The sequence below is a fragment of the Rousettus aegyptiacus genome, unplaced genomic scaffold (assembly GCF_014176215.1).
Source record: "Rousettus aegyptiacus isolate mRouAeg1 unplaced genomic scaffold, mRouAeg1.p scaffold_m13_p_4, whole genome shotgun sequence".
NCBI lineage: Eukaryota > Metazoa > Chordata > Mammalia > Chiroptera > Pteropodidae > Rousettus > Rousettus aegyptiacus.
The window spans coordinates 50,494,139-50,607,810 of record NW_023416307.1 but is presented as its reverse complement, the minus strand read 5'-3'; the positions used below and the strand labels follow the sequence as shown (position 1 = coordinate 50,607,810).

General features: G+C 44.1%; 2 protein-coding genes and 2 pseudogenes across 9 annotated transcripts; all 4 read right to left on the bottom strand.

Annotated features, from left to right (window-relative positions):
- Positions 1-34,096: 34,096 nt before the first annotated feature.
- On the bottom strand, positions 34,097-72,796 carry TNK2 (tyrosine kinase non receptor 2). Of its 8 annotated transcripts, none has more exons than XM_016135244.2 (16): positions 72,026-72,796; positions 52,800-52,980; positions 51,686-51,756; positions 49,560-49,781; positions 48,497-48,649; positions 47,730-48,007; positions 46,160-46,286; positions 45,619-45,765; positions 45,441-45,535; positions 40,673-40,867; positions 39,129-39,220; positions 38,509-38,553; positions 36,464-37,809; positions 36,268-36,363; positions 35,982-36,109; positions 34,097-34,883 (listed from the first exon to the last, which is right to left on the bottom strand). In XM_016135244.2, exons 2-16 carry the CDS (start codon positions 52,960-52,962, stop codon positions 34,877-34,879), a joined length of 3,165 nt encoding a protein of 1,054 aa, XP_015990730.1. In that variant the 5' UTR covers positions 52,963-52,980; positions 72,026-72,796; the 3' UTR covers positions 34,097-34,876. The 8 variants fall into 8 exon arrangements, with proteins under 8 accessions (XP_015990730.1, XP_015990721.1, XP_036074986.1 ...); XM_016135235.2 differs by lacking the exon at positions 72,026-72,796 and adding an exon at positions 58,985-59,259; XM_036219093.1 differs by lacking the exon at positions 72,026-72,796 and adding an exon at positions 56,289-56,671.
- LOC107505261 lies at positions 59,640-67,660 on the bottom strand (annotated as a pseudogene).
- A 5,926-nt stretch (positions 72,797-78,722) lies between the features above and the next one.
- Positions 78,723-78,892, bottom strand: LOC118602284 (annotated as a pseudogene).
- A 9,425-nt stretch (positions 78,893-88,317) lies between these two features.
- Positions 88,318-112,624, bottom strand: TFRC (transferrin receptor). Its single transcript, XM_016135248.2, has 19 exons — positions 112,495-112,624; positions 108,698-108,756; positions 107,946-108,156; positions 106,032-106,236; positions 104,560-104,709; positions 104,287-104,389; positions 102,645-102,758; positions 101,939-102,037; positions 101,048-101,187; positions 99,156-99,313; positions 98,395-98,514; positions 97,030-97,115; positions 96,754-96,817; positions 95,848-95,915; positions 94,888-94,946; positions 94,569-94,650; positions 92,899-93,120; positions 91,850-91,990; positions 88,318-91,299 (listed from the first exon to the last, which is right to left on the bottom strand). The coding sequence occupies exons 2-19, from the start codon at positions 108,731-108,733 to the stop codon at positions 91,057-91,059; spliced, it is 2,301 nt and encodes a 766-aa protein (XP_015990734.2). The 5' UTR covers positions 108,734-108,756; positions 112,495-112,624; the 3' UTR covers positions 88,318-91,056.
- Between the last annotated feature and the right edge of the window lie 1,048 nt (positions 112,625-113,672).

The following is a 113,672-nucleotide window of genomic DNA, read 5'->3' as shown; positions in this document are numbered from 1 at the left end:
GCTTTAAAAGATTTTATGACTTATTGCCTGGGGAGCCCCTGAATGTCTGATTCCCTTTAACATGCCTGAGCAGCCAAACCCCTGGTCACTCTGAGACAATTAGGCCACAAGTCTGTGGTTAGTTTGCCCCTCTGCCAAGAGGCAGGCCCACAAATGCAAGGACCTGGCTGTGGGAAGCCTACCCCATTCCCACCCTATGCCATCAGAGTAAAGGTCACTGTACTTTAACTGAAGTATTAAAAATATGAAAGCCAAACTCTTGTCCTTTTGTTAGAGCCTCACCTTCCTTTGCTATGAGCCAAGGACAGAAATAAGAGGCAAAATTAAAATTCACTTGTGCATTTATCTCGATCTGTGAGTCTGTGTTTCCATGAAATTACCAATACATTAAAAAACAAACAAACAAACCAACAAAAACAATGACCCCAATGACCTCTTCTCAGGACCTAAAGTATGGCCTTTCATCAGATGAAAGAATACAGAGCGTGGGGAAGGCAAGGAGAAAATGGAGAAGCCAGGAGGGGAGTGCTGAGCATATTTATGTGTTCATTCAGGCATCCAGGCCTGACCTTGCACTACTGAACGACAGGAAAGTGTTGCTGTGGACCGAGTCCCCGGGACGCAGGAGGGCAGCCATTTTGACTGCAGTGGAGTGGGGGCCCAGCCCCGTGGATGCAGCCCAGACGCGGGGTACAGAGAATGTTAACTTGAATCAGTGAGCCTGTGAAACCAGATCCCCTCCGTCAGGGCGCTAGTGATTTACTGCTGCCGACTTGCACTGCACCGAGAGAAATGTGAGAAGTACTGGCAGCTGACTCATCCAAATTCCCTTGAATGAGGGTGAAACCCTTTGGGCGCCTGGTTGGAATCCAGAATGCCTACCTGGGGTTGGGGAGCCTCAGAAAAAGGGAGTACTGAAGAGAAGAGGCCAATGACGGGCCCGCTTCGTGAGGAGCAACATCTTCCATTTTGCCGTGCCAGCGGCCGGGGAAGGGGGTTCTGTGCAGAGGGTGCTTGTGTTTTGGAGTTTCTCGGGAGTGGGTATCGGTTTTTTCTACCTGGAATAGAGGACTTTGGGTTCATAGAGGAACGTGAGAGAGACAAGGTGAGTGGGAAACAGAATGTGAAAATTACTATTTCAGGGAAAAGGAGTGTTCTACAGGAAAAGCCATGGGCCATCGACCCCAACTCTCTCCTCCCTGGGCAGCGCTCCAGATGTTTGAAGTGTCCCCGAGTAGCTCAGAGGTTAAGTAACTTGTCCAGGGTTATGCAGCTACAGGGGCCTGAGACAGAATTAGAAGGCGAGTCTATCTTTCTGCACAGCTTTTTCAGTCTTGCTACTTGATTTCCCCCAAAGCTGAAAGAGCCTGCAGTTTCTTCACGGAGTAGAAGAGGATGTGCTGGTGGAGAGGTTGAGGCAGGGAAGGCATGTGGGGGTGGGGCCTTGTGAGAGGACCAATCCGAGATGAGGAATGGCTCTGCCTGGCCCAAGAGACAGGACTTCAAATGTCTTTTTCAGTGGGAGAAGCCCCTCAAGGTGGGGATGGGGGTACCAGAAGTACAGGCCAACCCCTCTCTGTCAGGCTTCATGCCTGGGAGGAGAGTGGGGCCAGAACCAGCAGCTTTGCTGCAGTTTTGGGTTATATGGATGGCTAATCCAGGATATAGAATATCCACAATTTGCTTTTCTTCCATGACCGTTCTGTGTAACTCCATGCTCATAATCAGACTATGACCTAGAGAGCAGCAGAGAAAATAAGAGATTGGAAATGAAATAAACCTGGCTCGCCACAAGAAATTCTTACCTGCTCTGGAGTGTGCATCATGGGGAGGGAGAAGGCAGAGGGGGCAGCGAAGAGGAGCAAAGAATAACATGCAAAGTTCAAACATTATCATGTTTGGCTTTTGAATGCATTTGACAACATTTAAAAAAGAAGGTTGACCCTATATGTAAAAACGAAAAACGTGTTGACTTTAAAGTTAATTTTAAATAAAGAAAGATACTTGCAACGTATTTGAAAGAAATGAGGTCCTTAATATATAAAGAGTTCTTAAAAAGTAATAATAATATCTTAAAATGAAATAAAATGTCAGCAAAGGGCATGAATAAACAAAAAAAGACACAGAAGTTTTCAATCTCACTAGTATTTAAAGAAATGCAAATTAAGACAGATGCTATTTTTAAACAAATTTTGTAAAAATTTGAAATAAATGATAATACCTAGGATTGATGAGTACATGGAAAAATGGACATTCATAATTGCTCTTGGAGACTAAAAATTGGTACATTTCTGGAAAATTTGTTAACATATAGAAAAAGTCTGAATATTTTACTTGTCTTCAAAATTCACTTCTAGGAATTTATCCAAAAGAAATCATAAGCCAGGTATACAAAGACATATGCACATTTCAAAATAAATAAATAAATAGAAACTACCTAATGGAGAACTATTGGAATTTGGTTAAATTCTTATAATACATTAATGCAATGGAGTATAATGCGTTTATTAAAAAATGATATTGTGGAAGAATATACAACAATGAAGGAAAAGTTAATAAAACACTGTGAAGTAAAATGTTGATAAAATGGTTTATGCAACGTGATCCAAAATTTTTAAAAGAGCTATACACGATGAAAAAAATGCCCGGAATGAGACTTATCTAAATGCTAACACTGGCATTCTCTGAGAGGTGGATGACTTTTATTCTTTTTGCTTGTTGGGATTTTTAGCAATAAATGTTATTTTATAATAAAAGAGAACACATTTTGTGAGTTTTTAAAATGAAGATTTATCTTCCCAAATGAGTTATTCTCAGGTGAGTATTAACAGAAGTTTGAATTCTGTGAAATGACAGCCTCAGAACCCCAGGCCTGACGGGGACTTCGGGCCAATGAGTGCCATGCTTCCTCCAGGCTTGTGCTGAGTGCCCAGCAGTAAGGCCTCTCCGGGACGGAGAGGCTAGCTGTGCGTGCATCGTGCATGTGCAAAGCGCTGCAACATGGAATGTATTTTTATGCAGGTTGCAGTTTTAGAAAACAAAGCTCGAGACATGCTGGTCCATAGTGGCCCCACCAAGCGCTGCCTAGCCCTGGCTCAGTCCTTCTAGTGACGGGAAACTCACTACATTTTGTGCTGTTTTTTGACAGAACAAACTGTTAGACATTATTTTTTTGTTTAACAAGCTCTGGTCTCTCATCATGCCCAGTCACCCCCAACTTCCTCTTCCCCAGGCAGCACTTCAGAAGTTTGAGGCAGATGCCGTGGCACTCCCAAGTCGGGACTGCCTCCCCCTCCACTCCCAGGTTTCCAGGCCTTGCCTTCCACACTGCCTCTTCTGAAGTCATCCTCTCCCCAGCCTTCTGGTCCGTTAAAGTGTGACACACGTGCTTACACACCCACACCCAGGACTGAGGCCGCCATGCCAGGCCATTTTGCTCAGTAATTAATCCATAGATTCATTCGATGATTATTAAGCTAGTGCTCACTGTGTGCCTGGCTCTGTGCTGGGTGCAGGGAAGACACCCAGAGAATAAGAAGGACCTAGCCACCTGCCTTGGGGTGCCCCTGGTCTGGTAGGGTGAGAAGAGTTGGCACAGGTCACCTTTGCCATTACTTAAGATATGTTGCCCAAGAGGCCTGGCTAGGAGTCAGCTGGAATCACATTCACCCAGGGTTCGCGCACGGCCTGCAGTCATCCCTTCTGCTTGAGCAGAGAGAAGCCGGCTTCTGTGTCCTAGCACGGGCGTTGCCCAGCACCTGCCCTCCAGCTCCTCTGGGCCTTGGCCAGCTTCAGGACAGGCATGTCCCTACAGTGGGCAGCCCATGGCCACACAAACCTCTGCCCTTTACCCACCCTGACCTGGAGGCTGCCAAAGGCTGGTAAACTGCACCACTGCACGTGCAGGTGAGAAAATGGAGCAAACTATCCATATGGGAGAGTTAACTTGCTACTAACAATAAAACCGCATGCTGGCTCTTTTATGCTGTTTATCTCGTTTGACTTGCTGTTTTTGTTTTTTTTTAAAGCCACCGTGTATTAAGTACCTACTGTGTTGGCATTTTGATATATTACCTCTAATCTTTCATCGGAATTTTTGAATTATGTGTTATCCTGTTTTACGGATGAGAAAGTTAAACATGGAAGTTGTTTTGGTATACGAATAATGTTTACTGAGCACCTATCTGTGCCAGGTATGGGGCTAGAAGCAGAGAGAATGGCAGTCTCTGACGTCATCAGTCTGATCTGGAAACAGGCATTAAACAAAAAGGCAAGCAAATAATTATAATGTGGTAGGTGTTCTGAAGGAAAAATAGAGAGCATTCTAGGGACATACAGCAAGGCATTTACTTGAATTGGAGGAAGAGAGTAGACAGAAGGCTGCTTAAGCTGACTAAAGGTGGAACACTAGTTAGCCAGGTAGAGGTGGGGCAAGGCAGCTGTGAGCGGAGGAATGGCATGTGCCAAGGCCCTGAGGTGGATAGAAACTTTGCCTAATCAAGGATCTGAAGAAGGCCAGAGAGGTTGGAGCTGAGGGGGAAGGATGAGAGAAATGAGGCTAGAGAGCTGGGTAGGAGTCAGATCCTTCAGGTTTTCAAACTCTATGGGCATAAGAATCTCCTGGGGGAGCTGATTTCAATGTCAGCTCTGGAGTCCGCCCTCCACCAAGCCTCAGCCAGAGAATCACACTTTTACTATTTCCCCAAGTGATGCTGAGGCAGGTGGCTGGTGGAGGACACTTCGAGGAATACCGATGTAGGTCTTATTGGCCATTTAAAGGATCTAGGACTTTTCCTAAGAGGAAGGGAAGCTGTTGAGACCAAGACCATGTAGCAGGCTGGCAGGTGCACCTTTGAACCCAGCTCCATCTGATTCCAAAACCAGAGGGACACTGTCTCTTCCTAAAAGGAAGTTGGTGTCAGATGGCTGCACCGAGGGCCAGAGGAAGGACCCTCCAGACAAGGGAATGGTGTCAGTGAAGCCAGGGTCTGCATTGGCTCAGAGGGGGTGAGGCAATGCGGCCACAGAGCCACTGGCCTGTGCAGAGACAAATGTCACTGGCACAGGTGTCCTTTCTGCATTACCTCGTAGTGGCCTCACAGGTTCCAGCCCTTAATGCTTTAGCATCTGAATCTTATTTCGACTTTGCAATATTGATGTAAGAAAGAGGAGTCTACAGGGATCATTCTCTCTCTTTCCCCAATGATGCCGAGGCTCAATTAGGTGAAGCCATTTACTCAATGGTCTATGTTAAGTCAGTGAATAGAAAAATGTGGCGCTGGGTCCTGGGGAGGGAGTGAGGCCGGACTTGTCAGTGGGCACCCAGGATGGTCCTTGCACCCATCAGAGGTTATGAGATAGCAGCCACCCTTGTTGTCATGGACCCCTTGGAGGCAGGAGGCTGGATGAAGTGACCTCTGGGTTTTGATCACAGGGGCTCTCTGTGTGGCTGCTTTGATTCAAAAAAGTCATGGAGATCCCAGAATCCAGATAGTCTCAACACTGCGTGACGTTGGACAGCTTTTCCACACGCTGTGGTTCAGTTTCCTCATCTGTGAAATGGGGTTAGACTAGTCTGTTACTGCAGTCCCTTCCAGCTCTGACACTGTTGGATCCTGAGTTTGCCTGGGTGGGTCCCCAATTCCGGAGGGCGCTGGCACAATGGGCATTTGCCGCCAGGACGTCAGTGACCCAGGTGCCAAGAGGAACAAGGAAGTAAGAAAATGTTTCAAATTTAGTTTCAATCTGGGCTGCTCTGAGAACTGGGTGGGGAATAAGGTGTGGGGAGGGGGTGCTGTCACAGCTCCTGTCTACAGGGCGGAGAGGAAGTGGCTGTGAGCTCAGGCCCCTGGGCCAGGGAGAGGAAGTGGAATCAGCTGCCATGGTATCCTGGCAGAGGCAGGTCAGAGTCTCACCAGCCTCCACAGGCCCACGAGAAGCTCCCTCTCCCTCGCAACCAGGGTAGATCAGAGGAGCAAGACCAGGGCCGTGGCTGATGAAAGGAACATCCAATGGGAAGATGGGGCAGGGGAGGCTTTGAGCCCTCGGTTTCCAGAGCTTTCTTGCCATCACCCAGAACCCCAGTCAAGCCCTCACCATCATGGGCCTCTTCTCCCCAAGTATGAGAGCTCAGAGCAGGTGCTCCCCCAACCCCCACCTGGAAATGGCCTCTGTGCTCTGTCTTCTCCTGCAGAACTCCATGATGGCGACACAGACCCACAGCCCTCTTTTGGCCTCCCAGGCTAGGACATGCTCTCCTCCTGGCTGGTTTTCCTGAATTCAGCCCGAAACTGCTCTAAAGCCCTGATGGCAGCAACTTAGTTTCTCTGTCTTCCTGTTTCCCACACCCTTCCTGTCCCCACTGCCCTACAGTATTGGGCACCTATCAAATCTGTTTGCTTCTGACCTTGCCACCTCCCTGACTTAGGTCTCCTCTTCCTTGAACTTCCTTCCTTTCTCATTTCTCTTCTCCCTCACGTACCTCAGTCTAATAACTGGCCTTTTGCCCATTGCTAAGATGGCTCACCCGTGACGACCCCTTTGGCCCTCAGCAAATTTAACATTTATGAAAGATTTACGTTTCCTAAAGCCCATAATTCTAGAGTCGGAAGTTGCTCGATGGGCAGTAACAAGGAGCCTGCTGGTCACTTTGGCTAGGCCCATCCTTTCAGCCCAGCAGCCAAGAGCAGGTCTTGTTAATGCCTCAGTTTCTGGGGAAATGATTTCTGCTAACCAAACCCATGAGGACAACTGATCTATAAACCAGAATGCAGTATATTAACTGAAAATATAAGATAGAACTCCCAGACTGGCTGGGTGTGTGATGACTATTGATTTATTCTCCCTTGTTCCAGTTTATTAATCTTCATTAGGGGCTGTCCCTTCGCAAGGATTAGAACACTATGTCTGATGACAGGGTGCCCCCTTCACAACTTCTGGGTATCTGAAGAATCAATCACATTAGGTAGCTTGGTGAGCCAGGAACCAGAATTAGCTGGGAGGGGAGTGTAAGGCCGCGTTTCTCAAAGCAGAACAGCTTTTCAAAAAAGGACTCTTGATGCCAATTAAGTATGGAGAAGTCTTCATGCCTCACCCCCTCCTGGAAATTCACAATGTGTGTTGGCCTATTCAAGACTCTAAAATGAACATAATTTTATCATAAATTTTCCAAATTTATTTGACCTCAAAACCACTCTCAGATAGCTAACCCTGGGCGAAGGCCAGGGGTAGCTTCAGGGAAGTGAAGGGCTGCGTTCCTCTATCCAGGGCCTCTCTCCGCCCAGTTCGACCTCCTGGGTCCCCTTTCTTGTTCTTCTTGTTAACCAACCTCTGCTGACAAATTCTTTCTTTACTTGCATGTATAGTCACTGACAGGTCTCTATACCCTGAAGTCAGCTGCGGAAGCCTTTTTGTGTTTAAGATGATTTCTACACCAGCAATGGAGGAGGAAAGTGCTATTTAGAAGAACAGGTTGAAGGAATTCAAGAAAAAACCCATTAACTGCAGGTACACTGAGTTAATAAAGAAGCAAATATCTTCGAGGAACTTAGAAATTCAGGCATGGACCTGGGCTGAGTTTGAGGATGAGGTCTGGGGAGACCAGAATTGCTCTGACTTTTACAATGAACAGAATCTGAGTGTCAGGGGTGATCTTGGAGGGAGAGGTGGGGAGAAACCCTAGAAAAGAAGAGGAAGCCAGATTTAACAAATAAAAATATAGAATGTCTAATAAAATTTGAATTTCATGTAAACAATAAATAATTTTTAATAAAATGTATCCCATGCACATTTTGGGATGTACTTATACTAAAGATTATTTGTTGTTTATGTGGAATTCAAATTTAACTGAACATCCTATATTTTATCTGGCAACCCTATGTAGCTGCAAGATGGGGAGGCCTGGGTGTGGCTGGAGTAGGGGGTCGAGGGAGATGGGTCAAAGCTGGTGACAGAAAGACTACATGCCTCTCTGTGATAGGCAGCTGTTTACTGCCCAGTGTGGCCAGTGACCTGGAGAGACCACGGACAGAGTTCGCGGATGCCTCATGGGGGTGGGGACAGGGATGAAGGAGAAAAAGGCTGTGTCTCACATTTGGGATGACACAGGGACAGAGAAAAAGCAAAACAGCCTTGAGCAGGGTGGAGTCCAAGAAGTCACAAAGCAGGAAACTGGAACAGGGGTTTGGGGTGGCCTCTGGCCCAAGAGCATCACCTCCCCCACTTACTACCAAAAGATTCTCAGTGTCTGGGGGAGCATCGGACTTGATGAGGGAGGTAGAATAGGGCTTGATCCAAACTTCTCTCTAGACCCCAAGGAAACAGTTACTCCAGTTGACATTTGAGTCACATACGTTTGTATACGTACACACGTGTATGTAGCTATGTGCTCTTATCTCTTACATGTTAGTTTTATTAGTCTAACTCTTGGAATCCTAGTGTTATCCTTAAAAGGAACCTCAGAGACCAGTTATTTAGGTAACTCCATCGTACACAGGAAGAAACGGAGGCCCAGAGGAGTGAAATGGCTTGTCCAAAGTCACACAACTGAGCCAGAACTAGAACTCCTGCAGTAACCACAACTCTTTTTGCTATTCTAGGTCTCTCCACATTCAAAAAAGTTAACATCTCCGTGTCTCGATTTCCTCATCTATAAAATGGGGACAATAATAGTATCACACGGGACTGTTGCAAGGATTAAATAAAATGATAGGTGATTAGAAGTGTCTGCCACAGCTACATATTCAAAAGAGTTGGCTGTTTTTATGGTCATCTGTTCACACCTATGTTGTCCTCTGAAAAGCTGATGCTGTGATAAGATTAGGCATGCGAAAGATTTATTAGAAGAAATGCCTCAAAAAGAAAAAGGGGAGTATGTTAATTATCTATCGTTGCATAACAAATTATTACAAAACTTAGTGGCTTAAAACAAACATTTATTATTTCATCAAGTTTCTGAGGTTCAGGAATCTGGAGAGGAATAGCTGGGTGGTTCTGGCTCAGGGCCTCTTAGAAGGTGGCGTTGAGCTGTCAGCAGGGGCTACAGTCAGCTAAAGTCTCTCAAGCTCACTCATGTAGCCGTTGGCTGGAGGCTTCAGCTCCTTACCATGTGCGCTAGAGCTGCTCAACAACATGGCAACTGGCTTCTGAGAGAGAGAGACAGACAGACAGAGACAGAGACAGAGACGGAAGCTGCAGGATCTTTTATAACTTAATCTCAGAAGTGACGTACTATTACTTGTGCCATATTCTATTGGTCACACAGACCGACCCTGGTTCAATGTGGAAGGAAGCTACTTAAAACATGAATACCTGGAGGAGGTCATTAGGAGCCATCTTGGAAACTGGCTACCACAGGGAAGGAACCAGAGAGGGTGAGTAGAACCTTCAGAACACAATACAGGTCTGACCACTGTGAGGGAAAGGGGGAAGGAAGGAAGACTAGGTAGGTACTAGACTGCATCCAGTCTAAGAAGGTTTCCATCAGGCCAGTAGGCTGTCCTCAAGCCAGTCTCACACATTGGCGGGTCCCATGTTTTGCTGGAATGTGCCTGCATTATACCCTTGCCATGCTCAGGCATTGGCTGGAAGCAGCACAGAGGAAGAATGGCCTCTGGTCAGAGGTGATGGTGGGTACAGAGGGGCTGCAGCTGGGGTGCCAGTCGCTTATGCTACCTGCAGCAGGAGATCTGAGCAGCACACTTTCATGGCTGTCACAACACCAAATGTCTTCCCTCACCCCATGATACATACATTTAATCAAAGAAACTGTTCTTCCGAAGATAGTATGTGTGGTGGAGGGACTTATGGGCTCAGGGAGACGTGAGGCCAAGGACTAAATCAATCATAAGAAAGTGATTTTTTTTCTCAGTTAACAAATATTTTCTAAGTTTTGGTTCTGCCAAGGCCTGGGCAGATGCAGCCTCTAGCCTCCTGGCATTTCCAGCCTGAGCGGCCTGGCAAGGAAGTGCATATCTGGGAAGGCTTCCTGTAGGAGGTCATGACTTAGCTAAGTCTTTCAAGACTGTAGAAATTAGCCAAGCAAAGAAAGGAGAGGGCTCTCTGGCAGAAGGAGAAGCATATTTAAACATCCAGGAGTCTCCTTCCTCTCCAGCCTTTGAGTGGGAGAGATCTGGGCCTCTAGGCGGCCCCAGGCCAGCACTGGGTGAATTAATCACTAGCAGTCAGCAGTCAGTCGGTTGGCTAGTTTTAGGCAAGGTTCTGGGCCTAATCTCTGGCTCCCTGCCTTGTTGGATTACCATCGGGAAAGCAACAGGGAGAGAGACTCTGGCTAATCAATTGCATCCTCAGTTGTGAGCAGGTATTGAAAGATAGTAGGACTGGAATAGTAGAGGTGGGAGGAAAGCGGCCGGTGCATCAAGGGCCAGATCACAACTCTCCCACCCCTCCAGGAGCTGCTGCCTGCTCACTTCCTTCCTGCGGGGGCGCTAGGGCCCAGAGCCTATATACTGAAGACAAAATTGCAGGACTAGGGTCAGGGTTGATGAGGAGATGCAACTGCACTCACCACCAAAAGTGTCCAAAATACTTGCAGCTAGGAGGTGTCCTCTCAACCCCTCCCCTCCCCCCATCCCTCTTCCTCTGACCCTCCCTCCCTCCCTGCCTTCCCTTATTTTTTAAAAAAATAAGTGTAATATACAGATGTTATAGAAAGCCTGACATTTGAGGGTGAAAAATCACATATAACCCATCTTCTTCATAAATAACCCTAATAATTTTTTTTTGCTCTCAATTTTCTTATCTACATATATATTTTTACATGGCTGGAACAACACTGTAGATATAATTTTGTATTCAATTGTTTTAGTGTATTAAGCATCTTTGGTATCACTACATGTTTTTATAATTTTAATGGAAGAGTTTCATCAAGTAGTTATACCATAATTTATTTAAGTATTCTCCTGTTATTGAGTATTTAGATATTTTGTTTGTTCGTTGGTTTAACTATTATAAGTAATACTATTGTAAATATGCTAGTAGCTTTTCCTTCTAGTTATCATTTCCTTAAGCTAGATTTCCAGAAGTGTTATCACTAAGTCAATGTGTACAAATCCTTTATTGACTCTTAATACATATTGCAAAATTACCATTTAAATATTTTGTACCTAGCAATGTAAGAGATTACCTGTATTAGTCAAGGTTCTCCAGAGAAACAAAGGACTGCAAGGGAAGTGTGAGAGAGAGAGATTTAAAGGAATTGGTGCGGAGGCTTGGTGAGTCCAAAATCTGATGGAGGAGGCTGACAGGTTGGAGACTCAGGAAAAAGTCAGTCTCTAGAAAAACAAGAGTCAGTGTTCAGTAAAGTCCAAAGGCAGTCTGCTCGAAAATTCCCTCTTCCTCCAGGAAGTCCACCTTTTGATCTATTCAGGCCTTCTACTGATTGAATGAGGCCCACTACATTATGAAGAACAATCTGCTTTGCTCAAAGTCTACCAATTTAAATGTAAATATCATCCAAAAACACTCTCACAGGCGTGGCTCCATAGTGTAGCGGTTAGCACATCTTCGTCTGCGTTGCATGCAGAAGGTCCTGGGTTAGCACCCCAGGTGGAGCCATGGACCATACCCTTGGTGCACCAGGCCCCCTGGGTGCACCAGGCCCCCCAAATGTACCTGGCTCTGGGTGCACGCCACAAGCATGTGGGAGGAAAAACCCCGCCTTCAGAGATCCAGTTCTTAAGAGAAACATTCATGGGTCAGGAGTGTAAGTGAGGAGGTGGGTAATTAAAAAGGGAGGAAAAAATAAAAACACTCTTGTAGAAACATCCAGAATAATGTTTAACCAAATATCTGGACACTGTGGCCCAACCAAGTTGAAACATAAAATTAACCAATAGTGCCACTTTTAACAAAACTTTGCAAAGACTAGGAAGAATTTGAAAAATCATTTTTATAGTTTAATAGTTTAAAAATTATACTATTATTTTAAGGTACATTTCTTACTTTTGAGAATTGAACAGCTATTTTTTTCCATACACATGTGCGTATGTATTTATAAATATATAAATATTCTTATAGTGAATTATCTATTCGAGTCTTTTATCCAGTTAAAATCTTAGTATTTTTCTTATCAATTTATGTGTTTTATTTAATACTGTTAGGAACACTTTATCAGATTAGTTGTAAATATTTTCTCCATAATTTGTTGTTTTTCTTTATCCTCTCTTTTCAAAATGTTAAAATTTTATAGGGCCTGCAAAAAAAAAAAAACTTTGAAAGAAATTTCTAAAGGAAAAGAACCAAAGTAAGATAAACTAAGAACAAACATTGTATTTCGTTCTATAGGAAAATGGCTACTGGGAAACAGGAAAAAACCCAAGGTGTTGAAATGGAAATGGCAATGGCCCTGGAACAGATGGTGTTCCCTGGATCATGGCATCAGCGGAAGAAGCTCAATCAAAGTGCAGACCCTCCCTGCAGGAGTCCAGGCCTTTGCAGGCGGCAGTGTGGTTGGGTGCTCAGGAGACTCACCCAGAGAGATTAGCACAGCTGTGGACAGTGGAGGGCAGTTTTGCTGTGTTGTTTTGTTTTGGCAAGTGTAACCAGGACAAAAATTGTCTTTCCTTCCCTAGTTAGTCACAACAGTTCTAGCTTTGTCCAGGGTACTAACCACTCTGAAGAAATGAAGGATGTGATACATGCACGCTTATGTTCAGCATTATTGCAGCATTATTTACAATAGCCAAGAGATGGAAGCAACCTAAGTGCTCATCAATAGACAATTAGATAAAGCAAATGTGGTACATACATACAATGGAATATTACTCAGACATAAAAAAGAATGAAACCTTACCATTTGTGACAACATGGATGGTATTATGCTGGAAGGTATTATGCTAAGTGAAATAAGTCAAACAGAGAATAAGTACCATGTGGTCTCACATATACGTGGAATCTAAAGAACAAAATAAGTGAACAAACAAAACAGACACAGACTTAAAGATAAAGAAAACAAACTGATGGTTGCTGGATGGGGAGGGTATTGAGGGACTGTGTGGAAATGGTGAAGGGATTAAGAAGTATAAATTGATAGTCACCAAATGGTAAAGGAGATGTAAAGTACAGCACAGGGAATGTAGTCAATAACATTGTAATAACTATTTGTAGTGCCAGCTGGGTACTAGACTAATCAGGGGGATCGCTTCATAAATTATATAAATGTTAAACCGCTATGCTGTATACTTGAAACTAATACGTAATAATATTGAATGTCAACTGTAATTGAAAAAAGTAAACAAACAAGTAAATAAATAAGAAAGAAAAGAAATGAGGGATGTGATCAAATTATCTTGGGGAGGTAAGTCCTCTGGAGTTTGCTAATCTCTCAGTTGAACTCTTAAAGACTTAAGGGCAGCCCGGCCAAATCTTTGGCAGTGGCCTCCGATGGCATATGGAGTGACCAGCAAAATGCCAAAATGGAAAGAGAGTGTTTAATACATATTTTCAAAGAATGAAATGTATTGAAACATTTTAGAAGCTGAGGGCAGCTGACATCATATTGTTCACAAGGGTTTTGTTGTGAATTTCAGTGAAATAAGCAAATGAGGTGAGATGCTTTTATAGAGATGTCCATGCAGGGTGGAAAGATAGCCAATTCTACTAGACTGTGAACATCCGGAAGGTAGGGTTGTGTCTTAATAACTTTTGCATCCCCAGTATCTGGCATAGTTTTTGGAAGAGATCGATGATTTGGTAATTGTTGAACTAAACGAAGCCACAGAATGTCATAATGGGAGATAGTACAAGAATTATTAAGGCAGTTTTAGATCAAGACCTCTTCTGACTGGACAAAGTGGGTCAGCAGGAGTCAGGCATGAGCAGGTGGAATCACAGCTACTCAACACTGCCATCAGAGCATCGTAGACAATCCCAAAATAAATGGGCGTGGTTGTGTTCCAATAAAACTTTATTTATAAAAACAGGCAGCTTCTGGATATAGCCCATGGGCCATAGTTTGCCAATCCCTCACATTTTAGCAAAATTCTTATGAGATTTACCACCAATTTCCTCAAAGACTATCTTGGTTTTCGAACATGCAGGGTTCATTATTCTGCATTGCCTCAGCAAAGGAAGATTATTGAACTGAACGAAGACAAAGGAAGATACCAACTGTGATTGAGAGGGCCATCCACTCCATGGCCTACAGTGAAAGGCTGGTGCAGAGGGTGGGAAGGCTCCGTGGAAGTGAGAGCCATTTGAATACAGGAGGGCCACTTCTGTTATCAGCAGACTGCAGGCTTAAAACTGAAAACAGGAGAGTCAGGCCATTTCTGTGAAGCACTATTGGAGGGTGGGGGAAATGGGGAGGTCTGGAGAGCAGCTATGGAGCGTGAGGGCAGGGCCTTTGGGGCCTGAGGAGCTGCCTGTGAATGCCACTTTCTTATTCATGGGGCCTATCAATAAATATTTATTGAAAACAAAAAAAGATTGTTTTAATTATACAAGGAAAAAACAGGAGCAGGTTGTTTCACAGGACAGTGATTTGAAAACCAAAATGATTTTGGGGAAATTGGTAAATCTTACATGCGTTTGGCTACAATGTGAAGGGCTGGCAAATTATAGCCCATGGGCCAAATTCAGCTGCTGCCTGTTCTTGTAAATAAACTTTTCTTGGAACACAGCCATGCCCATTTGTTTTGGGGCTGTCTACAATGCTATGACGGTAGATTTAAGTAGTTGTGACAAGAGACCATATGGCTCTTTGCAAAAAAAGTCCACCAAGCGCTGCTCTATATAATTGAACTAGAATGAATTAAAAGTTAAATGAACTGTATCTAATTATGTTGTAATATAGTTTTTTTTAATCAGAAAGCATACCCTAGGTAATTATTATGTATTTATAATCATAATATGGTTGCAATACCCTACAATTTGCAATCTGCAATTTGCAATTCAACAAATAAATGGTAAACATAATATTATGCAAAATTTGGAGATTCATATTTTATATATCTTTGGTTTTGATAAATTTTATTTTTCTAGTAACTCATTTTTAATAGGTTTTTAAAAAAATAATTTGATTTACAGAAAAATTACAAGGGCAATCAGAGAGTACCCACATAATCCACACCCCTTTACTTCTATTATAATACCTTATATTTGTTAGTACATGTGTCACAATTAATGATAATTGATACACTATTATTAACTGATTACCACTGTATTAACTTTATTTATATTATTTATCTATGCTTTATTCAGATTTCCTTGCCTAATGTTTTTTCCTGTTCCAGGAGCCCATCTAAGACACCACATTACATTTAATTGTCATATCTCATTACACTCTTCTTGGATGTGACAGTTTCTCAGACTTGTTTTTGAGGATCTTGACAGTTTTGAAGAGTACTGGTCAGTACTTTTGAATTAGATCTCTCAACTGGAATTATCTGATATTGTCCTCATGATTAGACTGGGATTATGAGTTTTGGGGAGGAACATCAAGGAAGTAAAGTGACATCCGCATTATATCATAGCAAGGGTACATGCTCTCACCATGACCTGTCACTGTCGATACTGACTTGATCATCTGGCTGAGGTAGCGTTTGTCAGGTTTTTCTACTGTAAACGTACTCTTTTCTTCTACCCTTTCCATACTGTACTCTTTAGAAAAGAGTCACTATGTGTGGCTCACATGTTAGGGTTGAGGAGTTGTGTTCTGCCAGAGGGGCAGTGACGCATAAGTTATTTAAAATTCTGTTTAGTTTTGCCTTTCTCTCCCATTTATTTATGTATTCAGTCATTTATTTACACAAGTATCAACCCTTGAATATTTATTTATACTTTAGATTATAATTCAGCACTACTTTATTTATTTTGTTGCTCAAATTGTTCCAATTTTGGCTCTTTCCATTGGCTCCGGTGTCCCTTTGACATATCTCATTGCTGAGTTTTATTTTTTTAAGCATCTCCTTACCTTCTGCACTTCTACAAGATGCTCAAGTTCATCTTGTGTGTTTCCTTCCTCAGTCCTAGAATTAGTCATTTCTCCGAGAAACCCAGGCTCCTTTTTATGGAGAGTAGCATTAGAAATTAAGATCTTCCCTCTAGCTGTACCCATTGCCACCGTGGTATCCCTCAGCTGACAGAGTAAGGAAATATATGTGTATACTAACCCACATCCATATACAGATTTATAAATACTTTTGTATATACCCACCTGTATCTATATTAAGCTAAACATGCGTTCATACTGATATCTCCAACTCCAATCCATTTCCACATGGATAATTCCAGCTTCCTCCCCTTGCTTGCCTGTAGCCTCCCACGCCACCGTAGCCATTTGCGTAATTGTTCAACTGCAGTATACAAGCATGGTGTTATCAGAACTGTTAACCTGTACCCCCAAGAAAAACAACCTTATTTACAGTTTCTTTTGCCTTTAGTCTTACATATCCCACTTATTTGCAAAGTTACTTATGTCGGCACCATTTTCCCCACCCCTTTTAGTGAGATTGTTCACACATTTGTAATACAGTTAGATCGTTTTTGTCACATTCTGCATTCTATCCTGGGACTCCTGAGTTCCTAAGTGATTTTTTCTTTTGCTTGCATTAAGTTTCACTCTATGTGCTATAAAGTTCTATGGGTTTTGACACATGCAGTGTCGTGTAGCCACCATTTCAGTATCATACGGAATAGTTTCACTGCCCTAAAAAAACCCTGCACTTCACCTCCTCAGCACCCCCTCTCCTCCTTCCCCTCAGCAATCACTGCTACAATTTTTACCATTGCTATAATTTTACAGAAAGTATTACATTGTATTAAAATATTGATCTATGATGAATCAACATTTTTTTTAAGCTGGTCCTTCACAGATGATAGTTGAAGAAGCAGTGGTCTAAATAACCTGCCCGAGGTCACTCTGAGCCACAGGGAAGAGTGAAAATTTGAAGCCACATCTGTGTAGTTTTGAATCCTGAGCTAATTTTCATTGTCTGTCTCTTGATTCTTCCCTCGTTAAGCATTAAGAGAAGATTCCTCACTCTGAGTTCTGAGTAGCCACTATGAGATGCTAGGAACCAGTTGGACAAGATTATGGAGGAAAACAAAGTGGGCAGGCCATGGTTGCAAATAAAGCCTTTACAAAGACTCAGGAAGTTGAAGGAGAAAGGAGGAAGAAAGCTACCCATATAGCCCTGGGCATTGGGTAAAACCCTCTGGGGCGATTCCATAGACCCGTGTGGAGAGCCTACCTTCCTGGGTGTCTAGGATACAGGAGACAAAGGGACACTGTCCCTCAAGATGTTCACAGTCTAGCAAGGTATTTAACAATACATATACAATCTGATAAGTTATAACACGAAACAATTCTTCAAGACAATAAAAATGTAAGACTCAGGAGAAGAAATGAGTAATATGATTTTTACCCACTCAACTAAAAAAGATGAAAGAGTCACATGAAAAGATCAAATATTTTCATTTATCATGCTTTCAAATATGTGGTAAGTAATTGAATGACTGTAAACATTTTGCTTCATTTGGTGAGGGAAAAAAATTATAATTGGGGATGTAAAATATAGAAAAGAAGCTCAGTTCTTATGCATAAAAAAGTCAAAATAAAAACACTCTTGGTAATTACAGTGAATGTGGAAAGATTTCCAGGTGGACTTTGGGTTTAATTTGATCCCAGAGAAGCCAACCAGTGAGTGACTCTGAGCACCAACATTGGGAAAAGACGGAGTCTTATTCCCAAAGAAATGACTCTGTAATAAAATGTATATGTCCCAGTAGTCTGGTCTGCCTTGAGAGTGATTTTTATCATACTGTGTGTACACTAAGCTGACCTTACTCCTTACATGAAAATACAAAAATCTACAAAGAAGACTAATAATTAACACGAAGGGTGACTTTAACTTCGTTCCCATGGGCACAGACCTACTATAGCCAGCCAGCAGGTGCTCCCAAAGTAGAATGGACCCGAAGGACAGGGGCAGCTTGAGGCTGAAGTGGCACCTCTATGTCTAGTAACTCCATCTGAGGCCCCTTTCCTGAGTCCAGTGCCATAACTACCTACTGGGAAATTCCACTTGGATGTCTCTCAGACGCTCCAAGGTCATGCCTTCCAAATAAACTCATCATTGTACCCCGAACCTGCTTTTTTTTTAAATTAAATTTTTATTGAGATTAAATTCACACAATGTAAAAGTCATCATTTTAACCATTTTGATGTGTACAATTCAGTGGGGGTTTTCTGTATATTTACAATGTTATGCTACCATCACTACTTGTTCCAGAACATTTTATCGCCCCCCAAAACAACACCATACCCATTAAGCAGTCACTTCCTATTCTTCTCTCCCCCTAACCCCTAACCTACTTTCTATCTGTATGGATTTGACTATTCGGGACATTTCATGTAAATGGAACCATACAATATGTGTGGTCTTTTGTATTGGATGTCTTTTACTTAGGATAAATTTTCAAGGTTCGTCCATGTCATAGCATGTATCAGTATTTCATTCCTTTTTTATGGCCAAATAATATTTCATAGTATGGATAGACCATGGTTTGTTTATCACAAACCTGCTCTTGCACCTGTCTTCTATGTCTACCAAGTGGCATGCTTCATCCAGTGTTCCAAACCAAAACTTAAGATGGCTTCCTTGGTGTTTTTCTCTCAACCATCCTCAAAATCTACTCAGATAAGATGGAAGTCTTGTCTCTTTCCTCCTCCAAATATCTTCTCCCCATCCCTTCCTCTGACTTCTATTGTCATGGACCCTACCTTAGTTAGGGATACCAACTTCTCTCATCCAGATAACTAGCCATTCCCTAAATGGTCACCCTGCACCTGTCACCCAAAATGCTGCAATGTCTGCCCACTGCCCTTAGGATAAAGTCCAAATTTCTCATTATGGCTTATAAACCCCTCCAGGACATGTGCCCTGCCTGGCTCTCAGCCTCAACTTGCATTTCACATTTCAGCTCACTGAGTACTCGGTCCTAAACTGCCAGACTGCCCTTGACAAACGGAAATTCATTCATCAAGACTTATCTCAGTGGCCGCTTTCTCTCTGAAGTTCTTGATCTCTTGCCCACCCTCCAAACTGGATGAGACCCCACACAAGCCTCCCGTGGCAGCTAGAACACCGGGTTGCACTCATGTGTTTGCCTCTCTTTCAGGTGGCCACATGGCTGACCCTTCTCCTCGTTCAAATCTCCACTCAGATGTCGCGGTATCACCTCCACAGAGAGAACTTCCTCTGTGATGCTGCGCCCACATTTCATTTTTTGCTCTTCAAACTACCTGAAGCCTTACTAATTTGTTTGCTTGTTTATAATCCATTTCCCTGCAATAAAATATAAGTTTCCTGAGAGCAGGCATCTTGCCTGTGCTATTTTCCTCTGAACCCCAACCTCAGGACAGGGCCTGGCACACAGAGGGACTCAATAACTATACATTCAATGATTAATATATGTTTAATGTGAAAATAGTTTTTTTCAATCACATAATGATTTTTTTTAAATCACAAATCTGAAGACCCCTAGCCAAAGTTAAAGAGGTCTCCTTTAACTTTGCACACCTTTAACTTTGCACACCTTTAACAATGCACACCTTTCCTTGACTTCCTCCTCCTGCAGAAAAGGTTACTCTCTGACTTCTCCAGCTCCAGGCCAACATGGTTCTTCTCTAACTCTCTGTCTGGTCCTTTGTCTACTTGTTTCCCGTCTCCTCCTCTTCTTTCTTCCCCTCCCAACTGTGAGCTTTTCCCAATACCTGAGTCGTAGTTCTTTCCTTCAGCATACAGCCCAATATATCTCCTCAATGACAGTCCGGGTCACTGTATGGACTGCTGACCAGTCTATATATCTGACCTTAAATCCCCCCATCACCTGCAACTCATAAGTTCCCACTGAGAATTCCTTTTGTGCCCCTAAACGGTGTGATGGAAAACTCACAGTTCTCAGCAATGAACTCTTGGGGATTTTGTAATCACTATGAACCCACCATGTCAAAACCTCATTACAGCATCTTCACACAGTTGTATACCATGCACCCATTGAAAAGAATGAGACAGCTCTATACATAGTGATTTGGAACAATTTCCACAACATATTAGGTGAAAAAAAGCAAGATGTGAATTAGTGTGCAGCATGGTACTGTCCAATAGAAATATAATACAAGCGACACATATAATTTTAAATTTTCTAATAGCCATATTAAAAGTAAAAGAGAAACAGGTGAAATTAATTTTAACGATATAGTTTATTTAAACCAATATATCCAAAATAGTATCATTTCCACACATTAATATGAAAAAGTATTGAGATATTTAATGTTTTTCCTAAGTCTTAGAAATCCAAGTATACTTTATATTTACTGTACATCTCACTTTGGCTTAGCCATATTTCAAGTGCTCAATAGCCACATGTGGCTAGTGGCTGCCATATTGGACCATGGAGGTGTCCCCCACTAGAAGACGATGCGAATAGCAAACCCATGGCAGGAAACTTACACAGCATATCCTGGAGCACAGCCTCCACGTCCTCAGTCATCTTTTCCCCTTGAAAGCTCTGTGGAACATTGGAGACTGACCACAGGATCAGTTGGTAGTCCTGCCCTGAAGTGTACACTCTAGACCCACACACGATCCTGCTTAGCCATCTCAAAAGGACCACCATTCTACAAAGAGACTTCTGTGATTTTTTCCCAGAAGCTGTGTCCTAAGAAGCAAGATGGCGCTTCTCCTCTCAACCCCATTTCACCATTGTTTGTACAGCCCCTCTGGATAAATTTGTTCAGAATCAGTCAATCAATCAGTTAATTAATAAATACTCATTGAGTGGTTACTATGTGCCAGTTGCTTACCAGACCCTGGGGACATGAGACAAACCTGGGTTCTGCCCTCACGGACCTCCTAGATCTAGTGGGAAAGCTCTCTCCATCCCTCCCCGCCCACTCCCTCCTCCTGCCCCTCTTCTTGCCTTTGGCCCCCTTCCTTCCTCTTTCTGGGCTTCAGAGCTCTCCCCTGGCACCCATGGGCAAAATAGCTGCCAGATTTGCCAACTGCACCTTTTTTGCTTGGTTTACATTGCAGAGCTCAGCCTGGTTTCTGCTCTTCCTGAAGAGATTTGTGTGCATTAGTCACTTGGCCGAGGAGCATAGGATGATAAAGATAATGGGATCACCAGGAGGACAAGGAGAAAATGTGGCTTGCAGAGCAAGGACTCAGTTCGGGGTCTCACAGCATCTGGGATGCTCTGAAATGACCAAGGCATTGGAGAGAAAGGAAAACACAGACTGTGGCGTGTCTAGTTAAGGCTGGTACTGGGTGTGGGGTTCTAGCAGTGACTTGCCTGATCTGCCCACATGCCCAGAGGACAAAAGTACTGGCTGCCTTGCAGTGTACAGTCCTGAATTGACTCTAACCTCCCCTTCAAGTCTATCACAAACCAACATACTTCCTGCTTGGCCCTCAGTCCTGCTCCCTGGGACCAGGCGGGGCCTCCTTCCTCATCAGCAGCACATTAATCTTTACAAGATCCTCCCCTGTGGGCACCCCAGTCCTGCTGAACAATCCAGCACAACACTTTGCCTTGGCCTCTAGAGTCGGCCACAACCACACCTGCCCAGGCATTTTTCCTACTAATCCATGAACAGTGTAACAGATCACCATGTTCATCCCACTTCATACTCTTCCCAGGAGGAGTTCTTTAGGAAAATATAGGGGGGAAAACAGAGATGCCCTTAGCACAACAGTGCACCAAAGTTGTGACGCCATCAGTGGTGGCAAAAGAAAACTTTGCTGGTTCTGTGGATGTGCCTTACTGAGGCTGGACATGGATGGCTGTCTTCCTTCATCCTCTCCTCATCCTCCACAGCTCCTGAAGTCTCCTTACCACCTCCAGGAGTTGGAAAGGTGGACAGAGCCAAGACCCTGAGCTGATGGAAGGGCCTACTGTGTGTGTGTGTGTGTGTGTGCGCGCGCGCGCGTGCGCGCGAGAGCGCACATGTGAGCGCATGCGTGCGCACATGCATAGGGGAGTCATTAGGGTCAAAGCAGAAAATTCCCAGTGGCCCCAGCTCCCAAACAATGACTGACTGTGATCCAGATAGTAATCCATTCCTGAGAGACACAGTCTCCAGGACTCCCCAGAGGCTTTGTCAAACCTTCTGTAGACTACCCAGTGGTCTAAGACATGCCACTCAACCTTCCCTCCCTCTCTCCTTCACTCAGGTGCAGACTTGTATGATAGCTGAAGGCTCTCCCAGCGTCTCTGACGCCCTCTTTATTTCCTCGCACACTTCCCCAAATAAAATCCTTGGGCATTGGATTTCGACTTTGGTGACTATTTCTTGGAGCATCTGGACCAACACAATTGGGCTGTGCATGTCTTCTCCACACACCCTCAGCCCCAACCACGCCCACCTCACTGAAGAAGTTGAGCAGGATTCTGCCAGCAGGTGCGTAGGCACATAGAGAGAGTGCCCCTCTGCTCTCTTCCTTTAGGCCCAGTGAGGGGAGCCCACTTGGGGAAAACGTGCTCCTCCGTCCTCTCATCTCAGCCCCTACTTCCAGGCCTTTATCAGCTCGCACTTACACCTGCCAAGCTTAGCTGTCCTTCAAACCCTCGCTCCAGGTCAAGTTAATTCTAGGTGAAGTGGCATGGCATCTGAGCCGGGTGTTGGAACACTCTTCGCTTTGTTCAGGGCCCAGGTTTGGAGGGTGTGAGGGGCCCACAGAGACGCTGATTGATGCCTATTGGATCTGGGCCTGTTGGTCTCTCTAGGGGTCTGTTTGTGGTGTGTGGGGATGGACAGCCACTGTGGTGTCACCTGAGGAAGGGAGCCTGGGCCTGTGGTTCTATCTGCCCACCCAGGCTCTGAGGCATAGGCTATCTAAGTGGTGCCTTCCCCAGGGAGGCCCAGCTGCTCTCAGCCTCAAGTTCCTACCGTTGCCCTGTGTCCACATGGAGGGCCCTATAGAAGGTTTATTCTTTTCTGTTATGAACAAACCTGGCCACACCCTAGTGACCAGGCAACCCTTCATAAACCACAAACACCTATCTATAAAGCAACTCATAGGGGAAACGTGGGCTTTGGTGATAGGTGGATTGAGTTCAAATCTTTCTTGCTCCTCCAATTACTAGCTGTATGAACTTGGACAAATTACTTAACTTCTCTGAGCTTGCTTTTCTTAGCTAAGGAGAGGGAATCATAATGCTTTCCTCCTAAGCTTACTGGGAGGATTAGATGAATAAAATGCAAAGTTCCACACACAGGGTTTACTAGTAGACCAGTGATTTTCAGCAAGGACAGTAATGACCCCTAGCGGACAGTTTAGGAAGTGCTGGGGTGTTTGCAGTGCTCACTGTGACCGATTATCACTGGTGTAAAAGGCAGGGTCAAGGGATCCTACTACACATGGAATAATGATGTACAATGAAGAACTGTATTCTACATAGCAAAGTAGGTTTTTTGCACAATTTTAAGACACATCGAATTTCCTGGGAACACAGTCACTAGGTAAATTGAGGGAATTTCATAATTTGTTTTGTTTGGCACTTTACCAAGAGTTGTTCACTAGTTTAGAAAATCTCATCACTTACGGTACTGCCACTTAGTGGCCAGGAAATACCTGTGTGTCAGTACACATTTGTAACATCACTTCTGACCCTTGAGATATCTCTTAGTGAGGTACTTCTCACACTCTGTACACGTGCATCCCCTGGGGACCTTGCTAAGGGACAGATTTGAATTCTAGTAGGTTTTGAGGTGTGACCTGAAATGTGCATTTCTCTCCAGCCCCAGGAGTGGCCTATGTTGTAAGGTCCTAGTGCACTGACGTGCAGAGAAGATGTTTCATTATAAATCACACTTCTTTTGTTTCTCCTTTGTATGGCAAGGCATTGTCTTAGGTTGAGTTCTCCAGGAAACAGACTCAGAGAGGGAGATTTCTGTGCAGGCGGTTAACTGGGGCATACTCCTGAAAACACCCATGAGAGCCGGGAAATCCAGGATTGGGCAGAGGAAGAAGTTGGGCTGCAATGCAGCCACAGGAGAGGCTTCAGTGGATCCCCTGGGGAGCTCAAGACCTGGGTTAGTCCTTCAGAGAGATTGCAAATTTAAGCAGGGGGCCAGGCTTCTGCTTTGACACTAGAGGATTCTGTCATTTTTTGACCATTCATTCTTTTATTCATTCATAATTCTTACCGAGAGCCTGAACCCACTCTGGACCTCTTTCCCTCAGCTGCCCCTTCGCCTTGTCACCTGGCCCCCAGGCCCTCACTCACTCACTTCTGGGAGAGATGAGCAGAGACTGGGGCCCAGTCGAGGAAAGGAGGGGGCAGATCTGAGCAGGAGGCCCCAGTGCTCCTTCCACAGCAACCTCAGCCTCTCTGGGCTGAGCTGGCCCCTCCCTGGGACAATTGCACTTCTGCCTGGAGTCTGGGTCCTCAAGGTTCAGTCCCAGCCCCAGGGACTCAAGGAGAGCCAGGTAAGGGCCCAGCTAGGGGGACAGAGCAGTCGTTTTCTGTGCTAATGGACACATGCACACTTTCTGCGTTTTTCTGACAGGAAATCTAGAAGCCTGAGCTTCCATCCAGGCTCTTCCGTTGAACAGTTAGGGAGTCAGTGTTGTATCAACCTAAAATAACTTTCTAACTCACTAAAAACCAACAGTCATTACAATGGTCTATTTCTATAATGTTTGATTGTAGGTACTCAGTAAGAATTTAATGTTTCCTCTTAGTATAAAACCACCTACACACACATGCATGTTTTAGAAAGTTGAAAACGTTTAAAAAATAAGAACTGAAAATTACCCACAATTTTATCCCCCAAATCATGCACTGCTGCCTTCAAGATGGATAACGTCTGCGTCCTTTACTCTGCAGAGTTACAACTGAACTCTACTCAGTATACGTTACAAACATGGCTGCATTTTTATTAAGACCTTAGGATTTGTTCAAGAATCATGTGTTCAAGAAGCTGTCCACCGATGAAAGCTCCACCACAGCAGTGAGACCCTGCTCCTGGAATCTTCTGGTCAATGCAGAAGTTTAACTTAATGCCTGTCCTGTCCTAAGAACAAGGCTGAGCTTACGGCCGACGCCATGACTAAGCATTCTACCAGTTGTAGGGTGACTCAGTTACAATCTTGGGTCTGTGCTGGGTCACTTCTGGGAGTGCAAAGGGATGCTATCAGCAATGCCCATGAGCATTGGGCATAAATGAGGATGTGCCAGAGAAACTGGGAGGGACGGTCATCCTGTTCAGTAGAGACGGGGAGGGGCGGGCAGGAGGACTCTCCTAGGGGATTGCCCCAGGTGGCCCTCAGATGAGCTCCGGGCACCAGGGTAGGTTCTGAATAGCCACGTGGTTTCTTCAGTCTTCCTCTCTCTTGATGATTTCAGTTCAGCAGCCACACTGGGTATTTATACAGCGGGCAGCTATGTGGGTACTGGTATCAGCCAGATCTGAATTCAGATTACAAGTGCCACCTCTTTCCATGGCTTTGGAAAAGTGACCGAAACTTTCTGACTCTGTTTCCTTGTCTCTAAAATGGGACCAATAAGATCTAAATCATGAGTTATTGTATTGTATGAGAAAGGGACGAATGTTAGTGAGTGTGCGATAAAAACAGTGTTAGCCTCTGAGGTGGGGTTTGTGGTGCGTGGGACTGAGGTCATCGGGGTGATGTTAATTAAATAACTAAATCCTTGATCGGCCTGTGGTTTTCTCCTACTTGGACACCCTCAGGAGCACAAACCCGGGAGGTTGATCCCTGCTCTAGTCTGAGGCCCGCTATTTCAGACTGAAAAGTAAATGGTGGCAAGTAGATTGGGGAAGAAAACCAGAACCTGAGATAACATGAAATCGGCAGCGAGTTTTCCTTTTTCACTCCCTCTGAAACCTAGAATTGTGGTCTGGGCACAGAGAGAAAGCGCTCCAAAAGCTCTCTGTTTCTGGTCAAAGGAGCAGTAAAGGGGGCTCCCAGCAGTTTAAGTGAGGGGAGGAAATCTACATTTTTTTGCTGTTGTGTTTTCCATTCTCTTCCACCCCAGCTTTTCGTGGCAGTAACAGTTGGCTGGGCACCTAAAGCTCTCAGGGAAGATCTCTTATCTGCCCAGAGAGTCTGTGGTCCCACAGTGTGCAGGAAACCCCGTTGCTTGCTTCCCTCTCCCTCCATTCTCTCTTTGCTTGGTCAGAGGCAGTTGTAATCATGGGAAGTGTGTGGTAAGCAGGGCAAATGAGCTCCCTCAGGAAGGGACTGGTGGTTTTTCTCTCTCTTGGGAATGCTCTGCCCATAGCAGAAGGCACAGAAGGTCTGGCAAACTGAAGACTCACCTCCGACTAGCACCGTGGGGAAGAAGCAAATGAGCAGGTAATAAGATCTTACAGAGTCTCTGACATATTGAGTCCCTCACAGTTGCTCACTCTCCACTTCAAGAGGAGGAAACTAAATGCTCCTCAGAGATGAAAAGACAGGAATGAGGTTGTATATGAGTAGCAGAGCTTGGATTCGAACCAGGGATCTGTCTATAACCTTGGGGTCTTTAGACAGGGAAGACAAGAGAGACAGGAAGAGGAATGCAGATGGCAGCTGTGGAAGGAGTTAAAGTGCCAGCCTTCTCCTCCCAAGGACAGAAAATAGGATATCAGAGGCAGGGGTGGTAAGGACTCTCTTCCAAGTCCCTCTTTTATGGTCTGTGAAACTCAGGCCCAGGGAAGTATAGGGGCTTACCTAAAGGTCATACAACCAGTGACAGAAATACTTGCTTTCCGGAACTTTCTATATTTATGGAGAATTAAGTATTATAAAGCTTTTAGAACTTTCAGTACAGATTACATTTGCACAGTTCAAGAAAAAAGTGTTCTTATGTATAGATGTCCTTAATAAGTATTTTGCTAAAATACCCTGAGAGGTATTTGTTATCTTTTAAATGAATGCTCCAGATTAAATGCTAAGCACTGAAAGTAGTTGATTAAATAGTAATAGATATAGCACAACTGGCTTTAGTAATAAGAATTATAGAAAAGTGGGACCGATTAAGAATATTTTGGCACATCTACTTAATGGACTATGTTTATGAATCTCTGAAGTGGATACAGTAAAACGAATAGATAAAAATACATAAAAAGTAAAATAAAATAAAACAAACAGGACAGAAACACCGAGATATTAAACAGTGGTTGCAGTCAAGTGTTAGGCTAAAAATAAGGTAAAGATTCTATTTTTCTGTGTTCTGGAAATTCTATAATAAGAATGCTCTTTTGGAAAAAAAAAATCAACACTTTTTATTGGGAGTGGAAAAAAGCCTTTCTTTTATTCCGATGGATGTACAATAGCTAGAACAATAGCCTGCCTGACTAAGCAGCCTCCGCGGCTGGTAACCCATTTCTATTTTGCTCTTGACTGTCTCTCCACCTCCTAGTACAGTGCCTGGTACACAATAGAAACGCCAGAAATATTCGTTGATGAATAAATGAATGAATGGATGGATAGATGTATGACATATTTGAAAATATTTAATACTTGAAATTTTAAAACACTTAGTAGAGAAATAAAGAGAAGTTAAAAATAAGAATTATTTTAAATGGGAACTATGCAACTGAGACAAAGAAAAATAATTGCATATTAAAGGAAGCTGTTAGCCTCATCAGCTGCGGATTAGGCTGTGGTTAAACAGTATAACTATCAAACATGACAAAGTGATCATAACCCCAGGACTATCAGCAGTCAAACCACTTCTCTAAAAAAATAGGCCTGACGTTGATTATCTGCACATCTGCCATCCTTCCCTGATCAGCTCTCCCTTATGTCTTTGGCCATGATCAACCCTAAAGTTCTGAGGGAAAGCAAGTAAATAAGAGAAGTGGGCAGCTGGCAGGCCAAGAGACAGGGTGCTTGCCCTGGAGGCTGAGAACCTCCAGGGGACTGCCCCTGACACAAATGCTCACTGCCCTGAGTGGCCTCTCTGGTTCTGGCGGGGGAGGAAAGAACTGGGGAGGCAGTGATTTGCCCTCACAGACAGTATGTCTGACATTAATACGGTCAACTTATTCTAAGTATCTGATAGTAGCCTCTCAGCTACAACAGGGAGAGAGGGAGGGACAAAAGGAGGAAGGAAAGAGAAGGAAACAAAAAACGCTGACCTGGAAAACCAACAAATGTAAAAAGGAAATCCAATGGACACACTTCCCTGGGGGACGGTAGGAGTTAAGATACAGGTCTGCTCTCTAGAACTTAAAACCTAATCGCAGAGACAAAACCAACCCGAAGCCACCTTTACAGCTTTTTCTGTCCCTCTCCCCTGCTTACTTGCTAAGCCCTGCCCAGTCCAGTTACAAGAGGGCTTCTGTGAGTCCAGATCTTTACTCCGAACTTCCCCCTTCTTTGCCTGGCAACTTCTTATCCTTCAATGTCCATACATTTCTTTGATTATGCTGCCAGGGCTCCTTGTCCCTGTATGTCCTGTCAAAGTTCTTGGCTAGGCGTTGTACAAGGATATGTGTGTGCCCATCTCCCCTCATTTACTGCGAGCCCATAAAAGCCAATAACTTCTCCAGAGGGCAGCTCACAGCTAGATGAGACCACTGCAGAACGAACCATGGGCTGCTGGCCATGGGCACGTGGAAGAGGCCAGGGTTGGAGGGGCTGGGAAGGCCCTAGGAAAGGCAGCATTTCACAAGGGTTGGAAGTCATTAGCAGGACTAGCAATCTCTGGACCAGGCTAGTGGGGATGACAAGAGCCACACATACGGTGCTGCTCCTCAAGAGCAGGCTGGTAATACCCTGAAAAAGTTAACAGCCAGGACAGAAGGTGCTGCTGTGTGTGGAAGGAAAGCCAGGCCTGTCTCACATGCTTAGAGAGAGAAGAAAGGCAGAATGCGAGATTCTTAAAGCCAACGAAACTAGATGGTGAGATGAGGCTCTAGGTTATGAGGTCCAGCAAGAGGGCCATTAGGATGACAAAAATCCCAAAAATCCAATTTAAAAATTGAAGACAAACAAATGGCCAAGAAACACATGACAAGATGTTCTACATCACTAATCATTAGGAAGATGCCAAAAACCAAAAACCACAAGATACTGTTAAGGGTGGAAAATTTTCAAATGGCCAACTTCTGCCTCCATTGTTTAATGTTAAACAGGGTGTAGTTCTAGGAGATATTCTGTGCAAAGATATGCTAATGTTAAGGGTGTCGTTATCCTGTGTAAAGATAGGTTAACTGCCAGCCTCAGCTTCTGTAAACCTGCTTGCTTACTAGAGGGGGTTTTGGGGCTTTTTAAACTATTCCTTCTAGAGGCTCGGGGCTGATTCTCTAGTGGGGAGAGTCAGTCGCCTGCCGGCTAATAAAGACTCATAATTAATCTCAATTGGCTCCGTGGGTCTCAAATTTAACCGCACCACAAAAGATACCATCCTATACTCATAAGGATGGCTTTTTAAAAAAATCGGTTATGTATATCTTATAATAAAAAGTTGAAAATAGAAAGTATAACAGGAAGCTATTTTGCAATAGAACATAAGTTTAAAAAAAAAAAGCCACAATCTCATTACTTAGAAATAATCAATTTAAATATTAATTGAATATTAATCGAACTTCTTAAAGGATTAGATTACTGTTATTTCCTATACTATGGATAAAATATACTTAACCAGTCCCCTATGATTGGACATTTTGATGGTTTCTAGTTGTCTACTATTATAAACACTGGTGTGATTAAGTCCCATATGTATATTTTAAAAACAAATTGTTTATTCAAAAAAAGGGGGAGGTACGATGGGTGATGGGTCATCGGGGAGAGTGGTCAGGGAGCACAGCCCTGCTTAGAGAGGACCAGGGGTTCCGAGGAGCCAGGAGGGCCAGCCAAGGCCCACCAGCTCTTTGAGATTAGAGTGTAGCTGCCTCAGTTCAAGGCTTTACACAGTTTATTGCATCCGTGAATTCCAGAGGAATCTTGGTAGAACGAAGATTCTAGTCACTAAGTCCAAGACAGGGCCTGGGTTCCCCATTTCTGACAGGCTCGCAGGTAATACTGATGCGACCGGATCTCATGCCACCCTTTCAGAAGCAAGGCCCCAGGATAAAGGGTGAACACACAGGGTAGGGCCCATGATGGGGCTGTGAGGACAGGACTGCAGATTTTTCCCTCAGAATTTGGTTCAGTGGTTTGTAAAGCTCCACTTTGTCTCTAGCTCACAAAGGCCGGCAAGTGAGGGAGATTCTGCCCACCGTGCACCAGAGCCAAGGAAGATGCAAGGGAGAAGCCATGCAGCCCTGGGGGCCATCCTGGTGGTGGCAGCAGGAACAAAGGGAAAGCTTCAGAGGAGACAGCTGGACCAGTGGGAATTTCCTTACCTGCATGTATTTTTGTTTAACTTTTTATCATGGGAAGTTTCATTCATCCTCTTAATCAAGTAGCACAATGAGCTCTCACAGCCCATTACCAACTTCAAAAATTATCAACTCATGGCGCATTTCCTCTAACTGTCTGGGCTACCCTTAACAGATCACTTCATTCGGAAATATTTTAAAACATATCTCCAAAATATAAGCCCTCTCTTTAAAAACATGTTTTATTTTAATAAAGGAGATAACTCTTTCTGGAAAGCCATTTATCAATATTTGTTAAAATAATGTCACAAAATAAAAATGTTAAAAAAATACTGTGGTAAATAACAGAGTTTCTACACTTCATTTCTATCGGATGAAAAATATGCAGTGTCAAAATATCCTTTAGGAAGGTGAATTAAAAATAAACATGCCTTGAGTATAAAATGTTTAGTAAAAAGGGCAGGTTACAAGACAGTACAAGCCAGATGATGTCGTTTTTATAAAACCATGATACATACAACAAATATGTGCACAGGAACAAAACTGGAAGAAAATATTCCAAACTTTCGAGTAGTTTTCTGGGTAATTTTCTTTCTCATTGTGCTTTTCTAAATGTTGCAATTCAACAAGGGGCATGTCTGACAATCATAAAAAACATTACAAGAAAAGTACAGTGGGGACGGGCACTTGCCCAAAGGGCACTTAGGTCACCCCAGGACTTCTCACTGGCAACTGATTGCACGCCCTCTCTTAGCCCGCAGTGTCCTCCCAGGTAGCCCACGTTTCTCTCCCAGGTTTAGGGGTAGCCTCCTACAGAGCCCCTCACCTAGTTCTTTTTCCTGGCATTAGATCCTAACTGGCCTTTTGGCTTCAGATGGTGGATGAACTTGTTCCTTCACCCCCCAGGCTTCCCTGAGATGAGGCCTTGTAAGCACTCATGGGCTTGGGCCAGCAGCTTTTGGACTTAACTGATTTGTTGGGCAATGACTTTACAGTCTTATCCCTCCCCTGACATTAAACCTGAGACTGCAATGTCACATGTTGCCAATAGATGGTGCTGCCTAACATGAATGCACTTGCCTAGGGGCTCTGAAGAAAGACTTCAGGGATCATTAAAAGAATCGCTGGAGAGAGCAGACTGACATAGCATTGCTACATAAGGGCATGGGGACAAATTTACCACCTACCACTACTACTATCATCACCACACAAGAATAGCTGTTTCAATACCAAAAATGCAGGAAGACAAAAATCTCAGAATAAAGACAGTCCTTGAAATTCAATACATTTTATTCTAAGGAAACCTCAATTGTGTGGTTTATATTATTTCACCTCAGGCCAGTGAAAACTTGACTCTAGACCAGCACTGGCCCTGGCTTGGCCTTTGGGAACTTCTGCTCTAGCAAAGATTCCAGGTCCTTCCATTCCCCAAGTCCAAATTTCTGTACAATTTGCTTCAAAAGATGAATCCCTTTGCATTCCCGACGAGCAGGGATACGTGTGCTAAATCCTTCCTCCACTCATGGAGCTGCGAGCCACTTCTAAGCAGAGCTGTTTCTTAAAAACGCAGATCCTACCTCCTACCTCATCATTTCTCTCTCTTCTGCTTTTGTCTACAAAGTCAGAGAACTCAGCATTTCACACCAGCGGCTTCATGATCCAGGCTTGCCACACTTGCCAGGATCACACGAAAACCACTTCCAATCCACCCCAAAAATGTAACAAAAGGATGGGTGCTGGCCTTGTCAAAGTTCAGTGCTTAGGACAAGCCAGTTTGTGCCTCCATAGCTTTGCACGTGCAGTTCCCTCCACCCGCAAAGCTTTCATGCCCTTACCTTCCTGGCATCCCCATTCTTCCCCATAAAGTCAACACAACGTCACCTCCCCCAGGGAGCCACCTCCTCTGCGGAGTCACCTCTTCTGCTCTCGAGGCACCTGGCGTAAAATGCTCTGAAAGCACTCACCCTGTTGTGACGTTACAGTTCCCTGGGGCGCAGACTGGCTGTGCAACTTGTATCTCCCACGTCAGGGCTTGACACAGAGGTGCTCAACGAATCCTCGCCGAGTTGACCCTCCCATGTCAAGTATCCAACCTGGGTCAGCTACTTCAACACCCTCACTCCCTCTCGATTATTTTCAAGAAACCCAGGACACGCTGGCCAAAAGCTGGCAGAGTGATTGATTGAAAGTGAGCAAAACAGCAGGAAAACCCTGGAATTTAGGGAACTGTATGTCTGGCAAGACCAGTACACTGAGTTACCTGATCCCCTGAGGGACCCTCAGATGCTCTTGTGCTCCACCCTTACAAAATTCTTTCTGGAATACATCAGGTCTGACAGGTCATCATTTACCAAAAGTGACATGTAAAAAAATGGAGTCGACCATGTCTATGACCTATAAGTAAGAATGGCTTGGTGGCCCCCCAGCCATAAAAAAAAGTTTCAAAAACACCTTAAGGGAAAATGTGAAAAGAAGACAATTGTGTACAGAGTTGTGGTGTGTATAAATAATGTAAGCTATTGATAGAGACTGGCAGAAACATGGAAAAATAAAATGTATAATGATTACAGTTTTCTGAGTACTTATCATGGCCCGTGCACTGAACACAATGTTTTACCCATTTGACCGCATTTAATCCTCACCATCGTTCTATAAAGTAGGAATTATTCTCCCCCAGTTTATAGGCTCAGAAAGGTTAAGTAACTTTTCCAAGATCAAACAGCTAAGAATGGAATCTGGGTCTAGCAACAATGCCCAAAAGTTACTTAGTATTTTTTCCCTTTTATGTACTTAACTAAATTTTTTAAATCAGTTAAATATAATTTAATTTCTGCTTTAGTGAACAGAGTAGGTAGAATATGTCTGGATCTGAAGGCTCCAGACTTCCCAGGGTGTAGCCTAGACAGGCCAGCCTAGAGCCACAGACAGAGGCCCAGGACCATTCTGAATGGCCTGTTTTCAGTAAACCCAAGCCATCAGCTTACTTTCTTATGATTTACCTCTTCAGCTGTGACAACTGAACCACCTCCTCTAAGGAGAGCAGTTCAGAAAGCTCGGTCATTATTGCACACCCCCTGACAGGAGTCCCCCACGTCTAGGAACTCATCCTTCGGTTGCAAGTGAAAAATAACCTACATACGCCATGTATTGCAGCAGTGGTTGTAACTGCAAAGGATTGGAAACTAAAATGTCCACTCATCAAAAGGGGTCTGGTTAGATAGATTATGGTACATCCATACATCCATGCAATCCAAACAAGAATGTGGAAGCTCTTTCAATGACTAAGGAACTCTCCAAAATACTGTAAAAAAAAAAAAAAGAAAGAAACACACGAGAACCTCTGGGGAGGGAAGGGGGAAAGCTGGGGTGGGAGACTTCACCCTATACTGCTCTGTACCTTTTGAATTTTGAAAATTGTGAAATATGTCATTCAGAAAAACAATTAAAATACTTGACATACTGAAGCCTTCCTTGTTACTAAATTTCTAGCTTAGCTCCAGCTAATTGTGTTCTGTTCTCTCCTGAGGTATATCCTGCCTTATGGAACTCTAGAGCAAAAACATGGGGACTGTGAGTCAGTGGCTACATCCGGTGGGGGCTCTGACCCTCTGTCAGCCCCAGAAGGGGAGAGACCACTTAGGGTCAACGAGGCCTGCACTTCTTTCCTCTGTCCATAGGTGGTGCTATGGGGCCTGCTGCCCTAGACAGATGGCAATAGCTTGGGGGGTGGGGGTGGGGTCGGCCGAGGCCTCAGGCTGCTGATCAAGAAGCACAGACACAGGCAGGCACAAGTAAGTAACATAAAATAGAAACTAACTTTATTTCTCTGGAAGAAGCAGATATCCATAGCTGGGGAAGCAACTTTGGCAACAGAAGTTGGTGGGCAAACATGGAACGCACAGGGAAGGAGTGGGGTCAGAGGAAGCACTGGTGTCCCTCCAGGGCGGCTGCCCCCCTGGTCTCCTTCCAACTCTGGGGCCTTGGGCCCTGGTCCCTGCCAGAGAACTATCTGGCACCCTTGCTCTGCTTCCTGAGCCACCTCAGGCTATTTCTAGGCACAAGATCCTAAGACCAGCCAAGTCCCATAACATGTCCGTGGCAAAGCCACAAGTCACATTCTGTCCAACACCCCAACTGCCCACCAGGGGCTTCCTGGAGAAGGGCCCAGCCCTTTGCTGGTCCACCTTTCCATGTGGCCAACACATCCTCCCAGCCTGTGGTCAAGCCTGGCTTCCCCATCGGCAGGACTTGGGGACACACTCCAGCCACAGGCCCGACCGGGTGGAGCCAGAGGCTGGTCAGCCGCAGGGCCTGCTGAGGCCACCGCCAGGCCTGCTTTCACAGGGCTCCTTCCTACACCTTGGCAAGGGGCACCAAGGGCTGAACTGAAGTTGCAGGGGCAGCGCTGAGTGAGGGAGGGACGGGCAAAGTAGGGCTCCCAGCCTCTTGCTGCCTTGATCTCTCCCTGCCGCGGCAGCAAGTTCTCCATGCCTGGGATGGGCATCTCCCCACCCTCCACAGGACAGGCTCAACGGAGTTCTTCAGGGCAGACCCCCTGGCTCTCCAGACATCTCAGCGCCTAAAGCAAGGGAAAGAACCAGAAAGACCCTCCATCAACAGGGCTAGCGCAACAGAGTATGGAATGCGCAGTGTAGGAGGGCCTCTCAGTGCCAGGCAAATCGGTTGAAAACTGGTAATTCTAGGCAATAATTTTGGAACTTATCATCCTGGGATGCCTTTTTTCTTTAAAGAACTAAAAATAAGAAACCAGCAGGATTATGTTTTAAGAGTACCCAAGGTTCACAGACACAGTAAAGCTTGTTTATTTGGATGCAGATGAGTATGAATTTACTAATGGTGTCGGGTGTGCCAGACGCTTGTGGTGACAGATGAGGCATCCCTCCTTAATAGTAATCCTGTCTATAAGAGAGGCACTGTCATTCACACGCTTTACAGATGAGGACCTGAGAGATCAGAACGCGTGTGTGAGCTGCCACGGTGGTGAGCAGGAGGCCGGGCTCTCCCTCAGGCTGTCTGCTGCCACAGCCCTACTGCTCTGAAACTCACACTCCACCGGGGCCTCTTGAGGGACGACGTTGGGAGGGATGACGTTGCGATCTATCTGTTTGAGCACTTTTGACTTGGTAAAACTTTCACGTACGTGTATTTACACTACCTATCACTGTTATGTACATAACTATTATTTTGTTAGGTATACGTATGTTTAAATTCTTTACAGGAAAGTAATGAAGTTTTTTTATTTGACTTTCCTTTAAAAAGGCACTAAAACTGTGTTACTTTAAACTGAACTGTGAAATGCAGAGGTGAGAAACATCTGTTTAAATCACTGAGTCCTCAACTGCTGCTCTCTGAAGGCCGCTCAGAGAGCAGCTGCGCAAATAAGCCCCCTGTAACCAGAGAACCTACAACTGCCTCTTACTCATTAGTTCACGTGAACAAAGTGGCTAAAAGTCTACATAAGTGCGCTCAAGAGAGTCTACTCATCCACACTGGTCTTCGCCCGGGGGCGGGGCCCACCTTCCCTCCTTCCGGCCGGGGAGCCGTGACTCCTGCCGGTGCAAGGCCTGCAAGGAACTAAATGGGCTTTTTCCTGGAGTGGTGTGGTCCAGGACGCCCCTCTGGGACAGGTAGGTGGCAGGGTGTGACGTTCACTCACTTGTGATGGGCAGGGCCACAGGAGCCCAGAAGGTGGCAGCCAGCTTGCTCCAGGTTCCAGTCGAACATCTCCAGCACTTTGTGGCACTCGCCTCGCGGCCGCAGACCCAACCCAAACAGCTGCTCCACCTAAGGAGCAGAAGGTGGTGCCATGGGACACACTGGGGCCAAGGGTCACCGGAGCAGGGTGGGGGCAGAGCCGGGGGGGTGGGGCAGTAAGGAAGGGGAGAAGAGCAGAATAGTCTTCAGGGTCCCTGAAAACCAGAGTGGGCAGGAGGTGGTGGTACCTTCAGATACTGGGCAGCCCTCTGCACGCTCCAGCTGTGGCTCTGCAGGGCCGCCTGGCACTCCTCTGTGGTCACCCCATGCACCATGGCCTGCAGCTGGGCACACCCACCCACCCATCAGCACCACTTGGGGCCACTCTTCCAGGGCCCTTGTGCCTCTGCCCCTCCCTACCCAGTAGCCAGGTCTGGTACTCACCATCTGAATCTTATCTGCTGGCCGTCCAGCCTCTGGCCCGTCTCCAGGACATCCCCTCTGTAGTAGTCGAGTACTGGCCCTCAAGGCTGCTGGCCGGGCCCCTGGGTTGCTGTTGTTGGTGGAGAAGTTGGCCTTGGGGTCTGGGGTAGCCTGGGGCATAGGTCGGACAGTGGCAGTGGGGGCAGCAGGGGCTGGGGTGCTGGGTGGGGGCAGCAGGGGCACAGGCAAGGGGGCTGGCTCTTCGGGGCTGTGGGCCTCACGCAGGAAGCGCTGGTAGCGCTCCAGATAGGGTGGGCGCTCAGGCAGCAGGTAGTAGTGGGTGTTGCTGACCTTCTTGCCATCACGGACGATGGGCAGGATGCAGGGACCAGCCCGTGGGCCAGGCGCCTGGATCACCTGGGGTGTGGCATACTTGGGGTCTGAGGCAAAGCTTTGGGTGGTAGGCATGGTCTTCCCAGGTGAACTTGAGAGCCGGGATGGCAGCGGGGAGCTACCACGTGGCAGCAGAGGGCTGGGGGTCCTCGAGCCTTGAGGGGACAGGGGCTCCCGGGGAGGTACTCGGGGAGGGGAGGCAGGTCCAGGCCACCGCGCCATCTCTTCCTCGCCTGAAGGGGCTGGAGATAGCTCACCTCGTGGGCGCGTGGGCCTTGGGGGAATGGGCACCCGAGGGGGCACCTGGGGCTTGTCATCGCCCACTGGGCTAGGTGAGGGGACCAGAGAACTGGCCGGGACCTGCAGTTGCTGCATGCACTCCTGCTGCAGCGCCTGGAAGATCTCTTCGGTCTGGGCCAAGTTGGGTGGCTTGCTCCCACTCTGGGGAGGGAGGAACAGGTTGTCCTCCAGGGGTGGGAGCAGTCGCGCCTGCTCAGGCACAAAGGCGTAATTGGTCTCGCCCTGGTTGGGTCCAGGAGAGACCCCTGTGCCCACCAGGGTGCTGTTGATGGAGCACACCTCAAAGTCATCCTCATCTTGGGCCACATCGTCATAGGCGGGAGGCGGGGGCAGCGGGCGCGCATCCCAGTCCACCACAGGCGTGGGGTGCAGGGGCCGGGGCAGTGCCCGAGTGGGGCTCTGCGGCGGGGTCTTGTCCAGCAAGGAGCAGGCGTCCATGGCCAGCTGCGCCAGCGAGGGCGCGGAGGGCCGTGGGGCAGGGACCACAGGCTCTTCACCGAAGTCGATGAGTGTGACCTCAGTGTCGCTGCTGCGGCCTGCCTTGGTGCCTGGCACCCGGGCCGAGGGCTTTGTCAGCCACAGCCCACGGGGCAGGCCTGGCTTCCTCAGGCCCAGCCTCTTGAAGTCACTGGACAGGGGGTCTTGGTCCTCACTCACAGGATCATAGGTTGGTTCTGCAATGGAAAGGAGACCCAGGCAGGGAGGCAGTGTTAGGCAGGCGGATGGGAAAGCTGGGGTATGGGAAAAAAGCCAAGTGTCCCCAACTCCCCCGGAGATCAGCCCTCTCAGCTGTCAAACTCTCAGCGCACACTGACCCTTTTCCAAACAGGAGGGGAGAGCCTGCTCTGGGCACTGTCAGACAGTCACATGGTGGGTGAGCCCCTGCCTCCATCTCAGCTAAGGCAAGCAAAAGCCCATACCCGCCTGCTTCTGATGCCCTCTCCATCTGCACAAGACCTCAAGTGCCCCTTGCCCTGGTTAGTAACCCTTACCCTCCCCACCCCCCATTACAGCAGGCCATTAGTGCAGGCAGGGGCCTATGGGCAACCCCACCAATAAGAGAAACAGGAACTCCTGACCCACCATCATGGAAGGCCAGCCTCTGCAAATCCCAAAGGGAATGAAGCAGGCAGGCAATGGCAGAGAGGGGCACAGGTGGGCGCCAGGACCACACAGTTGCTCCAGAAGCCCAGGTTCTGGGGGGGGGGGGGGGTGGGGAGAGGCAAGCACGCTGGGCCAGCTAAAGCTCACAGCACACACCCGCTTCCCCTCCCGCCCAGCCAGTCACCAGGACTCTGTACCTTCCAGGATGAGAGGAGGAATGACAGGAGAGAGGGGGCAGGGGCCAAGGCACCGAGAGCAGCCCCACTTACTCTGAGTGAAGATGGCGGGCTGAGGTGGGCGAGGTGGAGGCTCCCCTGCAGGAAGGGCCATGCAGAGAGTAGAGAGGGGAAGAGCAAGACAGACAGAGGACAAGGGAGGAAGAAAAGCCAGACAAGAGGGCAGGGCGTGGAGAAAGAGAGAGCGCGGTGAATAGGGGTGAGTGAGTGTACAAACCCAAGAGCAATGGGAAGCAATGGGGCGGCAGGATGGGAAAAACCATATTCCGGAATGACAGGCCCAGGATCTAGGGGGTGGATGAGGCTCCTGGCCAAGATGAAGCCTGTGGGGTAGTTTTGGCTTAGAAGAGGAGAGTGGGATTAGGGTGGGTAAGGAAGGGCTAGGCTCTGAGCACGGTGAAAGGGATGAGGGTGGAGAGAGCTGAGGCCACAGGCCAACGCGGGACTGACCGAGGAGGCCCACCTCGGCGGATACAGCTGCCTCTCATCTTCCACCCCACACCCAGCTGGAGCCAGGGACACAGCTGTCCCCCTGCTGCCCTGACCCAACCATCGTCTCAGAGCCAGAACAGCCGGCTCAGGGCTGGCCTGAGAAAATAGTGCCCCTGGCCAGCTGATGAACTAGGGTACGCCGGGGAGCTGGGGGCTCTTACTTTTCGCCCTTCCCAGATGCTGGGTTGGGCGGGAGGCGCTCAGGTCCACGCTCAGCAGGTCCGGAGGGTCCATCGGGTTTCCCAGATACAGTCTGTGGGGAGGAACCAGGTCAGAGGGCGGGCGACCACTGTGGAGTGGTGGCAGTGAGGAAACCTCTGGAGGAGATGCCGGGCCTGTCCGGTGGGCTCGGCATCTAAGAGATCACCTCGTCCAAGGCTCTCACAGGTGAGCATCTGCAGCACAGGACTTCTGACTCCCAGCAGCGCCCTTCTACAGAGCGACACTGTAACCAGCGGAGGGCGCTATGGAAAGGGGACAGGAAAGGGCTCCGGACTGCCAGTGAAAAAGCCTAAGGCCGGCCGTAGAGGCTCCAGGAACAACCGATAAGGGTAGAGCAGGCCCTCTGCCACCCGGTGGCACCACGACCCACACCCGGCAGCCACCTACTGGCACTCTCTTCTCTGCTGCCAGGCCCAGAGGCATCCGGCTGCGCTCCCCAGTCAGGGTGGGCAGGAGGCACCCTTCGACCCTACTGCCAGGAGTCAGGAGTGGCGGCGCCCGCTCTGTTCCCAATTCACCCTCAACCCTGTACCGATTGTCAGGATCTGGGACTTAGTCACTGTGGCTGATTAAAGCCCAGAGGAATGGGGCTGGGCTGGCCACGGCACGCCAGGAGCAGGGCAGAGGGCACCGGGCCTCCTTCTGGAAGTGTCTGTGCTCTCCTGCCCCAACGCTCTCAGGCCCTCACCTGGCTCTGGCAGTGACACGCACGGGGCTGCCCTCCCAGAGCTTAGTGCTCTGGTATGTGGGAACACACAGGGGAAGGGTCTGCTTCACCATGGCCCTCTGGGCAGAAACATGCATCAGAAGTCAGAGGAACAATGGCTGCTGAGAACAGGGGCCTGAAAGCCCCTTGAGGCCAGCAGAGGCAAGGTGGCCTGGTGTGAAGGACTGCCAGGTGGAATCCAGGGGCAGGGCACCCAGGAAGTGACTAATTCTTCTCTGTATCCTCCCTAGATGCCCCCAGTGACCTCATCCTTTCACTTAAAGGAGACTGAACTCCTATCCTAGGCAGAGTGAGCAGCAGGTAGGGCGCTGAGCTGCTGCCTAACGTGTGCTCTGAAGTCCCCCCACAGTGAGCTCTTTCTGTGACTTGTACCCTTGGGCCTGACAGGGCAAGTTCCAATCTCCCGGGCTCTCAACTACCAGCAAGAGAAGGGAGACTGCTACTCAAATGATAGGGTTCATGGAAAAGGCTTTCCCACTGAACTGCTTCCAAAAGCTGCTCCCAAGGCCAGCTTCCTAAGGCCAGTGTACCACGGGGGCTTCAAGCTGCAGCCCCCAGGGCCTTTCCACCAAATGTAAGTGCGGGTCCATCCTTTGTCCTAACCTTAATCCTGCTGGTAGGAAAAAGCTGCTGGGCAAAAAGAGACCCTCTTACCCTCTGGTTATGGCGAGGACTTTGGAAACCTGAAAGAGCCTGCATGCGCGGGGAGGAGCTGCTGGCCGCGATCCCCAGGCGGGGCCCCTGCCCAGTACTCACTCATCGATCTTGTCGGGAAAGCCCCAGCAGTGGCGGGGGTCGCTGTCGCCATGCCCCGTGTGGATGAAGCTATTCTGCAGGGGCTGGCTGATGTCCTGGGCTGATAGGCCGGCCACGGAGGTCACCACGTTGCGAGGGAAGGGCCCCACACACAGCGTCCTCGTGTTCTGCCCTCGCCACCAGTAATTCTCAGCCCTGCCCAAGAAGGATGACATGGTAAGCACCAGGGTGTGGTGTGACAGCCTCAAGGAGTGGGACCCTTCCCATACCAAGCTCTTTAGCTATGATATCTTACCACCTTGGCAGAAGGGACCATGTGGGTCAAGGCCCCAAGACCAGGGTGGTCCACAATCAGCCGGCCTCCGCCTAGCAGCCCCCCACAAGCCTGGCCACTCCCACAGTAGAGGACCTGGCTGTTGGCACACAGCCTTATTGTAAGATACCTAGGTGGGTGAGATAGCTTTTCCTACAGTTTACAAATAAGAAAACAGGTTCAAACAAGTGAAATGACTTGCCTACAGTTACCAAAAAGATTGCAGCAAACCCAGGATTCAAATCCAGTTGTTAGTCTGTAAAGCCAGAGCCCTTCTCAAATACCACCTGGCCTCCCTCCTCCTCTGACAAGAACTGGAGCCCGGTCCTCTTCTGGCCACCCGATTTCACTCTTCGGCCCAGTACCAAGAGTTATGAGCTTTGGAGGCCCAAGAGAGCACCATGGTCTTGGCACCGGGCTTGAGGCCAAGCCCTCCAACCGCAACCCGTCTCCTTCATGCCTTTGGAAGCACCTGGGGCAACCCGCACCTTCATGTCACCGGTTACTGTATCTCCAGTGCCTTTCACAAGCTCCTGGTAGGGCTGTGGGACCCTCGCCCTCATCCCATCCACCTCCTTGGAAGGAGCTCTAATCCCGTCTTAAGCAAAGGGCAAGAAGAGAACCCAGCCTCCCGGTGTGGCTGGACTACCAACCCCTCATTCTGACTGCAGACAGATACACAACTTGTCAGGCAGCCTAAGCCCCTGGGGTGGCAAGGAAGAACAGAGCACCATCGAATGCCATGAGGCTCCTGCGCCTGCTGCTGGGGTCACTCGCCCCTGACGATGTGGGCAATACCTGGGCTAAGGCAGAGGTGGTGACTGCCTCGTGCTGCTGTGGTAGATACATGTGGCACCAACCTACAAGCCCTGTCAATCCCCCACCTGCATGCTACCTGTCCACGGCCAGGAACGTAAAGAGAGGTCTCCAAACTGCAGCAAGACTGGTGGAACTGGGGGAGACTGGAGGCTGGAAGGAGGCAGGAAGGTACGAGCACCAGGACCCTCCTCCATGAAGTGATGCGGCCCACTGGGGCATCGTGACCCCAACACAGCCTGTTCCAGAGACCAAAGTTGAACCCCACGAGCACGGCAGTCCCTGGGAAGCTGAGAAGTGAGGCAGGGGAGGGATAGGAGCCCAGCCTCCTTGTAAACAAGGTCGCTGACCGGCCCACCACAGACACAGCAACCCTGTGATTACCACCCTGCCCTCCGGGTGGGAAGGGCAGGAAAGGAAGGAAGAAGAGAGGATGACAACACCCGGGAAGAGGAGACAAAGCCCATCCGAAAATAGCAGGGCCATTCCAAGGAGGAAAATGCTGTCCCTATACCCCCAGGGCCAGCTGAGGTTGAGGGCCACCGGGAAAGAGGGTGGGGAGGCATGCCTGGCACCAAGGTGCCCTGCTGCTACCCTCCCCCAACACTCCCTGAATTTGGAGAGCCCCTCCACAGATCTGCCTCAGACAGAAACCCCAGGGCTGGACACTGGACTCTGCTCCCCACTCCTCCTCAGCGGTGCTCATTAACTGGGGTGAGAAATGCAGTCGAGGCAGACATGCAGTACAGGGCACAATGTACTCATGGCCGAGACCATGACCATGCCCTTCCTGTGTGGACCCCCTCAGCTAAGCTGGACCGGCAGGAGGTCACTCCCTCCCCTCCTTTTCTTTTGCCAACACAGCCAAGCTCCTCATACAGGAGCCTCCTTTGCAGCCACTTCTGAGAACAAGAAGGGACACCAAGCCCACCTCCCTTCATTACAAGTATGGCTGAGGCAAGAGCCACCAATGACTGCTGGGGGTCCTGACACTACTCCTCAAAAATGTCTTTGCTCCTGGGAGGGGGAGGCAAGCGTAGAGCGTGTATGTGAGAAAGAGGCCCCTTGGGGATTACACCACAAGCACACTGACCCTGACAAGGCGCAAATTTAACTCCTGAGATAGCCAATAAGATGGTCAAAGCTGTGTCACGCTCCCCTCCCACCTGTCTCCCTCTGAGACTCAGTGGGGCCAACCTACCTAAACCCCAGAAAGGACCAAGCCCTGTCCTTCCCACCAGCCTGCTCTGGCCATGCCATCTCTTCCCCCTCCAACAGGCCAGAGTCTCCATGGCAACAACAGGAGAGCCAGGCCCACCATGTCAACCAATAGTCACTGCAGCAAAGATACAAAGACACGGAAGGATAAAAGGTCCCAGCAGCTCCAGCAAAAACTTCCTACTTCCTGCTCCTGCCAGTGTCCTGGAATAAGCAAAATGTGAAGCTGAGGCCTGGACTGAGAACTACCTAAGGATGTCCCAACTCCACTGGGGATCGGCCTCTGAAATCTCAGCCCCTCGTCCCAGTCCTGGCCTAAATTAATCCAGAAATGGCTGACAAATGTGGCTTAAACATTCTGCTCAAAACACCACCCCACCCACTTCTCTCTGGGCGTCCCAGGCAGCGCCTGGCCTTGAGGAACACAGACCCTTGCTGCTTCTTCTCTCACCTACCACAAGAAGCAGAGGCTCCAGGGTCCAGCACAGGCCAAGGACCTACAGAAGGATTTCAGAAACCTGTATCTCCCTTCTCCAAATCAATAAACACAGAAGAGAGAAGTGCTACAAGCCATCCGAGGCTCCAAGTAAGACCCCCTGGAAAAGAGCAGACATTGTCTGTCCTCCTGTCTAGACCGAGCCTCATGAGCTTGACTCACGGAACAGCAAAGTGATTCTCTGCCCATTGCCTGGTACCTCAAGCAGTACTGAGCCTTCAGAACCAGTCAGAGCTAGGGGCAAGGGGGTTCCCAGGCTCTGGACTAGGAAACGAATGCTGGAGACAGCTTCCGCCAGATGGAATACAAGACCAACAGAAGGGTACAGACAGAGAGAGAGCTCCGAGGCAGGCTAAGAGACAGAGAAACAGCCAGGGACCCGCAAGTACAAACCCAGGCCCAAAGGGACACTCACAGAGAGCCCATCCACCCAGAGACATGGAGACAGAGCCAGCCAAACAGATTCAGGCACCATGGAAACAAGGGGGCAGTTAAAGCTCTGGTACCACCAACACACAGGCCCACTCCCAAAGCTCCACCGGTTGTCATGGCCTCCTGCCCCTCACCTCCCACATCCTGAGCAGCTCCAGGGACCAAGGGCGGGCACTGTGGTACAAATCGGCTGGTGGCCCTGGAGGAGGAGTGCACAGAGCCCACACTGGCAGGCAGCAAGGAGCCTGTGACAGAAGGGCAGGGTGGGACATGCCCACAGCAACTTCCCAAGAAGAGAGCTCCCTGACCCCTCCCATTGCCTACCTAGCTCCAGACATGACCCAGGGCGTTAGCTCCAGAGACACACGCCCCTGAGAAATAAGAAGCTCCTGAGTCACCACCAGGAAACACTGGGCCCTGGCACACAGGCCCCCACTGAGAGCAAGGGATGGGAGAAGTAAAGACCTGGGGACTACAGGGCACAGAGGGGTCAAGTCCAAAGCCCTCTGGTTCCTAGAGGTGAGAATGGTTGCAGACCTAGACTTCTGACTTATGGTCCTAACATGCACCTCCAGAGGGGCCCTCACCCCTAATCTTCCTATTTCCAGAATGTTCTCCCAGAGTGCCAGGCCTGCAGTCCCTTCCCTGGCCCCTCAGCTCCAAACCACAGACTACATTCCTTCTTGTCCTCCAGGAACAGGGAATCACCTTTGCTTCCTTCCTCTTCCAGGCCTCCATGCTCACCCCCTACTCCAAAGGGACCTGGTGCCTGCCCTGCCCTAACCAGTTCCTCAGATACCCTGAAGTACAGATAACAGAGGGTGGGGTGAACGGCTCCATGCAGGAGCTTTTGGGGGCTGCCGGAGATGCTGCCTGTAGATAGACATGTGTTGCAAGGTGTGAAGAGGAAAGGGCCAGAAATGAAGCCCTGCAAGGGAAGCCTGGGGACAGAGAGGCCAGAGTGGGAGGCCCAGAAGATAGAGGGGAGCCTGGGCAAGAGCAGTGGGGCCCAGTGGAAAGGCAGGAGCTGCCAGGAAGAGGGTGGAGTGACTCTGGGGTACTGAACTATGCCCCTGTGGGTAGTCAAGAGTCCTTATCCTGGGAGGAGGCAGGAAGGAAAAGGGAGGGAGAGGATTAGAGGAAGAAGTTTAGGAGCTCCAGAGTCTCCAGTTGTAGTCCTGAGGCTTGGCTGCCTCACCATAATGGCAGTTTGGCTCTGACCCACACAACCAGGGCTGGAGCAGAGTGAGTAAAGGGTGATGGAGGTGGTGCTAGGCAGGAAAACACCCCCAAAGCAGGAGCACCTGCATGCGTACTTAACCCCAAGCACTCAGGGGCAGATCCAGGCCTGCCCTCCCATCCTTGCACAGTTCAGGCCCGCCACCGCCTAGGTGTTGCCATGGGAACCGTGGATGCAGAAGAGCTCTTGATCAGCCAGCCCCTCCAGCCTGCACACTTCAAGACAGTGCAGGTGCAGCTCCCATGCTCCCTACCTCCCCTCGATGACGGTGATGACATCGTTCATCTGGATGTGCAGCTTGTCTGGTTCTTCAAAGTCCTGAAGGGCCCTCATGTCAGTGGGCTGGGCCTAAGAGCAAAGACATGTCATTGCCCACCCTAGAATGGGCCCCTGCTTGGACACTGCAGCCCCATGGACAGACCTGCCCTCACCTCCAGCAAGAAGTCCCGCAGGGCCACAAAGGTAGGTCTGTCCTCTGGCTTGTGAGCCCAGCACTGGACCATGACATTGTAGATGTCCTGGGGGCAGTCCTCAGGCCGGGGCAGACGCTCCCCCTCCTTATCAATCTTATGTAGGATCTGGAGACAGTGATATGGTTTGAGGACACACATAGCACCCAGCCCTTCACTTCCCACCTTCCCTCCAGCCTATGCAACCAGAGTGTGGGCCACCATGCCTGGACCCTAAAGATGTCTGCCTTTTGGGGTGGGGCCTCTCCCCAGGCCTCTGACCTTTATCCTTGGGTCTGGGGTCTCTAGACAGGTAGCTGTGGCAAGGGCTAAGAATAAGAGCAAGCCCCTGCCTGACCCTCTCCTGACCACTGGGGGCCCTTGTCCTCACTCAGCTGAGGTCATGAAGATACAAGGTGTGGAAGACAAGACTCCAGCAGGTAAAAGCCAGTTCTTGCAGGGCCAGGTTGGGATCAAATTAACCCACTACCCACTTATGAAGAGCACATCCCCGCCCCCTCACCTGACTGCCATTAAGTCCAATCCACGGCTCCTGGCCATAGGTGAACATTTCCCACAATGTTACCCCAAACATCCAGGTGTCACTGGCATGGGAGAAGGTGCGTGTCTTCAGGCTCTCAGGGGCACACCTGGCAGAAGCAGGGGTCAAATGGAAGCCCTCTCAGAGCACCTCCACCCACAACAGCCCCAATGGACATAAAATGCTCATTCAAAAAACATGTTGGTGCCTCATGTGCCAGGTTCAACAGCAGGTACTGGGGACCTGGTATGAAGCGGACAGGGCAGGACATCTTGACTATGTAGATCACGGACTTGGGGAAAATCATCTCTGCTCAGGGCTTTTAACCCACATGTGGCTTGGGGGTCGGAAGAAGGTGAAGCTCACAGGTCAGGGAAGCAAGGAAAGGAAGGTCAGCGACTCGAGGAGGGGCAAAAGGGAGGGCAGAGGGATAAGAGCTAAGGCTGTTTTCTAATTGTGGTGGGAAGATGACAATTTCCAGATTTTGGGCAGGATCCTAGCATTTGGGTTATTTCAGCAGGAAAGTGTGGGTGGGAAATCTGGATAGGGCTTGGGGAAGAACCGAAATGTGCGGAAACAGTCACACTGGATTCACCAAACATCTGCACACTCCCTCAAGGATGCCCCCTTGGGCGGGGAGAAATGCCGTCACAGTGGAGCCAGCAAAGGGGCACTCCAGGGGAGCTGAGGCGTAAAAAGCGAGGAGGAAGCCACTCCAGACGGAGAATCAAAGAATCTCTCATGGGACTGGAGAGCTAGCCCAGCCACTCAAAGGGATAGGACCCAGAGAAGGTCACTCAAGATCTCTAAGCCTCATGTTCGTCATCTATAAGACAGAATAACAATAACCTGCTCACTTCAGAGTTGTTTTAAGGGGGCTGCATAAAAATAGGTGACCTTATAATTTACCACCCAAACCAGGATGCTTAAGTATAAAAGGGGGTACTACAAGCTACTCTATGACTACAGGCATAATCCAGAATGTATGTTCCCCCTAGATATAAAGTCAGTTACTAAGTAGGGTGACCATACTGTCTGGATTAGAAGAGTTTTCTGGCAAGCTGAACTGGATGAACTCCTTCCACTCCAAAGCAGGGGACTATGCTCCTTCGGTGCCTCTGACACCAGAGGCCCATGCTAGTCTCAGCACAAGGATTGGCTCACACAAGGGAAAGGGCAGGGCCAGGGACCATTTCCTGTGCTGGTGAATATCCCCGATCGCAGTCAAGATGCCTTGTCTGCCACTAGCTCTACCTGAAACATGCTCACCAACCAGTCTGCCTGGCTACCTTCTCTTGATATTTCAGAACCTTAATACTGAGTCCTCCAGGAAACCTTTATGAGTCCCCACGGCTCTTATTCCTATGTAGTCTAGTGCCTGGCACATGAAAGTTCCTGGATGGATGAGTGAATGGATAGGAACACAAGAAGGGTAGAAGAGACAAGGGCTGTGGGTGTAGAGGCCTTGGAAGCTCTGACGTCTGGGTGTGCAGGGACCAGGTGGGACAGGGTGAAGTGCAGGCCCTGTGAGCCCAAGTCACCTGCCCCTCACCAGGCAAAGGGCACCTTTCGATGTTCCTGCATGACGTAGTGGTCGTCATTCTGGGGTAGTGCTCGCATCAGCCCAAAGTCCCCGATCTTGACCAGGTCTCGAGTGGCCAACAGTAGATTGCGGGCAGCCAAGTCACGATGAATAAAGCGCTTGGACTCAAGGTAGCCCATGCCCTCAGCCACCTGAACAGCGTAGCGGCTCAGAGTACCCAGAAGGAAGTGGCCCTGGTGCTTGCGAAGCCGGTCCAACAATGATCCCAGAGGCGCCAGCTCTGTCACCTGAAGTCAGAGGCAGCGGGAGGAATACGCGAGGCTGAGTCCTGCCCCTCCTTCAGCACCCTGTGCTGGGATCTCAGTCTCCTCCTAAGGGCCTACCAGAGCCATGCTCCATGCTTTCCTGGACTGTCCTCTGGGGACCTCTAGGAGTCCTACAGCTTCCCAAGCCTCTCCCTCTAGGCAATGTGGGAAACTGAGGCCCAGAGAAACAACCCAAAGAGGCTCAGGTGAGAAATTTCAAGCACTAAACTCTAAGGCCAGCTCCTCCCATGGGTACAACTCTCTGCCAATGAACACAAGCAAAACACAGAGATGGACACGGGACCCTGCAGGCATAGTCGCTTCCAGGCTAGACCACTGTGACCCTTTGCCAAAGCAGGATCTGGGAGACCCTGGACCTTCACTAGGATGTAAGGAGTAAATCACAGCACAGGCAGGAGGGATGAACCTGAGGCCTAGAGACCATGGGCCTCTCCCACCCACAGTACTCACCATCTTCATGGGTGGCGTGAGCACCACACCATAGAGGCGAATGAGGTTTCGGTGGTCAAGTGAATGCATGGCATTGACCTCCCGGATGAAGTCATCCATGGCCTCTGGCTGGCTCAGCACATCGGGCTTCAGACACTTCACAGCCACACTCACCTGCCCCAAGGGATTGCAGGGAGTCAAGACAAGCCCCAGTCCCCAATACTGAGCCCACCTTCTCCTCCTTCCAACTCAGCTCAAACATCCTGCCCTCAGATCTGCTCATCCGGGTGGGTGAGCATGCCACAGGTACCTTAGGCTGGCTGGAAGAGGGCAGCTGGCTGACCCCGAGGCCATCCACTGGACCTCCCCTTCCTCAGGGACTGCTTAGGTTAAATGCCAACCATTAGGCAAGAGATGACCAGTATGATGCTAGGACACTAAAATATTATAAAATGTTAACAATGGTTTTGGTATAAAAGAAAAATGCTTTCAATATAATGTAATAACGTTAATCTAGCGTGACAGAAGTGCTTCCCCTAGAGAAGGGGCTACTCAGCGTGAGCAGGAGGGAGGTCCTGGCATGCCAACGATGTTGTATATCCAGATCTGGGTGTGGCTACCTGAGTCTGTACATATGTAAAAATTTACTGAACTATTCACCGAATAACTGTATGTTTTATTATATACATGCTATCTACCCCTCTGGGGAAAATTTTTAAATACAATACCAAAAAAAAAAAAAGGCAAGATTTTAAAAGTTATATTCAAACTTTGTATCTTAACTAAATTCAACAAAATACTTGAAGGAGAAAAAAAGGCAGAAATAGTCTGTTTCTTCTGAGTGGTGGGATTACAGGCATTTTTTTTCTCTTTTAAATAGTTTCCAAACTTTTATAAAAAGTAAATTATTTCTATAATTTAAGAAAGAAACAGATGTGTGTAGTTAAACCTGAGTGGACGCCACAGAGAGCCACTCTGCGACCCGTCCCCAGCACCTTTCATATCCCAGCAGAGAGACAAATCCACCTCCGAGGGCAGAGGGGCCTGTCCCTTTGCCATGCCTCGCAGGACCCAGAAAGCTCACCGTCTTCCCCGAGGGGGCATCCCACTCGCCCCTGCGCACCACGCCAAAGGAGCCATCTCCCAACTTCTCGAAGAGGTGCAGGTCCTTCTCCCCAATGAGGCAGGTGAGGCTCTGCAGGGGCCCCTCCCCTGCTGGGCCTCCTGGGGTGGGCGAGGTTTTCCGGAAGGTGCTCTGAGAGTGATGAGGGGGGAATTCAGCCTCCAGCCGCTTTCCACTGAACACCTGTTTGAAGGCAGCCAGAGGCCAGATGGAAATCTTGAGGCCCCAGAGACAGTTACTCAGTCCTGTCCCACTGGGCCCTTAGCTAGGCTTCCAGATAGGTCCTGGCTCTAATAAACTGCCAGGGGGCAGCCTGGCTAGAGGCTCACACCCCTCCCGACCATACCGCCAAACAGGAACCCACAACCTCAGTGTGGCTTCAGGGTATGTATGTGCCAGAAATGAACTGACAGGCTTGTAGCCTATGGCTACTGTTGCCCCACACCCAGCTGGGGGGTCCGAGACAGCCTGAAGCCACTCCAGGCACTACCTCCTGCCCCACCCATCCTTCCCTGTACCCCTTACCCAACAGAGACTGCAACCCCTAACCCAAGCAGATCGGCAAGAGCCTGAGGGGCCCGCTACAAACACCTCTCTGTCCATTTTTAGCCCTGGCCCCTTCTCTGGGCTGCCCATTTGGCACTGTCTATCTCCACCCTCCCCAGGGAGTCGGCTGCCCTTCATCCTGCCAGGGGAGAGGATAATTTGAGCCCGAGGTTGGACCATGAGCGTGTGTGGGGTGCAGATGAAGTAAGGCCTTGCTGGGGAAGGGCCTGGGAAGACAGCTGGGTTTCTGGAGGGATGCCTAGAGCTGAGGACTTAGAAAAGAGGAAGACTGGAGAGAATTCTGCAGCCTGGGCTGGAGAGGGAAAGGGCCAAAGGTGAGGGGGCAGGAGGAAGGAGGCCCTGAAGGTCAGAGCTGGCTCCTCAGTTTGATTTGGCCACCCCTACTGGGCATCTAAAGCCTTGGATTCAGGCTGCATAATCTGCCCAGCCAGGCCTCTGCCCCCAAGGCTGGCAGAGCCTTATCTATATGGGATGTCTCCAATCTGAGGGCCCCTCCCTGCAGCTTTTCTGTCCTTCCTCCCAGTAACTAGAATCCCTTACATTTGCAAACAATGTTCAGCTGGCAAGGACGTTCACCATGCCCTGAGGGCCGTGAGCTGGGCAAGTGTGGCCAGCACTATTTTACTAAAGACCAGCCTCAAATCTGGAGAGGCTCACTGACTGGCCAGAGAACCTCCTGCATGCCATGGCAGATCCAAGACCCCTGAATCCTGACACATGGGCACAGCTCTTCCCTACTGCCTTCACCCGCCCCAACACGCTCATCCTTCCCTAAAACCTGGGCAAGGGACCAGGACAGTGTCCCCAGAAAAGGCCACAGGATCCCAAGAGACATCTCCTTTGCCAGATCACAGCCAGGAAATCTCTGCTGCCCAATCCTCGTCCAGCTGTTCTGTCCTGCCTGCCCCCCTCCTCCAGCCCTGAGGCCAGAAGTGGGGAGGGAAGGCCCTGGCTGGTTCACTTCCTCTTGCATTGTCTTCCAGACAATGGGCAAAGTTCCACTAAGTCAGACCATGGACTCACTACTCCACAGACCCAAATAAGAGCAAAGTGGGTGAGAGGAGACTGTGGGGGAAGGAAGCTGTCAGCAAGGCCAGATGACCAGAGAAACGCTACATGGACTAAGGAGGGTGGGGGAGGAGGGAAACAAAGCAAAGATGTCCTGGGTCCAGACAATCCCCACCACCCCATGCTGGACACTGGCCCCAACACTCAGAGAGAGCAAGGGCTCAAGTTACGGCACACTTGTCAACCAGCGCCTGTTCCATGCCTAACATCACCGTATAGCAGGAGGGGATATGAAGCCATGGCTACACACAGGGTATCCACGTGCTGTCCCTGGCAGAGACAGACACTTAGCCAGGCAGCTCTACAAGTACCCTGCCCGATAAGACCCTGGAGGAGGGAGGTCTGTACAAAGTGCGAGATTATACTGCCTGGGAATGAGGGAAGTTTCCCAAGACTGACATCAGAGTGGGACCCAAGACCACCCCAGCCCGTCTCACTCCTCATCCACCCACCTTGCTCATCCAGGACTTGCGCTTGCACATGGCCTTTCTCCTCTTCACAGCCTCCCACAACCGGCGCTGTCCTGAGAGAGGGAAGGGTAACCCCATGCTGTTAAGGATGCTCAAGCCCCCCAGGGAGACTTGGTGCCCACCTGCAGGGTTCCTTGGTCCCCTGGGGTGAGTCCACTACCAGATACTGCCCAGCACAACGACACCAAGGAAACAAAGCATCCCGATCAACTAGCGGCTGCAATTAACCAGATGGGCACTGCATTCCACTATCTAGGTGATGGTTCTTGAACTGGGTTGGCGGTATTTAACCACCAAAATTGAACAGTAGTGCTCTTTTCCCAATTCTCGAGAACAAAGTAAATCGAGGTAATAGAATTTTCCCAATGTTGAGTTTTTCTCCTATAAAATGTTATTATGTTACTGGCATCAAACATCAATTATCCAGGCCAACAGTAGCACTATTAGTTAAGCACATTATTACTTATTTACCTATTTTAAGTTGAATGCACAACTAAGTTTTTAATGTCCTATAAAAAACACCATTAATTCTAGATGTTGCAACCACTACTTTTAGGATCAATACGTAGAAAAGCAATGAGTTCAACTTATAGAGCAAATTGTTGTGCAAGAGGGAGAGAGAAGATAAGTTCAAGATAGAGCAGATCTTCATGAGAAAGAAAAAGACACAGATTAAGAGCAAATCAGGAAACCATCTGAGTTTTCAATCTCTTCTTCATACAGATCTCTGGTCACTGACCCCTCATGATATTCTGAACAGACTCAATTCTACATGTATAAAGGAGGAGGTAGAGGAAATATACCCTACAAATGTCTGAAAAAAACAAAGAGGTGGAAGTTAGAGCTTTAAGTAAGACTACTCCAAGTCTTCTTCACCTTTACGAGCGCAAACTGTTCTCATGCACTCATTATATGTGGCATCTACTGAGGCCCCTTCACCCCATCATGGGGACTCCTGGGTAGGCAGGGAGAGTTCTCTGCTATTCCACCCCTGGAATAAGGCAGAGAGGGCTCTTCCATATGGCTGGCAATCCCAAGGATAGAGGAGGTAAATGATCAGAGAGAAGCAATGAGCAAGGCCAATGTCCCCACCTACCAGGCCGTCCCATGCCAATCTTCTCCAGGTCCTCATTCTTGACATACTCAAAGTGGGACAGGCGGGTAACATTGAGGTCGTCACGGAGCCGCAGGAAGTACTGTTGCAGCTGCACCTCGGACAGCAGCTCCAGTAGCCAGCCCGTGCCCTCCTCCGGCTGCATGCTGCTGCTCCCCAGCCTCTGTGGGAGGGAAAGATGAGTCAGGGACCAAGAGATGCAGGGAAGTAACAGGACCCTGCCCCAAGCTCACCCATGTCTTACTATGCTGCTGCAGGGAAGGATTCAAACCACTTTCTTTCTCCTCAAACTAGCTGTACAGAATACCTTGTGACCAACCACCTGCTCCCCTTTGCTGCCAGCAACAAGGGTAGTGTTAGGGCAGCTGGGATACAGTACAGGCCCTGGAGTCAGGTCTCACTCCCAAAATCTGTGATCTGTGGCTGAGTGACCTGAGATCAACCTCTCTGTTTTCAGATTCCCCAACGGTTCAAACTCTCTTGAGGTCACAAGTCATGACCTCAAGAGAGTTTGAACCGTTGAGTAACTGCTAACAACTATCAATTTATGTCTCCAAGAGAAATAAAGTTTTGATTTAAAAAATGTTGAGGGGGGTACGGTGTCCCTTAGGACCCATCCATGGGCTCCCCTGACCTGACAGACCCAACAGGAAGAGCTCAGGCCTAGATGAGCTCTAGCTAAGTTCCTCTCAATGCCTGACATCACCACAGCCTCTCCCTCTAAATCCGAAGACCACTCCGCAGGCCTCCACTCAAGCGCCTCCAGGACCACAGCAAGTGGAAGACAAGAGGAAGCAGTGAGAGTGAGGGTAAGAGTGAGGGAGGGGTGGGGGAGGGGGGAGGGGGAGGGTGGGCTTTCATATCCAGCTCAAAGAGACAGCACCGCTCAGCTCCTATCAACCTCTGTCACAACAGACTGTAGCCTAGAGCTATCAAAGCATTCAATTTTTTCAAAAAATCTGAATGTATGTGTGAAATCTTGCTATTAAAATTTTTTTTCTGAAAAGGTAATATATGCACATGGTGAAATATTCAAAAGGCACACAGGAGCCATAAAGTCTCATTTCCTCCCCAATTACAGTCACCTAGCTCCCCATCCCCAAAGCCAGATGTCATTAATGACTTTTATGTATCCTTCCAGACTGTTTTCCCACACACAAATATTCACACCTTGTTCCTTGTTTTCACTTAACATTATATCTTTCTCCTTTTTAACTATGTCAACTAATTCAAATTTGAAACACACACTCTCTCTCTGCTGGCCAAACAAAACACATGTGCAGGTCACAATCAGCCAAAGGGTCACCAGTGAGTGACCTCTCACCTACCCTCTCTTAGGCTCAGAGAAAGTCCTATGGCACCCTCAAAGCTAAGCAGCCTGACCCCACCGGACACCAAAGCCATCCCTGTCCAAGTAAGACCTCAGAGCTAAGGACTTGACCTGTGTTCAATCCCCACTGAGGGAGCAGGTAAGAGGGCAAAGGTCAGCTGCCCACGACCCTCTCCTCCCCAAATCAGAGGTGACCTCGTCCCTTAGCCCTCATCATAGGCCACACTGAGAAGCACGCACTTGCAGCTCAGGCCCAGTGTGAGCCTCCTGCCCCTACAATTCCCAGAGGTGCTGTCAACCCAGTGCCAGGAGTTGACTTTCCCAGGCAGCTCAGAGTAGTATACAGGGTCAAATGGGAATGAGAGGTCCTCAGTTCAAACCCTGGCTCTTCCACCAAGGTGGCTGGGCCAGATGGGCTTTTCAAACTTTTAAGCCATAGCCGTTGTCCAGATGGTTCTCACATAAGCTATACAGCCCCCTAGGGGATATTTTTGGTTGTCACAATGTTGGGGGGCTGCTAGTGACCTTTAGTGGGTGGCTGGGGAACAAGAACACTAGTTACCCTATAAGGCACAGGAAGAGCCTCACATACTGTCTCAAATCTCACACAACTTGAAAAAATTTGTTTATAATCATCTGAACCTAGAATAAAATTCTACATGTGAACAGGAATACTTTTGTAGTTTTAATACACACTGAATTTTCTTAGAACTACTGTTTAACCTAAGGGAAAACTGGCCTTCGCTTTGTTCAGAACTTAACCAAAGTTGTTTGCCATTCAAAGAAATGTCACTGAAGGCAACCCATCCTTATTAGTTCAAAACTCCCCTCAGTCAGCACTTGTAGATGTTGCCTTCATGATTGTTCGTTCTACAGGAGGTCTTAGCGTCTGACTACTTCATTATGTCAGAGCCCTGACACATCAGAATACATGAAATAATTACCTTCCTTTTATTTCTCCTTCACATTACAGGCGGCATTATGTTGACTGACTATACACACACATAACACAGTAAATGAGTTATGTTTCTATTAATTTTATTTTAGAAATATAATAATAAAAACAACTGTACTTCAACTACTCTTACTACATGCTGGGCACAGTTCTAGGCATTTTGCTGTATTAACTCACTGTGCTCAACAAAACCATCTGCTACAAACAAGGGGTTGTGGGCTTACGAGAGCAAGGCACCACTGCTTTTCAGAAGAAAGCCCCAAAGGTATGCTGCGAAAATCACTGACCCAAGCAATGTCTTCCTCTGGCCTAAGCGGGTACGGTAGGCCCAGCATGTCCACTGTTATCATCCAGTCACTGGAGCAAAGTGACCCCACACCAACATGGCTCAGCCCCCCCATGGGGCTTGCCACCAGCGCAAGCAGTATGAGGGTCCCCTCGTCTTCCTTCCCAGACCTCCAGTTCCAGGGGCTCCAGGCTCCCACTCCTACCCTGCCTCAGGGGCAGGAGGCAGCTGCTGCTGAAAACACATCAAAGCCACGCCCTGGTGGTCAGGGCTGGGCAAGAACCAGAGGCCCCTCCCCTGAAAAGCACAGTCCAGCCTGTTACTTCTCCCTGAAAACACCAGCTAACAAATCTCCCTGCTCTGCTGTATCCTCTCCTTCCTGCTCTCCAACCCCAGGCAACAAGGCTGCTCCACTAGGGACGCGTGTGGGAAGACAGAACGCTGGGATCCCAGTGAGAAGCAGACAGGGTCCCAGTCCCATCTCTGCCACCAAGTCCAGGGTGACCCTAGACAAGTCCCCTCCCACTCCTGACTCCCCTCTCCAGCCCAAGTTTCTTTGTGAAGCCGGAGCACTGCTGCAGCTCTCTGCCCCCCACCTCCTGCTCAGTCAGTCAATAGCACTGCGGGCCCCAGCTCAGACCTCAGTCTGCACACCTGTGTCAGACCCGTGTTGCTCTCAGGGCTGCAAGCGACTTCCCACATACGCTTTTCTAACACTTGCCAATGACCTTAGGGGAGAGGCTGCTAGTCACTGATCCCCCACCCCCCACCCCCACTTGTCAAATCCTCACTGGGGTGTCTCTCAGCCATTCCCAGCCCTACTCTCTGCCCCTCAGTTTAGCGCTGGCTCTGAGGAGCTGATTCAGCCCAGTCTGCCTCAGCCCTCTGCCCCCCACTCACTGTGTACAGTCTTCGCCGTAGTCTGGCCAGGAGCGGGAAGGAGAGCTCGAGGCCAGGGAACCGACGAGCTGCTGGCATCTCCACGGAGCTGGACCCCCTGACTGGGTCACTGGGACTCCGGCCTGAGACGTGGGGGAGCAGGGACCTCACCTCCTGAATTTCTGGTTCTGTCCAGAATGGAAGTTAACCAGAGGTCTGCCCCAGGAGTCCCCCAAATCCCACACCCAGGGTGAGAAATGGGGCAGAACAGAGTGCACCCCTTTTCTCTGCTGCAGAGCTGTTTCTACAGCTGGCTAGTCTGGCAAGGAGCAGGTTCACTCCTCTCAGCTGGCTGCAGCAGACCTCTGTCCTGTTTCTCTGTCTTCTCTCCAGTGCAGTGGTCACAGCTCCAGCCCTACTCCCTGGCTCCCCCACCCAACTGCCCTCCCTCTCTCTCTCCTCCCTCCCTCTTCAGCTGAGCAGCTCTGACACTGGCTGAAAAAGGACCTTTCTGAATCATTGCCAAGAGGGCGGCGGGAGCAGGAATGGGGGGACTCTTCCTCCCAGCCACCCACACTGGCCCCCCTGCCTCCCCATACACAAGGCCCCCTGTCTCTGGCTTCCAACCCAGCCCCCACAGTTGTAGATGACTCCTAAGATTTTAGGGTGGGGGCTATGTGAATCAAGCAGCAATGTACAAAAACTGGTTGCAGGCCCCCACATGGGCTTACCTAGGGCTTGGGGGCTAGTACACAGCCTGAGTTGGGGGCTAGGACCCCAGTCATTCCTGGACCCTGCAGGCCGACCCTTCAGAGACCCTCCCCCATCTTCCAGTCCCAGCCTTGGCTGGATGTCTCCTGGCTCGGGCTCTAATGTGGCCCTGTTACCCTGGTGCCCGACGGAAATAGGAGGCCGGCAGGCTGCCAGAGTGGGGCAGTCCAGCCAAGAGTGAGAAGAGGTATGGGGGGGGGGGGTGGTAAGGAATCTCCACCTCCTCCCCTGGGGTTGCCTAGTCTGCTGCCCACAACACCCAGGCTATTGCCTCCCTGGACCAGCTGGCCAAAATCCAAAGCCCCCTCAAAACAAACAAATATGCCCCTAGACCCTGCTGGGATTGCCCCCACCCCAAAGCTATAGGATTCCAGACTGCATGATGTCTCCGTATAGCACCCACACACACAGACAACGGCCTCAGCTAAAGGGAACTGGAGATACTTCATCAAGCCCCCGTGGGCCCCCCACGTTCCTGGAGCTGACAAATGATCCCTCCGCCCCTCCTCAAGGGCGCCAGCTGCTCTCACACCCCCCTTACTAAAGCCCCCAGACACACCTGACAGCTGCAGGAAGTTCTCTCAGGCTCCCTCAGAACCCCCACCCCCAACCCCCAGCCATGCCTAGGGAGCCCCTGTTTCTTGTACACTGCTCTCTTGTCCCTATCCAGCTGGCCACTAGCTCTGGGAGCCCCAGCTGGCTGGTGAGGCAGGCAGCTGGGGTGAGAGTGTTTTGGGGAGTTGGCATCTCAGACTCTCTTTCCAGGACCTCTCTCAGTGTTTGACTTCCCTGGCAAGGAAGGATCCAAAGAGACAGCCATTTCCTGGTCTGACCCCAGTGGGGGAAGGGAGGACATACCCCAGCAATCTGTCCCTCTTCCCTTTTCCCCTGTCACCCAACACCCAAAGCCTGTGGAGGTAGCCAGGTGCAGCCTCCCCTCAGTCTAAGTGAATCAACAGTCTGAGGCTGGGGTCACAGAAAATGAACAAGATGAGGTCAGGCTGAGGTCACATTGAAGCTAACTTTTCCCCCAAATGCTGGCAGACAATGTCCACAGCTCAGAGAAGTCTGCCTACCTCCCACCAAGAACCACCATGAAGGAGACCCAGGGACCTGATCTCAGGGGATAATTTAAGTAGGATTACACTTTCTACTGTAAGACAGGATGTGCTGGAGCAGAATGGCTAGATTAAAAATTCTAGACATTCCCTGAAAGATGTGTCCCAAAACCCCATGCCTGACTCCCTTGGAAATCTGGTAAGAACGAGCCTCAGCAGATTGCTCAGCAATACAGAAGTGGAAGGCTGTGAGTAAAAGGAAACCATGGTCAGGGATCAGAGCCTCAGGCCAGCTCTTAGACCCCTTCTCCCAGCCTCGGAAAACAGCCCCCACCTTTCTGCCCCGCTTTGTGCTGTCAGCCACTGCCCTCTGCCGGCCAAGAAAGAAAGTGCCTGGTCTCCAAGGGGAAGACAAGCAGCCCCATAAATATGGTGATCATATTTTCTAAAGCAAACAGGGACATTTGGCTTGATATGCATATATGAAAGGCCAGTAAGCAGGAACGTCCAGGACATAGGCACTCAGTGCCCATAAAAGACTAAACCCAAATCCTAGCAGTGCTTGCAGGGCTCCCACAGAGCACTGAGGAAAGCCCGAAGAGCAGCTTAATTGGGACCCAGGGTACCCAGAGATACTGAGGCAAATGTCAGCATCAGTAATTCATCACCACTGCTTCGCCCCACCCCCCCCTTAACCCCTTAACCCTCCACCTCAATACCCACTCTTCTTTATCCAGCCTCCCTGCCCCTAGGACCTGTCCTGGGGCTAGGAACATAGACACCCCTCACTCCTGAGAGACTGCTGCAGAGGCTGGGCCCTCAGCTCACCAGCAGATAATGAGGGCTACGTCCCGGGTACTTTATTATCCCCCAGGCTTCCCCCATTACCTGCTGTCCCTCCTCGCTCCCCGTCAGGCGCTGATATGCAGATCTCTCCCCCATGGAACCCAAACTCCCTGCGTTAGGGCCAAGGATGGGAGCCGAGCCATCCCGCAGCGCAGCCCCCGCCCCTCCAGCGGCACCGGCAGCGTCACTGCCCTGCGTCCTGAGGGGCCGGGCCTCAAGCATCCTCTAGAAGGAGGGCAGGGCTGCCAAAGTAGCTCCTCGCCCCCACCCCGGCACGAACTGAACAGCCTCCATTCTGTCACTGGCTAACCAAAGCCTCGGTGGTCGGTCGTGGTCGCTGTCTCTCCTGCTAGGCCTGCGGCCGGCCCCTCCCCCAATCTGTCCCAGTCTCCATTAACAAGCCTACGCCTCTCCGCAGCGCAGCAGGCTGACCTCCAGAGAGAAGCAAGTGCCGGGCCCCACCTTCACTGACCACGGAGACACAGCTCCTCTCAACCCTTCGAAGGGCCGCCTCCATGACCCCCGAGTTCCACAGTCACCACTTTGGTCCTGGGGATTCAGGGGTCCCCATATTCCATAAGGGGGTCCATCCAAATAGCTCACGAAAGAGAAGCGCCCTCCCTCCCCCCTTCTTACTCCACCTGAGACCCCTCCCTTTAGACACCCGGGCCTGAAGCCTATCCCTGCACCCGCCCAGCTTCCACTGGGCTCCAAGAATGAGCCCACCTGCTGGGATCCCAGCCGCTCTCCTCACTCCACTGGCTCTGCTGCATGAACCTGCCCAGCCCACTCCTCGCCCGGCCAAGAAAGCCACGCCTCCCGCACCCGCCCCAGCCCGGCCCTCTTCTCTGCGCTGCCGGACATCTCCCTGCCTGTCCCTCTACAAGACAGCACAGGCTGTGCTCATGGGAGTTCAGGGCAGAGTACTGGGGGTGACTTTTCAGGCCTCAAAAGAGAGCCTTGAGTGCTCACACTCCCTGCCAGAGGAACCGCTTCAACACCTGCCCACGCAGAACTCTGTCACCCAGCACTCGGGAGAGGCCATTACTAGAAGAGGAAGTCCAACTGCGGAGGCTCCTCCTCTCCCTCCAGCCCAAAGGCCCTCCGGCCCTCCCGCACACCCTCTGTTTCGCTGGCATCTGAAGCATCCATTGACTCCATAGTACCAGGTATTTAGGACTGAGCTTAGGGCACCTTCAACTCTTCTGGGGTTTGGGCAGAGGAGGAGGAAGATGCTGAGATACCGTCCCTCCCCCTCCCCCACACTCAACCTCAAGACTGAGTAAAGAGACCCCAGAAGGGCACGAGGAGAGTTCCCATAAGGCTCACTCTCCTCACAAGCTCCTTTTCCACCCAGAAGCAAGCTGGGGTGGGGTCTGACCCCACTGGGCACGAGGTCTATTATAGTCAGAAGCTCCTCTCCATCTTACTGCAGCCAGGACAAAAAATAATTTGGGGAGCACCTTCAAGAACCCAAAGTCAGGAGGCTGTGGAGAAAGAGAGGCTGAAGAAAACAGGCCCATTCCTTCTTCCTCTGGTTGGGTGAAGGGTCTGATCCAAACCATTCCTCCTTTCTCCCTATTTCCTCCCCAGTAAGCCCTCTGTCTCTTAATGCCATCCTAGTATTAAGATAGCCACAGGATCCAAACTACCTCTAGGATTTGGGGAATCCAGCCCACACACACACCTCTCTGGTCTATAACTTGCCCACTTATCTCTAAAGGGAGCCAGGAGTCGCCAGGTACCAGCCTGCCTCAGCTGTCTACTCCCCTCCCCCAGCCTCTCCAACAGTATCAGTGAAGTGACAAATCCACACCGAGGAGTAGACATGACATGTAATTTCCGGCCACGAGGATTTTTCCAAAACAATCTACCGTATTCTTGGGAATATATGCCAACCCCACCTCCAACCCAACCCTTTCCCACCTCTGCCCTCCCTCTTTTCTAAGCCTTGGAGGAAAAAACAACATATTAGGACAGGGGTGAGTTAAGGGGGGCACTTATAGCTCCTCTCCTAGCCAGAGGATTATCTTGCCTCCACATGTCAGCCCCGTCAAGCCAAGTCAGCCTCAACTCACCCTCTGTGGGCCCAAGCTTCTGGACTAAGGCCAAGCTGGCTCCCCCTGGGACCTCAATCCAGAGGGAACTGCATCAGGCAACCCCACACCTTCAGGTCAGCCTAGGTCTGACATCACACTGGTCTGGGGAGGAGGCTGGCCAGAGGCCAAGGAAGAGAAGGGGATGATTCAGACACATACCATGACTGCCCACATCCTCTCCATCCTCAGGACACAGGGGCCCACTCCCTCCCAGGGGAGCTTGGCAGCTGAGGTCCTGAAGACAGGCAAGACTGAAGCATATTTGCCAGCAATACTGAGCCCACAGGCCCTGACTCTAGCCCTAAAGCCTCTTCACCCTTCTCCCTAAGGATGGGTATTTCCTAAGACTTTTGAACTTGCCCTTCCTTTACCAGTGGATGCTCCACTTTCTGGAGGTCATCTCCTCTCCTCCCAGGGCTACAATTATCACCACGCGCTGTCTCCATTGCTGACCTCCTGAAGCTCTAGACTCACATTTTAGACATTTAAAGGACAGTCTTACCAGAAGGATGCAGGTACCACAAATTCTGCATGTTCAAACTGAACTAGCTCATCATCAACCACTTAAACCTAGCTAATGTGTGCTCCTTGTACCCTGACTGAAAACATTCTAAGCCAACACCAGCCACCCAAGCTACACACCTCACCCCTGCCCGCCCCACCCTAGCTTTCCTACTGGGTAGGCCACAAAATCTTGCTGTTTGTGCCTCATTATTCCTACCATTAATAGCACCGAGATCAAAAGTCAGACAGACCTGAGCTGAAATCTTGGCTCTGTCACTTTCTAGTTGGGCAATTTGGCGCAAATGAATTAATGTCTAAGCCTCAATTTCCTCATCTGTAAAACAAGAATATTACTTCCTTCATAGAGTGTAGCGTCAATGAGATAATGAATAGCACACTTAGCACAGCACCTGGCACATAGTTGCCTATTGCTATTACTGTCATCTGAACACAGATCTTAAGCCTCTCTCCTGCTCACAGCCTTCTGTAACTCCTCATTGAACCAAACACAAGGCCCTTCAGATCCACTCCTTGCCTATTTGTCCAACTCCATCTCTAACCAAGTCAAATACCTGCTCTTCCTTAGAAACTCTCTTCTTTAGTTTTAATGTCTTTGACCTATTCTTTGTGACACTCTTCTTTGTCTACATGATGAACTCCTATACACCCCTCAAGACCCAAATCAATGTCATTTCCTCTGTAAATTCCCATACCCACTAATGGTTATTTTTGCCATGCTTCCTAGGTTATTGTGTTAATATGATGTCTGAAAACGATACTGGTAAAAATACATAATAGTACATGTAGAAAGCAGCCAAAAGAATTAAAAACTTTAAATTATCCATCATGCTCTGATCCTTAAAGGCCTTAAAGGGTCACTATTCCTGTAACATGTTAATACATAACTCTACTGAGGAGGCCCTATGCACACACCTCTACTATTGTCTGTACATTGTAAAATAGTAATGTGCTTCTATCTGTCACCCATGTGACAGACTCTGTCATGACATCAAATCAAGAGAGTTTGCTGAAAAGGACTTCGAACCTTTGTGACTGACACTGAAGAAAGGGGGCCTGACTCTTCCAGTGAGCTGGGAGATATACCTTACTTCCAGTGGATACCAGGATTAAGCCTGCTTGCCTTCTCCTGGACCCAGCTTTGCTCCTTACACGCCCCTGCCCCCACCATTATTTCAAATCCAGTAAAGCAAGCACCTTCATGGTAAGAGGAGTTGCCAATCTTATTATAGTCACTCCCGTCCCAGACCTGCTAAGCTGCTTTGCTCTACAAAGCCATTTCATCCCCAAGGACAATACAGCCAGTCACTCAGGCAAAAGAGCCTTGAATTTCCACGAAGGCTGACTTCTCTGGAGGAGGCCTGGGGTACAGGCTACCACACAGTTGATAGGAAAGAGGTCTGGTTTGTCAGGCATACCAGCCTTGATGAGAGAAAGAGGAGGTGTCAGGGGAAGGACAGAGTGGGAAGGCAGGCCATAGAAGCAGGGGTAGGCACACCAGATACAGGGAGCCTCCTATGCCTCATCTCTGTTGACTCCAATGGAGGAGGTGTAACCTTTAGAGATGAAAGAAAGGATCTAACTAAACACCATGACACAGACCTGCACTGAATTCAGCACCTCCCCACATGTACCAACTTGGTCTTGAAAGTATTTTGTAACAATTTCATGCTCCACCAGCTAAAAACTGGGTGCCAACACTGACACCCAGAGACAGGACACAGAGTCCTAACACATTCCTGGAGCATACCCCCTCCTCTGCACACACACACCATTACAGTGTGACAAAAGATAAATCCTACAGTTGTATGGGTCTTGTTCACATGCACACCATGCACAACAGAGGACCAGGGCTGGGATGCAGGGTACTGCAAAATCTTCCTCTTGCCACTCTTCTGGCCCAGGCATCACCACGCACCAAGGCCCAAGCAGTGACTCCCAGGAGGAAGGAGGTAGTCCCAGGAGCCAGCCACTCCCAGAGCTCTTCCAGGGCTGGGCAGAGACTGCCCAGCTCAGTCACCCTGCCTGCCTGCTCAGGCCTCACCCCACCCCCATGCCATCATCAGAGGCCTAGCCCTGAAGGGGCCTATTGTTGGGGCTTGGAGGTGGGGTGGGGAAAGAAGCAAGAGCTGTGAATTGTAAAGCATTTACTCTGCATGGGGGACTGCTTACCCTCTGGGAACCATGTCCACCACACCAGAATCCCAAGAGCTAGGAACATCGGGTACAGGGCCCAGGAGAGAATGGTCTGACCCTGGGAGTAAGAAATGTCAGGGATGTCAAGATGTTTAAGATACCTTAAATCCAACTATATCCTGCCCAACCATTTTAGCAACAGAGAAACTGAGACCCTAAAAAGGGAAGGGACTTGCCTGGACCATGGCTCTTAAAAGCTGTCATAAGGGAATGGACCTCCAGGAGCTGGGGGTGGTCAGCTATTCAGAGTGATGGTAATTCTTTTCCAGCCATGGAGGGGCAGGCCTGCTAAGGTTGGGCCCTAGTGAGGTCAGGGGCCCAAAGAGACCCTGCCTCATTAGGAGACACAGCACACAGAGGATAGACAGAGATGAGAAGAACTCAGTGTTCTCGACACCCAGCTGAGATGCTCAAGGCTCCCAGGAGGTACAGCTGCTGAAGGGAGAAACCAGGCCAAACCTCTCACCGCACACCCCTCCTCAGTCACTCATCATCTACATACTATAAGCTCACCTTGTGCTAGGGTTTGGAGAAAATATAAAGAAATCAAGGTCTGGATCCTCAAGAAGACACTATGAGCAGGTTCTTTACTAAAACCTTATCTTCACTGATCAGTGAACATCCCCCTTACTACCCTACATTATCCCCATGTTACAGATAAGGAAACTGAGGCTCTGGAGAGGCGACCAGGGTCACCCAAAAAGTGAGAGATGAAGCCAGGAATCAGTCCATATACAACTGTACACTACATTGCTTGGCTCGACGATGCAGGCCCATAGAAGGCAGACATAGATTAGAGTCTCGTTTGTTATGTATATACTGGATGCTGAATGAATTCACGGATTCAATAAGGAAGTTTTTAAAAGAGGGGTAGAGGTTCCACGAAAAGACAGTACACTGTACACATGCACATAACTTTATCTTTCCCAAAAGCCCACCAAAACTACAATGAAAAAAAAAAAAAGATACATTTTTGGAATGGCAAAAGTCCCTAAGGATGGATAAAACAGTAGAGACAATACTATAAAACTTGGGGAGCTGGAAAGCAGATGGGCCCATGACAACTGAGAAGATGTGCTCTACCAAAACCAGAGCGTAAACCAACAAAAGGAGAAGTCACAGAACACAGGAAAAGACAAAGAACTGTGAAGAAAATGCCCAGGATACTAAAGGGAGATCCCAGGAAGACAGCTAAGCATCAGTGATAGAAAGTAACCAGCCTGTGCTGCTTCAGGACATAAGGCTCTGAGACAGATGGATTTGACAGAACACCTAATGTAACTGATTACATCTTAAGAAATTTAGACAGCTACTGGAGAGTTTGACTAAATGAAAAGTACGCAGAAACAAAGCAAACAAAAAAAGCAACCTCAAGGAGAACAAACAGTTGTGCAGAAATGGAAAAGTCATCACAGTTTACAACACTGTAACAACATAAACATGGACGGGAGAAAGAAGAAAAAACGAGATACATCTAGACTGGATGGACTGAAAGATGGAAAGGGTTAAAATGTAGAAGGGTGGGAATAAGGAAATTAAAGTCAAATCCTCATCTGTAACCAAGATAGAGTAACAAAGATCAGATTTAACCTGACTGAAATAACAACAAAAATAGACAAAATATACAAAATGGTTTTGAAGGCACCAGACATTAGGAAACAAAGGACAGTGAGATCCATGAGACAGGAAACAACAGAGTTCAGCCCTACAGTTGGTTTTCCAAGCTATAGCACAGGGAAGGGAACTAGCTGGACCCCAAAAGACTCCCTGAGTAGGGAAGATGGAGTTGAAAGTCTAGGAGGCTTACAGAACAGATCATCAGAGAAGAGAGAGCACCATAGAGGTCTATAAAGGGTCCCCCCTCCAAATATTCAGCTGAGTACTGATCATCACATGAATGTGTAGAAACTACACGAGGCTGGCAGAAAAACCCATCCAAAAGGATTAGAAGTATCAGTACCTGGTGCTCACAAGGCTGGGAAAAGTACCTGTTTCTAACAGCTAGCTAGACTGGAAAGGCTAGGCATTTGGGTAAAACAGGCAAATACCTCTTGCCTCAGTAGTGGGAAATTATTAGCCCTAGACTGAGCACAGCTGTGGTCCCACCTAATAAATCTTAAAAACAAGACCCGAATGTATCACACTATTTCCAACTCACTTAACTACATCCCAGAACAAAGCTCAAGAATATTTATGGGAACAGAAAAATATACAGCAACCAACAACGTAAAATTTGCATTGTCTGACATCCAATAAGAAAGTACTAGGCATGCAGAAAAGCAAGAAACTATGACCCATAATGAGGAAATAAAGCAATCAATCAAAATCAATCCAGAAGTGACACATCAGAATTAGCATTCAAAAATATTAAAACGATTATAATTATTTCTAAAGACTATAATTGAACTTCTAGAATAAAAACTACACTGCATGAGATGAAAAAATAAACTGAATGGAATTAAAGGCAGATTAGATAATGCAGAAGAAAAACTTAGTGAATTTGAAGACCCAGTACTAGAAATTATCCAAACTAAAACAAAGAGGAAAAAAGATTCTTTTTTAAATGAACAAAGCATCGGTGAGCAGTGGGACAATTTTAAGTGGCCTAGGTACATATAATTGGAGTTCCTGAGGAAAGGAGGGAGTTGGAAACAAAAAAAAATATTTGAAGAAATAATGGCTGATATTTTTCCAAATTTGATAAAAACTGTACGTCCACACACTCAAGAAGTTCAGCACACTCCAAGCGCATTAAGGAAACTACACCAACATACCTTATAACTAAACTGTTCGAAATCAGTGGTAAAAAAGAAAATCTTTATTAAAAAGTAGCTGGGGAGGGCAAGGAAGACATGTTACAGAGAAACAGATAAAGATGACAGCAGATTTCTTGCAGAAACAACAGAAATGAGAAAGCAGCAACACAATGTCATTAAAATACTGACAGAAAAAATTAACTAGACTTCTATTCCAATAGAAATTTTTTGTTGTTAATTCATGTCTTTTATTAATCCCTATAAAATTACTTGTCTTCCGGTTTGCTTAAGCAATAGATTAGACAACATTTGTCAGTCATGTCTGTCAAAGAGGCTCTCCATAAAAACTCCAGCACCGCATTTATCTGAAGGGCACACCCAACAAAGGCAATTGATTTTGCCATTCTCATCTACCTTCTAGTATTTCAAGACAGCCAGCTCAACCCTATTTCTCTTATGCTTATTCGTCTAGGGAGTAGTGTAAGACCTCTTCTTTTTCTTAGCACCACCACAAAGCCTCAACACAAGATGAAGAGTGCTCTCCTTTTGAATGCTGCAGTCGGACAAAGAATAAAGTACATCCATCTTCCAGTTGCTTGACAGCAAAGATCAATCTTTGCTGCGTCAGAAGAAACCCCTTCCTTATCCTAAATCTTGGCCTTTACATTTCTATTGTATCCAACGGTTCAACCTCAAGAGTGATGGTCTTCTCCGAAAGGGTTTTCATGAAAATTTGCATCTCGGGAGTGGTTCCACCACAGATGATGGATCAGAAAGCAGAAATATATTTTTTAAATAAAGGCTGAACTCTTTAAATATACAAAAGCTGAAAGAATTCACCATCAGCAGACAGATCTACACTACAATAAATGTTAAAGAAGTCCTCCAGACAGAAGGAAAATAATACCATATAGAAATATGGATCTATGCAAAGAAATGAGCAGTACTGGAAATGGCAACTACATGGGCAAACATTTATCTTATTTAAATTATTTTAAAAGATAAACTGTTTAAACACAAATAATACCAATGTAGTGTGGGGTTTATAACATGTATAATTTGACAATATATTATTTTAAGGCTCTTATACTAATATTTGAAAGCAGACTAAAGGGATATACTATGAATCCAACTATATGTGTGTGTGTGTGTGTGTGTGTGCGCACGCGCGTGCGTGTGTGTATATATATACGTATATAAAGAATAATATATCATGACCAAGTGTAGTTTGTCTTAGGAATGTGAGGTTGGTTTAACATTTGAAAATCAATGTAATTCACATATTAAAAAAAAAAGAAAATCCTATGATCATTTTGAGAAACATAGATAAAGCATTCGACAAAAACCACCATCCATCTCTATTAAAAAGCACAGCAAAGCAGGAATAGAAAGGAGCTTCTTCAACCTGATCAAGAAAAACCTAAAACTAACAACATGCATAATAGTGAAAGACTGGATGCTTTCTCCTGGAGATCAGGAACAAAAAATCTAATGATCTATTCAATATTATACTAAAAGATATAGAAGGTGTACTCGGGCAAGAAAAAGAAATAACAGGCATAAAGACTGGGAAGGAAGAAGTAAAACTGTCTTTATTAGCAGGGGACATGACAATCTATGTATAAAATCCAATGGAAGCTACGAAAAATGCTATTAGTCAGTTTAGCAAGATGGCAGGATTCAAGGTTAGTATACAAAAAAATCAACTGTATTTACATATATACTAACAATTGGAAACTGAAATTTAAAAAATCAATACCATCTTGTAGTGGCATTACTGAATACAGCCAAAATGTAGGAGCAACCATCAATGGATCAATAAACAAAATGCGGTATATTCATACAATGGATCATTATTCAACCTTAAAAAAGACACATGCTATAACATGGATAAACATTTAATACATAATGGTAAGTGAAAAAAAGACAGTCACAAAGGACAAATACTGTATGATTCTACTCCTATGATGTATTCAGAGTAATCAAATCAAATCATAGAGACAGACAGGACAATGTGGTTGCTAGGGGCTGGGATAGAGGGAGGAATGGAGAGTTATTATTTAATAGGTACAGAGTTTCAGTTTTGCAAGATTAGAAAAGTTCTGAAGATGGATGGTGATGAGGCACAATATGAATGTACCTAACACTACTTAACTGTACACTTAAAAATGGTTAAAAAGGAAATTTTATGTTATGTATATTCTATCACAATTAAGATAAAAATTTTTTTTAAATAACTCAATACCATAAAAAATACCACTTACAATAGCACCAAAAATATGTAATATTTAAGAATATATCTGACAAAAGATATAAAATACCTATACACTGTAAACTATAAAACAATGGTGAAATTCTTAAATCTAAATAAATACAGAGATCTATGTTGCTCATGAGTCAGAAGGTTCAACACTGCTAAGATGTCAGTTCTCCCCAAACTGATCTATAGATTCAATGCAATCCCAATCAAAATCCCTGCAAGGGGTGGCTGGGTGTGGGTGTGGGTGTGTGTGTGTGTGTGTGTGTGTGTGTGTGTAAATTAACGAATTGATTCTAAAATGAACAGAAAATGCGAAGAACCTAGAATAACTACAGCAATTCTGAAAAGGATGAACAAAGTTCAAGACTTACTATAAATCTGTGATGATCAAGATACTGCGGTACTGGGATAAAGACAGACAAATAAATCAATGGAACAAAACAGGGTCCAGAATTAGATCTGCACATATAAAGACAACTGATTTTCAACAAAGGTGCAGAGGCAATTCCACAGAGAGAAGACAAGTCTTTTTAACAAATAATGCTGGAACAACTGGATCTTCACATGCAAAAAACTGAACTCCAATTCATACCTTGCACCATACAAGAATTAACCCAAAATGGATTGGCACCTAAATGTAAAACCCAAAACTACAAAATTTCTAGAAGAAAACATAGGAAAATTGGGTTAGACAATGACTTCTTAGACATGTCACCAAAAGTATCCATAAAAAAATAAGTTGGTAAATTGGAGTTCATTAAAATTTAAAACTTCTGCTCTTCAAAAGACACTGTTCAAAGAATTAAAATGCAAGCCAAAGACTGGAAGCAAATATTTACAAATATATCCAATAAGAGGCTGGTATCCAGAATATAAAAAGAACCCTTGAAACTCAATATGGAAAAAATAAAACCCATGCAATTAAAAAATAGGTAAACCATTTAAACAGACTTATTGCCAAAGATATACAAATGACAAATAAACGTGAAAAGATGCTCAATATAAAATTTAAAAATTTTAAAAATAAAAACCCAAATACCATAAATTTTTTTTTAATTTTAGAATGTCAGAAATTAAAGAGACCAATCACACCAAGTGTTGACAAAGAAATGGATAAACCAGAACTTTCATAAACAGCTGCTAGGTATGTAAAATGGTAAAATCGCTCTGGAAATCAGTCTGGCAGTTTCTTAAAAGTTAAATGTACACCTACCATATGATCCAACCATTCTAGTCCTAAGGATTTACCCAAGAGAAATAAAAAGCATTTATCCATACAAAGACTTAAACAAATGTTCATAGCTTTATTTGCAATAACCAAAAACAACTCGTAAACAGACTGAGGGGTGGAATGCGGGAATTACAAAGGGGCCCCCAAATTTGGGGAGACTTGGGAATAATGGGTACATTCATTATCTTGACTGTGGCAGTGGTTTCACAAGTATATACATATGTTAAAACATTAAATTATGTTTTAAATATGTTCTATTTACCATATGTCATTATACCTCAAAACTATTAAAAACAAAAAAAGCACTTCGTCTTCCAGAATAAAGCTCAGGGGAGGGGGTTAATCAAGGGTTGAGGGGGCAAAGGAAAACATCTGGGAACATTGACTCTTCCTCCCCAACATCTGTCAACCAGGGCTCCTGGGGAGGTGGGCACCAGACTGGCAAAGAAGGGTCTGAGCCCTCTGCACTGAGGACACTGTAGGGCCTGCTGCACAGACAAGGAAACTGAAGTCCAAAGGTGTTATCTTGGCCCAGGTTACACAGCTAGTAAGTAGTCTAACCCCAGACTTGTCAAAAATTCCTTATCCTCATCTACCACAAATTCAAAAAAGTCAACCTGAAATAGGATGAAGATGTGTGCTTGTGTGTATATGTTTAGAACAAACAATTCTCTCTGCATGGAAGCCAGAGAGCCAGAACCAATCTGGTCATCCCAGACCAGGTATGGTGCACACAGCACCTGGACTTCCGGTGCACGAGTGTTTGGGGTGGCAGGCAAGCGTAGGATAAACCTGACAGATAGGTTTGGGTTTGAGTGAGGGCAGGCTAACCCGCTCCTCCAGCATAGTCCCAGCTGCTGCCTGCCTAGGACGTCACCACCTCTCTCTCTGATCTCTACAAGAGAGGACTATCTCCACCCTGCCTGCTACAGAGAGAATGCATGTGACTCAGAACCACACCTTGGGCGGGAGCAGAGAAGGGTCCCAACTAAGGCCCTGAGGCAGGCAGCAATACTGCACAACTCCCTGCCTCCTCAAGGGCCACAGAAGCAAAAACCCAGAAGCCACCAGATAAGAGGTGAACAGTCCTAGGCAGATGAGGCCCATAAGCTGGCCAACCAAGCCCCTCTGGGCCAGGAATGAAGAGGCCTGGCACCCAGGCCTTGAAGGAGGGCACAAGAAGCCAAATCTAGCCCGTCCCTGCAAACACCATCTCTAGACTGGCCTAGGAGCTGGCCCTGGCTAGTACAGAACCCATGATACCATAGCCACCCATCTGCCCACCTCCATATCTTGGGGCTGAGGTCTGGGCCACAGAGGATGCCCGGAGTCCAGCAGTGCATATACCTCGTCCCCTTCCACCCCTTTCAGGCCGGGTTCTGAGAGTCTACAAGGAGATGGAAAGCCTCCCCAGTAGCTCTCCACCCTTCTGCTCACGATTCATCTTTGGCTCTGGGCCCTCAATATTAATCAGCTGTGACAAGAAGGTGTGGCGGGAGCAGGTCAGGCTCGTGCCCAAGTCAATGGCTGTCACTCACACCTCAGCTCACTTGGCCAACAGGGTTACAAGATAAGGTCCTGTTAATGCAATACTGCCCCCTTTTTTTTTGGAATGTGTTTTGAGGACTTGAGGCAACAACCTGTGCTGATTGCACCACCCCAGATATGACATGGAGGCACCCTATCTGCACGGGTAAACAAGTGGAGAGGGTGACTACTTCCATGTAACCTCAGCCTGGGGCTAACCCTCTCTTCCTTCTGCCCAGGCCTGGCAATCACCCAGGCTTCTCTCACCTCCAGTCTAGACTCTAAGGAAATGCCCCATCACTCTAGCTGGCACATACAGTACTAAGGGGAGGGATCCTACCTCACTGTTGTGAAAATTACACTGTTTTTCCCTTCCCAGGTACAGGAGAATAAACAAAGGAAGTTTGGAAATTACCCTTTCCTGAGGTAACTGTAGTCCCCCTGCTTCCAAACATACCAATTCCAGCTGAGCTCAGAAATGGGCTTCCTTACCTGCTGCTTTCTGCTGCCTCCCTGCAGACACAGCTTCGATGATGTCCAGGCTGAGGTGGCAGAAGAGGAATCAGCAGGACACTGCCTGCTCTTGGACAGTGGCTTCCAACGCTCCCAGGTTCACAGAGGTCTTCTGTTCCCCATTTCCCAAACCCCTACATCTTGCGCTCACTTTGGCCCTGGAGCGATTCCGATGCTGCACAGCCAGTCTGTGGGTTACCACCTCCTCCTTCGCCTGCGCCTCCGGATCCTGTGCCCCTCAGGATGCCCCTTTCTCTCCTGGGACTCCTTCCCCTCTAAGTATGTTTCCTGGACAGCCCGCACCACCTGTCCCTCCTGTACCCCCGGCAGCCAATTTGCTTCCTGCACCCCCAGGCGCCCCTCCCCCTCAGGCCCCTGGGGCCCCACAGGCCGTGCCCTCCCCACTAGCTCGAGTCTCTCTCTGCGAATCGAGGCCTCTCCTAGAACCACAGCCTCCCGTCTAAGGTGCCCGCAGCTCTCCCAGTACTGGTCCCTCTGCTCCCCGGAACTTTCGAGCCCCTTCCCGAGCTCAAAAGAGCGGTCCCCGAACTCCGACAGCTGCAGCAACCTGCGTGGGCCCCCGTCTCCCCGCTCCTGCACCCCGGCGCGGGCCTCCCCACGCTCCTGTACTGCGGGGCTGCCTCCCCCCTTCTCCTGGTGCTGCTTGCGGGGCCCCAGCCCCTCCTCTTGCACCACAGGCCAGTTCGCGGAGCTGGTCCTCAGCGGCGGGCGCCTCCAGTCCGCGCGGTCCAGCGAACCCCACGACACCCCCCGGCTGGACTCGCGGCCTCCCCGCTCTAGCACCCCCAGCCCCACCCCGCCCTCCTCCTGCACCGCCGGACCTACGCCCCCCTGCTCCTCCACGCCGAGCTTCAGCCCGCGGAGGTGCTGCGGGCCCCAGCTAAGAACCCCGACCCGCTGCGGCTGCTGCTCCGGCAGCACCGGGCTGAGCCCGCCGCGCTCCTCTTGTGCGCCCCGCCAAGGGTCCCCCGCCCGCACTGCCCAGCGCACTTGCTTGCCCCCCAAAGGCCGCGCGGTCCCGCCTCTCCAGATGGTGCTGCCCTCCGAGCTCACTCACACCGCTTCCTCCCCAGCTCCTTCTGCTCCGTCCCCGCCGAGACGGAGCTGTGCGGTCGCGTCCCCTCCGGCTCTGCGGCCGCCCCCAAGTCCCTGGCACACCTCCCCGCCTACACCTCCGGGCGTTGACCGTCCACACACCGGGCGCCGCACCCTGCGTCCGCCCCCGCAGGTGCTGCGGCCCCGCGCGCCGGCCCGCGAGGCAGCAGCGCCCGCCTTCCTGCCAGAGTTCCTGAAGCGCGCCTGCGCCTGCGCTGCCTCGAGGGGGCGGGGCCCGACCCGCCCTCTTAAAGGGCTAGGCTCCACTTACTTCTCCCCGTGCCCTCTCTCTTCAGTACCCCACCTCTCTCCGGTCCTCGTTGCACTCGTCTCTTATCCCCAGGCCCTGCTTGCGCCTTCCCGTGATGCCAGAAAAGGAAGGAGAAGTGAAGCCGAAGGTAAGGCGTTCGTACTGAGGAGGTGCGGTCAACCACTCCCTATGAAGGAGCACTTAAATGGGAGTCTCGAATTCTAAGTAGTTCAGCTGCTGCTGACTTACCATGTGAAAGTGTAAAAAATCTCTTTCATCTCACCTCAGTTGCTTCGTTTCTAAAATGGGAAGGTCGAATTGGAAAGTTGACAGGTCACAATCCATTAAGTGACTTCAGAGAGGGATTCTAGTAATCTCTAAACTGCTGCCCAGAGGCCTAGGAACCTGGGTCGCCCCCACCCTTTCCCTGAGGTCAGTGGAGGGCAGAGGGTATTGAAGGTTACTTAAATGAGGGAGGTCTGATCTCAGGCCTGTGACATTTCCTGCTGGGAACACAGGCAGAAAGCTCCAAGGTAATGGGACCTTACTCCCTGCTCCACTGCTCTCTCTTGGGTCCTCTTCTGCAACCTCCGAAGATAGAGAAAATTCAGAGCCCCGCCTACCAGTGATAGTGCAGCCTGCCCACCCAGATCCCAGCCCAACTGGAAGCAACTTTGGGCTGTGAAGTTTAGAACCCAAAGAGTTGCAGTAAGTTGGCCATGTTACTGACTATATCTCATCTATAAAATGGTTATAATAATAAAACAACTCCAGACAGAATTGTCTCAAAAGTCAGATATCAGAGATCTATGTAAAGATGGCACTTTCTGCACTCCCATTGTCTAGTATTGGGCCCCAGGACCCTGGGCAGCAGACAACAGGGCAACAGGAGAGGATGGGTTCCAGACGCCAATGCGGGGGCTGGACTAGGTGGATTTGGGTTATGCTATCTTGCCCTGTGAGGTGGGCAGGGCAACTTTCTAGTAAATCATTTGATAACAGTTTATGTAACAGCTGCCCTTCCCCATGGAGCCAGGGCTGCTGAGCAGGAGGTAAATGCACCCTAGCTAGACTAAGAGAAGGTTTAAGACAGGCAGGACTCTGGGCACACCCAGGTTAGGATTGTCTTCCTTGTTCTCTGGCCTCAGAGGAGAAAGTCAGGGGGAAGGAATCTGAGGGGAGCCCTCTCCCTGACCTCCTTCACACTACCTCAGAATGACAATTGCTAAGAGTAAGGCCCTGCACTTGGCATTTATTCTCATCCAGTCCCCACCACAACCTAATGAAGTACACATTATCATCCCCATTTTACAGATAACAGAACGGAGGCTCTATACAATTAAACTGATTTGCTTAGGGTCATACAACTGGTGGTAGTGAAGCCGGGATTCAAATCCAGTTTTCCGACTCCAAAGTCTGCTCTAAACCACTAAGGCACAACAAAGCAACGCCAAACCCAGGAGCTTCGCTTTGGGAAGCATTCGTTCTGACTACATTTTAGGGAGTCAATAGATGTAAACAACTGATTGGAGCAAGTTTCTCTGTTAGTGAATCAAATTCCAGATCAAACAAAACAAGGAGTCAAAGCACCTGCTTCATGGTAGGTCATGCTAGGTGATCCTCTTAGAGGAGCCCAGGTCCATGTTCTCTCACCTGTCCTCCAGTGGCCCTCAAGAGCCAGATCCATGCCTCTTACATCCTTAGTGCAGGGTCGTCTGGAGCTTTAGGCCTACAGAAAAGAAGCCTCCTGCTCCCTTCTCCCATCCTGCCTAGTCTCAGCTCCTGGACTGTTCCCAACAACCACCACGTTGAGTGCTGGGACTATGCTAGGAGATGTCTCTGAGGCTGTCTCCTTCTCTGCACTGTTTTGTGACTCTAGCACTAGAAACTGTGAAGACAACTTGGGAGACTGTTCTGTCCCCAAGGAGCTGAGAGCATAATGGAGGAAATGAGACACAGTCTATAAGTATAAAGCTCAGAAGATTCGGGAAGTGATTGTGGGGATAATCCCAACCCTCTAACATGTCTGTGCCAATCTCCTCCCAGATCTGGAACTTGAGCAGAGTTGCCCACAGCAGAGTGACTGCAGGGAGAAGGGCTTGTCAGGTCTGGTTCTAAGCAGAGGCAGACCAAGCTGCTTGAGGGAGGCTTGCAATGGTGCCCTTACAGAATCTATACCTTGGGATGGTTGCACTGAGGGGTAAGCAGGAGGGCGAGGAAGGCAACTGTGGGGTGGTGACAGGCAGCCTGGCTCACACCTGCAAGCAGGTGCCTGGACAAGAGTGGTGGATGCTGTTGAGTGATTGAGCTAAAGGTTTTCATCTGTTTTGTTTTGTTCTCTAAAATAGAGCAATATTTTTTAAACCACTTTTGCAACCTGTTAGTAGGAGGTGAACTGAATTTAGTGGTTTGACTGGCTCTTTTTTTAATGAAAGAGGGCAGTAATAGAAAATATCACAATGTTATTTTTGGAACTTTTTTCGAAGTTTAACATCCATTCAGAGAAGTGCAAAAACACGCACATTTTACAAAGTGAACATACCCAGAACCCAAATCAAGAAGCAACATAACTAACATCTGGAAGTCCTCTCAAATGTAATTTTTAAAAGAAATTTTATTATATTAATCTTCTAGTATGCCCTTCATATGCATAATTTATTTTTAACTTTCCGACAACCCTTACCCCCCCCCCCCCACACACACACACGCAGAATGTAAAGTCCAGGAAAACAGGATGTTTGGGAATAGACTGGCACAGGTACTTAGACATTTGTGACATTTTTGTTTCATTTATATATACACATGTGTACTCTACATCTTGATATGAAATTAGTTTCTTTTCTATAGGTCATAGTCAAAAACTTCTGACTGTAGTCAAAAACTGATCCAGCATGAGAAAGTTGTGGAGGCGGTGATTCAGGCCAGAGCAATGAGCACGGGCAAAGCATAATGATATACTAACTCAATCCGGGCTTCTAGAGCTTCTTTGTGCTAGTGAATGACCTGAGGATCTTGTTGATGTGAAGATTCTGATTCAGCAGGTTGGGAAGGGATGCTGAGAGTCTGCATTTCCATCTACACTTTGAGGAGCATAGGGCTCTTTGCTTATACAGGCCATATGATCCCAGGACCAAGAACAGACCGTGCCTTAACCCTGTCGAGCTGCTTAGGGGGCGGGCTCACATGCCCCCAAGGAATACACATAGTTTCAAAACCATACTAGGGCATTTGTGTGGTGGCGCTGCCTGCTGCTCTCACGTTCAGCTCCCCCGCCCAGCTAGAGAATGGGCCAAAAGAGCCCATAGATTCCAAACCCTGGGTACTGACGCCCCCTGGCGGACACCTAGAGTTGAAGTTGGTAACCAATAAATGGACCCGTGGCTATAGGTACTCATCTATGTGAGTCCAAATCAGTGTCCGGCACAATCATGTAAGACGTGGCCCAGTATACATAATCAAGAAACTGTTAGTGGGGAAGACAGGACAAAACTTATGAAAGACTGGCTCCTTTTATTCTTTACCTACTCCTTCTTTACATCTATGAAATCTGGCTGCTCCTGGAACTCACTGTACTAAGTTTACAAATGAAGAGCAGTCAGGCCTTACCCTTAAATGGTGAGGTATTTTTCACTTTTGTACCTCCCTGCTGTTTTTCTCTCCTTTTTTAGTTAAATCTCCCCATTTGTAGTATAGACACAGTGCATCCTTAGCTTATTGTTTTCATATAATATAGCTACTTGGTTAAACATAGTATGTAGTAGCAAAACAGAACTAGCTTAGATGTTCCTTAAAAGGGGACTGATAAGACAAAGTACGGCATATCTATGTAATGTATAATATACAATATTTTAAAGTGTACTTTAAAGTGTAAAGTACATTTATTTGCATATATATGAATCATTCAAGATCTATAATTGAACAAAGCAAGATACTGCGGTGTGTCTGTGCATTTTTATTTCACCATTTTATTGAGGTATAATTGATATATAATACATTGCACAATTTAAAGTGTATAACTTGATGAGTTTGTCTTAAGTATATACTGTAAAACCATCCCCACAAACACATTTCTATCCTCAAAAGTTTCTTTATGCCTCTTGGTAATCCCTCCCTTCAACTCCTCCCTGCATCCTGTAGTTCTCCCACCCCATACCCAGGCAACCAGTGATTTGCCTTCTGTCACTAGAGGTTAGTTTGCATTTTCTAGAATTTTATATAAATGAAATCAATAGTTTTTTTTCAGAGCTAAATAGAAGTCCATTGTATAGCTATAATACATTGCAATAACCATTTGAATTATTTCCGTTTTGAACTAGTACAAATAAAGCTTCAATGATCCTTTGAGTACAAATCTTTGTGTGGTTACATATTTTCATTTCTCTTGGACAGACCTAGAAGTAGAATAGCTGGGTCACATAGTGGATGTATATTTAACTTTTTAAAAAACTGCCAAACTGTTTTCCAAATTAGTAGTAGTATTTTACATTCCCATTAGTAGTATATAAAATCTCCAGTTGCTCAGCATCCTCACCAACACAGGGTATAGTCAATCTTTTTAATTTTAGTCATTTTAATGAATATGTAGAGTATCTCATGGTGGTTTCATCTATATTTTCCTGATGACTAATGATTCATTTTTTCATGTGCTTATTCTCCATTGCACATCTTGTTTTATAAAGTACCTATTCAAATCTTTTGCCCACTTAAAAAAATGTGTGTCATCTTATTACCAAATTGTAAATTCTTTATATATTCTGGATATAAGTCCTTTATCAAATATATGATTTGCAAATACTTTATTCCAGTATGTGGTTTGCTTTCTTATTTTTAAAAATAGTATCTTTTGAAAAGCAAAACTTTCTAATTTGAATGAAGTCTAATTGATCAACTTTCTTTTGTGTGTCAGGCTTTTTGTATTCTATCTCTGGTGCCTACCCCCAAAATTTTCTCCTATGTTTTTCTAGAAATTTTATAATTTTAGATTTTTACACGTAAGTGTATGATCTATTTCAAATTGATTTTTATATGTAGTATGGAGGTAAGAGTCAGTGTTCATTTTTTTCTTCCTTGTAATTATCCAGCTGATCCAGCACTATTTGCTAGAAAGACTTGTCTTTTTGATTGAATTGCCTTGGCACTTTGTAAAAAATCAGTTGACTCTATATGGATGGGTTTTTATCTGAACTCTATTCTATTTTATATATCTACCTTTTTATCTGTACTTTTTACCTGTATAAGTCTTAAAATCAGGTAGGGTCATACCCACAACTTTGTTCTTGTTCTTCTTCTTGTTCTTCTTATCCCCTTCTCTGTGCATCCTTTCTGGAAGTATTGCGATACTAAATCAAGGAAAGAAGCAGATGGAACAGGGTCCTATTTTATCTCTCTGTTCCACAAATCCATTTACTATATTATCCTTGGTAAAGGACAATCATATGATAACAGATACTACACTTGAACTTAGCCAAAGGACAAGTGATTCTTCTTTTTAAAAATTGCTTCTCTAGGTCCTCTGCATTTCCATGTAAATTTTATTATAAGCTTGTCAGTTTCTGCAAAAAGCCTGTTAGAATTTTGATTGGGGTTGTGTTGACTACATAGATCAATCTAGGGAGAATTCATATCATAACAATATTGAGTCTTCCAATCCATAAACATTGTATATTTCTGCATTAAATCTTTAATTTCTCTCAGCAACATTTTGTAGTTTTAAGCATTGAAATTTGGACATCTTTTGTTAGATTTTTTCCTAAGTATTGTATATTTTTAGTGCTATCGTAAATTGTTTTTTTAAATCATTGTTTGCTGGTAATACATAAGAATGCAATTGATAGTGTATGAACTATTTCCCATGACTTTGAAAAATTCACTTTGTTATAAGGGTGGAAAATTTTCAAGTGGCCAACTTCTGCTTCCATTGTTTAATGTTAAACTGGGTGTAGTTCTAGGAGATATTCTGTGCAAAGATATGCTAATGTTAAGGGTGTAGTTATCCTGTGTAAAGATATGTTAATGGCCAGCCTCTGCTTCTGTAAACCTGCTTGCTTGCTAGAGGGGGTTTTGGGGCTTTTTAAGCTATTCCTTATAGAAGTTTGGGGCTGATTCTCTTGTGGGGAGAGTCAGTCGCTGGCCAGCTAATAAAGGCTCATGATTAATCTCAATTGGCTCCGTGGGGCTTAAATTTGAACACACCACAACAACTTAACAGTTCTAGAAGTTGTTTTGTAGACTCCCTAGGATTTTCTTTATAAACAATCTTATACTCTGTAAATAAGAGCAATTTTATTTCTTTCTAATCTATATGTCTTTTTTTTTTCATTATTGCACTGATTACCGTTTCTAGTACAGTGCTGAATAAAATTGGTGAAATGGGCATCATTTCCTTGTCCATAATCTTATAGGTGATCAATTCAGTCTTTCACTGTTAAGTATGAATGTTAGCTGCAGGTTTTTCATATATGCCCTTTTAATGGGCTGAGAAAATTTTCTACTTTTTCTAGTTTTCTGAGTTTATGTATCATGAGAAGGTGTGAATCTTTCCATATGCTTTTCTGCATCTATGATATAAATTTTTAATAACTTTATTGATATATAATGTATATATGTAAAATGTATATACTATAAAATTCACCCTTGAAAAGTATACAATTTAATGGTTTTTAATATACTCACAGAGTTCCGTGACCATCCACCATATCGAACTTTGGAACATTTAAATCACTGCAAATAGAAGCCCCATCCCATTAGCAGCCACCCGCTTCACCTACCCTGTGGCAATCACTAATCTACTTTCTGTCTCTGTAGGTTTACCTATTCTGAACATTGCATGCAAATGAAATCATACCACAGGCAGTCTTTTGTGAATGGCTTCTTCCACTTAGCATAGGGTTTTCAAGGTGCCATGTGTCAAAATTTCATCTCTTTTTATGGCTGAAGAATATTCCATTATATGTATATACCACATGTGGTTTATCCATTCATTTGTTGATGGACACTTAGGTTGTCGCCATCTTTAGACTCTTGTGAATAATGCTATAATGAACATGTGTGTACAAGGAGTGGAATTGTTGGGTTATATCGAAATTCTATGTTTAGCTTTCTGAAAAACCACCAAACTGTTTTCTGCAGCAGCTGTGCCATTTTACAGTCCTATTAGCAATTCATAAGGGTTTCAATTTCTCCACATCCTTACCAATATTTATTACCAATACTTTTTTTCCTAAAAAATAATAACCATAATTTATAAAGTGCAAAGTGGTATCTCATGGTTGTTTTGATGTATTTCTTTAATGACTAAAGATGTTGATCATCTTTTCATGTGATTATTGGCCATTTTTATACCTTCTTTGGAGAAATATGTATTCATGTTCCTTGCCCATTTTTGAACTAGGTTGTTTATTTGTTCTATATATATTCTGGATATTATCAGATATATGGTTTACAACTATTTTTTCTTCTCTTGGTTGTCTTTTCAATCTCTTGATAGTGTGCTATAATGCACAAAATTTTTTTTTAATAAACAATTTATCTATTTTTTATTTTATTTTCTGTGCTTTTGGTATCATTTTTATAAAGAAGTCATTTCCAAATCCAATGTCATGATTTTCCCTATGTTTTCCTCTATGAGTTTTATGGTTTGAGCTCTTAAGTTTAGGTATTAGATACATTGTAATTAATTTTTGTATATGGTAAAAGGTAAGGATTTGTTTGTTTATTATCTATTGACATGTGGATATACAGTTTTCCCAGCACCATTTATCGAAGTCTGATCTTTCTTCGTTGAATAGTCTCAGCACCCTCGTCAAAAATCATTCGACCATATATACAAGGATTTATTTCTGGGCTCTATTCTAGTCTATTGGTCTATGTGTCTGTCTTTATGCCAGTACCATACTATTTTGATTACTGTAGCTTTGTAGTTGGTAGGTTTTGAAATTAAGAAGTGTAAATTCTCCAACTTTATCCTTTTTCAATATCGTTTGGCTAGATTCCCTTGATATTCTATATGAATTTTAAATTAGATGTCCCTATTTCTGCAAAATACACTATTGGGATTTTGATAGTAATTGCATGGGATCTGTAGATAGCTTTGGATAGTATTGTCATCTTAATAATTAGATCCTCCAATTCATAAACATGGGGCATCTTTCCATTTATTTATATCTTTTCACATTTTCTTTCAGCAGAGTTTTGTAGTTTTCAGTGCACATGTTTTTAGCCTCTGTGATTAAATTTATTCCTGAGTATTTTATTGTTTTTGAAGCTATTGTAAATAGAGTAGTTTATTTCCTGTCAGATTGATAATTAGTAGTATATAGCAGTGCAACTGATTTTTGTGTGTTGATTTTTTTATCTTGTAGTTTTGCTTAATTCTTTCTTTATGTTTATGTGGATTTTTTATTTTCCTACACATAAAATCATGTCATCTATGACCAGAGATAATTTTACTTCTTTTCCAATTTGGGTGCCTTTTACTTCTTTTTCTTGCCTAATCAATCTGGCTAGAAGAACTTGCAGTACTATGTTGAATAGAAGTGGCAAAGTGAGCATCCCTTTCTTGTTCCTGATCTTAGGGCAAAAGCTTTATGTCTTTCATTGCATATGATATTAGCTGTGGGTTTGCTTGTCATATATGGCCTTAGTATATTGAGGAAGTTCCTTTCTATTTCTAGTTTATTATTTTTTAAAAATCATAAATGAGTATTGGATATTTTTCAAATACCATTCTGCATCAATTGAGGTAATCATGCAGTTTTCCTAATAATATGGTATTCTATATTGATCAATTTTCATATATGGAACCATTCTTGCATTCTGGGAATAAGTTCAACTTGGTCATATTGTGTAATTCTTTTAATATGCTACTGAATTCAGTTTGCTAGTATTTTGTTAAGAATTTCATATCAGTATTCATAAAGTATATTGATCTGTAGTTTTCTTGCAGTATCTTTGTCTGGCTTTGGTGCCAGGATAATGCTGGCCTCATACAATGAGTTAGAAAGTGTTCTCTCCTTTTATGTTTGGTAGCATTCACCAGCGAAGCCATCTGCTATAGGGCTTTACTTTCTTGGGAGGTTTTTGATTACTAATTCAATATCCTTATTAGTTATAGATCTATTTAGATTTTCTATTTCTTCATGAGTCAATTTTGGTAGATTGTGCATTTCTAGGAATTTGTATATTTAATCTAGGTTATCCCATTTGTTGGTGTATAATTGTTCACAGTATTTTGTTATAAGCCTTTATTTTTAAAAAATTGTTTTCCCCTCTTTATCCCCCCCCCCCCAGGGATGTTGCCTTTTCCCCTTAAGAATTGGATCTCTGAAGGTGGGGCGTCTCCTCCCACACGCTTGAGGGAGGTGAGGCTTGCTGGCAGGGAGGCATGCACCAGGGGCCTGGAGCCTGGGGCCTGGGGCCAGGCGCACTGTGGGAGGGGGAGGCCTGGCACACCGGGATATGGACTGTGGCTCCACTTGGGGTACTAACCCAAGACCTTTTTTCTTAGTCAGTCTAGCAAAAGACTTGCTAATTTTATCTTCTCGAGGAACTAACTTGATTTCTTTGGTTTTATCTATTGTTTTTCTGTTCTCCAATTTAACTTGCTCTAAACTTTATTATTTCCTTCTTTCTCTTAGCTTTGAGTTCACTTTGCTCTTCTCTTCCTAGTTTCTTAAAGTGTACAGTTAGGTTATTGATTTAAGATCATTCTTCTTTTCAACGTATGCATTAACAGCTATAAAATTTCCCCACAGCACTGCTTTCTTTACATCCCATTAAGTTTTGGTACACGTGTTTTCTTTTTCATTTGTCTCAAAGTATTATTTAACTTCCCTGTGATTTCTTCTTTAATTCATTGTTTAATCTTGTTGTTTAATTCAACATATTTGTGAATTTTCTAGTTTTCATTCTTTGATTCATTCTATTCCATTGTAACAAGGAAAGGTGTTTTATATTTCAGTCTTTTAAAATTTATTAAGATATTTTGAAGCCTGATATGGTGTATCTTGGAGAATGTTCCTTGTGCGATTAAGAAGAATATGTATTCTGCTATTGTTGGAATATCTGCTAGATATATTTGATTTATGGTGTTGTTAAAGTTCTCCATTTATATATTTATATTTTGTCTGGTTGTTCTATCCATTATTGAGGTTGGAATATTGAAGTCTGTAACAATTATTATAGAAGTGCCTGTTTCTACTTTTAATTCTATCAATTTTTTCATCATATATTTTGGGGCTGTATTAAGTATATAAATGTTTTTAATCATTATATCTTCTTGCTGTATCAAAATTTTTATCAATATATAATGTCCTTCTTAATCTTTGTAACCTATTTTGATTTAAAGTCTATTTTGTCTGATAATAATATAGCCACCCAGCTCTCTTTGGGTTGCTATTTGTATGGAATATCTTTTTCCATTCTTTTACTTTCAACTTCTGTCCTTATATCTAAAGTGAGTCTCTTGTGGACAGCATATAGACGGATCCTCTGTGTGTGTGTGTGTGTGTGTGTGTGTGTGTGTGTGTGTGTGTGTTTTAATTCAGTAGGCCAATCTCTGCCTTTTGATGAGAGAGTTTAGTTCATATATATTTAATGTTATTACTGGATTGACATGACTTACTTCTACCATATATATGAATGTTTTATGTATGTCTTATGTTTTCTTTGTTCCTCAATTCCTTTATTCTTGCCCTTTTATATATTTAGTTATTTTTCGTAGTATATAATTTTAATTCTTTTTCATTTTTATATTCTTTTCTATGTATTTTAAAATTATTTTCATAGTGGTTACCTTGGTAATTGTAATTAACATCTTAAACTTATAAAAACCTACTTTGAATAATACCAATTTAGTTTCAACAGTATACAAACTCTCTGCTCTTTTTTATCTTTCTCCTTCTCCTTGATATTGCTGTTGTCACAGATTACATCTTTATACATTGTATACCCATTAGCATAGGTTTATAATTATTGTCTTATGTATTTACCTATTAAATTGTATAGGAAAAAGGGAAGCTACAGACCATACCAAAAGTACAATAATACTGGGTTTTATATTTACCTATGTAGTTACCTTTACCAGTGCTCTTTATTGTTTTCTCCTGTCTTTGAGTTACTGTCTAGTATCTTTTCATCTCAGCCTGAATGACTCCTTTTAGCATTTCTTGTAGAGCAGGTCCACCAGTAATGAACTCCCTCAATTTTTGTTTATCTGGAGATATCTTAATTTCTCCTTCATTCTTGAAGGAGAGCTTTGCTAGATACAGAATTATTGGTAGATAGTTCTTTCAGCATTTTAAATATGTTGTCCCATTGACTTCTTGCCCCCAAGGCTTCCAAAGGAAAATTAGCTGTTCATTTTATTGAGGCTTTCTTGTATGAGTCACTTCTTTTTTGATACTTTGAAAATTCCCCCTTTTCTCTCTTTCAGTTTTGACGATTTGACTAAAATGTGTCTTACCGTAGATTGCTGAGTTTATTAAGCTTCTTGCATAGTATATCCGTGTCTTTCCTCAGATTTGGTAAGTTTTAACCATCATTTCTTCAAATATATATTTTTTGCCCCTTTATGTTTCTCTTTCCCTGGGACTCCTCTTTCTGGGACTCCTATAATGCCTGTGCTGGTATGTTTGATGGCGTCCCACAGGTCTCTCGCATTATGTTCATTTTTCTTCATTCTCTTTTTTTCTGCTTCTCAGACTGAATAATTTCACGTTTTAAGTTCACTGATCCCTTCCTCTGTATGTTCAAATTTGATGTCGAATACCTTTGGTGATTTTTTTCATTTCAGTTATTTTACTTCATAGCTCCAGAATTTGGTTCCTTTTTATAATTTCTCTCTTTACTAACATTCTCATTGATACTACATAGTTTTCCTTTACTTCTTTTCCCACAGTTTCCTTTCTCTCATTGAACATATTTAAGTCAGTTGATTTAATTTCCTTTAGTAAATCCAATGTCTTGGCTTCCTCAAGGGTGTTTTCTGTCAAATTCTCCCCCGCCCCCCATAACTGGTCTATGCTTTTGTTTCTGTTTCCTGTAATTTCTATATGGAGGATTGGACATATTGAGCATTATGTTGTGGTAACTGTGGAAATCTAATTCTCCCAGGGATTGCTAAATCTGGCTTATTGAGATTTGGAGCTGTGTTGGTGACTATTCCAAACTATTTTTGTAAAATATGTATTCCTTGTGTGTGATCACTGAAGTTTCTATTCTTATCTCTGCAGTCAACCTGTGACCTGACAAAGATTTCCTTAAATGTTTTGCTCCCGAAAGGAAAGGGTGTCTCTTTAAATACTGTGTAAGCCACTTTGGCCCACTGGGGTTGAAACAATGGCCAGCCCCTGTGCTGGTCCCTCAGTGATCAAAAGCAGTAATCATCAATCAAAACACACAATCCCGATATTGGGATAACAAGGTCTTTATTGCTCACTCTGGTTCCAAGAAAGCTTACCAGGAGTATGGGCCACGGTCTCTCCTCTGAGCCACCCGCTGTGGGCCTGGTAAGTGAGGGATAGTAGCCACCATGTGAAAGGTCAAAACGCACTCAAATTTACTGAAACTTATATAGCCTCTTCATCAAGCTCTACCCTGGTCATTACAAGTGTTCAACTAGCAATACATACATAGGTGTAAAAGTGCAGGACATGTTGATTTAATATTAACTTAACCCTGCATTCCTGGAATAAACCCTACTTGATAATAATGTATTCTTTTATATATTGTTGGATTCAATTTACTACTATTTCATTAAGGACCTCTGCATCTATATTCATAATATTGGTCTGTAATATTTGTTTTTGTAATGTCTCGTCAGGTTTTGGTATGTTATATTCTCAACAGTTCCTTCATCCACTATTTTCTGAAAAAAACTGTATAAGATTGGTGATATTCTTTCTTTGAATGTTTGATAGAATTCACCAGTGAAACCGAGTCTCTAGAGTTCTTTCTGGAAAGTTTTGATAAGTTCTATTTCTACGAGGCTATTCATATTTCTTGTTAATTTTGGTAAGTTGAATTTATTAATAAATTTGTCTACTTCATGTAAGTGGCCCAATTTACCAGTATAAAGTGGTTCATGGTATACCTTTAATATCCATAGTATCTCTGGTGATAACCTCCTTTTCATTGCTGATATTGGTAGCTTGTCATTTTTTTTTCATTTTTCCATTCCAAAGAATCAGATTTTGGCTTTGTTAATTTTTTTCTGATTTGATTTCCATTTCATTGATTTTTGCTCTTTATTTCTTTTGTTTCATTTGGGATTACTTTGCTTTAACTTGTTAAGGTGGAAACTTAGTTCACAGATTTTAGATGTTTCTCCTTTTCTAATATATTTAAAACTATAAATTTCCCTCTAAGCCATTACTGTCCAATAGAACTTTGTACCAGTGAAATATTCTACTTTCTCAAAATGTGGCTAGTGTGTCTGAGGAATTATATGTTTTAATTTAAATTAGCCACATGGCTAGTTGGGTTGAGAAGTCCATCTCTAAGCATCCATAAATTTTATGTTGTAATTTATCATTAAATTCAAATTACCTTCTAATTTTTCTTGTGATTTCTTCTTTGCCCCATAAATTTACAAATGTGTTTAATTTCTGATGTCTTAGGGTTTTCTGGATATCTTATTACTGATTAATTCCATTCTATTGTGGTCAGAGAACATGCTGTATAATTTCAATAATTTTAAGCTTATTGAGAATTGTTTTACAGCCCAGCATATGGTCTATCTTGATGAATATACCATGCATACCTGAAGAAACGTAGTATTCAATATAGACCCTTCTGCACTTTGACATTAGTGACTTAAAAAAAAAAAAGCATTAACAACTAGTCAACAACCTATTTGGGATGGATTAAGCATTAGGCAATTTATAGGACAGATGTAGCAAACTACAAAGGCTTTAACTCAAGCGTCTAAGAAGGTAAACCAGTTGATAGCCATGAGATAGTATTTGATATGTTTAATTCCATGAGAAATATATCTTGCAGATAACCAGATGTCTTCAAGTATTTGTTTAGGGCTGTCTCCTGGCCTATTACTTTTCATGTAGGGACTTTCTCCTACAGAATACTAGAATGGCCAAAATTCAAGACACACACACCAAATGCTGGCAAGGACTCGGAGCAACAGTAACTTCATTGCTAATAGGAACACAAAATGCCAACGCCACTTTCAAAGGTAGTTTGGCAGTTTGTGAAACTCTTACCGTATGATCCAGCAACTGCATTCCTTGGTATTTATGTAAATGAACTGAAAACATGCCTACATAAAAAACTGTATACAAGTTTATGAAAGCTTTATTCATAATTGCCAAATTTTGGAAGCAACAAAGATGTCTTATAGTAGGTGAACGGATAAACTATATTACACCCACACAATGGCCATTATTCAGCACTAAGAAATGAGCAATCAAGCCATGAAAAGACATGGAGGGAGCTTAGATGTATACTACTGTGAAAGAAACCCATCTGAAAAGGCTATGTGCTGTATGATTACAACTACACGACATTCTGAAAAAGGCAAAGCTATGGACACAGTTAAGATTAGTGGTTACCAGGGGTTAAGAGGAAGGAAGGACGAACACAGAGGATCTTTAGGGCAATAAAACTATTCTGTAATGTTCTATAATGGTGGATATGTGCCCAAACCCAAAGGATTTAAAACACAAAGAGGGAACCTTAATATAAACTATGGTCTGAGGTGGTAAGGATGTGTCACTGCAGGGTCGTTTATTCTAACAAATGTCCTTCTCTGGAAGCCTGTGTTGACAGTGGGGGAAGGTGGAGGGTGGGGTTTGCAGGCACGGAGGAAATGGGAACTCTATACTTCCTGCTCAGTTTTGCTGTGAGCCTAAAACTGCTCTAAAAAAAAAAAAAAAATTTAAAAAATGACAACTCAGTGTTCAAGCATTTTATTAAATCAGACAGGAATCTCCATTGTTGCACATACCAGCTTGTATACAATTATAAGGGCATTATTACTTGTTTACAAAGATGTAGCAGGGTAGTAGATTGGCAAGTCTAATAAGCCATCTTTAGCCCAGTAAAATTTCAGGAACATTCAAAGGTAAAACACAGTAAAGGTCATGCAAATTCTAGAATAGTGAATCATGACAGCTCACTCATGTTATCCTTTACCATCAAAATGCACATATCTATAACCAGAAAAAAATCTTAAGACATGCAGGTTGTCACTAATCAGCTATACATTTCATTCAGGAATTTTCAGCCTCTTACCACTTACTGGCTTGTATTCGATTGGAAATAACTCAACCCTAACCACAGAAGAGTTTTTTGAGATTTACTGCTGTAAAATGTATGCCCATTATTCATGTTATGCCTTGAATTCACTGAGCTTTTATTAGACTATGAAAAAGCATGATACTCAAACCAGGAATCCCAGGTATGACCTTTTTACTTAGCTACCCTAAATATTGGTTCAAGATAAAACACTGTGAAGACTAAATAGATTGAGTAGTGAAAAACTCAGTGAGGCTGTAATAATCTAGATCTATTTACTTAGGTAAGTGACACTAAGTTTAAGAACCTTGAGCCTCTGTGGACTTTTTCTTAGGTGACAGTATTAAACAGCCCTATAACATGACGATTGAGTAGAAAACAGTCTTTATTCATGTAGCCTCAAACTTACTTGTTCACACCTACATTTAACTTATGACCACCATATACTAACAGGTAGGTAGGTAGACATAATCAAAGACCCTCTTGCAAGCTTCGGCTCCACATACACTTCACTCCCTCCACCCCCCAACCCCCCAACTTCCTATACAAATTTCCCCTGCTTTAAGCTAAAAGGTCATTTCTGGATTCAAACTTGTATGAAATAAGTTTATAGGAGATAACATGCATATAGGGAATAAAGTTAAATTCATTTGTCAATAGCAAACATTATAAATGTATGCCACTATCCCGCTAAACAGAAGACCAGAGAAACCACAAATATAACAGAACACCACGTCAGGTTTAAAAACAACCTTTGATCAACAAAAAATATCTTAAGTAATTTTATTTTACTGTGGTTGAATTAACCCACCAAATGTTTAATGACCACGAAATGTTTCTATAACTAAAAGAGAGAGAATTACAGGGAGCTGGAAATACATGTTAGATACTAACGATCTTCAAGCTTTGAAGATGTCATTGCATGAAGAAAATTATGGGAAACACTGTTCCCGATAATTACGTACACCCTTAGTGTAACATATGGAGATCACTGTCTCCGATATAGACACTGTGGTAGGCAAAAACTACCTTGTTCTTTATACATTATGGAAGACACTGCTCCCGATAATGTGAGTTAGGTTTGTGACAAAGGTACTGGAAATTTTGCAAAATTTGAATTAAAGTTACACCTTGGATAAAATGAGCTGTAAAATTTTGCACATGAGTACTGTCTTGGCCTTTAAGTGACATTAATTTATAATGTAGGGAAAACTACCATTTTTATCTACTTGGCTAAATAGAAATCTAATTTGATTAGCAGCCTCTAATTAAATTTGATTCTTCTCTATTACTTAGCTTTAAATTTTTATTTAGCTTGAGGCTGCTTTCTAAACCCTCGAGTATTGCCCATAAATGCAAAACTTCCAGTATCTGTTGGGTTTCGTTAGCAGATGCTGCTTTTATTTTTTTAAAAAAAACGACAGTATAACTGTCATAATTATGGAAGGCACTGCTTCCGATAATTATCTTCTATAAAAAAAACACCATTTATAGTGAACTCTGTCACTGATAAATAAACAATAAATATCTCAGTGCCAAAACAACAGAAAGCTTTTCCAAAAGCTTAACACTTTGGCCAAAATTTGGCAGTGTGTTATTTAAAGTCTGACAAACTGAGTTTGAGATTAAACAGCTAAAACTGGTTCTTTCAAAACACTGCGGAAAAAAACAAAAAAACTAAACAAAGGCTTATGAGGGAGAGGACAGAAGAAAAGAAAATATACTAGGTCTTTGGCTTCTGGTCTCCTCTTTTCATAAATGATCGTGAGGTTAACACATTAAGGCCTTAGTCCTGCGATAAACAGTTGAACCTTATTTTATGCAGCTTAAGGACCTCTTTCAGACCTCATTGGCAAGAAAAGTCCCATCGCTTCTGAAAGTTAACTGTTTCATTCAGGGATGAGGAAACCAGCTAAATCCTTAAAGAAGGCATATTTCTCATTTGGAGGATAAGGTCTTACAACCTGATATCTCCTTATCCAGCATCAAATGACGGAGGATCACACTACGTTATCACTTTTAACCTTCAGCAGATATTACCTCCTTCCTCCCACTCAATAGATACCAGCTCATGTCCTTAAAATTTAGAGCAATAGTTCATATGACTGGTTCTGACATTTTCATAACTGTAACAGGAAAGAGGCAGTTACCATTACAAAGCACTTATAATTCTAGAGAAAAAGTTCTATCATGAACATTTTTAAGTAGTTATTCACTTTAACTTGAAGTGTAGGTACCTACCCTGTATTAAAAGCTGTTGCCTAAAGACTTCTAATAGTACCAAGATGATTGGGTAGAATTTTAACAATATTAGGTTTTTAGCCTTACTGAAAATTTAGCACAATCAGCACAAGTATAGAAACCACACTACCCAGATAAGTTATGGGTATCACATTTAAAATTCATTGTCAATGTTCCAAATGTCACCAGAGAGGGCATTTGCAGCTCCCTGAATAGTCCAAGTTGCTAGAGCCAACTGGTTTTTAAACAGTGTTTGATTAAAAGCACTGTTATTTTTCTGACGCAGCTTCAAGTGATCTAGTAAAGCTGACAGAGTATGAGAGCCAGAGCCCCAGAAGATATGCCGGAAAGGCGAATCTCTTGGAGATACATAGGGTGAGAGGAAGTGGTATTCCACCTACAAAAACAAAACATACAAGAGAGCTTACACAGTAAAACTACACTGTCATCCTCGCACTTTAAATGTTAAAATTTCCTTGAATTTAAGAGAGTTGAGAACCAGGCTAACTAATCTTCTAACATTAAAACTGTAAAGCGAACTGCCAATTACTTTGTAAAAATGAACTCTAATTGTATTGGTTTTCTGTTGTTGGGAGAAAATGTATGGAAGGTTTACAACAAGCTTCTACTTTAATGAGTTTTCTAATTCTTCCAAGGAGACTAGGAATTAAGGTCTAGATTAGACAATAGAAATACAGAGGAAAGAAATGACAGCTAAAAATCAGTAATGATCTCTTAAGAACGTTTTTAAAGCCTAAAATAATTAATACTAGGTCAGATGTCTATTATATTAACGGTTAGGATATGTTGATTATAAGAGTTAAAATCTCTGAATTCTAAAGCAGCAAAGGATTCTAGACTCCTAGAATTATTATTTTTAGAAATGCAAGATTTACCAAGTAAAATTTAACAGGTTTTAGTTCCTCTTTTTTGAAGAGCTCACTTACTTTCATAATACGGTCATTGATTCCCCTCATGACAAATCTGTCTGTTCTCTCGGCATTCTTATAATCTGTTGTTAATTTGGAAGTAGCCCGAAAAAAGTCTCCACGAGCAGAATACAGCCACTGTAGACTCAGACCCATCTCCTGAAGCAGAAAGACATTGCATTCATTATTAGATGTTCTCCTTCTAAGAATCTTATTCTATTTACCTTTCTAATTTAGGTGTAGCAACTGAGATTCTGATAAAAGGGGGTGACTCACAGGTAAGCACAAGGCCCAGAGAAAGCTAGACTTAAGCACCTTGTACAGGAAGTTCCAAGCTCTATAAACTACAGTAACACACTCATATTTAAGCCCAACAAACTGCACAATTATCATTCTTACTCTCATAAGAAAACCATCCTTGTCAAAAAATTTAACAACCTACTTAGTCAAAGTATAAAATCCTGGTAGTTTATTGTTTCCAGTTCAATTTCTCGATGGGCGAACACAAAGCACTTTGGTTCAACGAACTTCAGAATCTTGTTATTCCCATCTGTTAAATCCCATTTTCTAATCAGTCTCAAATTTTAAGAAAACCATAATAATTAAGATTTGGTTATTAGTTGGAAACCACTTTTGATTTTATTAAATGTTTGTATACTAGATACACAGGATCACCACTAAATAAGGTTATAACTCCTAGCCATGTTCACTCTCCATCCATGTCATCTCCAAAAGGCAAACGTGGCTAAACTCATAGGTTTGAAGTCGTGGTTAGGGCCTTTATAGTTTCTGGGTCCCACCTTTTCATGGGGTTGCTTGGAATATATGAACAAAAGAAAACGATTCGATTCTGAAATACTTGCTGTGGTTCATACAGCTCTATAACCCATAGCCTCCGAACTTCCCAGATTTCAAATGAGTTACAGATTCCAAGCAAAAGCATACCTCGGTTCACTTTAAAATGTACTTTGGTTACCAATTATACCCCTCCCCAGGAACAACTAAACATCATTCTTCAAACTGCTTGATATTTCAGCAATAAGAACCTGATTTTAATTAGTGCTCACCTTTATGTCTGTTCTGAATTGATTCATATCCCTCACAAATGAAAGTATCTCATCATTATACATCTCATAGTTCAGGTTTAATTCAGCCTCATGGGTAAGTTTAATGATGAGCTGACCAGCCACTTCTGCTGCCGCACGTGCCATTTTGTTCAACTGAGGAATTTCCCGATTCAGTACCTCAAAGGTATCCATGGTAGTACCTAAATAAGGATAATCTGTGTCCTGGAAAATGAAGCCAGGTTACTGTACTCAAGTGGGTACAAGAGTAGGAGCTTCACATTAGTTTTACCATCAAGCTAATAATAGTAACCACAATTCTTCCCTTGCTTCTAATTAATACATTTCTATTCCCAATTTTATCTCTTATCCAATATACTAGAAGGCACCACTTTTGCTACTTTCTTCTAGGTTCTATATAATCCCTGGTCTATAACATCAGATACCCTGAATAGATTTCTAGCCTTGGTTCTCTTCTCTCTGAAAAGTATGGCCCATATTAATGAGGAAAGAGAACATGCATGAAATGTACTTTCAATATAAAGCGTTACTCTTAGACTAACATTTACCTTCTTCTAAATCATGCAACACTTGACCCAGTCAGACATTACCTTCCTAACAAAAATGTTTGATGCACTCACAAGAACCCTCTACCTTCATTAGACACCTTTAGTTGTCTATTGACTATTTCTTCAGCTCTACTTCCTACCACTGACAGTTCTTTGGTTTAACCTCAATTCTTTCACGTTCAGACTGTACATTTTTGTATTATCTGTACCTCTGAACGAGAACGGCTAGGTTTTTGACATCTAAGAAGTCATTAAGAAGTTTTTAAAAATCATGACTTTCGAAGGTTAACAGACATCATAATTTTCTCAACCATAGGACATGACAAGCAGTTCTTAATGTTGTTCTAAATTGAGATCATGACCAGGTATTCCAATACAACAACTCCTACTGCTGCTCTAGCAGGTTACAGGAATTCTAGCAATGTTGATCTCCAAATCCAGATCACTCCCTCACTTCAGACCTTTCCCTTCCTATTCCCATGCTAAAACATCCAGTGATAAGAAGTTTAGTAAGGACCTGGCCTCTATTGGATCAAAAATGTGATGCCACAGTTAACAGTTTCCACCCTGACCTAATACACTAATTCTAGGATCTCTTTAACCCTTAGAGGAGCCCACCACAGAACTGGTTTTCCAACTCTAGCACTTTAACACCAAAGTCTTCATCACTCTGCTCACTCTGCCTAACTTTCAGTGCCTTTTCATAGTATACCAAGCCAATCTTATTTTTCAACTTGGTCAGTTGAAAGTTCTGTCTCATTACAATCTCATATCTGTTTGGGTTTTTGTGCTTTTACTGATAATCTTTGCTTTAAGAGACTAACATCTCTGGACAGACACTTAGGACAATATTTCAACAGGTATCAAGAATAGCACTGTCCAGTAGAACTGTCTGATGGAAATACTTTATATTTACACTGTCCAGTAAGTAACCTTGTTATTAAAACTCATCATACTTAATTGAAGTTTTAGCAAATAAAATCAGAGCATGCAGTAACTGAATGTATGTAATTTCTTAAAACATTTTAAACACTCTAAAAGCTTGGTCTCAAAACTGATGAAAGAAGATTTAAGATAAAGCGCTTTAGAAATCCTCAGACTTACCTCACAAAAACAGAAAGAAACTGCTGGGATTCCAGAATACGCAAGGAAAGGGAAAGCAGCATTATCAAAAGACAGTTTCTCACTGCAAGGAAAGCAAGAATGTGTTTTTTAGAACGTTTTCTACAGAACAGACTCTGCTACCAAACAACTCAACTCCACCCTTAACCCACCCCCCCACCCCCACCGCCCCAAATCTTACTGAAACTCTCTAGGTATAGGTAAACTCACTTCAAGGTTACATTTAGATCTCTACCTAACACAGTAGGGCCCTACTAGGTAATTCTGCTTTTCTATTAACTGTTCATTTTTCTCAACTTACACTTTGTTGATCCAGTTGCTATCCCGATACAGAGACAGCCCAGTAATTGGATGCTTCACCTATAAAATAAGAAATTTATCATCTAAAAATGAACCTTTCTGAAATGTTTCTCTTTAAAAATTTATAAAAATTAAATTTTTATTATACTTTCTTGAAAAAATTTAAGACAAAATAACCTCAAATATCTGAAGTAATTCCGACTAGGCTTGTGCTGTTAGTTCCCCTAGCTAAGGCGAAAAAAAAAAATGTCCTACTTATCATTTTAAAGGTGGTTTAACCACAATTTTAAAAACCCTCTTTAGCCTTCATGATATGTCCACCTCATTTCTGGTTTCTTTGTTCTAACACATTTTGTACTACTGCCAACCTACCCTGCAAATATATTATTGCCTTATTAGAGACCCTACATTAATCCCTAGTTTCCCATAGGATCAAAAGGAAATTCAACCCTGGTTTCCTTCCAGCTTTAATAATCCATTATATAGCCTCTAATCCCATTAGGCAAATCATATTCCTTGCTTATTCAAAACTATGGTTGTTCACATGGCTCTCTTTATTCAATGCATATTTCATCTGTCCTTATTTAAGTCTTAGGCACACGAACTTAGTGCAAGTTCATTTACACCTTTCTTAACATCCTGACTCTATAGACAACTCCCTGTGGGTGCCTGCAGTACAGCTTAGGCCTCATGGAATTCTGCTATATATTCCTAAATAAACTAATATATTGTTTGAGATCAGAGCCCTTCACATACCACACCTCCCTCACCTCGCATGGTTCAATAGGCTGGGAGAAAATATGCCAAGAGCATGACTTAAATAATGCTGCTATAAAATTTATTCTAAATTCCTGTTATTGGTTAATTATAATAGTTTAAAATATCAATCTGGATATTTTGACCTTATATAAATTAAACAAAAAATTAAGTTATACATTTTCATAATTAGGTATATACTCACATTTTGCATCACTTTCTCAAGAAGTGAATACAACAGTGGGCTGGCAGAAACCTTGAAGTTGCTGGTACCTGAAAAGAAGATTATTTTAATATTACCCCTTCTCTAGTTAAGCCATTTTTCACACTGCTACTTCCACAACTGAAAGTACAGGAAGACAACCTAGATCAGTGGCATAAAAAACAACTATCCTCTTAGGAGTCAAAGTTCTTTAGTGACTGCTAACCTTAATTTGATTCAACCAAACCTCATACTCCTTGCATACTTTAATGTTAACAGTTTGTTTTTTGGTGCCTTTTTGGTTCATTCATGTTAAAGCAGTCATCTGCTAGCTATGGTAAGCCTGATATATATTCTACTGCATAGGTAAAATGGCAATAATGACAAATCTAATAAAAGATTTCATTTAAGTGTAACTCCTTTTTTCTTCCCAACGGAGACATTTCACTATTCTCAGTGCATGCGGCGGCTTTATCTGTACTTTTAAAAATATCCAAACTCTTCTAAAAGTTTAATCATCTGGCATTTCTACCTTATGCCACAATCTAGAAAGATGTGAATTAGTCTCTAGAAGTACCATTCTACATGGTATGGTTTAGTTCTTTCTGGTCTAAAACATAGTCCAGACTAGTGGCTCTCAAACTTTATTGCAACAGAATTACCTAGAATGCTTGTTAAAACACAGTTTGCTGGACCTGTGCTCCAATTTGACCCAAAAGGTTTGGGATGACACCTGAAACCTGCCCATTCTATAACTTAATGGACTGTGCAGAGACAGCTCAGTTAATCTTTTGATGGGTTTGGCCAATGTAAATTGTAAAAAACAAGTTATGTTTTAGAAAGCTTTTTTCTGATGTTTTATAAGTAATTTTCCTGAATTCATAGATAGTTAATGAAAGAAATACTTACCAAGAACAGCATTATCCAGATTAATGTAAGTGAAAGCCTTTGAATGCAAGGAGGAAAGGTACCCCTAGAAGAGAAGGGGACATATTCATGTACTAATCTGTATTAATCTAATTATCATATAGAATAGCTGTTATTAGGGGTTTCTTTTTAAATTTGGTTTCCACTGAGACTAAATATACGGAGGCAAAAATGATAACAATCCAAACTAAGGGAACATGGTTTCTGGAGGACAAAAGCCAATATAAGTTTGGGTCCCATTCTGGGTATAGCTGATACCTCTAGCCATTCAGTGGCACCAACAGCTCCAAAATCTCCAGCACTCCAGCTGGCAAAAACAATGCTTCTGCTGGGTTTAAATCCATCTAAAAGACAACAAAATAGTTTTGTCTTGGGAAAAGTTATAGGTAGACAATTGACTTAAGATAAAATCAGAAACTTCCAATTCAAGGCAATAAATTCAGAAATAGTTCTTTTCCCTTTGAGGCCCCAGGTGGAAACATAAAAAGGAGTAGGAATTTAAAAACTAATCTATATGATCATATCATAAGGAATTAAATGTCAAATAATCATGTTGCACACATCAAATTAACATAATATTGTATATCAACTATACTTATTAGAAACCAAGTTACTGGAAGTCACTTTTTTGAACTCCATTTTTTGGGTCTTTTAACTTCTGGACCAAGAGGTACTTGAAATCAAAGTATACTTTCTTGTAGAACAATTTGCTTAGAAGTAAGTCACTTAAAACACTAGATTTTTTTAAAAACAATTGTTATTAAATAGAATAAAGATTTATAAGTTTAAGTTTTAAGAAAGTTTTTTTTCAGAGAACTGAAAACTAGTGACAGGTCTTTTGGGGGCTATGTGCCTCCATCTGTCTCCTTTTCTGGGGTATGTACTTTTCTATAAAGTTAAACACCGTGACCTACTCTATGAACCAAAGATTTAAGAATGTGATGTGGGTTTGCATGTGTGTATGTGGGTGTAGAGGAGTGGTAAATACCATGAGAGAAAGGCTTGAAAGTAAGCCTTTATATATTTCTAATATATAAATATATTCTATATCATATTTATAAGTCAAATTATACATTTTAATTTTATAACAAAACTATAGAACATCAGTATAGAGGTATACCACTACTTACTTTGAAATAGATTGCTTAGGGGCCATGTTAGATATGCCATATCATTGAGTAGGTCAAACTAAGAATTAGGGCCCAATATAATACTTTCCAGTGTTTCAAAAGAAATCGATGATTCCCAATGCAATGAAGACACTGCATGGAAAGCTGTTTCTAAGTTAAGGTAGTGATATAATATACAGCATAAGGAATATAGTCAATATTGTAATAATTTTATATGGTGACAGATGGTTATTAGACTTATCATGGTAATCATTTTGTAAAGTATATAAATGTCAAATCACCACGTTGTACAGCTGAAACTAATAATTTTGCATATCAACTACACTTCAATAAAATAAAAAGTTGAAGGCAGATATAACAAAGGACAACCTGCTTTGTACTTAAGAACTCAGAGTCTAGCTTGAGTAACATAGGCAAAAGTGAACGAAGTATATTATAACATTTAGAACTATATGTAGCACATATTCAAGTTTCCAAAGTTCGCACTCTTTACCTTTTAAAACCATATCGGAGAATATCCGGGCAAGTTCCAATAGAAGAGCTGTTCCCACACTGGACTTTGCAGCTCCAGGACCCCAGGCATCCCTCTGAGCCCCTACTACAATATAGCGATCTTAAAAAATAAAAACAAAAATTATACAATCAGCTCTTAAACTGTTTTCTAATATCAAAGTTTAGAAAAAGCACATTAGTGGAAGGGCAAAAATGTAGTATATGTATTAAGGATAAGAAAGCCTTACTTCAGATCTGACTTAGGACTTTGGGGATCAAAAATTCACATGACAATATAATAAGCAACTGAAGTCCAAAGGCTTTCCATATTATATTATATGACCATTTGACTGCATTTAGATAGATTTTACCCATTCCAAGGATCAGCAAACTACCGCCGGCAAGCCTATTCATTATGGCTGTTTTCATGCTACAGGCCAGAATTAAATAATTGCAACAGAGACTATATGGCCTATAAACTGCCCCCCTTAAGTAGAAATTTGCTTACTGCTGCCCTACTCAATAATTAAAAGCGATTTTCTAGTCACAATGGTCAGTTTTTGACAAGGTACTTTCCTAGTGTCTTATTACCTCCCAATGAAACTGACACGTTAACAGTTCTCTTTAGGACTGACAAGATTTAATAACATTTCATGAAGCCAAGCCAAGCCAGCCTTCCTGTACTCCCTCCTCTAGCCACATCCTTAAGATGAGCAAGGAAAACAGAAATATAGAAATAGATAACAAATGCAGGGTCTTTACCTGGTTCTTCAAAGCCTTTAATAACACCAAAGACATTTAAAATTCTTATCTCTTTCAGTTCATTGCTCACAGTGAGCTTCACATTTTTGTTCTGTGAGGTTACCAGTCTACATGAAGAATCTGTTTTCCAAGCAGAAGGACAGTCTCCTTCCATATTTCTAGAAGTAAAAAAAAAGATCAGCATTTTGAGTTGTTACTTTCTCCAAGTTTACAAAATCAGTCCTCCTTAAAGTCCACCAAAATTCTAGGTTGAAAGAACATAAAGAGAACACACAAAATTTATTCCCTAGTGGCTAACCATTTGTGTCTTATTCTGATCCGTAGGCAGCCATTTACTTGAAAACCATGAGTTACTTTCTCATTTAACCAATGTTTTAAAAGAATTTCTCTACCTTCCTCTTCTGATGTGTGCCTTTCTGCCAGAAATATAGTTGTTGTTTAATTTGAAATAGATACCAAGATGAGTTCAGAACAAAGTTCTTATATAAAAGTCTATTAATATATTCTTATATTTCCTAACTCCACTACAGAGGTAGTATACAAGCTTATCTCAAGTTATAAAATAATAGTCTCATGCTGCTGGTAGTTAGATATCTTCCCCCAATTCCTCAAATACCATCCAAACGGTAACTGCTCTAAAGGGGCTTACGCAAATACAGTTGACGCTTGCAACATGGGCTTGAACTACACAGGTCCACGTATACATGGATTTCTAAAATAAATATGTACATTAGTGTAGATGTTTTTACCCTAGCTTTATTGTATGACTACAGTATACTCTATGTAATGCATATGCATATAACATATAAAGTATATTAACTGATGGTTTACACTATTGTTAAGGCTTCTGGTCAACAGGAGGCTATGTAGTTAAGTGTTTGAGGAGTCAAAAGTTATACATGGATTTTCAACAGTGCAAAGGGGTTGGCACCTCTAACCCCTGCACTATTCAAGAATCAATTGTATGTCCAAACATTATTACCTGCCACTACGCAAGGATAACAGGGACCTGGCTTCACAGGATAGATGGTGGGAAGAATAACCTGATTCTAAGTTTGGTATGAGTTAATGAGAATGACCTATTACAAATGCTTCTTAGACCTAAGACAGCATTATTAAGAGTCACACATTATTTTACAAAGTCCTTACATGTAGATGCTCTTCATTTGAGACCAGGTAGCACCCTATTAGGTAGAATATATTTTAGTTATCCAATTAAGTCAAAGAAACATGATCAGTGGCATTAGAGTAACTTGCTCTATGTCACATAGCAATAAATGCTCACGTAAGTATCTGAAACTAGATCTACATCCTGTACCTACATTGGAAACATGTCCAGATCAAGATAAAAATTAACGATATACACTCTTATCAGACAGGGTTGTTTTTGGGACACTAATACACTAGGGATATCCAGAAAGACTAATCATTACTATAAGACATCTGGAAACTATAATGAGAACTGAGGATATTCAATCTATAAGACAACTTGAATCGTTCTACTGCTAAACAGAAAATCCAGAACTAATGGATGTTACAAGGAATAAAGTTTTAGCTCAACATGAATTCTAACAGATTTTCTCCAATAACTGAATGGGTTGCCACAGGCAACAAAGTGCTTTATCATAGGAAGTATTCAAGCAGATGTTACACCAGGTATATTACACAAGGAAATCACTAGCTTAACTGAACATGGACTCCTTGAGTTTATAAATCTATTATTAACATCACTTTATGGAGGAAAAGTTTCATTAATAACTATCCATCCCCAAAATGTTCCAAATGTGGAAAATTATAGCCAACTGTTTTAAGACTTAATCAAATCAACATAGACATCATTCCTCCCAAATCATAAAAACCTCACCCTGCAAGACAGTTTTCAAATAACTTACTGAAACAGCGTTTCTGCACTGGCTCTGGAAATTGTTTGGACAGGTATATTAGGCAATCCTGATGACTGAGATGGTGGAAACTGAGTGTGATTGAAGGAAGGGAATCCAGGTGTGTAAGGGTCACCTGTACCCAAATGAGCCTAATAAAACAAAAGAATAATTAGCTCTACTAGGTACTTATTCAAGTTTCCCTAAAATATTCAGATTCAGTATGAGGCTATAACCCAAGCTTAGTTTAACACCTTCAAGTCTGAATGGCTCTACGCTATGACTCCTGTTTTTATATAACATATGCTAAATCTTCAGTTCAAGGCACTACGGCGGAGAATATGTTCCAAGAACCTCAGTGGATGTCTGAAACTGCGGATAGGACCAATCCTTATATGTACTATGCTTTTCCTATATGTACATACACTTTATGGCTTCCTCTTTGGCATATCAGAATTGCCAACATCACTACTCTTACGCTTCGGGGCCATTATTAAATGAAATAAGGCTTACTTGAATGTAAGCACTGTAATACCATGATAGTTGATCCTGTGTCTGAGATGGCTATTAGGATGATTCATATCCCAGGCTGGATGGTGTGGAATGGCTCAAGATTTCATCATGCTACTCAGGACAGTACACAATTTAAAACTTATGAATTATTTATTTCTAGAATTTTCCATTTAATATTTTCAGACCAGTTAGTTGCAGACAACTGAAAGCAAAACTGCAGTTAAGTGGGAAACTACTATACTGATAGACTGCTTTCAGCAATAATAATAATGAGGCCTCAAAGTCATGTAAGCCATCTATTCTCTTCCTGTTAAAACTCTCCCAGAAAAAAAGAGTATTTAAAGAAGGCATAGTTCTATTTCTACTAATGTATATGAAATAAGAACTCACATGTCCAAAGACTGGAACCTCTGCATCAACAATGGGAAATTTAGAACGGTCCATGTAAATCAAGACACCAATTGCATTTAAACTTTCAGCGTTTTTAACCTAAAGAAAAACATGGAAAGCTCAGAAAATGAAGATCTAATCACATAAAATTAGAAGGCTATATACTGATCTTTATGCTAAAGGACAAAAGGTTACAGAGGACTACACTGATACTCAAATGTTTAAAACAGCTTTTATGTTTAGAAAAAATACATGCCTTAAAACTTATTAAGGAGAGTTTAAAAGATGAGAAATAATAAAAACCCACCCAAGACAAACACTATCTTTTGCTATGTTCCACTCTAGTCCTTTGTCTAGGTTTGACTTTCAACTTCCCATTTTATAAAACGGTTATAACTGAGTTCTATATATAAAACTTGGTTACATAGGCAATTTAAACCACTTTCACGTAAGTATTTTTGATTAGCTCATTTTCACTAAAAGACAATGGCTGCAAAATCCTCCAAGTAGCTATGTCATAGTTCTGAAATATCCTATAAGTTTAGATGATGGAAACTTACTTGATTTTTTGAGCACTTTAATAAATAAAATTATATTATCAAGTTTGAGGGTTTAAGACTGTTGGTTTTCAGAATGTAAGAAAATTAACAATGCCATTTAACTGAAGAATGATATGATACCAATGTATTTGATAACTCATACTCACCTTTTCAGCAAAAGTGATTTTCCCTGCTCTAACAATCACTAAAGATCCATTCACAGGAGAGCTTAAATCCTCAAAGTCTTTTTTAGTGCCAAAATTAGCATGGATCAGTTTACCCTAGAATAAAGACATTAGATTTAATGAGCATCATGGTATTAGAATAGCTGCAGAGTCTGAGACAGAATAGTTTTACAGATTAAACCCAAGAGAGGGTAAATACAGGCCAAGGCCTAGAAAGGATATATGAGAGTTCAAAAGTCGAAGTGGTCAGCGTTATCAGGAGTGAAGTCAAGATTTCTGGCCCATATTTATGTCTTTCATTATCCCATGCTGTCTTTAATCTACACTGATCTATTTACATTAGTAATTTACATTGCTTCAATAATCGTGAGGGAAGATAACAGGATATGTTAAACAAGAGACATATACCAATATAAATACTTAAGGCCAGCCATGGCAGCACCGATTACATAATATTCCCACACTTGAACCTCAGACAATTGAGAACATATATAGGAATAGGTCTTAACTGAAAGTTCTGATAATAAAGTTGTCCAAAAATTGTCTATTACAATAAAATGACTTACACAGATCAACTTTTAATGATTACATAAGCTGTCATCATAATGTTCCTATACACTACTAGAGTTTAGATGAACAATTATATATAAACTGACGTTAACAATCAAATATCTAAATATAGAAAGTTTGAAGGAAAACTAAAACCCTCAATTTTTTTAACACACCTGCAAACCCCTGGCTTATAGCTAGCCAGGGAAAGTGATAGAGCACAAGTAACCAAGATGATAAAATAACTATAAAACTTCATCTCGCTCAAAGATCTACAAGATAGACCCCCAACATACAAATATGTGGCTTTTAACCTGGAAAACCTAGACAGAACTATTCTATTTAGCTGTTTTTATTTCCGTAGTAAATTGGCGACATTTGCCTAAATTTTATAAGCTCGAACATTGAAGAATCAAGCTGAGGCTAGATTCCAGCTGAGATGGTTATTGATATGTCCCCACGTGAGCAGTAATCTGATATGTCCACTCATTCAGCAGATACTACCATGTGTCAAACGCTGTCCAAGGCTCTGTGACATAGCAGTAAATGAAACCAACCCAGAACCCTTTGTGTAGCTTACATTCCAGCTGTGCAATTAGATGAATAATGTCAGGTGCCATGAGTAAGTACTATGAAGAAAAATAAAGCAGGATAAGGGGAAGTGATCAGAGAAAGGACATTGTTGATAAGATAATCTAGGAAGTGATGTTAGAGAAGAGACTTACACAAAGTGAGGAAACAAGCCATACTGATATATAGGGAAAGTGGCTCAGGCAAAGGGAAAGGAGAGTTTTATAAAGGCCTTGAGGTGAGAGTGTGTGCTTGAATTTGAGTGTTTGAGGAACAGTAGGGAGATTAGAGTGAGCAGTAAGATTACTTAGTGCCTTGTCAAACAAGATGAGGACTTGGGATTTTATTTTCCTCATGGCATAGGAGGGCCGAAGACAAGAATATGTCATGATCAGTTACATTTTACAACCAAATTTACACGGTAACTCCTAAGACTAGTAAAGACAATGAGTTTTTGAGCTATTCAACAGGGAAAAAAAGTCATGTACTATTTTGCCTTACTTACAGTAACTGTTGTAGCTTTACTATACGCCACGTAACCCAGAGGAGTCTCCACCAGATATACCGTTGGACTGTTCGTAGCCACTATGGTCACTGTGTTTCGAGTACTGTTAAACAGATTAAGTTACAATGAAGTTAAGACCACTATAGGACCAAAAACTTAAATGGCTTTAATATATTTAGCATTTGGCTTGCATTCTTTGAAAATCTTTTGTTATATTTATCACACTCAAAAATAGCTACTTCTATAAGCTAAGTTCACAATCTTTCAACATACCTGCCTTTGACCTGGATCTTAACAAAATGTTCATCATGCCAGACTTTGCTGAGTTTACATTTACGGAATTGATCTTCAAGGTAAAAAGCAAGGCTTTCATCTTTTTGAGATCCAGCTTCACGAGGGACATAAGTGTTTTCATTCAGACGCCTAGAGGAAAAAGCATCACTATGAAATGAACTAAAGTTTATTTTAAAATAAACATTAAACTCAAATATCAAGCAAATTAGTTATTTTTTTAAATTGAGGCAACACTGGTTAATAACATTATATAAGTTTCAGATGTACAGCATTATAATTTGATATCTGAATGCACTACAGTATACTCATAACCAAAAGTCTAGTTTCCAACAAGCAAATTGTTTTAAAAGCTAACTCAATGACATCCATCAGAGTTAACATACATTAACTGTGACCCAAAACTTCTAGATTGACCAGATAGATACGAACGTAGAAGAAAAAAAAAATTGCGCCTGATAGCTGAAGAAATTTATGACTTCGAACTTGTTAAAACCTCTTTATCAAATGTAAAGCACTCCACTACTTCAAGAGCCCCGTCCCAATATATCTGCTTAGGGTAGTTTTAGGAAAATGAGCAGCTTCCAGGAGAGCTCTTGTAAGCAAAATGAGATAGTATTACTGTTGGTGAACTCAATCTTCAACTTTCACCTACTTTGAAACACCACGAATCCCCTGGAAGCAAAACTGCTTATTATTCTTAACTCCTATGGCTCTGTGTAAATATATAGAGCGTATCAGTTATTGATCTTTTTTGGGGGTTCATGGGGTAGACTATACTTTCACTTTATCCATAATGCCTAGTGTACAGTATACACAAAAGTATTCACTAGATGGAGTAAAAATGCCAAGATTTCTAATTTAAGACCAAAAGAATTATTATACACTGAAACTACAGGAAGTTGGTAAAAGATGATTTTGTTCTCTATACAGAGTTAGATATGTGTCTAAGGAAGACCTTAAAAAGCTAAGGATTGAAACCTTAAGGACACTTCTTAGGGTATGGATTAATGATTAAGAACCAGAAAGCAAAAACTGGAGACATAACAGGTTGGATAGACAAGTTAGTGCTGACCTAGAGGATGAAGAAGGCTACTGATGGCCCTGAGAAGAGCAGAAGAGCTCAGCATGACTTACAAGGGGTTAAGATGATAATTCAGAGAAGAAAATCTGACAGCAAGCAACAAGCTACAGAGAACCAGATGACAGAAAGATCAAGGACCTGTGAATTTTTTTTCCAAAAAAGTAGAGTCTCCACAAAAGTTCTAACTTTCCCATCAACGTAGTTTGAATTCTTCACTAACTCCTTATCTCCAACTAAACATAGGGAGTCTCCTCTACTCTAAAAAGCCTTTCCTCCAGACTGTCACCTTCGTTTTGTTTCACTGCATGCACCTAATACCCAGCTTCTATCTAGGTATCGAGGTTGAACTTGTGAAGTAGCTCAAGATTACCTGATGGTGCTGGTGAATTCTGTGGCATTCAGTTTCTCTGACAACATTGCTTTGAGTTCTGTCCAAAATAAACGGGAAGGTACCTCAGGAAAGTACTCTTCTGTTTCGGAAGGTTCTGTTCCTGCTATCTTTGGAGGTTCTGTTTCCTCACGTTCAACTTTTGGTTCTACACGTTTACAATAGCCCAAGTAGCCAACCATAAATCCTAAGGATAAAAAATTCACAGCTGAATTCACAGAATTTCATTTATAATCTATTCCTATATTAATTGTTAATATTTTCAACTAAGTCTTGAAAATATGGATTTTAATCAAATTTTAAGCCGTTTGAAAGTAAATATACCTATCTCTCGACTTATGTGATATTTTTCATGCGAGTTTTTTAAATACATAGTAAATATCCCCTGCCCATTTATGTGGACTTTTTATACATAGTTTCCATTTACGCAGTCTCATTTTACATGGTTCTTTTCATTTTCCATTATTGGCAATTACTATTTTTTAGGTAGCTTAATTCACAATGTACAAAGAACTAATACTTACACACAATTGTTAATGATCTTCCTGTTCACTGGATGGCAAAAAGAAAAGCATAAGTGACTACTGTTGTTTTTTGGGATTGCTTTTACAAATGTTTTGCTGTAGAAGCTGATAATTATATGAAGGAAAAATGTCTTCCTTTTAAAATACTTTTACTTCTAGATAATGCACCTGGTCATCCACACAATTTAGAACATCCAAATAAAAAAGTTGTATATTTGCCACCAAATACAATTTTTGTATTTTGTATTGAGAATATTGCTTATAGCTTTGAATGATATAAATCTATCAACTTTAGATACTTGCTGGAAAGCAATAAGGCCAGAAGTAGTTGTACCAGAGAATATGGTTCCAATAACTAAAGGAGTAACTGGCATTATTAATTTATGAAATAAATTTCAAGAAGGCTGACAATATTAATGTAGATATTAATGAATTACTAGTTGATCACTAATTAACTGATAATTAAGCCACTTAAAATCTGAAGACCATCCTGCCAATGAATACGGCAGTCACCTGGAACCAGTTCCATTCACCACAGAAAATATTTACAAAGCTCTTCAACTGGCCAAAAAACTGGAAACTGCAATTCTAGATATTGATCCAAATATCCAATGAGCCTTAAAATTTCGAAAAGATTTTAAAAAACATTGCAGTGAATATTGAAAAACTTATGAAAACTTAGCAAAAGATAGGGTTGGAAAAAAGAGCATCCCAAAACAAACATAAATAATGAAACCGAAGTAGTACTTCCAAATATTTCGAGCAATGAAGACAGTGACTTGCGCCAATTAAAAAGGTTGTTTGGTTCCGATTACAGTACAGATATTGATAACAAATAAAACTAATTTTGATTCTTCTGAATTTTCATTAGCATTTTTTTTTCCTGGAATTAGGTGAAAAATTTTTGTGACTTATCTTGACCTATTTCTTTAGTATTTTTTTTCTATACTGGTGAACTCTTCTTATGCGGTTTTCTTCCATGTAAAATATGTGTGGAACAGAGATAATCAGCATAAATCAAGGAACGGGTATAGTGCATATCAGTTTTACCTATTTTAAACTATTCAATCTAATACATTAAATAATAACTTTATTTTAAACAGTTACACCTTTTCAAAGCATAAGTACCTTCTCTTCCCAGAAGCCTTCCTTGAATCCTTAAGCCAAACTTCTATGCTACAAATATCCTGTGTATATTTCTAGTATAACATTTATACATTACACTGAAACAATTCATGTGTTTTTCTTCTCCCACCAGGCTAAACTCAAAAATAGGTATAGAATCTTAATCATTGTTTGCTATACTGAATTAACAGACTTCCTAAAGTTGGTGACAAGAAGGAACATTTAAGTTTTGAAGGGCCACTCTTACCAATGAAGAAAAAGATGATTACAGCAATAGTCCCCCAGAAGAAAGATCCATTAAACCTTTTTGGTTTTGTGACACTGGCATGACTACCCCTCATGTTATTGTCAACATTTTCTTCTTCGTCTACAGCTAGTTTCATCTCCACATGACTGTTATCGCCATCTACTTGCCGAGCCAGACTAAACCGGGTGTATGACAATGGTTCTCCACCAAACTGAGATTGAGAAAGAAAAAGAAGAGAATAGGAACATTTACAAAAAGTTTGGTTAGGTATGATACTTGTTATTGGGCCATTACTATGACTTTCTATATATCCTTAAGGAAAAAGAAGTTGCCCTTTCAAACCAACATTCTTCCCCGTGCCCAGTTCAATCAATGGAGGTAGGGGTTGGATCACACTGGCCTTCATCTCATTCAGCCTTTTCGCTCAGGGTTTCTGTTATTCATGTCTACTCATATACATTTTGATCTGAGCTTTCTTTAGTTCATCTATCTACTTGTTGGTCCCCCTCACCACGAGACCCCATATGCCCCAAAACTTCTTACAAGATTTTCCATAATTAACTTTGCTTAAGACTAATATATTCTTTTGTGGGATCAGTTACACCTCAAGACCTTGAAGTTACACTTCAAATGTAAATGAATACCTATGATAGCTTTGGGTATTATTTCATGCTTACTCAGTAGAAGTCATTCTTATATATTTCATATTCTTGCAAACTGGTGACAGAGAAATATAACTTAAAATATCTTACCAAGTTAGAGAATGCTGATCTAGCTTGATCCATCATTCTGAGCTACCACACAGAAGAGCCTAGTAATAAAATAGAGAATTATTATTATTATGAGAAAGATGCCATCGTATCAGATTAGTGAAGGCTTTTCATCACCACATTAAATTATTATATATTAAATTTACTTTTAAATTTTTTATCACCTTTCTAGAAAGGGTGTTTAACCAAGATATTTAATTTACATGGCAACTAAATATAGTGTAAACCTTGATTAGATCCTGAATTGAGGTGGGGTGGGTGTGGAGACAGCCTCAAGGGCATTGTTGGGAGAAATAAGAAATTCGAATAGATTATATACTGGATAACAGTCTTGTATCAATGTTAGATTTGGGGAGTGTGATAATGGTATTGTGTTGTTTGAGAACACCCTTGTTCTCAGGAAATTAATGGTTAGGAATTTAAGGATGAAATATTGTGATGTCTATAACTTACTTTCAAATAATTCAGTTTAAATACGTATGTAAGAAAAAAAGCAAATGTGTCAAACTGTTAACAACTGATGAATCTAGGCGAAGGGTACATGGATATATCCATTACTATTATTTCATTTTTTCCTGTAGCCTTGTTTTTCAAAATTAAAAGTGTGGGGAAGACTAGTTAGAATATTGTCCATAGTAAGTAGATTTAAGTAACTAAATTTGGTAGCCAAAGAAAAGTGGTAAATACAAGACAATAGACTGACATTTGGGGGGAAAAAATACACCTCCATCCAAAGTAGATTTAAGACAGGTCATGCTACATAAGACCATTAACAAAGCATCTCCAAATAGAAAAGGAGAGAAAAACCCAATCCTTCAGAGAAATTAATCGTAGCTTTTTTCAAAGCAAAATATATCTCTATAACCAACAAAGAATCCTATATTAAGTTAAAGTATAGGTATTAACTGAAATCTGAATTTTCTAATTAATTTGATTTGAGCATATCTAGATGCTCGAAAGTGATATGCTGAGATGTATAAAATGGACATTTATTTCATACTATTTAAGGTCTTTCCTATACGACAAGTACACTTAACAGTACATTTAACACTCACGTGGCACAAAGCAAACTGTGAGATATGCAGAATGGAAAACAAAATACATTCATAAATTGGAATTAGAAAAGTCTATCATAACCCAGTAACAAAAACATTTTTTAATTCGCAAGTTTTAAAGACCAGAACCAATAACCAATACAGATCATATTCTTAGAAACACAGTCTCTTGCCCCATCTGGTACAAAACGCTTATCACTATCACTGCACCTGAACTGTACAAACCCAATCACTGGAGCCAGAACTAGAAGGCCCCGCCCTGAGCCAATTTTAATCACCCTTTTCTAGGAAAAAGCAGCTTACGAATTTAATTCTCATCTGATCAGCCATTCCTCAAGGTTTCTAGTTTTAAATTAATTTAACACTTAAATAAATTATCTAAAGAATTTTAAAAATGATAAGATTGAGTGATTACAAGTCTATACAGTAGGTAGATAACATAATTATGATTTTGTATAATTAATATCTAAGTATATTTATTGAAAAAACATGTTATTTCTATCTCAATCCCCAGACACAAAATTAAGACTATAATATAAAAGTCAGAGAAAAAAATTGTGACCCAGGCAATTCCTATTTTAACCTAACTTCTATGAAGAACACAATAAATCTTTGATATCTACAAAAGTTATTCCTGAAGTTTTATACATAACAAAGAAAACAAGCAGCATCTTCATTCCCATTCAGCTTTCTGAAAAAAGATGGCCAAACTGGAAGGTCAAGACCACTTGAAGTCACTGCAGTCTATTTGAGCAGTGCTCTTTGGGGAGGCGCATACACAGAAGAGTTCCCAAAGGCCTCAGAATATCATTTTTAACTAGCTTTCATTGTTGTGGGATCCAGAGTTAGCTGGGAACCTTGCTCCATTATACAGAACAGGATCAGAGGCAAGTAACTCCCTTGCCTTAGGGCAGTTAGCCAAGGTGTTCTTCCCTAAGGCCTCAGAGTATCATTTTTAACTAGATTTCATCGTTATGGGATCAAGAGTTAGCTGGGAACCTTGCTCCATTATACATAAGAACACTATCAGAGGCAAGTAACTCCCTTGCCTTAGGGCAGAGTTAGCCAAGGTGTCCTTCCCTATCCAACAATCAGCACAGGCTAGAAGCACACCACTTCTTGACAAGAACTCTGCATCAGGACAAGTTGAAGGGTGCCACGCCATATATAGACTTTTGGAAAATATTTTATAACAATGGCAAAAAAATCTTTAATTATGGATTGTCTCATGAAGCACATTGAGTTTATTATATAACCCAAAACTGAGGAAAAGAACAGCAGGGCCAACAAGTACTTTTTTTGCCTGATCTTAAAAAACTTATAGAAATTATCTTAAATGTGTCGATAAGGTCAAATTCCTCAGCTCAGAGACAACTGCATCAGTATCTAGTATTCCAAACTCATATTTAAGCCTAGAATGGTATCTAGTATCCAAATATTTCTGTAACAGGACAACTATTTCCTACTTCAATGCCGTTAGCCCCCCGCCCCTCCCCCAAACCCCTCCAAAACAGGAGAAAGTAGCAGCAATCTAATTCTCTGATATATCCAACCAAGGTCGCTACAAGTACTGGGCAGTAGAAAAATGATAATCAAAAAGAATCAAGTCACAAAATTCTATTATATTACCCACTCTTCCCACTATCACTTTAGTGAGCTGTCCACCAAAAACAGCGATACAATGGGCTTCTAACACGCTTAACAATACAGTACAGCCTTTTGACCATATTGCTAATTTCCTTAAGGTGCAAGCCGATTCCAATCCAAATAGCCTTTATTCAGCCTCTAGAGTCTAAGACCACAGCTTTCATAAAGAAGTCTTATTCCCATAGTCTCCCATCTCATAGTGAGGAGAGCCTAGCAATCCGAATATTCTTAATGCGTTCCCAGAACCTGAGCTGTTCAGTCGGCCTCTCTAGTGAAAACTGAGAATCCACACACAAGGCCAACGAGCAGCCTGCGGCAAGAAGATCAGGTTATATCAGAGAGTTCAAATGTACGGCTTACAGAAACCCCCCATCTAAATGCCTAGGACACACTCTTATCCGAATCCAAGACAGCTTTGTCCCTTTCAGCAGTAAGGCCTGGCGCGAGCCCCGAGGAAGGGAAGGGATACGAGCTCAAGGTCACTCACGCACCCCGACAGCCATTCCCTGGGGACACTTCCTATACCAGCCACGTGCTTGCAGTCGAGCGAAATAAGGCGGCGGGCAGCGTGGCTTGCCCCGCGCAGGGCGAACACCTCGCTTCCGAGCCCACGGCCTAGGGCTGTCCCACGAGTACCTGCATCTTTTAAAGGCGACTTAGTGAGGGCAGGGATCGGGGTAGGCTGAGGAGTCGGAAGCACGGCGCAGAGCGACAGTTGGGAACCCCTCACCTCGCCGTGCGAGCCCTAACAGAGAAACCATTCGCCGTTCGGCGACCGAGACAAACAGGGCGCAGAAAGGACGAGAAGGGAATGGAGGCTCCGCACCGTCGCTCCACACTGCGGCACCTGCATCCCGCTCCTAGCGCCGCCGTGGCCCTTCCCCACCCGCACGCGGGCCGCGCTCCACCTCGCCGGTCCCACCCGGGGGCGCAGCAGCCTCTCTGCGCCCTCTCCGGCTCCGCGAGGCTGCTGGACAGCACCAGCAGGGCCTCACTGAAGACCGCGCGGACCAGCCCTGCACGATGAGGGGGAGGGCAGTAGGGTCGATCGTGTCCTAGAAGCAGCACATCACTCACACGGGTGCCTCCCGGGTCCGCCGTCACCAGAGCCTCCACCGGCCGAAGCTGACTCCCTTTGCGGGATGGCCGTCCCCCGCCAGCTGTTTATAGTCTGGCCCCGCCTTCATTCGACCCCCCACGGGCTTTGCGTCACTTCCTGCCTCACGTACACCTAAGGAGGCTCTCTGGAAATGAATCGCTCCGGGCGAAGGGTGCGCACGCACCCGGACGAGGGCCCGCGTCAAAAGCAAGGGGAGGGGAGGGGCGGGGCGAGGGAAAAGGCGCCAAGACTGCAGGTGCGGGGCGGGGTAGAGGGGAACGAGTGGTTGGCACACAGCCTTCCGCCTCGCTGCTCTTGGTTGGGGTGCAGTTCCCAACCCCCCAACCCCAAGCCCTCAGTCTAACCTTAACGGATCACCAGGACTTGCAGTGCAAGGTCAAGTGGCATTAGCATGTACTCCTAAATGTTGGATTTTTTCACTGTAATAATTCCTTGAAGGGCATGTCCTTAATAGAATATTAGGTAGGCACTAAAGCTATATGGTACATATGTATTTTGCAGTCTCAGATACTTAGGATAAGCAAAAAGGAAAAAGAATTAAAAGCAAAATGCAAATTTGTATTTAGGACATGGAAAAACTGCACATGAACTAAGGCTGGTATAGTGTTCTCAATGTTTAACGCATCAGGGGATGGAAGGGAGAATAAAATAGTGATTTATTAGAATGATAGAATTGTAGATGAACTTTCATGTTTATTGTCACTATTACTATAGGATTGTGCAATGCATAGTAAATAAAATTGAATTCTTGTCACCTTTTAAACCCTTTCCAAACATTCACACCCTCTCTCTGCCTATAGTTGGTAACCTACAGTGAGAAGACTAGATAAGTTTACAAATAACTACAAAGTGAAGAAAGAATCGGGCTGTAAAAGGGTTACAGATAAAGTGCTTTCAAAGTCGGAGGAATGCCTAACGGTACTTTAAAATGCAAATCCTTTTCTGGGCCTCTTCATCTTGCTCTTCCCTTTATTCCTCACTGAAATAGAGGACACACATCACCTTTCTCTTTATCCCTGTTCCTTAAAATCTCTCTCTCTAAGGAGAATTATTTTAAAAACTAAGCAGGAGCATCACTGCACCTTAGTGGGTTTACATAGGAAAAAGTTAAAGAGAGGAATGGGATGGATATGGA

What these genes read in the sequence shown, in the direction of transcription:
- TFRC (XM_016135248.2), bottom strand. Translation starts at nt 108,733, where the DNA reads ATGATGGATCAAGCTAGATCAGCATTCTCTAACTTG. An exon ending in AATTCAGAACAGACATAAAG is followed by an intron (nt 91,991 to 92,898) that starts GTGAGCACTAAT and finishes TTTCTGCTTCAG; the next exon opens with GAGATGGGTCTGAGTCTACA. An exon ending in TCAATGACCGTATTATGAAA is followed by an intron (nt 91,300 to 91,849) that starts GTAAGTGAGCTC and finishes TTGTTTTTGTAG; the next exon opens with GTGGAATACCACTTCCTCTC.
- TNK2 (XM_016135235.2), bottom strand. Translation starts at nt 59,164, where the DNA reads ATGCTTGAGGCCCGGCCCCTCAGGACGCAGGGCAGTGACGCTGCCGGT. An exon ending in GATTGGCATGGGACGGCCTG is followed by an intron (nt 51,757 to 52,799) that starts GTAGGTGGGGAC and finishes TCCCTCTCTCAG; the next exon opens with GACAGCGCCGGTTGTGGGAG. An exon ending in CAGCAGATAAGATTCAGATG is followed by an intron (nt 36,364 to 36,463) that starts GTGAGTACCAGA and finishes GGGTGTGCCCAG; the next exon opens with CTGCAGGCCATGGTGCATGG.